This window comes from Phallusia mammillata, chromosome 5 (assembly GCF_965637545.1).
Source record: "Phallusia mammillata chromosome 5, kaPhaMamm4.hap1.1, whole genome shotgun sequence".
NCBI lineage: Eukaryota > Metazoa > Chordata > Ascidiacea > Phlebobranchia > Ascidiidae > Phallusia > Phallusia mammillata.
In genome coordinates, this window is record NC_137256.1 from 28068213 (window position 1) to 28212391 (window position 144179).

Sequence of the window (144179 nt, forward strand, 5' to 3'; positions counted from 1 at the left end):
CGGAGATTGTGACGAAATTTACATCGGTGAAACGGGCAGAAGTCTTAATACGCGCCGGAAGGAGCACGAAAGGGATGTGGGCAAGAATGATGCCAAGAAATCAGCGTTGGCAAACCATGCAACTACTCACCACCACAGCATTAATTTTTCTGCTGCACAGGTGTTGGTGAAGGAAACTGATTACCACAAGCGCAGTTTCCTAGAGTCTTGGAACATCCATTCACGCGCCAACACAATGAACGTTAAAACAGATGTTCTAATGCCGATAAATTATCGGGCGCTTTTACAGCACTGAGCTGTGTTATCATTGCGTGGTGCGAGTTTGCAGCCGCGCGATCTTCTTATCGCTATTTTTGTGTGTGTGTTTTGCAATTTGTCGCTTTATAAGAATTTTGTTCTCCAAGTTACGTCATTATCCTGATGAAGGCGTCTTGTATAGGACGTCGAAACGTCGATTATTTATAATAAAAACTGCTGGATGAGCAATACTTTGTTATACTGTGTAATTGAAACCCGTCAAAAAACATACTTTCAGATTTGCACTCTTTAAGCCACATGTGAGTATAGTACTGGGATTGTGTCTTTCCGTTTTTCATTTCTGGGTTAATGTGTTGGTCTCAGAAGGTAACATTTGATAAGACATCTTACATTCAAATTCCAGCCGTTATTTTTATGTTTTGATTCAAACAGGCTAACTTATGTGGATACAAACCCCTATCCTTTCAGCACCAATTGTTGTTTCTACTTTGTATTTGTAGCCTAATTGCTGTATATGTTCATTAGTGTGTCCCTTGATTTTACAAACCTGCCTGCTTGAAAACATTTGACATGGCATCGCTTCAGACAGTAAGGTTGCTGAAATAGTTTTAATAGAAGGTGTGTTTTGTAGAAGGCATGCTTCCAGTAAATGAAATGTCATTTTTTAGTCGATACTATTTTGTATGTTTTCGCTTGTGTTCAAAATCTGTTGCATGTTTTTGGCGTGAATAAAGTTTTCTTCTAGATTGATCAGTGTTGTTTTGCATTTTGTAAAGTATCTCTTGATTATGTTTGCGTTGTTTCTTGAGAAGGCAGGTAGAGATTGATTTAAACATAGAATAAAAGGAGTCCATAAAATCACATGTAACCGTTGAGATTTGTCAAAAATGTTTGTTTACAAGCTTTTTGTGGAAATTTGGTCACGCACTAATGACAATGTCATGAAAAGTGATACCATAAAAAAATACTTTGTTATCAATTGCGGCATGAATTTGGGGAATAAATTGCACTTTTGGAGTTAGAATAATATTTTGTGTTTTAATTTGCCGAAGTTGTTTAAAAACTTTATTAGTGAAGTTTTCTGAATCTAATTAACGTGACGCAATAATTCATGAGTTTGGCAAATATGATTTCAGTGTTTAGTTATGACGTAAAATTTTTCCAGAAGTTTCCAGTGCCGAAATTGAGCTACTGCTTGCTATGTCCGATTTTGTTTTGTGCCAATAAATGGGTAATAAATTCTTTTTTTTGAAAAAATTGATCGCGTGATGACGTTTTGCCGAATGCAAACTCAAATAAAGAAGTACCGTTTCATTGGCCTAAGAACGATAGTAGTGCGTCTTTTTGCTGCAAAAGTGATTTGCAAGTTAAACTTTTACGCCTCGATGGAATAGCAAGTTCAGGAGTTCGTTAATATGCATTTATTTTCGAAAGATATTGAGCGCGAAACATATTTATTGAACAACTGTGAAAATAAACATTGCGTCATCAGCGATCAGCTGTTTGTAAACAGACGTGGCGAAAATTTTTATCTTAAAAATTGAGACTGTTTTTGGTCGTTTTGTCGCAAAATTATGAAGATCAAAGACAAAATCGTTTGGTAACTCGTTTTTGGAATAATATTCTAAAAGTTTGAGTTTCAATTTAACTTGGAAACATTGTCTGCCGATGACTCAGTTTTTCAGTTTACTAAGAAAAAACTTTGATTTCACTTCTAAATGTCTTTTTGTATTTTTATTACAGGCGTGCAAAGTCGCCAAAGGACACATACTTACAGACATTTGAATCATACCTTGGATTTACTGACAGATTCTTTTCTTCGTGAATGCACCCCTACATTTATACGGTATTTGGTTTTGCTCTATAAGGACATTAAAAAAGCAATGGTTTTAGGTATAAACTTTTTTGCAAATGATCAATTACCATGATATTTGGTTTTTTGTCATCATAAAATCGTTTTCACCAGGGGTGATAGACTAGAATGGCATACATAATTTTGTTGTTTATAACTAGCCTGCATTGCTGTGCTATTTATGTTTGGCCCGGAAACAAATTTTCATGGTCAAGTGTAGCTGACACTTGCCACAAAATGTTCTTGAGAACTATAAGCTTGGTAAAGCCACATGTGCATTTTAAACTTTGATTTCACTTCTAAATGTTTTTTTGTGTTCTTATTACAGACGTGCAAACTAGCCAAAGGACACATTATGTGTGTCACACATACATACCGGCATTTGAATCATAGCTGGATTTACTGACAGATTCTTTTCTTCGTGATTTCACACCTACTTTTCTACGGTATTTGGTTTTGCTCAATGAGGACATTAAAAAAGCAAAGGTTTTAGGTATCAACTTTTTTGTAAATGATCAATTACCATGATAGTGAGTTTTTTGTCATCATGAAATGTTTTTCATAGGGGTGATAGACTAGAACAGTGCTCTTCAATCTTTTTTGGTGTGGTGAACCCTTGAAGTTGTTGTGACGAACTCATGCACCCTGTTTACTTAAAAGGTAAACTGAGATAAAAAGCGATATGAAAAATTGTTATGCATATCATTTTGTCAAATAACTCCAAGCATATGTTCGCAAATTTTCTATGAAACATTGGCGAAAAAATCATCACTCGATATCCAAACATCACCCGAATGTAACACAGACACTATCAAACTGGACACAGGTATAAACCATGGAAAAAGTTTACCTTGGTGTTGTACATGAGTTGAAACCTACATCTTTTTTCTAATATCTTGTAAGTCAAATATTAATGGTTCATTAAAAGTTTGTGATGCACCCTTGTATACTTTTTCGTACTGGTGCACCTTGCACACCGGTTGAAGAGCATTGGACTAGAATGGTGTACATAATTTGTTGCCTATAACTATCCTGCATTGCTGTGCTGTTTATGTTTGGCCCGGAAACAAATTTTCATGGTCAAGTGTAGCTGACACTTGCCTCACAATATTCTTGAGAACTATATGCTTGGTAAAGCCACCTGTGCATTTTAAACTTTGATTTCACTTCTAAATGTCTGTTTGTATTCTTATTACAGGTGTGCAAAGTCGCCAAAGGACACATACATACAGACATTTGAATCATAGCTTTGATTTACTGACAGATTCTTTTCTTCGTGAATGCACCCCTACATTTATACGGTATTTGGTTTTGCTGTATAAGGACATTAAAAAAGCAATGGTTTTAGGTATCAACTTTTTTGCAAATGATCAATTACCATGATAGTGAGTTTTTTGTCATCATTAAATCTTTTTCACCAGGGGTGATAGAGTAGAATAGGCATACATAATTTGTTGTTTATAACTAGCCTGCATTGCTGTGCTGTTTATGTTTGGCCCGGAAACAAATTTTCATGGTCAAGTGTAGCTGACACTTGCCACAAAATATTGTTGAGAACTTTAAGCTTGGTAAAGCCACATGTGCATTTTAAACTTTGATTTCACTTCTAAATGTCTTTTTGTATTCTTATTGCAGGCGTGCAAAGTCGCCAAAGGACGCATACATACAGACATTTGAATCATAGCTTGGATTTACTGACAGATTCTTTTCTTCGTGAATGCACCCCTACATTTATACGGTATTTGGTTTTGCTCTATAAGGACATCAAAAAAAGCAATGGTTTTAGGTATCAACTTTTTTGCAAATGATCAATTACCATGATAGTGAGTTTTTTGTCATCATGAAATCTTTTTCACCAGGGGTGATAGACTAGAATGGCATACCATATTTTACGGACCATCAAGCGCACCCGATTATAAGGCGCACTGTCAATAAATTGCTTTGATTAGTTTTTTGTTCATACATAAGGCGCACCGGGCTATAGAATGCAACGTATTTTAAGGAGTATGGGTTACCGTATAAAGCTCATTAAACAAAGCAATAAAGCACTACTTGGTCCATACATTAGGCGCACCGGCTTATAAGGCGCACGATCAATTTATGAGGAAAAAAGATGATTTAAGTTGCGCCTTATGGTCCGTAAAATACGGTACATAATTTTGTTGTTTATATCTAGCCTGCATTGCTGTGCTGTTTATGTTTGGCCCGGAAACAAATTTTCATGGTCAAGTGTAGCTGACACTTGCCACAAAATATTGTTGAGAACTATAAGCTTGGTAAAGCCACATGTGCATTTTAAGCTTTGATTTCACTTCTAAATGTCTTTTTGTATTCTTATTACAGGCGTGCAAAGTCGCCAAAGGACACATACATACCGACATTTGAATCATAGCTTGGATTTACTGACAGATTCTTTCCTTCGTGAATGCACCCCTACATTTATACGGTATTTGGTTTTGCTCTATAAGGACATTAAAAAAGCAATGGTTTTAGGTATCAACTTTTTTGCAAATGGTCAATTACCATGATAGTGGGTTTTTTGTCATCGTGACATCTTTTTAACCAGGGGTGATAGACTAGAATGGCATACATAATTTTGTTGTTTATAACTAGCCTGCATTGCTGTGCTGTTTATGTTTGGCCCGGAAACAAATTTTCATGGTCAAGTGTAGCTGACACTTGCCACAAAATATTCTTGAGAACTATAAGCTTGGTAAAGCCACATGTGCATTTTAAACTTTGATTTCACTTCTAAATGTCTTTTTGTATTCTTATTGCAGGCGTGCAAAGTAGCCGAAGGATACATCTGCTAAACCCATGGGTTCCGCATCTTTTTCTTCGCTGTAAGTTTTTAAAGCTGTGTAATTGAAACCCGTCAAAAAACATACTTTCAGATTTGCACTCTTTAAGCCACATGTGAGTATAGTACTGGGATTGTGTCTTTCCGTTTTTCATTTCTGGGTTAATGTGTTGGTCTCAGAAGGTAACATTTGATAAGACATCTTACATTCAAATTCCAGCCGTTATTTTTATGTTTTGATTCAAACAGGCTAACTTATGTGGATACAAACCCCTATCCTTTCAGCACCAATTATTGTTTCTACTTTGTATTTGTAGCCTAATTGCTGTATATGTTCATTAGTGTGTCCCTTGATTTTACAAACCTGCCTGCTTGAAAACATTTGACATTGCATCGCTTCAGACAGTAAGGTTGCTGAAATAGTTTTAATAGAAGGTGTGTTTTGTAGAAGGCATGCTTCCAGTAAATGAAATGTCATTTTTTAGTCGATACTACTTTGTATGTTTTCAAAATCTGTTGCATGTTTTTGGCGTGAATAAAGTTTTCTTCTAGATTAATCAGTGTTGTTTTGCATTTTGTAAAGTATCTCTTGATTATGTTTGCGTTGTTTCTTGAGAAGGCAGGTAGAGATTGATTTAAACATAGAATAAAAGGAGTCCATAAAATCACATGTAACCGTTGAGATTTGTCAAAAATGTTTGTTTACAAGCTTTTTGTGGAAATTTGGTCACGCACTAATGACAATGTCATGAAAAGTGATACCATAAAAAAATACTTTGTTATCAATTGCGGCATGAATTTGGGGAATAAATTGCACTTTTGGAGTTAGAATAATATTTTGTGTTTTAATTTGCCGAAGTTGTTTAAAAACTTTATTAGTGAAGTTTTCTGAATCTAATTAACGTGACGCAATAATTCATGAGTTTGGCAAATATGATTTCAGTGTTTAGTTATGACGTAAAATTTTTCCAGAAGTTTCCAGTGCCGAAATTGAGCTACTGCTTGCTATGTCCGATTTTGTTTTGTGCCAATAAATGGGTAATAAATTCTTTTTTTTGAAAAAATTGATCGCGTGATGACGTTTTGCCGAATGCAAACTCAAATAAAGAAGTACCGTTTCATTGGCCTAAGAACGATAGTAGTGCGTCTTTTTGCTGCAAAAGTGATTTGCAAGTTAAACTTTTACGCCTCGATGGAATAGCAAGTTCAGGAGTTCGTTAATATGCATTTATTTTCGAAAGATATTGAGCGCGAAACATATTTATTGAACAACTGTGAAAATAAACATTGCGTCATCAGCGATCAGCTGTTTGTAAACAGACGTGGCGAAAATTTTTATCTTAAAAATTGAGACTGTTTTTGGTCGTTTTGTCGCAAAATTATGAAGATCAAAGACAAAATCGTTTGGTAACTCGTTTTTGGAATAATATTCTAAAAGTTTGAGTTTCAATTTAACTTGGAAACATTGTCTGCCGATGACTCAGTTTTTCAGTTTACTAAGAAAAAACTTTGATTTCACTTCTAAATGTCTTTTTGTATTTTTATTACAGGCGTGCAAAGTCGCCAAAGGACACATACTTACAGACATTTGAATCATACCTTGGATTTACTGACAGATTCTTTTCTTCGTGAATGCACCCCTACATTTATACGGTATTTGGTTTTGCTCTATAAGGACATTAAAAAAGCAATGGTTTTAGGTATCAACTTTTTTGCAAATGATCAATTACCATGATATTTGGTTTTTTGTCATCATAAAATCGTTTTCACCAGGGGTGATAGACTAGAATGGCATACATAATTTTGTTGTTTATAACTAGCCTGCATTGCTGTGCTATTTATGTTTGGCCCGGAAACAAATTTTCATGGTCAAGTGTAGCTGACACTTGCCACAAAATGTTCTTGAGAACTATAAGCTTGGTAAAGCCACATGTGCATTTTAAACTTTGATTTCACTTCTAAATGTTTTTTTGTGTTCTTATTACAGACGTGCAAACTAGCCAAAGGACACATTATGTGTGTCACACATACATACCGGCATTTGAATCATAGCTGGATTTACTGACAGATTCTTTTCTTCGTGATTTCACACCTACTTTTCTACGGTATTTGGTTTTGCTCAATGAGGACATTAAAAAAGCAAAGGTTTTAGGTATCAACTTTTTTGTAAATGATCAATTACCATGATAGTGAGTTTTTTGTCATCATGAAATGTTTTTCATAGGGGTGATAGACTAGAACAGTGCTCTTCAATCTTTTTTGGTGTGGTGAACCCTTGAAGTTGTTGTGACGAACTCATGCACCCTGTTTACTTAAAAGGTAAACTGAGATAAAAAGCGATATGAAAAATTGTTATGCATATCATTTTGTCAAATAACTCCAAGCATATGTTCGCAAATTTTCTATGAAACATTGGCGAAAAAATCATCACTCGATATCCAAACATCACCCGAATGTAACACAGACACTATCAAACTGGACACAGGTATAAACCATGGAAAAAGTTTACCTTGGTGTTGTACATGAGTTGAAACCTACATCTTTTTTCTAATATCTTGTAAGTCAAATATTAATGGTTCATTAAAAGTTTGTGATGCACCCTTGTATACTTTTTCGTACTGGTGCACCTTGCACACCGGTTGAAGAGCATTGGACTAGAATGGTGTACATAATTTGTTGCCTATAACTATCCTGCATTGCTGTGCTGTTTATGTTTGGCCCGGAAACAAATTTTCATGGTCAAGTGTAGCTGACACTTGCCTCACAATATTCTTGAGAACTATATGCTTGGTAAAGCCACCTGTGCATTTTAAACTTTGATTTCACTTCTAAATGTCTGTTTGTATTCTTATTACAGGTGTGCAAAGTCGCCAAAGGACACATACATACAGACATTTGAATCATAGCTTTGATTTACTGACAGATTCTTTTCTTCGTGAATGCACCCCTACATTTATACGGTATTTGGTTTTGCTGTATAAGGACATTAAAAAAGCAATGGTTTTAGGTATCAACTTTTTTGCAAATGATCAATTACCATGATAGTGAGTTTTTTGTCATCATTAAATCTTTTTCACCAGGGGTGATAGAGTAGAATAGGCATACATAATTTGTTGTTTATAACTAGCCTGCATTGCTGTGCTGTTTATGTTTGGCCCGGAAACAAATTTTCATGGTCAAGTGTAGCTGACACTTGCCACAAAATATTGTTGAGAACTTTAAGCTTGGTAAAGCCACATGTGCATTTTAAACTTTGATTTCACTTCTAAATGTCTTTTTGTATTCTTATTGCAGGCGTGCAAAGTCGCCAAAGGACGCATACATACAGACATTTGAATCATAGCTTGGATTTACTGACAGATTCTTTTCTTCGTGAATGCACCCCTACATTTATACGGTATTTGGTTTTGCTCTATAAGGACATCAAAAAAAGCAATGGTTTTAGGTATCAACTTTTTTGCAAATGATCAATTACCATGATAGTGAGTTTTTTGTCATCATGAAATCTTTTTCACCAGGGGTGATAGACTAGAATGGCATACCATATTTTACGGACCATCAAGCGCACCCGATTATAAGGCGCACTGTCAATAAATTGCTTTGATTAGTTTTTTGTTCATACATAAGGCGCACCGGGCTATAGAATGCAACGTATTTTAAGGAGTATGGGTTACCGTATAAAGCTCATTAAACAAAGCAATAAAGCACTACTTGGTCCATACATTAGGCGCACCGGCTTATAAGGCGCACGATCAATTTATGAGGAAAAAAGATGATTTAAGTTGCGCCTTATGGTCCGTAAAATACGGTACATAATTTTGTTGTTTATATCTAGCCTGCATTGCTGTGCTGTTTATGTTTGGCCCGGAAACAAATTTTCATGGTCAAGTGTAGCTGACACTTGCCACAAAATATTGTTGAGAACTATAAGCTTGGTAAAGCCACATGTGCATTTTAAGCTTTGATTTCACTTCTAAATGTCTTTTTGTATTCTTATTACAGGCGTGCAAAGTCGCCAAAGGACACATACATACCGACATTTGAATCATAGCTTGGATTTACTGACAGATTCTTTCCTTCGTGAATGCACCCCTACATTTATACGGTATTTGGTTTTGCTCTATAAGGACATTAAAAAAGCAATGGTTTTAGGTATCAACTTTTTTGCAAATGGTCAATTACCATGATAGTGGGTTTTTTGTCATCGTGACATCTTTTTAACCAGGGGTGATAGACTAGAATGGCATACATAATTTTGTTGTTTATAACTAGCCTGCATTGCTGTGCTGTTTATGTTTGGCCCGGAAACAAATTTTCATGGTCAAGTGTAGCTGACACTTGCCACAAAATATTCTTGAGAACTATAAGCTTGGTAAAGCCACATGTGCATTTTAAACTTTGATTTCACTTCTAAATGTCTTTTTGTATTCTTATTGCAGGCGTGCAAAGTAGCCGAAGGATACATCTGCTAAACCCATGGGTTCCGCATCTTTTTCTTCGCTGTAAGTTTTTAAAGCTGTGTAATTGAAACCCGTCAAAAAACATACTTTCAGATTTGCACTCTTTAAGCCACATGTGAGTATAGTACTGGGATTGTGTCTTTCCGTTTTTCATTTCTGGGTTAATGTGTTGGTCTCAGAAGGTAACATTTGATAAGACATCTTACATTCAAATTCCAGCCGTTATTTTTATGTTTTGATTCAAACAGGCTAACTTATGTGGATACAAACCCCTATCCTTTCAGCACCAATTATTGTTTCTACTTTGTATTTGTAGCCTAATTGCTGTATATGTTCATTAGTGTGTCCCTTGATTTTACAAACCTGCCTGCTTGAAAACATTTGACATTGCATCGCTTCAGACAGTAAGGTTGCTGAAATAGTTTTAATAGAAGGTGTGTTTTGTAGAAGGCATGCTTCCAGTAAATGAAATGTCATTTTTTAGTCGATACTACTTTGTATGTTTTCAAAATCTGTTGCATGTTTTTGGCGTGAATAAAGTTTTCTTCTAGATTAATCAGTGTTGTTTTGCATTTTGTAAAGTATCTCTTGATTATGTTTGCGTTGTTTCTTGAGAAGGCAGGTAGAGATTGATTTAAACATAGAATAAAAGGAGTCCATAAAATCACATGTAACCGTTGAGATTTGTCAAAAATGTTTGTTTACAAGCTTTTTGTGGAAATTTGGTCACGCACTAATGACAATGTCATGAAAAGTGATACCATAAAAAAATACTTTGTTATCAATTGCGGCATGAATTTGGGGGAAAAAATTGCACTTTTGGAGTTAGAATAATATTTTGTGTTTTAATTTGCCGAAGTTGTTTAAAAACTTTATTAGTGAAGTTTTCTGAATCTAATTAACGTGACGCAATAATTCATGAGTTTGGCAAATATGATTTCAGTGTTTAGTTATGACGTAAAATTTTTCCAGAAGTTTCCAGTGCCGAAATTGAGCTACTGCTTGCTATGTCCGATTTTGTTTTGTGCCAATAAATGGGTAATCAATTCTTTTTTTTGAAAAAAATGATCGCGTGATGACGTTTTGCCGAATGCAAACTCAAATAAAGAAGTACCGTTTCATTGGCCTAAGAACGATAGTAGTGCGTCTTTTTGCTGCAAAAGTGATTTGCAAGTTAAACTTTTACGCCTCGATGGAATAGCAAGTTCAGGAGTTCGTTAATATGCATTTATTTTCGAAAGATATTGAGCGCGAAACATATTTATTGAACAACTGTGAAAATAAACATTGCGTCATCAGCGATCAGCTGTTTGTAAACAGACGTGGCGAAAATTTTTATCTTAAAAATTGAGACTGTTTTTGGTCATTTTGTCGCAAAATTATGAAGATCAAAGACAAAATCGTTTGGTAACTCGTTTTTGGAATAATATTCTAAAAGTTTGAGTTTCAATTTAACTTGGAAACATTGTCTGCCGATGACTCAGTTTTTCAGTTTACTAAGAAAAAACTTTGATTTCACTTCTAAATGTCTTTTTGTATTTTTATTACAGGCGTGCAAAGTCGCCAAAGGACACATACTTACAGACATTTGAATCATACCTTGGATTTACTGACAGATTCTTTTCTTCCTGATTTCACACCTACTTTTCTACGGTATTTGGTTTTGCTCAATGAGGACATTAAAAAAGCAAAGGTTTTAGGTATCAACTTTTTTGTAAATGATCAATTACCATGATAGTGAGTTTTTTGTCATCATGAAATGTTTTTCATAGGGGTGATAGACTAGAACAGTGCTCTTCAATCTTTTTTGGTGTGGTGAACCCTTGAAGTTGTTGTGACGAACTCATGCACCCTGTTTACTTAAAAGGTAAACTGAGATAAAAAGCGATATGAAAAATTGTTATGCATATCATTTTGTCAAATAACTCCAAGCATATGTTCGCAAATTTTCTATGAAACATTGGCGGAAAAATCATCACTCGATATCCAAACATCACCCGAATGTAACACAGACACTATCAAACTGGACACAGGTATAAACCATGGAAAAAGTTTACCTTGGTGTTGTACATGAGTTGAAATCTACATCTTTTTTCTAATATCTTGTAAGTCAAATATTAATGGTTCATTAAAAGTTTGTGATGCACCCTTGTATACCTTTTCGTACTGGTGCACCCCATGCATGTTTTGGTGCACCTTGCACACCGGTTGAAGAGCATTGGACTAGAATGGTGTACATAATTTGTTGCCTATAACTATCCTGCATTGCTGTGCTGTTTATGTTTGGCCCGGAAACAAATTTTCATGGTCAAGTGTAGCTGACACTTGCCTCACAATATTCTTGAGAACTATATGCTTGGTAAAGCCACCTGTGCATTTTAAACTTTGATTTCACTTCTAAATGTCTGTTTGTATTCTTATTACAGGTGTGCAAAGTCGCCAAAGGACACATACATACAGACATTTGAATCATAGCTTGGATTTACTGACAGATTCTTTTCTTCGTGAATGCACCCCTACATTTATACGGTATTTGGTTTTGCTCTATAAGGACATTAAAAAAGCAATGGTTTTAGGTATCAACTTTTTTGCAAATGATCAATTACCATGATAGTGAGTTTTTTGTCATCATTAAATCTTTTTCACCAGGGGTGATAGAGTAGATTAGGCATACATAATTTGTTGTTTATAACTAGCCTGCATTGCTGTGCTGTTTATGTTTGGCCCGGAAACAAATTTTCATGGTCAAGTGTAGCTGACACTTGCCACAAAATATTGTTGAGAACTTTAAGCTTGGTAAAGCCACATGTGCATTTTAAACTTTGATTTCACTTCTAAATGTCTTTTTGTATTCTTATTGCAGGCGTGCAAAGTCGCCAAAGGACGCATACATACAGACATTTGAATCATAGCTTGGATTTACTGACAGATTCTTTTCTTCGTGAATGCACCCCTACATTTATACGGTATTTGGTTTTGCTCTATAAGGACATTAAAAAAGCAATGGTTTTAGGTATCAACTTTTTTGCAAATGATCAATTACCATGATAGTGAGTTTTTTGTCATCATTAAATCTTTTTCACCAGGGGTGATAGAGTAGAATAGGCATACATAATTTGTTGTTTATAACTAGCCTGCATTGCTGTGCTGTTTATGTTTGGCCCGGAAACAAATTTTCATGGTCAAGTGTAGCTGACACTTGCCACAAAATATTGTTGAGAACTTTAAGCTTGGTAAAGCCACATGTGCATTTTAAACTTTGATTTCACTTCTAAATGTCTTTTTGTATTCTTATTGCAGGCGTGCAAAGGACGCATACATACAGACATTTGAATCATAGCTTGGATTTACTGACAGATTCTTTTCTTCGTGAATGCACCCCTACATTTATACGGTATTTGGTTTTGCTCTATAAGGACATCAAAAAAAGCAATGGTTTTAGGTATCAACTTTTTTGCAAATGATCAATTACCATGATAGTGAGTTTTTTGTCATCATGAAATCTTTTTCACCAGGGGTGATAGACTAGAATGGCATACCGTATTTTACGGACCATCAAGCGCACCCGATTATAAGGCGCACTGTCAATAAATTGCTTTGATTAGTTTTTTGTTCATACATAAGGCGCACCGGGCTATAGAACGCAACGTATTTTAAGGAGTATGGGTTACCGTATAAAGCTCATTAAACAAAGCAATAAAGCACTACTTGGTCCATACATTAGGCGCACCGGCTTATAAGGCGCACGATCAATTTATGAGGAAAAAAAATGATTTAAGTTGCGCCTTATGGTCCGTAAAATACGGTACATAATTTTGTTGTTTATATCTAGCCTGCATTGCTGTGCTGTTTATGTTTGGCCCGGAAACAAATTTTCATGGTCAAGTGTAGCTGACACTTGCCACAAAATATTGTTGAGAACTATAAGCTTGGTAAAGCCACATGTGCATTTTAAGCTTTGATTTCACTTCTAAATGTCTTTTTGTATTCTTATTACAGGCGTGCAAAGTCGCCAAAGGACACATACATACCGACATTTGAATCATAGCTTGGATTTACTGACAGATTCTTTCCTTCGTGAATGCACCCCTACATTTATACGGTATTTGGTTTTGCTCTATAAGGACATTAAAAAAGCAATGGTTTTAGGTATCAACTTTTTTGCAAATGGTCAATTACCATGATAGTGGGTTTTTTGTCATCGTGACATCTTTTTAACCAGGGGTGATAGACTAGAATGGCATACATAATTTTGTTGTTTATAACTAGCCTGCATTGCTGTGCTGTTTATGTTTGGCCCGGAAACAAATTTTCATGGTCAAGTGTAGCTGACACTTGCCACAAAATATTCTTGAGAACTATAAGCTTGGTAAAGCCACATGTGCATTTTAAACTTTGATTTCACTTCTAAATGTCTTTTTGTATTCTTATTGCAGGCGTGCAAAGTAGCCGAAGGATACATATGCTAAACCCATGGGTTCCGCATCTTTTTCTTCGCTGTAAGTTTTTAAAGCTGTGTAATTGAAACCCGTCAAAAAACATACTTTCAGATTTGCACTCTTTAAGCCACATGTGAGTATAGTACTGGGATTGTGTCTTTCCGTTTTTCATTTCTGGGTTAATGTGTTGGTCTCAGAAGGTAACATTTGATAAGACATCTTACATTCAAATTCCAGCCGTTATTTTTATGTTTTGATTCAAACAGGCTAACTTATGTGGATACAAACCCCTATCCTTTCAGCACCAATTATTGTTTCTACTTTGTATTTGTAGCCTAATTGCTGTATATGTTCATTAGTGTGTCCCTTGATTTTGCAAACCTGCCTGCTTGAAAACATTTGACATTGCATCGCTTCAGACAGTTAGGTTGCTGAAATAGTTTTAATAGAAGGTGTGTTTTGTAGAAGGCATGCTTCCAGTAAATGAAATGTCATTTTTTAGTCGATACTATTTTGTATGTTTTCGCTTGTGTTCAAAATCTGTTGCATGTTTTTGGCGTGAATAAAGTTTTCTTCTAGATTGATCAGTGTTGTTTTGCATTTTGTAAAGTATCTCTTGATTATGTTTGCGTTGTTTCTTGAGAAGGCAGGTAGAGATTGATTTAAACATAGAATAAAAGGAGTCCATAAAATCACATGTAACCGTTGAGATTTGTCAAAAATGTTTGTTTACAAGCTTTTTGTGGAAATTTGGTCACGCACTAATGACAATGTCATGAAAAGTGATACCATAAAAAAATACTTTGTTATCAATTGCGGCATGAATTTGGGGGAAAAAATTGCACTTTTGGAGTTAGAATAATATTTTGTGTTTTAATTTGCCGAAGTTGTTTAAAAACTTTATTAGTGAAGTTTTCTGAATCTAATTAACGTGACGCAATAATTCATGAGTTTGGCAAATATGATTTCAGTGTTTAGTTATGACGTAAAATTTTTCCAGAAGTTTCCAGTGCCGAAATTGAGCTACTGCTTGCTATGTCCGATTTTGTTTTGTGCCAATAAATGGGTAATAAATTCTTTTTTTTTGAAAAAATTGATCGCGTGATGACGTTTTGCCGAATGCAAACTCAAATAAAGAAGTACCGTTTCATTGGCCTAAGAACGATGTTAGTGCGTCTTTTTGCTGCAAAAGTGATTTGCAAGTTAAACTTTTACGCCTCGATGGAATAGCAAGTTCAGGAGTTCGTTAATATGCATTTATTTTCGAAAGATATTGAGCGCGAAACATATTTATTGAACAACTGTGAAAATAAACATTGCATCATCAGCGATCAGCTGTTTGTAAACAGACGTGGCGAAAATTTTTATCTTAAAAATTGAGACTGTTTTTGGTCGTTTTGTCGCAAAATTATGAAGATCAAAGACAAAATCGTTTGGTAACTCGTTTTTGGAATAATATTCTAAAAGTTTGAGTTTCAATTTAACTTGGAAACATTGTCTGCCGATGACTCAGTTTTTCAGTTTACTAAGAAAAAACTTTGATTTCACTTCTAAATGTCTTTTTGTATTTTTATTACAGGCGTGCAAAGTCGCCAAAGGACACATACATACAGACATTTGAATCATAGCTTGGATTTACTGACAGATTCTTTTCTTCGTGAATGCACCCCTACATTTATACGGTATTTGGTTTTGCTCTATAAGGACATTAAAAAAGCAATGGTTTTAGGTATCAACTTTTTTGCAAATGATCAATTACCATGATATTTGGTTTTTTGTCATCATAAAATCTTTTTCACCAGGGGTGATAGACTAGAATGGCATACATAATTTTGTTGTTTATAACTAGCCTGCATTGCTGTGCTATTTATGTTTGGCCCGGAAACAAATTTTCATGGTCAAGTGTAGCTGACACTTACCACAAAATATTGTTGAGAACTATAAGCTTGGTAAAGCCACATGTGCATTTTAAACTTTGATTTCACTTCTAAATGTCTTTTTGTATTCTTATTGCAGGCGTGCAAAATATCCAAAGGACACATTATGTGTGTCACACATACATACCGGCATTTGAATCATGGCTGGATTTACTGACAGATTCTTTTCTTCGTGATTTCACACCTACTTTTCTACGGTATTTGGTTTTGCTCAATGAGGACATTAAATAAGCAAAGGTTTTAGGTATCAACTTTTTTGTAAATGATCAATTACCATGATAGTGAGTTTTTTGTCATCATTAAATCTTTTTCACCAGGGGTGACAGAGTAGATAGGCATACGTAATTTGTTGTTTATAACTAGCCTGCATTGCTGTGCTGTTTATGTTTGGCCCGGAAACAAATTTTCATGGTCAAGTGTAGCTGACACTTGCCACAAAATATTGTTGAGAACTTTAAGCTTGGTAAAGCCACACGTGCATTTTAAACTTTGATTTCACTTCTAAATGTCTTTTTGTATTCTTATTGCAGGCGTGCAAAATAGCCAAAGGACACATTATGTGTGTCACACATACATACCGGCATTTGAATCATAGCTTGGATTTACTGACAGATTATTTTCTTCGTGATTTCACACCTACTTTTCTACGGTATTTGGTTTTGCTCAATGAGGACATTAAAAAAGCAAAGGTTTTAGGTATCAACTTTTTTGTAAATGATCAATTACCATGATAGTGAGTTTTTTGTCATCATGAAATGTTTTTCATAGGGGTGATAGACTAGAACAGTGCTCTTCAATCTTTTTTGGTGTGGTGAACCCTTGAAGTTGTTGTGACGAACTCATGCACCCTGTTTAATTAAAAGGTAAACTGAGATAAAAAGCGATATGAAAAATTGTTATGCATATCATTTTGTCAAATAACTCCAAGCATATGTTCGCAAATTTTCTATGAAACATTGGCGAAAAAATCATCACTCGATATCCAAACATCACCCGAATGTAACACAGACATTATCAAACTGGACACAGGTATAAACCATGGAAAAAGTTTACCTTGGTGTTGTACATGAGTTGAAATCTACATCTTTTTTCTAATATCTTGTAAGTCAAATATTAATGGTTCATTAAAAGTTTGTGATGCACCCTTGTATACCTTTTCGTACTGGTGCACCCCATGCATGTTTTGGTGCACCTTGCACACCGGTTGAAGAGCATTGGACTAGAATGGTGTACATAATTTGTTGCCTATAACTATCCTGCATTGCTGTGCTGTTTATGTTTGGCCCGGAAACAAATTTTCATGGTCAAGTGTAGCTGACACTTGCCTCACAATATTCTTGAGAACTATATGCTTGGTAAAGCCACCTGTGCATTTTAAACTTTGATTTCACTTCTAAATGTCTGTTTGTATTCTTATTACAGGTGTGCAAAGTCGCCAAAGGACACATACATACAGACATTTGAATCATAGCTTGGATTTACTGACAGATTCTTTTCTTCGTGAATGCACCCCTACATTTATACGGTATTTGGTTTTGCTCTATAAGGACATTAAAAAAGCAATGGTTTTAGGTATCAACTTTTTTGCAAATGATCAATTACCATGATAGTGAGTTTTTTGTCATCATGAAATCTTTTTCACCAGGGGTGATAGAGTAGAATAGGCATACATAATTTGTTGTTTATAACTAGCCTGCATTGCTGTGCTGTTTATGTTTGGCCCGGAAACAAATTTTCATGGTCAAGTGTAGCTGACACTTGCCACAAAATATTGTTGAGAACTTTAAGCTTGGTAAAGCCACATGTGCATTTTAAACTTTGATTTCACTTCTAAATGTCTTTTTGTATTCTTATTGCAGGCGTGCAAAGTCGCCAAAGGACGCATACATACAGACATTTGAATCATAGCTTGGATTTACTGATAGATTCTTTTCTTCGTGAATGCACCCCTACATTTATACGGTATTTGGTTTTGCTCTATAAGGACATTAAAAAAGCAATGGTTTTAGGTATCAACTTTTTTGCAAATGATCAATTACCATGATAGTGAGTTTTTTGTCATCATGAAATCTTTTTCACCAGGGGTGATAGAGTAGAATAGGCATACGTAATTTGTTGTTTATAACTAGCCTGCATTGCTGTGCTGTTTATGTTTGGCCCGGAAACAAATTTTCATGGTCAAGTGTAGCTGACACTTGCCACAAAATATTGTTGAGAACTTTAAGCTTGGTAAAGCCACATGTGCATTTTAAACTTTGATTTCACTTCTAAATGTCTTTTTGTATTCTTATTGCAGGCGTGCAAAGTCGCCAAAGGACGCATACATACAGACATTTGAATCATAGCTTGGATTTACTGACAGATTCTTTTCTTCGTGAATGCACCCCTACATTTATACGGTATTTGGTTTTGCTCTATAAGGACATCAAAAAAGCAATGGTTTTAGGTATCAACTTTTTTGCAAATGATCAATTACCATGATAGTGAGTTTTTTGTCATCATGAAATCTTTTTCACCAGGGGTGATAGACTAGAATGGCATACCGTATTTTACGGACCATCAAGCGCACCCGATTATAAGGCGCACTGTCAATAAATTGCTTTGATTAGTTTTTTGTTCATACATAAGGCGCACCGGGCTATAGAACGCAACGTATTTTAAGGAGTATGGGTTACCGTATAAAGCTCATTAAACAAAGCAATAAAGCACTACTTGGTCCATACATTAGGCGCACCGGCTTATAAGGCGCACGATCAATTTATGAGGAAAAAAAGTGATTTAAGTTGCGCCTTATGGTCCATAAAATACGGTACATAGTTTTGTTGTTTATATCTAGCCTGCATTGCTGTGCTGTTTATGTTTGGCCCGGAAACAAATTTTCATGGTCAAGTGTAGCTGACACTTGCCACAAAATATTGTTGAGAACTATAAGCTTGGTAAAGCCACATGTGCATTTTAAGCTTTGATTTCACTTCTAAATGTCTTTTTGTATTCTTATTACAGGCGTGCAAAGTCGCCAAAGGACACATACATACTGACATTTGAATCATAGCTTGGATTTACTGACAGATTCTTTCCTTCGTGAATGCACCCCTACATTTATACGGTATTTGGTTTTGCTCTATAAGGACATTAAAAAAGCAATGGTTTTAGGTATCAACTTTTTTGCAAATGATCAATTACCATGATAGTGAGTTTTTTGTCATCATTAAATCTTTTTCACCAGGGGTGATAGAGTAGAATAGGCATACATAATTTGTTGTTTATAACTAGCCTGCATTGCTGTGCTGTTTATGTTTGGCCCGGAAACAAATTTTCATGGTCAAGTGTAGCTGACACTTGCCACAAAATATTCTTGAGAACTTTAAGCTTGGTAAAGCCACATGTGCATTTTAAACTTTGATTTCACTTCTAAATGTCTTTTTGTATTCTTATTGCAGGCGTGCAAAGGACGCATACATACAGACATTTGAATCATAGCTTGGATTTACTGACAGATTCTTTTCTTCGTGAATGCACCCCTACATTTATACGGTATTTGGTTTTGCTCTATAAGGACATCAAAAAAAGCAATGGTTTTAGGTATCAACTTTTTTGCAAATGATCAATTACCATGATAGTGAGTTTTTTGTCATCATGAAATCTTTTTCACCAGGGGTGATAGACTAGAATGGCATACCGTATTTTACGGACCATCAAGCGCACCCGATTATAAGGCGCACTGTCAATAAATTGCTTTGATTAGTTTTTTGTTCATACATAAGGCGCACCGGGCTATAGAACGCAACGTATTTTAAGGAGTATGGGTTACCGTATAAAGCTCATTAAACAAAGCAATAAAGCACTACTTGGTCCATACATTAGGCGCACCGGCTTATAAGGCGCACGATCAATTTATGAGGAAAAAAAGTGATTTAAGTTGCGCCTTATGGTCCATAAAATACGGTACATAGTTTTGTTGTTTATATCTAGCCTGCATTGCTGTGCTGTTTATGTTTGGCCCGGAAACAAATTTTCATGGTCAAGTGTAGCTGACACTTGCCACAAAATATTGTTGAGAACTATAAGCTTGGTAAAGCCACATGTGCATTTTAAGCTTTGATTTCACTTCTAAATGTCTTTTTGTATTCTTATTACAGGCGTGCAAAGTCGCCAAAGGACACATACATACCGACATTTGAATCATAGCTTGGATTTACTGACAGATTCTTTCCTTCGTGAATGCACCCCTACATTTATACGGTATTTGGTTTTGCTCTATAAGGACATTAAAAAAGCAATGGTTTTAGGTATCAACTTTTTTGCAAATGATCAATTACCATGATAGTGAGTTTTTTGTCATCATTAAATCTTTTTCACCAGGGGTGATAGAGTAGAATAGGCATACATAATTTGTTGTTTATAACTAGCCTGCATTGCTGTGCTGTTTATGTTTGGCCCGGAAACAAATTTTCATGGTCAAGTGTAGCTGACACTTGCCACAAAATATTGTTGAGAACTTTAAGCTTGGTAAAGCCACATGTGCATTTTAAACTTTGATTTCACTTCTAAATGTCTTTTTGTATTCTTATTGCAGGCGTGCAAAGGACGCATACATACAGACATTTGAATCATAGCTTGGATTTACTGACAGATTCTTTTCTTCGTGAATGCACCCCTACATTTATACGGTATTTGGTTTTGCTCTATAAGGACATCAAAAAAAGCAATGGTTTTAGGTATCAACTTTTTTGCAAATGATCAATTACCATGATAGTGAGTTTTTTGTCATCATGAAATCTTTTTCACCAGGGGTGATAGACTAGAATGGCATACCGTATTTTACGGACCATCAAGCGCACCCGATTATAAGGCGCACTGTCAATAAATTGCTTTGATTAGTTTTTTGTTCATACATAAGGCGCACCGGGCTATAGAACGCAACGTATTTTAAGGAGTATGGGTTACCGTATAAAGCTCATTAAACAAAGCAATAAAGCACTACTTGGTCCATACATTAGGCGCACCGGCTTATAAGGCGCACGATCAATTTATGAGGAAAAAAAATGATTTAAGTTGCGCCTTATGGTCCGTAAAATACGGTACATAATTTTGTTGTTTATATCTAGCCTGCATTGCTGTGCTGTTTATGTTTGGCCCGGAAACAAATTTTCATGGTCAAGTGTAGCTGACACTTGCCACAAAATATTGTTGAGAACTATAAGCTTGGTAAAGCCACATGTGCATTTTAAGCTTTGATTTCACTTCTAAATGTCTTTTGTATTTTTATTACAGGCGTGCAAAGTCGCCAAAGGACACATACTTACAGACATTTGAATCATACCTTGGATTTACTGACAGATTCTTTTCTTCGTGAATGCACCCCTACATTTATACGGTATTTGGTTTTGCTCTATAAGGACATTAAAAAAGCAATGGTTTTAGGTATCAACTTTTTTGCAAATGATCAATTACCATGATATTTGGTTTTTTGTCATCATAAAATCGTTTTCACCAGGGGTGATAGACTAGAATGGCATACATAATTTTGTTGTTTATAACTAGCCTGCATTGCTGTGCTATTTATGTTTGGCCCGGAAACAAATTTTCATGGTCAAGTGTAGCTGACACTTGCCACAAAATGTTCTTGAGAACTATAAGCTTGGTAAAGCCACATGTGCATTTTAAACTTTGATTTCACTTCTAAATGTTTTTTTGTGTTCTTATTACAGACGTGCAAAATAGCCAAAGGACACATTATGTGTGTCACACATACATACCTGCATTTGAATCATAGCTGGATTTACTGACAGATTCTTTTCTTCGTGATTTCACACCTACTTTTCTACGGTATTTGGTTTTGCTCAATGAGGACATTAAAAAAGCAAAGGTTTTAGGTATCAACTTTTTTGTAAATGATCAATTACCATGATAGTGAGTTTTTTGTCATCATGAAATGTTTTTCATAGGGGTGATAGACTAGAACAGTGCTCTTCAATCTTTTTTGGTGTGGTGAACCCTTGAAGTTGTTGTGACGAACTCATGCACCCTGTTTACTTAAAAGGTAAACTGAGATAAAAAGCGATATGAAAAATTGTTATGCATATCATTTTGTCAAATAACTCCAAGCATATGTTCGCAAATTTTCTATGAAACATTGGCGAAAAAATCATCACTCGATATCCAAACATCACCCGAATGTAACACAGACACTATCAAACTGGACACAGGTATAAACCATGGAAAAAGTTTACCTTGGTGTTGTACATGAGTTGAAACCTACATCTTTTTTCTAATATCTTGTAAGTCAAATATTAATGGTTCATTAAAAGTTTGTGATGCACCCTTGTATACCTTTTCGTACTGGTGCACCTTGCACACCGGTTGAAGAGCATTGGACTAGAATGGTGTACATAATTTGTTGCCTATAACTATCCTGCATTGCTGTGCTGTTTATGTTTGGCCCGGAAACAAATTTTCATGGTCAAGTGTAGCTGACACTTGCCTCACAATATTCTTGAGAACTATATGCTTGGTAAAGCCACATGTGCATTTTTAACTTTGATTTCACTTCTAAATGTATGTTTGTATTCTTATTACAGGTGTGCAAAGTCGCCAAAGGACACATACATACAGACATTTGAATCATAGCTTGGATTTACTGACAGATTCTTTTCTTCGTGAATGCACCCCTACATTTATACGGTATTTGGTTTTGCTCTATAAGGACATTAAAAAAGCAATGGTTTTAGGTATCAACTTTTTTGCAAATGATCAATTACCATGATAGTGAGTTTTTTGTCATCATTAAATCTTTTTCACCAGGGGTGATAGAGTAGAATAGGCATACATAATTTGTTGTTTATAACTAGCCTGCATTGCTGTGCTGTTTATGTTTGGCCCGGAAACAAATTTTCATGGTCAAGTGTAGCTGACACTTGCCACAAAATATTGTTGAGAACTTTAAGCTTGGTAAAGCCACATGTGCATTTTAAACTTTGATTTCACTTCTAAATGTCTTTTTGTATTCTTATTGCAGGCGTGCAAAGTCGCCAAAGGACGCATACATACAGACATTTGAATCATAGCTTGGATTTACTGACAGATTCTTTTCTTCGTGAATGCACCCCTACATTTATACGGTATTTGGTTTTGCTCTATAAGGACATCAAAAAAGCAATGGTTTTAGGTATCAACTTTTTTGCAAATGATCAATTACCATGATAGTGAGTTTTTTGTCATCATGAAATCTTTTTCACCAGGGGTGATAGACTAGAATGGCATACCGTATTTTACGGACCATCAAGCGCACCCGATTATAAGGCGCACTGTCAATAAATTGCTTTGATTAGTTTTTTGTTCATACATAAGGCGCACCGGGCTATAGAACGCAACGTATTTTAAGGAGTATGGGTTACCGTATCAAGCTCATTAAACAAAGCAATAAAGCACTACTTGGTCCATACATTAGGCGCACCGGCTTATAAGGCGCACGATCAATTTATGAGGAAAAAAAATGATTTAAGTTGCGCCTTATGGTCCGTAAAATACGGTACATAATTTTGTTGTTTATATCTAGCCTGCATTGCTGTGCTGTTTATGTTTGGCCCGGAAACAAATTTTCATGGTCAAGTGTAGCTGACACTTGCCACAAAATATTGTTGAGAACTATAAGCTTGGTAAAGCCACATGTGCATTTTAAGCTTTGATTTCACTTCTAAATGTCTTTTTGTATTCTTATTACAGGCGTGCAAAGTCGCCAAAGGACACATACATACAGACAGACATTTGAATCATAGCTTGGATTTACTGACAGATTCTTTCCTTCGTGAATGCACCCCTACATTTATACGGTATTTGGTTTTGCTCTATAAGGACATTAAAAAAGCAATGGTTTTAGGTATCAACTTTTTTGCAAATGATCAATTACCATGATAGTGAGTTTTTTGTCATCATTAAATCTTTTTCACCAGGGGTGATAGAGTAGAATAGGCATACATAATTTGTTGTTTATAACTAGCCTGCATTGCTGTGCTGTTTATGTTTGGCCCGGAAACAAATTTTCATGGTCAAGTGTAGCTGACACTTGCCACAAAATATTGTTGAGAACTTTAAGCTTGGTAAAGCCACATGTGCATTTTAAACTTTGATTTCACTTCTAAATGTCTTTTTGTATTCTTATTGCAGGCGTGCAAAGGACGCATACATACAGACATTTGAATCATAGCTTGGATTTACTGACAGATTCTTTTCTTCGTGAATGCACCCCTACATTTATACGGTATTTGGTTTTGCTCTATAAGGACATCAAAAAAAGCAATGGTTTTAGGTATCAACTTTTTTGCAAATGATCAATTACCATGATAGTGAGTTTTTTGTCATCATGAAATCTTTTTCACCAGGGGTGATAGACTAGAATGGCATACCGTATTTTACGGACCATCAAGCGCACCCGATTATAAGGCGCACTGTCAATAAATTGCTTTGATTAGTTTTTTGTTCATACATAAGGCGCACCGGGCTATAGAACGCAACGTATTTTAAGGAGTATGGGTTACCGTATAAAGCTCATTAAACAAAGCAATAAAGCACTACTTGGTCCATACATTAGGCGCACCGGCTTATAAGGCGCACGATCAATTTATGAGGAAAAAAAATGATTTAAGTTGCGCCTTATGGTCCGTAAAATACGGTACATAATTTTGTTGTTTATATCTAGCCTGCATTGCTGTGCTGTTTATGTTTGGCCCGGAAACAAATTTTCATGGTCAAGTGTAGCTGACACTTGCCACAAAATATTGTTGAGAACTATAAGCTTGGTAAAGCCACATGTGCATTTTAAGCTTTGATTTCACTTCTAAATGTCTTTTTGTATTCTTATTACAGGCTTGCAAAGTCGCCAAGGGACACATACATACCGACATTTGAATCATAGCTTGGATTTACTGACAGATTCTTTCCTTCGTGAATGCACCCCTACATTTATACGGTATTTGGTTTTGCTCTATAGGGACATTAAAAAAGCAATGGTTTTAGGTATCAACTTTTTTGCAAATGGTCAATTACCATGATAGTGGGTTTTTTGTCATCGTGACATCTTTTTAACCAGGGGTGATAGACTAGAATGGCATACATAATTTTGTTGTTTATAACTAGCCTGCATTGCTGTGCTGTTTATGTTTGGCCCGGAAACAAATTTTCATGGTCAAGTGTAGCTGACACTTGCCACAAAATATTCTTGAGAACTATAAGCTTGGTAAAGCCACATGTGCATTTTAAGCTTTGATTTCACTTCTAAATGTCTTTTTGTAGTCTTATTACAGGCGTGCAAAGTCGCCAAAGGACACATACATACCGACATTTGAATCATAGCTTGGATTTACTGACAGATTCTTTCCTTCGTGAATGCACCCCTACATTTATACGGTATTTGGTTTTGCTCTATAAGGACATTAAAAAAGCAATGGTTTTAGGTATCAACTTTTTTGTAAATGATCAATTACCATGATAGTGAGTTTTTTGTCATCATTAAATCTTTTTCACCAGGGGTGACAGAGTAGATAGGCATACGTAATTTGTTGTTTATAACTAGCCTGCATTGCTGTGCTGTTTATGTTTGGCCCGGAAACAAATTTTCATGGTCAAGTGTAGCTGACACTTGCCACAAAATATTGTTGAGAACTTTAAGCTTGGTAAAGCCACACGTGCATTTTAAACTTTGATTTCACTTCTAAATGTCTTTTTGTATTCTTATTGCAGGCGTGCAAAATAGCCAAAGGACACATTATGTGTGTCACACATACATACCGGCATTTGAATCATAGCTTGGATTTACTGACAGATTATTTTCTTCGTGATTTCACACCTACTTTTCTACGGTATTTGGTTTTGCTCAATGAGGACATTAAAAAAGCAAAGGTTTTAGGTATCAACTTTTTTGTAAATGATCAATTACCATGATAGTGAGTTTTTTGTCATCATGAAATGTTTTTCATAGGGGTGATAGACTAGAACAGTGCTCTTCAATCTTTTTTGGTGTGGTGAACCCTTGAAGTTGTTGTGACGAACTCATGCACCCTGTTTAATTAAAAGGTAAACTGAGATAAAAAGCGATATGAAAAATTGTTATGCATATCATTTTGTCAAATAACTCCAAGCATATGTTCGCAAATTTTCTATGAAACATTGGCGAAAAAATCATCACTCGATATCCAAACATCACCCGAATGTAACACAGACACTATCAAACTGGACACAGGTATAAACCATGGAAAAAGTTTACCTTGGTGTTGTACATGAGTTGAAATCTACATCTTTTTTCTAATATCTTGTAAGTCAAATATTAATGGTTCATTAAAAGTTTGTGATGCACCCTTGTATACCTTTTCGTACTGGTGCACCCCATGCATGTTTTGGTGCACCTTGCACACCGGTTGAAGAGCATTGGACTAGAATGGTGTACATAATTTGTTGCCTATAACTATCCTGCATTGCTGTGCTGTTTATGTTTGGCCCGGAAACAAATTTTCATGGTCAAGTGTAGCTGACACTTGCCTCACAATATTCTTGAGAACTATATGCTTGGTAAAGCCACCTGTGCATTTTAAACTTTGATTTCACTTCTAAATGTCTGTTTGTATTCTTATTACAGGTGTGCAAAGTCGCCAAAGGACACATACATACAGACATTTGAATCATAGCTTGGATTTACTGACAGATTCTTTTCTTCGTGAATGCACCCCTACATTTATACGGTATTTGGTTTTGCTCTATAAGGACATTAAAAAAGCAATGGTTTTAGGTATCAACTTTTTTGCAAATGATCAATTACCATGATAGTGAGTTTTTTGTCATCATGAAATCTTTTTCACCAGGGGTGATAGAGTAGAATAGGCATACATAATTTGTTGTTTATAACTAGCCTGCATTGCTGTGCTGTTTATGTTTGGCCCGGAAACAAATTTTCATGGTCAAGTGTAGCTGACACTTGCCACAAAATATTGTTGAGAACTTTAAGCTTGGTAAAGCCACATGTGCATTTTAAACTTTGATTTCACTTCTAAATGTCTTTTTGTATTCTTATTGCAGGCGTGCAAAGTCGCCAAAGGACGCATACATACAGACATTTGAATCATAGCTTGGATTTACTGATAGATTCTTTTCTTCGTGAATGCACCCCTACATTTATACGGTATTTGGTTTTGCTCTATAAGGACATTAAAAAAGCAATGGTTTTAGGTATCAACTTTTTTGCAAATGATCAATTACCATGATAGTGAGTTTTTTGTCATCATGAAATCTTTTTCACCAGGGGTGATAGAGTAGAATAGGCATACATAATTTGTTGTTTATAACTAGCCTGCATTGCTGTGCTGTTTATGTTTGGCCCGGAAACAAATTTTCATGGTCAAGTGTAGCTGACACTTGCCACAAAATATTGTTGAGAACTTTAAGCTTGGTAAAGCCACATGTGCATTTTAAACTTTGATTTCACTTCTAAATGTCTTTTTGTATTCTTATTGCAGGCGTGCAAAGTCGCCAAAGGACGCATACATACAGACATTTGAATCATAGCTTGGATTTACTGACAGATTCTTTTCTTCGTGAATGCACCCCTACATTTATACGGTATATATTTGGTTTTGCTCTATAAGGACATCAAAAAAAGCAATGGTTTTAGGTATCAACTTTTTTGCAAATGATCAATTACCATGATAGTGAGTTTTTTGTCATCATGAAATCTTTTTCACCAGGGGTGATAGACTAGAATGGCATACCGTATTTTACGGACCATCAAGCGCACCCGATTATAAGGCGCACTGTCAATAAATTGCTTTGATTAGTTTTTTGTTCATACATAAGGCGCACCGGGCTATAGAACGCAACGTATTTTAAGGAGTATGGGTTACCGTATAAAGCTCATTAAACAAAGCAATAAAGCACTACTTGGTCCATACATTAGGCGCACCGGCTTATAAGGCGCACGATCAATTTATGAGGAAAAAAAATGATTTAAGTTGCGCCTTATGGTCCGTAAAATACGGTACATAATTTTGTTGTTTATATCTAGCCTGCATTGCTGTGCTGTTTATGTTTGGCCCGGAAACAAATTTTCATGGTCAAGTGTAGCTGACACTTGCCACAAAATATTGTTGAGAACTATAAGCTTGGTAAAGCCACATGTGCATTTTAAGCTTTGATTTCACTTCTAAATGTCTTTTTGTATTCTTATTACAGGCGTGCAAAGTCGCCAAAGGACACATACATACCGACATTTGAATCATAGCTTGGATTTACTGACAGATTCTTTCCTTCGTGAATGCACCCCTACATTTATACGGTATTTGGTTTTGCTCTATAAGGACATCAAAAAAAGCAATGGTTTTAGGTATCAACTTTTTTGCAAATGATCAATTACCATGATAGTGAGTTTTTTGTCATCATTAAATCTTTTTCACCAGGGGTGATAGAGTAGAATAGGCATACATAATTTGTTGTTTATAACTAGCCTGCATTGCTGTGCTGTTTATGTTTGGCCCGGAAACAAATTTTCATGGTCAAGTGTAGCTGACACTTGCCACAAAATATTGTTGAGAACTTTAAGCTTGGTAAAGCCACATGTGCATTTTAAACTTTGATTTCACTTCTAAATGTCTTTTTGTTTTCTTATTGCAGGCGTGCAAAGGACGCATACATACAGACATTTGAATCATAGCTTGGATTTACTGACAGATTCTTTTCTTCGTGAATGCACCCCTACATTTATACGGTATTTGGTTTTGCTCTATAAGGACATCAAAAAAAGCAATGGTTTTAGGTATCAACTTTTTTGCAAATGATCAATTACCATGATAGTGAGTTTTTTGTCATCATGAAATCTTTTTCACCAGGGGTGATAGACTAGAATGGCATACCGTATTTTACGGACCATCAAGCGCACCCGATTATAAGGCGCACTGTCAATAAATTGCTTTGATTAGTTTTTTGTTCATACATAAGGCGCACCGGGCTATAGAACGCAACGTATTTTAAGGAGTATGGGTTACCGTATAAAGCTCATTAAACAAAGCAATAAAGCACTACTTGGTCCATACATTAGGCGCACCGGCTTATAAGGCGCACGATCAATTTATGAGGAAAAAAAGTGATTTAAGTTGCGCCTTATGGTCCATAAAATACGGTACATAGTTTTGTTGTTTATATCTAGCCTGCATTGCTGTGCTGTTTATGTTTGGCCCGGAAACAAATTTTCATGGTCAAGTGTAGCTGACACTTGCCACAAAATATTGTTGAGAACTATAAGCTTGGTAAAGCCACATGTGCATTTTAAGCTTTGATTTCACTTCTAAATGTCTTTTTGTATTCTTATTACAGGCGTGCAAAGTCGCCAAAGGACACATACATACTGACATTTGAATCATAGCTTGGATTTACTGACAGATTCTTTCCTTCGTGAATGCACCCCTACATTTATACGGTATTTGGTTTTGCTCTATAAGGACATTAAAAAAGCAATGGTTTTAGGTATCAACTTTTTTGCAAATGATCAATTACCATGATAGTGAGTTTTTTGTCATCATTAAATCTTTTTCACCAGGGGTGATAGAGTAGAATAGGCATACATAATTTGTTGTTTATAACTAGCCTGCATTGCTGTGCTGTTTATGTTTGGCCCGGAAACAAATTTTCATGGTCAAGTGTAGCTGACACTTGCCACAAAATATTCTTGAGAACTTTAAGCTTGGTAAAGCCACATGTGCATTTTAAACTTTGATTTCACTTCTAAATGTCTTTTTGTATTCTTATTGCAGGCGTGCAAAGGACGCATACATACAGACATTTGAATCATAGCTTGGATTTACTGACAGATTCTTTTCTTCGTGAATGCACCCCTACATTTATACGGTATTTGGTTTTGCTCTATAAGGACATCAAAAAAAGCAATGGTTTTAGGTATCAACTTTTTTGCAAATGATCAATTACCATGATAGTGAGTTTTTTGTCATCATGAAATCTTTTTCACCAGGGGTGATAGACTAGAATGGCATACCGTATTTTACGGACCATCAAGCGCACCCGATTATAAGGCGCACTGTCAATAAATTGCTTTGATTAGTTTTTTGTTCATACATAAGGCGCACCGGGCTATAGAACGCAACGTATTTTAAGGAGTATGGGTTACCGTATAAAGCTCATTAAACAAAGCAATAAAGCACTACTTGGTCCATACATTAGGCGCACCGGCTTATAAGGCGCACGATCAATTTATGAGGAAAAAAAGTGATTTAAGTTGCGCCTTATGGTCCATAAAATACGGTACATAGTTTTGTTGTTTATATCTAGCCTGCATTGCTGTGCTGTTTATGTTTGGCCCGGAAACAAATTTTCATGGTCAAGTGTAGCTGACACTTGCCACAAAATATTGTTGAGAACTATAAGCTTGGTAAAGCCACATGTGCATTTTAAGCTTTGATTTCACTTCTAAATGTCTTTTTGTATTCTTATTACAGGCGTGCAAAGTCGCCAAAGGACACATACATACCGACATTTGAATCATAGCTTGGATTTACTGACAGATTCTTTCCTTCGTGAATGCACCCCTACATTTATACGGTATTTGGTTTTGCTCTATAAGGACATTAAAAAAGCAATGGTTTTAGGTATCAACTTTTTTGCAAATGATCAATTACCATGATAGTGAGTTTTTTGTCATCATTAAATCTTTTTCACCAGGGGTGATAGAGTAGAATAGGCATACATAATTTGTTGTTTATAACTAGCCTGCATTGCTGTGCTGTTTATGTTTGGCCCGGAAACAAATTTTCATGGTCAAGTGTAGCTGACACTTGCCACAAAATATTGTTGAGAACTTTAAGCTTGGTAAAGCCACATGTGCATTTTAAACTTTGATTTCACTTCTAAATGTCTTTTTGTATTCTTATTGCAGGCGTGCAAAGGACGCATACATACAGACATTTGAATCATAGCTTGGATTTACTGACAGATTCTTTTCTTCGTGAATGCACCCCTACATTTATACGGTATTTGGTTTTGCTCTATAAGGACATCAAAAAAAGCAATGGTTTTAGGTATCAACTTTTTTGCAAATGATCAATTACCATGATAGTGAGTTTTTTGTCATCATGAAATCTTTTTCACCAGGGGTGATAGACTAGAATGGCATACCGTATTTTACGGACCATCAAGCGCACCCGATTATAAGGCGCACTGTCAATAAATTGCGTTGATTAGTTTTTTGTTCATACATAAGGCGCACCGGGCTATAGAACGCAACGTATTTTAAGGAGTATGGGTTACCGTATAAAGCTCATTAAACAAAGCAATAAAGCACTACTTGGTCCATACATTAGGCGCACCGGCTTATAAGGCGCACGATCAATTTATGAGGAAAAAAAATGATTTAAGTTGCGCCTTATGGTCCGTAAAATACGGTACATAATTTTGTTGTTTATATCTAGCCTGCATTGCTGTGCTGTTTATGTTTGGCCCGGAAACAAATTTTCATGGTCAAGTGTAGCTGACACTTGCCACAAAATATTGTTGAGAACTATAAGCTTGGTAAAGCCACATGTGCATTTTAAGCTTTGATTTCACTTCTAAATGTCTTTTGTATTTTTATTACAGGCGTGCAAAGTCGCCAAAGGACACATACTTACAGACATTTGAATCATACCTTGGATTTACTGACAGATTCTTTTCTTCGTGAATGCACCCCTACATTTATACGGTATTTGGTTTTGCTCTATAAGGACATTAAAAAAGCAATGGTTTTAGGTATCAACTTTTTTGCAAATGATCAATTACCATGATATTTGGTTTTTTGTCATCATAAAATCGTTTTCACCAGGGGTGATAGACTAGAATGGCATACATAATTTTGTTGTTTATAACTAGCCTGCATTGCTGTGCTATTTATGTTTGGCCCGGAAACAAATTTTCATGGTCAAGTGTAGCTGACACTTGCCACAAAATGTTCTTGAGAACTATAAGCTTGGTAAAGCCACATGTGCATTTTAAACTTTGATTTCACTTCTAAATGTTTTTTTGTGTTCTTATTACAGACGTGCAAAATAGCCAAAGGACACATTATGTGTGTCACACATACATACCTGCATTTGAATCATAGCTGGATTTATTGACAGATTCTTTTCTTCGTGATTTCACACCTACTTTTCTACGGTATTTGGTTTTGCTCAATGAGGACATTAAAAAAGCAAAGGTTTTAGGTATCAACTTTTTTGTAAATGATCAATTACCATGATAGTGAGTTTTTTGTCATCATGAAATGTTTTTCATAGGGGTGATAGACTAGAACAGTGCTCTTCAATCTTTTTTGGTGTGGTGAACCCTTGAAGTTGTTGTGACGAACTCATGCACCCTGTTTACTTAAAAGGTAAACTGAGATAAAAAGCGATATGAAAAATTGTTATGCATATCATTTTGTCAAATAACTCCAAGCATATGTTCGCAAATTTTCTATGAAACATTGGCGAAAAAATCATCACTCGATATCCAAACATCACCCGAATGTAACACAGACACTATCAAACTGGACACAGGTATAAACCATGGAAAAAGTTTACCTTGGTGTTGTACATGAGTTGAAACCTACATCTTTTTTCTAATATCTTGTAAGTCAAATATTAATGGTTCATTAAAAGTTTGTGATGCACCCTTGTATACCTTTTCGTACTGGTGCACCTTGCACACCGGTTGAAGAGCATTGGACTAGAATGGTGTACATAATTTGTTGCCTATAACTATCCTGCATTGCTGTGCTGTTTATGTTTGGCCCGGAAACAAATTTTCATGGTCAAGTGTAGCTGACACTTGCCTCACAATATTCTTGAGAACTATATGCTTGGTAAAGCCACATGTGCATTTTTAACTTTGATTTCACTTCTAAATGTATGTTTGTATTCTTATTACAGGTGTGCAAAGTCGCCAAAGGACACATACATACAGACATTTGAATCATAGCTTGGATTTACTGACAGATTCTTTTCTTCGTGAATGCACCCCTACATTTATACGGTATTTGGTTTTGCTCTATAAGGACATTAAAAAAGCAATGGTTTTAGGTATCAACTTTTTTGCAAATGATCAATTACCATGATAGTGAGTTTTTTGTCATCATTAAATCTTTTTCACCAGGGGTGATAGAGTAGAATAGGCATACATAATTTGTTGTTTATAACTAGCCTGCATTGCTGTGCTGTTTATGTTTGGCCCGGAAACAAATTTTCATGGTCAAGTGTAGCTGACACTTGCCACAAAATATTGTTGAGAACTTTAAGCTTGGTAAAGCCACATGTGCATTTTAAACTTTGATTTCACTTCTAAATGTCTTTTTGTATTCTTATTGCAGGCGTGCAAAGTCGCCAAAGGACGCATACATACAGACATTTGAATCATAGCTTGGATTTACTGACAGATTCTTTTCTTCGTGAATGCACCCCTACATTTATACGGTATTTGGTTTTGCTCTATAAGGACATCAAAAAAGCAATGGTTTTAGGTATCAACTTTTTTGCAAATGATCAATTACCATGATAGTGAGTTTTTTGTCATCATGAAATCTTTTTCACCAGGGGTGATAGACTAGAATGGCATACCGTATTTTACGGACCATCAAGCGCACCCGATTATAAGGCGCACTGTCAATAAATTGCTTTGATTAGTTTTTTGTTCATACATAAGGCGCACCGGGCTATAGAACGCAACGTATTTTAAGGAGTATGGGTTACCGTATCAAGCTCATTAAACAAAGCAATAAAGCACTACTTGGTCCATACATTAGGCGCACCGGCTTATAAGGCGCACGATCAATTTATGAGGAAAAAAAATGATTTAAGTTGCGCCTTATGGTCCGTAAAATACGGTACATAATTTTGTTGTTTATATCTAGCCTGCATTGCTGTGCTGTTTATGTTTGGCCCGGAAACAAATTTTCATGGTCAAGTGTAGCTGACACTTGCCACAAAATATTGTTGAGAACTATAAGCTTGGTAAAGCCACATGTGCATTTTAAGCTTTGATTTCACTTCTAAATGTCTTTTTGTATTCTTATTACAGGCGTGCAAAGTCGCCAAAGGACACATACATACAGACAGACATTTGAATCATAGCTTGGATTTACTGACAGATTCTTTCCTTCGTGAATGCACCCCTACATTTATACGGTATTTGGTTTTGCTCTATAAGGACATTAAAAAAGCAATGGTTTTAGGTATCAACTTTTTTGCAAATGATCAATTACCATGATAGTGAGTTTTTTGTCATCATTAAATCTTTTTCACCAGGGGTGATAGAGTAGAATAGGCATACATAATTTGTTGTTTATAACTAGCCTGCATTGCTGTGCTGTTTATGTTTGGCCCGGAAACAAATTTTCATGGTCAAGTGTAGCTGACACTTGCCACAAAATATTGTTGAGAACTTTAAGCTTGGTAAAGCCACATGTGCATTTTAAACTTTGATTTCACTTCTAAATGTCTTTTTGTATTCTTATTGCAGGCGTGCAAAGGACGCATACATACAGACATTTGAATCATAGCTTGGATTTACTGACAGATTCTTTTCTTCGTGAATGCACCCCTACATTTATACGGTATTTGGTTTTGCTCTATAAGGACATCAAAAAAAGCAATGGTTTTAGGTATCAACTTTTTTGCAAATGATCAATTACCATGATAGTGAGTTTTTTGTCATCATGAAATCTTTTTCACCAGGGGTGATAGACTAGAATGGCATACCGTATTTTACGGACCATCAAGCGCACCCGATTATAAGGCGCACTGTCAATAAATTGCTTTGATTAGTTTTTTGTTCATACATAAGGCGCACCGGGCTATAGAACGCAACGTATTTTAAGGAGTATGGGTTACCGTATAAAGCTCATTAAACAAAGCAATAAAGCACTACTTGGTCCATACATTAGGCGCACCGGCTTATAAGGCGCACGATCAATTTATGAGGAAAAAAAATGATTTAAGTTGCGCCTTATGGTCCGTAAAATACGGTACATAATTTTGTTGTTTATATCTAGCCTGCATTGCTGTGCTGTTTATGTTTGGCCCGGAAACAAATTTTCATGGTCAAGTGTAGCTGACACTTGCCACAAAATATTGTTGAGAACTATAAGCTTGGTAAAGCCACATGTGCATTTTAAGCTTTGATTTCACTTCTAAATGTCTTTTTGTATTCTTATTACAGGCTTGCAAAGTCGCCAAGGGACACATACATACCGACATTTGAATCATAGCTTGGATTTACTGACAGATTCTTTCCTTCGTGAATGCACCCCTACATTTATACGGTATTTGGTTTTGCTCTATAGGGACATTAAAAAAGCAATGGTTTTAGGTATCAACTTTTTTGCAAATGGTCAATTACCATGATAGTGGGTTTTTTGTCATCGTGACATCTTTTTAACCAGGGGTGATAGACTAGAATGGCATACATAATTTTGTTGTTTATAACTAGCCTGCATTGCTGTGCTGTTTATGTTTGGCCCGGAAACAAATTTTCATGGTCAAGTGTAGCTGACACTTGCCACAAAATATTCTTGAGAACTATAAGCTTGGTAAAGCCACATGTGCATTTTAAGCTTTGATTTCACTTCTAAATGTCTTTTTGTAGTCTTATTACAGGCGTGCAAAGTCGCCAAAGGACACATACATACCGACATTTGAATCATAGCTTGGATTTACTGACAGATTCTTTCCTTCGTGAATGCACCCCTACATTTATACGGTATTTGGTTTTGCTCTATAAGGACATTAAAAAAGCAATGGTTTTAGGTATCAACTTTTTTGCAAATGATCAATTACCATGATAGTGAGTTTTTTGTCATCATTAAATCTTTATCACCAGGGGTGATAGAGTAGAATAGGCATACATAATTTGTTGTTTATAACTAGCCTGCATTGCTGTGCTGTTTATGTTTGGCCCGGAAACAAATTTTCATGGTCAAGTGTAGCTGACACTTGCCACAAAATATTGTTGAGAACTTTAAGCTTGGTAAAGCCACATGTGCATTTTAAACTTTGATTTCACTTCTAAATGTCTTTTTGTATTCTTATTGCAGGCGTGCAAAGGACGCATACATACAGACATTTGAATCATAGCTTGGATTTACTGACAGATTCTTTTCTTCGTGAATGCACCCCTACTTTTATACGGTATTTGGTTTTGCTCTATAAGGACATCAAAAAAAGCAATGGTTTTAGGTATCAACTTTTTTGCAAATGATCAATTACCATGATAGTGAGTTTTTTGTCATCATGAAATATTTTTCACCAGGGGTGATAGACTAGAATGGCATACCGTATTTTACGGACCATCAAGCGCACCCGATTATTAGGCGCACTGTCAATAAATTGCTTTGATTAGTTTTTTGTTCATACATAAGGCGCACCAGGCTATAGAACGCAACGTATTTTAAGGAGTATGGGTTACCGTATAAAGCTCATTAAACAAAGCAATAAAGCACTACTTGGTCCATACATTAGGCGCACCGGCTTATAAGGCGCACGATCAATTTATGAGGAAAAAAAATGATTTAAGTTGCGCCTTATGGTCCGTAAAATACGGTACATAATTTTGTTGTTTATATCTAGCCTGCATTGCTGTGCTGTTTATGTTTGGCCCGGAAACAAATTTTCATGGTCAAGTGTAGCTGACACTTGCCACAAAATATTGTTGAGAACTATAAGCTTGGTAAAGCCACATGTGCATTTTAAGCTTTGATTTCACTTCTAAATGTCTTTTTGTATTCTTATTACAGGCGTGCAAAGTCGCCAAGGGACACATACATACCGACATTTGAATCATAGCTTGGATTTACTGACAGATTCTTTCCTTCGTGAATGCACCCCTACATTTATACGGTATTTGGTTTTGCTCTATAGGGACATTAAAAAAGCAATGGTTTTAGGTATAAACTTTTTTGCAAATGGTCAATTACCATGATAGTGGGTTTTTTGTCATCGTGACATCTTTTTAACCAGGGGTGATAGACTAGAATGGCATACATAATTTTGTTGTTTATAACTAGCCTGCATTGCTGTGCTGTTTATGTTTGGCCCGGAAACAAATTTTCATGGTCAAGTGTAGCTGACACTTGCCACAAAATATTCTTGAGAACTATAAGCTTGGTAAAGCCACATGTGCATTTTAAACTTTGATTTCACTTCTAAATGTCTTTTTGTATTCTTATTACAGGCGTGCAAAGTAGCCGAAGGATACATATGCTAAACCCGTGGGTTCCGCATCTTTTTCTTCGCTGTAAGTTTTTAAAGCTGTGTAATTGAAACCCGTCAAAAAAGATACTTTCAGATTTGCACTCTTTAAGCCACATGTGAGTATAGTACTGGGATTGTGTCTTTCCGTTTTTCATTTCTGGGTTAATGTGTTGGTCTCAGAAGGTAACATTTGATAAGACATCTTACATTCAAATTCCAGCCGTTATTTTTATGTTTTGATTCAAACAGGCTAACTTGTGTGGATACAAACCCCTATCCTTTCAGCACCAATTGTTGTTTCTACTTTGTATTTGTAGCCTAATTGCTGTATATGTTCATTAGTGTGTCCCTTGATTTTACAAACCTGCCTGCTTGAAAACATTTGACATTGCATCTCTTCAGACAGTAAGGTTGCTGAAATAGTTTTAATAGAAGGTGTGTTTTGTAGAAGGCATGCTTCCAGTAAATGAAATGTCATTTTTTAGTCGATACTATTTTGTATGTTTTCGCTTGTGTTCAAAATCTGTTGCATGTTTTTGGCGTGAATAAAGTTTTCTTCTAGATTGATCAGTGTTGTTTTGCATTTTGTAAAGTATCTCTTGATTATGTTTGCGTTGTTTCTTAAGAAGGCAGGTAGAGATTGATTTAAACATAGAATAAAAGGAGTCCATAAAATCACATGTAACCGTTGAGATTTGTCAAAAATGTTTGTTTACAAGCTTTTTGTGGAAATTTGGTCACGCACTAATGACAATGTCATGAAAAGTGATACCATAAAAAAATACTTTGTTATCAATTGCGGCATGAATTTGGGGAATAAATTGCACTTTTGGAGTTAGAATAATATTTTGTGTTTTAATTTGCCGAAGTTGTTTAAAAACTTTATTAGTGAAGTTTTCTGAATCTAATTAACGTGACGCAATAATTCATGAGTTTGGCAAATATGATTTCAGTGTTTAGTTATGACGTAAAATTTTTCCAGAAGTTTCCAGTGCCGAAATTGAGCTACTGCTTGCTATGTCCGATTTTGTTTTGTGCCAATAAATGGGTAATAAATTCTTTTTTTTTAAAAAATTGATCGCGTGATGACGTTTTGCCGAATGCAAACTCAAATAAAGAAGTACCGTTTCATTGGCCTAAGAACGATAGTAGTGCGTCTTTTTGCTGCAAAAGTGATTTGCAAGTTAAACTTTTACGCCTCGATGGAATAGCAAGTTCAGGAGTTCGTTAATATGCATTTATTTTCGAAAGATATTGAGCGCGAAACATATTTATTGAACAACTGTGAAAATAAACATTGCGTCATCAGCGATCAGCTGTTTGTAAACAGACGTGGCGAAAATTTTTATCTTAAAAATTGAGACTGTTTTTGGTCGTTTTGTCGCAAAATTATGAAGATCAAAGACAAAATTGTTTGGTAACTCGTTTTTGGAATAATATTCTAAAAGTTTGAGTTTCAATTTAACTTGGAAACATTGTCTGCCGATGACTCAGTTTTTCAGTTTACTAAGAAAAAACTTTGATTTCACTTCTAAATGTCTTTTTGTATTTTTATTACAGGCGTGCAAAGTCGCCAAAGGACACATACTTACAGACATTTGAATCATACCTTGGATTTACTGACAGATTCTTTTCTTCGTGAATGCACCCCTACATTTATACGGTATTTGGTTTTGCTCTATAAGGACATCAAAAAAAGCAATGGTTTTAGGTATCAACTTTTTTGCAAATGATCAATTACCATGATAGTGAGTTTTTTGTCATCATGAAATCTTTTTCACCAGGGGTGATAGACTAGAATGGCATACCGTATTTTACGGACCATCAAGCGCACCCGATTATAAGGCGCACTGTCAATAAATTGCTTTGATTAGTTTTTTGTTCATACATAAGGCGCACCGGGCTATAGAACGCAACGTATTTTAAGGAGTATGGGTTACCGTATAAAGCTCATTAAACAAAGCAATAAAGCACTACTTGGTCCATACATTAGGCGCACCGGCTTATAAGGCGCACGATCAATTTATGAGGAAAAAAAATGATTTAAGTTGCGCCTCATGGTCCGTAAAATACGGTACATAATTTTGTTGTTTATATCTAGCCTGCATTGCTGTGCTGTTTATGTTTGGCCCGGAAACAAATTTTCATGGTCAAGTGTAGCTGACACTTGCCACAAAATATTGTTGAGAACTATAAGCTTGGTAAAGCCACATGTGCATTTTAAGCTTTGATTTCACTTCTAAATGTCTTTTGTATTTTTATTACAGGCGTGCAAAGTCGCCAAAGGACACATACTTACAGACATTTGAATCATACCTTGGATTTACTGACAGATTCTTTTCTTCGTGAATGCACCCCTACATTTATACGGTATTTGGTTTTGCTCTATAAGGACATTAAAAAAGCAATGGTTTTAGGTATCAACTTTTTTGCAAATGATCAATTACCATGATATTTGGTTTTTTGTCATCATAAAATCGTTTTCACCAGGGGTGATAGACTAGAATGGCATACATAATTTTGTTGTTTATAACTAGCCTGCATTGCTGTGCTATTTATGTTTGGCCCGGAAACAAATTTTCATGGTCAAGTGTAGCTGACACTTGCCACAAAATGTTCTTGAGAACTATAAGCTTGGTAAAGCCACATGTGCATTTTAAACTTTGATTTCACTTCTAAATGTTTTTTTGTGTTCTTATTACAGACGTGCAAAATAGCCAAAGGACACATTATGTGTGTCACACATACATACCTGCATTTGAATCATAGCTGGATTTACTGACAGATTCTTTTCTTCGTGATTTCACACCTACTTTTCTACGGTATTTGGTTTTGCTCAATGAGGACATTAAAAAAGCAAAGGTTTTAGGTATCAACTTTTTTGTAAATGATCAATTACCATGATAGTGAGTTTTTTGTCATCATGAAATGTTTTTCATAGGGGTGATAGACTAGAACAGTGCTCTTCAATCTTTTTTGGTGTGGTGAACCCTTGAAGTTGTTGTGACGAACTCATGCACCCTATTTACTTAAAAGGTAAACTGAGATAAAAAGCGATATGAAAAATTGTTATGCATATCATTTTGTCAAATAACTCCAAGCATATGTTCGCAAATTTTCTATGAAACATTGGCGAAAAAATCATCACTCGATATCCAAACATCACCCGAATGTAACACAGACACTATCAAACTGGACACAGGTATAAACCATGGAAAAAGTTTACCTTGGTGTTGTACATGAGTTGAAACCTACATCTTTTTTCTAATATCTTGTAAGTCAAATATTAATGGTTCATTAAAAGTTTGTGATGCACCCTTGTATACCTTTTCGTACTGGTGCACCTTGCACACCGGTTGAAGAGCATTGGACTAGAATGGTGTACATAATTTGTTGCCTATAACTATCCTGCATTGCTGTGCTGTTTATGTTTGGCCCGGAAACAAATTTTCATGGTCAAGTGTAGCTGACACTTGCCTCACAATATTCTTGAGAACTATATGCTTGGTAAAGCCACCTGTGCATTTTTAACTTTGATTTCACTTCTAAATGTATGTTTGTATTCTTATTACAGGTGTGCAAAGTCGCCAAAGGACACATACATACAGACATTTGAATCATAGCTTGGATTTACTGACAGATTCTTTTCTTCGTGAATGCACCCCTACATTTATACGGTATTTGGTTTTGCTCTATAAGGACATTAAAAAAGCAATGGTTTTAGGTATCAACTTTTTTGCAAATGATCAATTACCATGATAGTGAGTTTTTTGTCATCATTAAATCTTTTTCACCAGGGGTGATAGAGTAGAATAGGCATACATAATTTGTTGTTTATAACTAGCCTGCATTGCTGTGCTGTTTATGTTTGGCCCGGAAACAAATTTTCATGGTCAAGTGTAGCTGACACTTGCCACAAAATATTGTTGAGAACTTTAAGCTTGGTAAAGCCACATGTGCATTTTAAACTTTGATTTCACTTCTAAATGTCTTTTTGTATTCTTATTGCAGGCGTGCAAAGTCGCCAAAGGACGCATACATACAGACATTTGAATCATAGCTTGGATTTACTGACAGATTCTTTTCTTCGTGAATGCACCCCTACATTTATACGGTATTTGGTTTTGCTCTATAAGGACATCAAAAAAAGCAATGGTTTTAGGTATCAACTTTTTTGCAAATGACCAATTACCATGATAGTGAGTTTTTTGTCATCATGAAATCTTTTTCACCAGGGGTGATAGACTAGAATGGCATACCGTATTTTACGGACCATCAAGCGCACCCGATTATAAGGCGCACTGTCAATAAATTGCTTTGATTAGTTTTTTGTTCATACATAAGGCGCACCGGGCTATAGAACGCAACGTATTTTAAGGAGTATGGGTTACCGTATAAAGCTCATTAAACAAAGCAATAAAGCACTACTTGGTCCATACATTAGGCGCACCGGCTTATAAGGCGCACGATCAATTTATGAGGAAAAAAAATGATTTAAGTTGCGCCTTATGGTCCGTAAAATACGGTACATAATTTTGTTGTTTATATCTAGCCTGCATTGCTGTGCTGTTTATGTTTGGCCCGGAAACAAATTTTCATGGTCAAGTGTAGCTGACACTTGCCACAAAATATTGTTGAGAACTATAAGCTTGGTAAAGCCACATGTGCATTTTAAGCTTTGATTTCACTTCTAAATGTCTTTTTGTATTCTTATTACAGGCGTGCAAAGTCGCCAAGGGACACATACATACCAACATTTGAATCATAGCTTGGATTTACTGACAGATTCTTTCCTTCGTGAATGCACCCCTACATTTATACGGTATTTGGTTTTGCTCTATAGGGACATTAAAAAAGCAATGGTTTTAGGTATCAACTTTTTTGCAAATGGTCAATTACCATGATAGTGGGTTTTTTGTCATCGTGACATCTTTTTAACCAGGGGTGATAGAGTAGAATAGGCATACATAATTTGTTGTTTATAACTAGCCTGCATTGCTGTGCTGTTTATGTTTGGCCCGGAAACAAATTTTCATGGTCAAGTGTAGCTGACACTTGCCACAAAATATTGTTGAGAACTTTAAGCTTGGTAAAGCCACATGTGCATTTTAAACTTTGATTTCACTTCTAAATGTCTTTTTGTATTCTTATTGCAGGCGTGCAAAGGACGCATACATACAGACATTTGAATCATAGCTTGGATTTACTGACAGATTCTTTTCTTCGTGAATGCACCCCTACATTTATACGGTATTTGGTTTTGCTCTATAAGGACATCAAAAAAAGCAATGGTTTTAGGTATCAACTTTTTTGCAAATGATCAATTACCATGATAGTGAGTTTTTTGTCATCATGAAATCTTTTTCACCAGGGGTGATAGACTAGAATGGCATACCGTATTTTACGGACCATCAAGCGCACCCGATTATAAGGCGCACTGTCAATAAATTGCTTTGATTAGTTTTTTGTTCATACATAAGGCGCACCGGGCTATAGAACGCAACGTATTTTAAGGAGTATGGGTTACCGTATAAAGCTCATTAAACAAAGCAATAAAGCACTACTTGGTCCATACATTAGGCGCACCGGCTTATAAGGCGCACGATCAATTTATGAGGAAAAAAAATGATTTAAGTTGCGCCTTATGGTCCGTAAAATACGGTACATAATTTTGTTGTTTATATCTAGCCTGCATTGCTGTGCTGTTTATGTTTGGCCCGGAAACAAATTTTCATGGTCAAGTGTAGCTGACACTTGCCACAAAATATTGTTGAGAACTATAAGCTTGGTAAAGCCACATGTGCATTTTAAGCTTTGGTTTCACTTCTAAATGTCTTTTTGTATTCTTATTACAGGCGTGCAAAGTCGCCAAGGGACACATACATACCGACATTTGAATCATAGCTTGGATTTACTGACAGATTCTTTCCTTCGTGAATGCACCCCTACATTTATACGGTATTTGGTTTTGCTCTATAGGGACATTAAAAAAGCAATGGTTTTAGGTATAAACTTTTTTGCAAATGGTCAATTACCATGATAGTGGGTTTTTTGTCATCGTGACATCTTTTTAACCAGGGGTGATAGACTAGAATGGCATACATAATTTTGTTGTTTATAACTAGCCTGCATTGCTGTGCTGTTTATGTTTGGCCCGGAAACAAATTTTCATGGTCAAGTGTAGCTGACACTTGCCACAAAATATTGTTGAGAACTATAAGCTTGGTAAAGCCACATGTGCATTTTAAACTTTGATTTCACTTCTAAATGTCTTTTTGTATTCTTATTACAGGCGTGCAAAGTAGCCGAAGGATACATATGCTAAACCCATGGGTTCCGCATCTTTTTCTTCGCTGTAAGTTTTTAAAGCTGTGTAATTGAAACCCGTCAAAAAACATACTTTCAGATTTGCACTCTTTAAGCCACATGTGAGTATAGTACTGGGATTGTGTCTTTCCGTTTTTCATTTCTGGGTTAATGTGTTGGTCTCAGAAGGTAACATTTGATAAGACATCTTACATTCAAATTCCAGCCGTTATTTTTATGTTTTGATTCAAACAGGCTAACTTATGTGGATACAAACCCCTATCCTTTCAGCACCAATTGTTGTTTCTACTTTGTATTTGTAGCCTAATTGCTGTATATGTTCATTAGTGTGTCCCTTGATTTTACAAACCTGCCTGCTTGAAAACATTTGACATTGCATCGCTTCAGACAGTAAGGTTGCTGAAATAGTTTGAATAGAAGGTGTGTTTTGTAGAAGGCATGCTTCCAGTAAATGAAATGTCATTTTTTAGTCGATACTATTTTGTATGTTTTCGCTTGTGTTCAAAATCTGTTGCATGTTTTTGGCGTGAATAAAGTTTTCTTCTAGATTGATCAGTGTTGTTTTGCATTTTGTAAAGTATCTCTTGATTATGTTTGCGTTGTTTCTTGAGAAGGCAGGTAGAGATTGATTTAAACATAGAATAAAAGGAGTCCATAAAATCACATGTAACCGTTGAGATTTGTCAAAAATGTTTGTTTACAAGCTTTTTGTGGAAATTTGGTCACGCACTAATGACAATGTCATGAAAAGTGATACCATAAAAAAATACTTTGTTATCAATTGCGGCATGAATTTGGGGAATAAATTGCACTTTTGGAGTTAGAATAATATTTTGTGTTTTAATTTGCCGAAGTTGTTTAAAAACTTTATTAGTGAAGTTTTCTGAATCTAATTAACGTGACGCAATAATTCATGAGTTTGGCAAATATGATTTCAGTGTTTAGTTATGACGTAAAATTTTTCCAGAAGTTTCCAGTGCCGAAATTGAGCTACTGCTTGCTATGTCCGATTTTGTTTTGTGCCAATAAATGGGTAATAAATTCTTTTTTTTAAAAAATTGATCGCGTGATGACGTTTTGCCGAATGCAAACTCAAATAAAGAAGTACCGTTTCATTGGCCTAAGAACGATAGTAGTGCGTCTTTTTGCTGCAAAAGTGATTTGCAAGTTAAACTTTTACGCCTCGATGGAATAGCAAGTTCAGGAGTTCGTTAATATGCATTTATTTTCGAAAGATATTGAGCGCGAAACATATTTATTGAACAACTGTGAAAATAAACATTGCGTCATCAGCGATCAGCTGTTTGTAAACAGACGTGGCGAAAATTTTTATCTTAAAAATTGAGACTGTTTTTGGTCGTTTTGTCGCAAAATTATGAAGATCAAAGACAAAATTGTTTGGTAATTCGTTTTTGGAATAATATTCTAAAAGTTTGAGTTTCAATTTAACTTGGAAACATTGTCTGCCGATGACTCAGTTTTTCAGTTTACTAAGAAAAAACTTTGATTTCACTTCTAAATGTCTTTTTGTATTTTTATTACAGGCGTGCAAAGTCGCCAAAGGACACATACTTACAGACATTTGAATCATACCTTGGATTTACTGACAGATTCTTTTCTTCGTGAATGCACCCCTACATTTATACGGTATTTGGTTTTGCTCTATAAGGACATTAAAAAAGCAATGGTTTTAGGTATAAACTTTTTTGCAAATGATCAATTACCATGATATTTGGTTTTTTGTCATCATAAAATCGTTTTCACCAGGGGTGATAGACTAGAATGGCATACATAATTTTGTTGTTTATAACTAGCCTGCATTGCTGTGCTATTTATGTTTGGCCCGGAAACAAATTTTCATGGTCAAGTGTAGCTGACACTTGCCACAAAATATTGTTGAGAACTATAAGCTTGGTAAAGCCACATGTGCATTTTAAACTTTGATTTCACTTCTAAATGTTTTTTTTTGTTCTTATTACAGACGTGCAAAATAGCCAAAGGACACATTATGTGTGTCACACATACATACCGGCATTTGAATCATAGCTGGATTTACTGACAGATTCTTTTCTTCGTGATTTCACACCTACTTTTCTACGGTATTTGGTTTTGCTCAATGAGGACATTAAAAAAGCAAAGGTTTTAGGTATCAACTTTTTTGTAAATGATCAATTACCATGATAGTGAGTTTTTTATCATCATGAAATGTTTTTCATAGGGGTGATAGACTAGAACAGTGCTCTTCAATCTTTTTTGGTGTGGTGAACCCTTGAAGTTGTTGTGACGTACTCATGCACCCTGTTTACTTAAAAGGTAAACTGAGATAAAAAGCGATATGAAAAATTGTTATGCATATCATTTTGTCAAATAACTCCAAGCATATGTTCGCAAATTTTCTATGAAACATTGGCGAAAAAATCATCACTCGATATCCAAACATCACCCGAATGTAACACAGACACTATCAAACTGGACACAGGTATAAACCATGGAAAAAGTTTACCTTGGTGTTGTACATGAGTTGAAACCTACATCTTTTTTCTAATATCTTGTAAGTCAAATATTAATGGTTCATTAAAAGTTTGTGATGCACCCTTGTATACCTTTTCGTACTGGTGCACCTTGCACACCGGTTGAAGAGCATTGGACTAGAATGGTGTACATAATTTGTTGCCTATAACTATCCTGCATTGCTGTGCTGTTTTTGTTTGGCCCGGAAACAAATTTTCATGGTCAAGTGTAGCTGACACTTGCCTCACAATATTCTTGAGAACTATATGCTTGGTAAAGCCACCTGTGCATTTTAAACTTTGATTTCACTTCTAAATGTCTGTTTGTATTCTTATTACAGGTGTGCAAAGTCGCCAAAGGACACATACATACAGACATTTGAATCATAGCTTGGATTTACTGACAGATTCTTTTCTTCGTGAATGCACCCCTACATTTATACGGTATTTGGTTTTGCTCTATAAGGACATTAAAAAAGCAATGGTTTTAGGTATCAACTTTTTTGCAAATGATCAATTACCATGATAGTGAGTTTTTTGTCATCATTAAATCTTTTTCACCAGGGGTGATAGAGTAGAATAGGCATACATAATTTGTTGTTTATAAGTAGCCTGCATTGCTGTGCTGTTTATGTTTGGCCCGGAAACAAATTTTCATGGTCAAGTGTAGCTGACACTTGCCACAAAATATTGTTGAGAACTTTAAGCTTGGTAAAGCCACATGTGCATTTTAAACTTTGATTTCACTTCTAAATGTCTTTTTGTATTCTTATTGCAGGCGTGCAAAGTCGCCAAAGGACGCATACATACAGACATTTGAATCATAGCTTGGATTTACTGACAGATTCTTTTCTTCGTGAATGCACCCCTACATTTATACGGTATTTGGTTTTGCTCTATAAGGACATCAAAAAAAGCAATGGTTTTAGGTATCAACTTTTTTGCAAATGATCAATTACCATGATAGTGAGTTTTTTGTCATCATGAAATCTTTTTCACCAGGGGTGATAGACTAGAATGGCATACCGTATTTTACGGACCATCAAGCGCACCCGATTATAAGGCGCACTGTCAATAAATTGCTTTGATTAGTTTTTTGTTCATACATAAGGCGCACCGGGCTATAGAACGCAACGTATTTTAAGGAGTATGGGTTACCGTATAAAGCTCATTAAACAAAGCAATAAAGCACTACTTGGTCCATACATTAGGCGCACCGGCTTATAAGGCGCACGATCAATTTATGAGGAAAAAAAATGATTTAAGTTGCGCCTTATGGTCCGTAAAATACGGTACATAATTTTGTTGTTTATATCTATCCTGCATTGCTGTGCTGTTTATGTTTGGCCCGGAAACATATTTTCGTGGTCAAGTGTAGCTGACACTTGCCACAAAATATTGTTGAGAACTATAAGCTTGGTAAAGCCACATGTGCATTTTAAGCTTTGATTTCACTTCTAAATGTCTTTTTGTATTCTTATTACAGGCGTGCAAAGTCGCCAAAGGACACATACATACCGACATTTGAATCATAGCTTGGATTTACTGACAGATTCTTTCCTTCGTGAATGCACCCCTACATTTATACGGTATTTGGTTTTGCTCTATAAGGACATTAAAAAAGCAATGGTTTTAGGTATCAACTTTTTTGCAAATGATCAATTACCATGATAGTGAGTTTTTTGTCATCATTAAATCTTTTTCACCAGGGGTGATAGAGTAGAATAGGCATACATAATTTGTTGTTTATAACTAGCCTGCATTGCTGTGCTGTTTATGTTTGGCCCGGAAACAAATTTTCATGGTCAAGTGTAGCTGACACTTGCCACAAAATATTCTTGAGAACTTTAAGCTTGGTAAAGCCACATGTGCATTTTAAACTTTGATTTCACTTCTAAATGTCTTTTTGTATTCTTATTGCAGGCGTGCAAAGGACGCATACATACAGACATTTGAATCATAGCTTGGATTTACTGACAGATTCTTTTCTTCGTGAATGCACCCCTACATTTATACGGTATTTGGTTTTGCTCTATAAGGACATCAAAAAAAGCAATGGTTTTAGGTATCAACTTTTTTGCAAATGATCAATTACCATGATAGTGAGTTTTTTGTCATCATGAAATCTTTTTCACCAGGGGTGATAGACTAGAATGGCATACCGTATTTTACGGACCATCAAGCGCACCCGATTATAAGGCGCACTGTCAATAAATTGCTTTGATTAGTTTTTTGTTCATACATAAGGCGCACCGGGCTATAGAACGCAACGTATTTTAAGGAGTATGGGTTACCGTATAAAGCTCATTAAACAAAGCAATAAAGCACTACTTGGTCCATACATTAGGCGCACCGGCTTATAAGGCGCACGATCAATTTATGAGGAAAAAAAATGATTTAAGTTGCGCCTTATGGTCCGTAAAATACGGTACATAATTTTGTTGTTTATATCTATCCTGCATTGCTGTGCTGTTTATGTTTGGCCCGGAAACATATTTTCATGGTCAAGTGTAGCTGACACTTGCCACAAAATATTGTTGAGAACTATAAGCTTGGTAAAGCCACATGTGCATTTTAAGCTTTGATTTCACTTCTAAATGTCTTTTTGTATTCTTATTACAGGCGTGCAAAGTCGCCAAAGGACACATACATACCGACATTTGAATCATAGCTTGGATTTACTGACAGATTCTTTCCTTCGTGAATGCACCCCTACATTTATACGGTATTTGGTTTTGCTCTATAAGGACATTAAAAAAGCAATGGTTTTAGGTATCAACTTTTTTGCAAATGATCAATTACCATGATCTTTTTTTGTATCTTGATTTTTGTTCCTTGATTTAAACAGAATGACCACTATTTTGCCTGGTTTGATATGTTACTATTATCATATTTATTGACATTCAGAATACATTTTTTTTATATTATGATTCCTTTATTGTTTTTCTTATTACACACATCAGTACAAACTTCATTATGCAAATTTAATTTTTGTGTCAACATTTTTATGCATTTTGCTGGTTTTTATTTATTTTGTTTGGCTCTTTAAGAACTTACAATTGCTTTTTCAGATGCTGAGCAACAAAATACTGATGAGTCATTGCTGTCAAAGTGGGTGACTAAGCAGTTGTCCAACGATGAGTCAGGGTTATTAAGCAACAAACCTTTACCTGAACTGGGGAAATAGGAGATAAATTACACAAAGAAAAGGTGGGATGTTGGGATTTAACTTTACAAATATGTGACCGACTGAAAACAAGTCATCCACCGTTTTATTAGACATATATATTTTACCTAAGTAATAGGCATTGTCAGTTTCTAAAAACAACTAAGTCACATTGCTAAGCTGTTTATGTTTGGCCTGGAAACCAATTTTCTTAGGCAAGTGTAGGCTGACCCTTGGGGCTAAATATTTTTGACCAGTATATGCTTGGCAAAGCCACATATACATTTTGAACTTTGATTTCATTTACAAATGACTTTTTGTATTCTTATTTCAGGCTTGCAAAGTAGCAGAAGGACACATACATACCAACATTTGAGTCATAGCTTGGATTTACTGATGGATTATTATGGGCCCCCTATTAATTTTACTCAAAATGTTTGTGTGTTTTTTCTTGTTTTTTTCTTGTTTTTTTTTCTTCCCAAAGTTTGTCCGACTCGTTTTTCTATCAAATGTTTGATGGATTTGGCTGAAATTTACACAGATGGTAGATATAGTTATGTAGATGTGCATCCCACTTTGTTTTTGTTGATAACCCCAGTATTTACCCCGCTAGCCCCCTAAAATGAGTATTTTTTTCCCCGAAGTTTGTCCGACTCGTTTTTCCATCAAATGTTTGATGGATTTGGGTGAAATTTGCACATATGGTAGATGTAGTTATGTAGATGTGCATCCCACTTTGTTTTTGTTGATAACCCCAGTATTTACCCCGCTAGCCCCCTAAAATGTCCCCCCCCCCCCCCCCCGAAGTTTGTCTGACTCGTTTTGCCATCAAATGCTTGATGGATGTGGCTGAAACTTATACAGATGGTAGATGTAGTTATGTAGATGTGCATCCCACTTTGTTTTTTGTTGATAACCCCAGTATTTACCCCGCTAGCCCCCTAAAATGGGTATTTTCCCCCGAAGTTTATCCGACTCGTTTTTCCATCAAATGTTTGATGGATTCGGCTGAAATTTACACAGATGGTAGATGTAGTTATGTAGATGTGCATCCCACTTTGTTTTTGTTGATAACCCTAGTATTTACCCCGCTAGCCCCCTAAAATGGGTATTTTCCCCCGAAGTTTGTCCGACTTGTTTTTCTATCAAATGCTTGATGGATGTGGCTGAAACTTATACAGATGGTAGATATAGTTATGTAGATGTGCATCCCACTTTGTTTGTCCGGATAACCCTAGTATTTACCCCCTAAAAGGGGTGAGTTTGTAAACAATGTCAGAATTGGCTAAAATTTGGATAGCTTGTAAAGTATGCCAATTATCGTTATTGCGCCATTGCAGTTCGGGGGTTGTTAACAGCCCTTTGACGTCAGAAACATTAACGGTTGTCGCTCAAAACACCTCTAGTGGTTGAAATTTTAAACGTTGGAAGATTGGATTGAAATTTTGCAGTACTATTGATTGAGTCTTTGTGGTTTCCTACTTTTAAGTTTGTGTGTGTTGAACCTCCATTAGTTATCCTACTAGCCCCCTAAAATGAGTTTTTTAATTTAAATAGTTTTTACTCCATATAGCATATTTAAATATGCACAGTACCAATCACTGTGTTTGTCTTCACAATACCAAACTTACTCATTGTTATCTATTTAAATGCATTATCTATAACTTTGCATGTGTGGGGACCCATGAGTTTTTGCTTGCAGAAACAACCAAGGTTATAAAAGACGATGGCTAATATGGGACCCAATACAAAATAAGCATAGGAAATATATTTATGTTTTAAAATAGATCATAGTGTATGTGCAAGGGCAATATGTGCTAGAAGCCACCCTTCTAGTTTTCTTTGTCCCCCCTCCCCCCCACACACACTTTTATACGGTATTTTCAATATTATCCACCAGAGCATTGATGGTTTAATGTGTCGGGTATGCAAGTTTTTACAGCAAGTGTTTTGTGTTATGGCAAAGTACTGGAACCCCTGGTTTTGGCACCTTTTTCTTCACTTTAGGTTTTTAAAGCTGTTTAATTGAAGCCCGTTGTAGACTCTGAACGGCCGACCTGCAAGGCTGAGCCTCACAAAGGGGTTTGTCACGTTGAAACACGCCCCGCCCTTTCCCACACAAATCACACTTCCCGAATCACGTGTAATAATCCACAGCGACAACAGCGGCAACAACCACAACGTCGTACACAATCAGGAACGGACAGAAACAGGGTTGAGAACGAAACGGGAACGGGTACGGGAACGGTTTTCTAAACAAGAAAACGAAACACATTGACATATGTCAACGCACAAAAATGCCAATGACTAACTTACCAACTATTTTGCGACACAGGTCAACAGGTACAGTACACGTATCAACAGTTGCAAGACGATGAAACAATCGCTGCAATCACTATAGGAAAATACAGCATGCCATAAGTCACACATAAAGCCATGAATTAATTTAGGTCACAAATCGAATTAAACACTCACCGACAATCACGGTAAACAGCCTTCACTTGAAGATTAATTAGTCAGTCGTCACAATATTTAATTTAGCCTTATTCGTCTCTAAAAATGCAACACAAACGAATTTACTTAATGCAGTAATAAATCACCTTACTCGACCACGTTGTACAGTAAATGAACTAATCATTGCAACATACAGACAAAGGCCTTCTAATTTTACTGTTACGCACATGGCGATTGTAACGTCATAGCAGGGGAATAATGAGACAAGTTAATCATGCGTAACTGAACGTGGAGATGTAACATACCCCCACCTAAATGTATGACCCGGGTAAATACATTTCACACACAAACAAACATCGAACGTTCAACGAAATTCAATAAACAAAACAGCACACTAAGCATCACTTTCAGCGGCGACAATCAAGCAAAGTTTTGCAATCGGTCGTTTGACACGATTGTATCGCGTTTGCACAAGCACCGAGCGTACAGTTCCCGTTTTATCGGGAAATGTATCCGCAACGCGACCCATCAACCACTTGGAGCGTGGCTGTGAATCATCCACGACGAGAACCACATCGTTGATCTGGAGATCTCTCTTCTTCTGGAACCACTTCTGCCTGGAAATGATGTTCGGTAGATATTCGCGAACCCAGCGGATCCAAAATTGATTCGCCAAGTACTGCACTTGCGCCCAACGGCGCCGCACGTAACAGTCCTTTTTATCGAACAAGCCAGGAGGCAAATTCGAGTTGCATCTCATGAGCAAGAGATGATTGGGTGTGATCGGCTCATCATCGCGGGGATCAAAGGTGACAGGAATAAGAGGACGCGAGTTGAGTATTGACTCAACCTCAACAAAAAGCGTTGACAATGTTTCGTCGGAAACAACTTGCTGTGTCATCAGAGACGTCAGAATTCGCCGGATGGAGCGCACCATTCGTTCCCACGCACCTCCCATATGACTGGCTGTCGGGGGATTGAACGACCAACGAATTCCGCTTTGTTTCAGGTACTCCTCAATGTGAACTTGGTTCCAAGACTGCAGTGATTCTCTCAGTATCCGTTCTGCACCGACAAAGTTCGTCCCATTGTCGGAATATATATTTTCAGGATTCCCACGCCGACCAATGAAACGACGAAGCGCGTCGATGAACGAGTCTGTAGATAGGCTGTGGGCAACTTCGATATGGACAGCTCGAATTGATAGGCAGGTAAACACTGCGCCATACCGTTTCACTATGCTCCGTCCCTGCTTAACTGGAAAGGGACCGAAATAATCAACCCCTACGTGTGAAAACGGGGGCTCGTCCGGATGCAGTCTTGCTGAAGGAAGGTCTGCCATCCTCTGTACTCCAGCGGAAGCATTTCTTCTCTTGCAGAACAGGCAATTCCCAATCACTCGGCGTACGGCTACTCCACCTTTAAGTATCCAAAACCTTTGGCGTAGCGACGACCAAGTGTGGCCCATCCCAGAATGTCCGACAAGACGATGATGTCTCTCAATAACCAAGTCAGTAAAATGACACGAATGTGGTAGAAGAATCGGATGTTTGGCATCGTACGGAATGAAAGCCTTTTCTAGTCGACCACCAACTCGAAGCACGGAGTTAACAACCATTGGATTTAGTTTGAACATGTGACGTTTCACAGAGGTCTTGGAAAGAGATCCCTTCTCCAACGCAGCAAGCTCAGGGCTGAAATGCTTTCGCTGCACATATTTAATCAACTCCAGTTCGGCAGCATTTAATTCTTCAACGGACAATGATCCACGATTATCCACCACAGCTTTGTCACGCCGAACACGCGACAGTAAAAAATTCTTATATCGTAACAGCCATGCGATACTCTTTTTCAAACGATGCAACGAAGAGTACCGATGGATGATCCTCTCAACAATGGTCTGCTTCTCTACAACCATATGTATGGAGACTTCCTGCTTTTTTACGGGACTGAACTCAGCAGGTAAATCGGGTAAAACAATCGGACTCACGGGCCAGTGATCCTCAGACTCCAACAAAAACTGTGGACCACGCAACCAGCGGCCAGTCGTCACTAACGCCTCTGACGTCAAACCACGTGACGCCTCGTCCGCCGGATTGAGCTTTGAAGGAACATGTCTCCAGCTTGAAGGATCGCTTTGCCTTTCAATCTTTGCAATTCGATTAGCAACGAACGTAGGGAATCTCTTCTTCGAATTCCTGATGCTCTGTAGGACGGCAGTGGAGTCTGTCCAGAACACAGACCGATGCACCGGTAGGCCAAGCTCTCGTCGCATCATTTCATCTAGCTTCACGGACAAAACTGCCGCCGTCAGTTCCAGTCTTGGAATTGACACTGTTTTCAGCGGCGCTAGTCGACACTTGCCAACAAGAAACACGCAGTGAACACGCGAACCGACGTCGACTATCCTCAGATAACACACAGCTCCGTAGGCCACGGAGGAAGCATCTGCAAAGTGGCGAAATCATCGGGCTTAAAACAACGAGGAAGACACAGGTCATGAAGCTTCGGTAAACGCCCAAGCCATTCGCTCCATTGTGTTGCTTCCGATTCCAAAATGCAGTCGTCCCAGCCAACTCCACGTTTGCACAAACCTTGGAGTAATAATTTGGCTCCAAGCGTGCACGGTGCAACGAATCCAAGAGGGTCGTACAGTGAACTCAATGCAGAAAGAAGTCCTCTTCGAGTCTTCGCCGTTTCAGGAAGGTTGACCTTAAATCCAAACGTATCTTCGTGCACGTTCCAGTGGACACCAAGCACTCTCTCTGTGACGTCATCACTCAAGCTTTTGTTTCGCACTGCCTTTGACCTCTCTTCTTCAGGAATTTTTGACAGAATCTTCTGGTTATTACTGAGCCATTTTGTCAAGTGGAATCCTCCGCGTGACAACAAATCTGAAATCTCTTTGGTCATTTGAATTCCCTCCACTGTAGATGCAACCGAAGTCAGGCAGTCGTCCACGTAAAAATTTCTTCTGACGACCGAAGACGCTTGTGCATTGAAATCTTGACCAAAATCCAAGGCTGTTTGCTTCAAGCAAAAACTCGCGCAACTAGGGCATGAAGTCGCCCCGAACAGGTGCACAGTCATTTGATGCGCTGTTGGTTGATTTGTCAAATCCCCTCTTGGCCACCACAGAAATCGCAAGGCGTCCCTGTCCTTAGGGGTAACACGAATCTGGTGGAACATCGATTCTATATCGGCCACCAAAGCGTACCGCTCTTTGCGAAATCGAGTCAAAACACCCACCAAACTGTTTACGAGATCCGGGCCCTGCATCAGCACATCATTGAGGGAAACGCCCTTGTGCTTTGCAGCGCAATCAAAAACTACACGAACCTTGTCTGGCTTACGGGGATGAAGTACAGGATGGTGTGGTAAATACCAGCAAACACCATCAACCGATTCGATTTCTTCTCGAGGTATCTCTCTTGCGTACCCTTTCTCGAGGTAGGACTGCATTGTGCCCACGTACTTTTCCTTCAGTGAGTGATCCTTCTCCAGGCGTCGCTTCAAGTACGTGGTTCAACCGGTGTCGCTGGTGACTCTGGCTTTGCGGCTGGAGCAGGCCTATGCAGCAATGTGTGGTGATAGTGACTCGAACAGTCGTTTTCTTCGCAGGCAGTTCTCGCTTTACATCGTCTAACACGGTGACCTGGAGTAAGGCATCTGAAGCACAATCTCTTACGACTGACAAATTCCACACGTTCGGAGTACGTTTTACGTTTAAACTCAAAGCACCTGGACAAATCGTGAGCCTTACCACAGAACAGACACGTAGCGGAAGTAGTCGGCCTCTCTGTCGGACGCTGTCGAACTTCTACTGGGTTCACAACGTACGCAGACGCTCTTGGCTTTCTCATCGGTGGACCAGGATCCTTGTCGCGCCTAGAACCCATAATCCTACTCCCGTAGAGGGAATTTTCCACCTCAGCACGCTCCGAAACAAACTGAACAAAGTGGCTAAATCCGGCTTCACGATTAGTGCGATGCAGAACTTCGACTGATCGCTCTATCCATTTTTCCTGCAAGCGATAGGGCAACTTGTCAATGAGCTGCAGCATGGTGTCAAGTGAATTAAGACCGGCATATTCATCGATATCCTCCAGTGTAGTGAGACATTTTTCCAGCAGATCTGCAAACTGCATTAGTCGTTCCGGTTGATCTCCTTTCAAGCGAGGACTCTTCTTCAAATGCTGCTCACAGGCATTTGCGATAATGTGCGGCTGTCCGTACTCATGAAATAGCTTTTGGCGTGCCTGTCGGTAACCCTCGACTGGCCTTTTCGTCAAGTGATCAATTTTAGGTCGCACTTTGTCATCACAATGTTGCAGCAGATAAACCAACCGCAAATCGTCAGAGTGAACTTTAGTGGCAACGTGCGCTTCAAAGTTGCGAATGAACGTCCAGTATTCCATTGGATCGCCGTTAAATGACATTATCTTCGGACGCGGTAGAAAACGCTCATCTGAGCTGTAACGAGGTTCCTGCGCTACTGTGGGATTATTCCTACTTTGACAATCGTATTGCGGAGTAGCGTAGATAGGAGGCTGATGACTTACTTTAGGCAGCTCCTGCCTATCACAACGCGGTACAAGTTTTGGACATTCGGTGACCGTTTGCACAAAAGGCCTCTCTACGGTTGGCGGATAAACGAATTCCGCTTCGAATTTACCTTCCCATCCGCGAGCTTCGATTTCGGCTAGTTCGGCTTGACGTTGTACCTCGCGAATTTCTGCGTCGGCTGTCAATCGGCGCTCTGACTCACGCAACTTGCGTTCGTCGTCAAGCAGCTTCTTTCGTCGCTCGTTCTCCTCGTCCTGTCTTTCCTTGGCCTGACGAAGCTTTGCGCGAGCCATCTCAAGCTTAATTCGTGCTTCAGTTCTACGAACACTGGAACTCGTACTTGCTGAAGTAGGGCAACTAGAAGTGCAACTTTTAACCGACTTTTTTGAACCAACTTGTGGCGGTGGGGACGTAGCAGGCTGGGCCTTTTCGATCCATTCAGCAACCCTGCTATCAAACTCCGTCTTCTCTTCAGTGTATCGCTTTAGCAAATCCTTATCAAGATCTTCATTTTCAGATAAATTTGAAGTAATATGCTCCACAAGAAGTCGGTATCTTTCATTTGTAATTCGCACCGATGTATGTACAGAAACTAAGTTATTGAGACTGACCATTAAACATTCCGTTCGGGTGTAGGCTTCTTGCAATGAACGTTGCAATTTGACGAGCTGTTCACCCTTATCCTCTTCAATCATGTCGGAAATCATTTTTCTTCACCTAGCTAACGAGCAACAGTTGAAAACTTCTTTTTCAACGAGCAATAGTTGAAAACTTCTTTATGTAGACTCTGAACGGCCGACCTGCAAGGCTGAGCCTCACAAAGGGGTTTGTCACGTTGAAACACGCCCCGCCCTTTCCCACACAAATCACACTTCCCGAATCACGTGTAATAATCCACAGCGACAACAGCGGCAACAACCACAACGTCGTACACAATCAGGAACGGACAGAAACAGGGTTGAGAACGAAACGGGAACGGGTACGGGAACGGTTTTCTAAACAAGAAAACGAAACACATTGACATATGTCAACGCACAAAAATGCCAATGACTAACTTACCAACTATTTTGCGACACAGGTCAACAGGTACAGTACACGTATCAACAGTTGCAAGACGATGAAACAATCGCTGCAATCACTATAGGAAAATACAGCATGCCATAAGTCACACATAAAGCCATGAATTAATTTAGGTCACAAATCGAATTAAACACTCACCGACAATCACGGTAAACAGCCTTCACTTGAAGATTAATTAGTCAGTCGTCACAATATTTAATTTAGCCTTATTCGTCTCTAAAAATGCAACACAAACGAATTTACTTAATGCAGTAATAAATCACCTTACTCGACCACGTTGTACAGTAAATGAACTAATCATTGCAACATACAGACAAAGGCCTTCTAATTTTACTGTTACGCACATGGCGATTGTAACGTCATAGCAGGGGAATAATGAGACAAGTTAATCATGCGTAACTGAACGTGGAGATGTAACACCCGTCATAAAATATACTTTACAAATTTACACTCTTTAAGCCAGTGGTTCTCAACCTTTTAAGTTTGCGGACCGGTAAACTTTCAAAAATAATTTTGCGGACCGGTGGACTTTCAAAATCAACCCAAAATGTCATCACGACAAAAATATGCAGATCAAAAAAGTATGAAAAATTCAATTAAATGGGAAGTTTACTGCTGTCTGTTTGATATCATGCGTGTTAAACGCGGTTCTAATGAAGTTTCTGCAAGGCGAAGTACAGCGTTGACTTCCACACGATTTCTCTGCCTTCAACATCTTGCATTTTGCAAATGAGATATAAAATTGTAATATATTTGGCGGACCGGCCGAAACGTTGACGCGGACCGGTGCCGGTACAAATTTAATAATTGCAATATTTTGATGTTATTTGTAGGAATTTTGTGGAAATCGTAATGACCGTGGTGTTGAAAAGTTGGCTAAAACATTACTGACCTCAATATTGTCACCGATTCAAATCATATTTCAATGGACAATCTCAGTGACAATTCACCGGTGGTTTCCCTGTTACAAGAATACTCTGATCGCTTGGTTGATATCGTCCATACCCAGGTTGATGGTGGAAAAATATTGTCGCGCGACGCTGTGTGATGTCACAAAAGGAGTTTGCACAAACACTTTCCTGTGATAGGACGATTCCAAATAATTGCAAATTCTGTTTTGTTACATACTGAATTCCAAAACTTTAGTTTGTTATTAGTTGGGAAAATCGCTTGAGTTATTCACAAGAAGTGTTGGTAAATTCAACTTAGTATTGACCAAAATCAATTTCGACAAAATGTGTCTGGGGAAAAAATTGAACCCTGTCTAAAAGTTTCACATTTTGAAATATTAACACTAATGGTGATGACATTTAAACTTGCAACAATCTCAAATAGTTAAAACTAGTTAATTTATCACTGTGGTATGCAATAAATTGGGAATTAAGAATTGACTTGAACCAAGCTACATCCATCTACCTCGTGATAATATCATTGCTGTGAAGTTATTTCGTTCAATTTGTTTCTCTGTAATTATGAATTCTATATTTTTGTTGTTTGAAAACTTTATTTATGCAATTTTTTTTTCAGTCCTTGTTATTTATTCCAACTTGCAGCATTTTTCTTCAGTGGCGGTGAACAAAGCACAGTTGTTGCTTGCATATTTTTGTTTACATTTTTTCCTACTACTGATTTATTTGTAAAAGAAGAAATTTTCTTGAACCCGGGTTTAGGTCAAATCCAAAATATCAAAACAACACTACTTAGAAAAGTCAAAATTATTAAAGGAAAAGTTACTTTTGTTGCCAAATAAAATATTTACACACCTCTCATCCAGTCAACTCATAAAGTGCTCCGTCTAGTGTCGGTATGTTTTCTTTTCAGGATTTTGCCATATTAATAAATCTGGTTTTTCTACCTCCCAGTGCCTTCGTGTATAAGTTCACAAAATTATTTCGCAGTTTGATGCAGTGTTGTGTTAAAGCGGGTTTTAAACAAGCTTTGTGCAGTCATCCATAACCAACCCAGCTACAAGATATTTTCTCGTGTATTTCAAAACATCAGCACGCTTGAATGTACGAAGCTCGCTTGCAAACCCGCTTCATGCTGACCATGTATAAGTAACATGTTTCGTTTTTCGTGCAACCGGTTTTGGGAGACTTAATAAATTTCCATCCACTGTTTCTACATAACCTACTTCGTCTTTGCAGACGTGTTTGTGTTGTTCATGGTGAAATGTTGCAAATGTATTTGACACTTTGTTTCCGAGCTGAGTAGTTGATTTCGCAAAAAGGTTGTAAACAAGAAGACGCAGTTTCAAATGACATAACAATGCGAACGATAGTTAGGCAGCCAGTTGAAACTGTTGTTGCTTTTATATTTAGTTGAAAACGCAGCTAGTTGAAAACGCAGCTGGTTGAAAACGACGAGATTGTTCATGCAAATTGCTGCTAGTGACAATGTTCCGTGGATCTATGTAGTCTCCCTCCTTATCAGTGGGTCACCTGTGTAAAGGTGTTTCTCTACACTTTGAGCCAAGGTGTGAAGATTTGGTGAAGGTGACGTAGTAACTGAAAATTAAATGTTTAATGCTTAGTTCGAGGGCTTCTTAACAAAAATGAGGTCGCGGGCCAAAGTTTCTCATGTATTCTATTCCTGTGTTCCACCCTGTCCAGCAAATTGGATTTAACCTAATAACGGTTTTAAGTCGATTTTTTTCCGATGGAACACAACAAGAACGACCTGAATATATTGATGCGGTGTCTGACTGTTACATGTTTATTTTAATCAAGTCCGTCCTAATTATGTTTATGTGACATCACCTGACACAAGTCAGTGTTTGATTATGTTGTCACTTCTTTCCACTGTTTGTAAACCAATAGTTGTTTCGTCCCTGAGGAGGTGAATGTTCGGTAAAAACGCGCGGTAAAGTGATTAACTAATCGTTGCCCGAAAACTCCACAGGCAGAAAGATTGGGACTACAGGTGTTTGAAGGATCTTTTTCCGAGGCGATGATTGGTCGGTCAAAACACGTGACATTAAGCAGGCAATTTGCGCGCAGAATTGGACTCCAAAGCTGACTTGCAGGGGCGCTGAGGTTGATATAAAAGTTAAACAGCTGATTTGCTGCGTTAAAAGCACGTGTTGCTGGAAGCGGATGGAGGAAGCCAAGCTATACAGGTTCGTCGTTGTTGCTGGATTTTGTTGTTATAAAAACACGGTTTAAAGTTTAGGGACCAACCCAGAACCTTGGTTTACTATTTTTATTTACTTTACTTCACTTCACTTTTATTCTTTTTATTTCTATTGTATTTTTTTTCGCCGCACTATACAATATAGAGGGTTTGGCCAGACTCTCTATATTGTTTTTGCGGATTTTACCAAACAAGGTTCTGGGTTTTTACGCGCATAAACTATTTGTTTGTTTGTATCGCGATAAAATCAAAATATTTAGTAATAAGTTTTATTTTGTTTTCACGCATGTGACACAACCATTGATGATGTCATCTAATGGGAATTGCAACATGATCCAATGGAACCGAAGCACCAGTGAGAACCAGAACGCGGTCACTATTCGATGACGTCACACGTCGGAGCAGTACGACTTCAAAACCCGTATGACACTCGCCATGTTTGTTGCACGATGTGTGTATAAGCATCGTTGATTTGTCTGCAGCGGAGTGGAGACGACGGGATAACGAAGCGACGATGATCGGATCCATGGAGCGGTTGGATTCTGAAAGTAAGATGACTCGGCAAACCAGCGACACAACAATATCATGACAGGAACGAGGTAACTGTTATTAGTTGTTTAAATAACTTTTTAGCAACTACCGAAGGTTATATCACTTTATATCACAGTTAAACATTTTATTAATGTGTTTTAAGCATTGTTGATTTGTCTTCAGCTGATTGGAGACGACGGGATAAGAAGCGACGATGATCGGATCCATGGAGCGGTTGGATTCCTGAAAGTAAGATGACTGGACAAACCAGCGACACAACAAAATTATTAAGGGAACGAGGTAACTGTTTAAATGATAATAAATAGTTTGAATAACGTTTTAGCAACCAACTCTTAAGTTAAAAGTACTTTGTATCGCAGTTTTAAACATTTTATTGATGTGTTTTAAGTATTGTTGATTTGTCTGCAACTGTTTAAATGAATGTTTAATAATCCCACGCTTTATATAAATTTTATTCCATTCATATTTTGTGAAATGTGTTTGTAAATTCTTATACACAAAGGCATCTTGGTGGTAGTAGCAAATATTCTTAGCAAACAACAACAAATAGTTTATTTCTTAACAGGAATCCAACCTCCTTCTCTGCGATACCACCAAACTCCACCTCTCCATCGAACAAGCAACTTTCCTCCTGATAAGTTTTGTTAGAAGTCTGTCGTGTGATTCACCCAGGTCGTCCAACCAAATCATAATAACTACATATTTAATTTTACTAACTCCGTCAATAGATTTGTAATCACTTAATAATTTATTTTCTTGCATTTCCCGTAACTGGGTTTTGCTTTTTTATATTTGGACGACGAAAATGCATGACAGACTCGCTATATGAATTTTGTAAGCTAGCTTAGTTTGAATAGATAGATATAAATATGGTTAGGCTAGCTGTGTTAGATATCTTAAAACTTAATTTTACTCGGTTAGTTTACCAAACCTCTAGCTTAACGTTGAACAATATCCAACTTAAAAACTCGCAATATTCGATCCTATATATTACTCCCGTATTAATTATTAACTGCACTACATGAAACTAAATTTTATTTTAACTTAAATCGCGTAATAATGAAGACCTGAAGTGTTTTACTGAACTATATAACTAAACCAACGACCTGCCTAAAATAACTGATGTCAAAATAATCCCAACATGTTAACTTAATCATACCTGACCAGTTTGCTGACATTTACATGCATCACATGTAGATGATCATTATTCACTTAACCGTCATACTGACCACTTTTCTGACATTTATTTTAATGCGCTTGGTTAACCATCCTGCAACACCCGCATTATCTGATACAAATGAATAATCCCAACCTGCTGAGTTTGCCATTCAACCATTTTGTCCCCCGATAATTGATAAGACGCATAATATCTTGAACGGTTGTTAGCAATGAGCCTGTTTTAATTGTTTCGTTACCTATCTGACAATCCTTACATAAATAATACTTATTTGACCCTAAACTGTGGTTTACAAATTAATAACCCCTGTACCCCGATCTTAGAATCAATAAGTAATACATATTTTCTCAGCTACAAGTTACAAACATGTTCAAACATTTCTATAATAGCTAAAATCTCAATAAATCTGCGAAATAATCTGCCGCATAATTTATAAAATTGCAGCAATTTTTCAGTGAAAGAAGGTCATTGTTTACTTCTTCTTAGACACACCGACAGTGCGACCACGTCGTCCGGTGGTTTTGGTGTGTTGACCGCGGAACCTTGTTTACTCGGAACCTTGTTTTGTTTTCATTTTTTTTTGCATTTGTTTCATTTTTATTTACTTCTCTTTTATTTTCTCTTTATTTTTGTTCGTTTATGTTATATTTTTATTTACATTTTTTTATTCTTTTCGTTTTTTATATTTTACATTTTTTTCGCCGCATTATATAATATCGAGTGTGTGCACGGCCCTTTATATTATTTGTACGGATTTTTTAAACAAGGTTCTGGGTTAAAGATTAGTTTCAAAATGTAAAAAATTAAACACATTTTTGCGTTCATGGTTTCATTACGTTCCCAACATGTTACGTCATAGTAGGGGAATTCCCTTATTTGTCCCCAAGCCCCTAACATGTTACGTCATTGTGGGGGAATTCCCATGCGCCCCCCAACGCGTTACGTCATAGTAGGGGAAATCCCATATGGGGCCCCCAACATGTTACGTCTTAGTAGGGGAATCCCATATGCGCCTATAACACGTTACGTAATATTTACTTGAGGTTTTGTAATCTACCCTATGGACTGCCATCGTTAATTTTAAGTATAATTGTTTGTAGATTTGTAAATATAGTTTGTCACCGTAATAATATATGGAATTAATTTTAATGGTAAGCAAATAGCCTGTATTTTTGTAGCTGTATTAGCGTATGTTTTTAAGCATGTTTACATATTACATATTACTCATTCATAACTTTCGTAACAATAATATAAGTTCGTACAGTTTGTGTTTTATAACTTGAACATTTGTTATTAACGTTAGTTTTGGGCGGTCAGCCGCAAATTTAGGGGTATGTTATTATCTGTTATTGACATTATCGCTTTTTATTACCATGTTTTCAGCTTGCGCTTTTCGTGCGCCAGTCTGTTTTCCTCTTTTCGGTTGTAGTTCTGCACCGAACGAGGGTTTCTCTACTGCCTTAGACGAAACCCATTGCGTGGGTTGACACCTTGACGCGGTGCAATGGCTTTTAAACCAAGATCAACCCTCAGAACCTTGATGTTTTGGTAGATACTTTAACACCAAAAACTAGCGGCACTGGAGTCCGGTTCACTTTAGGTCAAAAAGGTAACGTCAGGTCAAATGTTTGAAAATGCTTGTTTTCAACGTTATTTATGATTTTAAACCTTCACCTGACCCTAATAGCCCTAACCGCCGGCATTTCTACAAGTCTGCAAAAAAAAAGAAAAAAAAAGATAAAAATTAAACGGGATTTGAACCCAAAAATTATGCACTTGAGGCATTGTTTTTTCCACTACACTACAGCAACAGTTGCATTCTATTGGTTTAAACAGCACTTATAAACTATCATATACTATTTGTCATTTGACCTAAAGTGAACCGGACTCCAGTGCCGCTAGTTTTTGGTGTTAAAGTATCTACCTGATGTTTTTGCGAACTTTCAGAATACCTTGGATTATCGGATGAGCGGAACTTTTTTGTCCCATTTGTTTGTTTGTTTTACTTTTATTGATTTTTTTTTACTTACTGTCGTTCGTAAAATTTGGACAATAAAACAGTGCAATTGCCTTTCTAAATTATTTTGCGATGTAATCGTTCCTCAGTAAGAAAGTTCTTTTGTATCATTTAATATAGATAACAGTAGGAAGTTTTACAGTTTTAAGAGTAATACTTGTCCTTAGGAACACTACATAACTGTCGAAGCATTTGTGTAAATGGAATAGATTATGCAGACGTTTCAACAACCTGTACAGATGATGACAACCGTGCTTGTTGAAACGTCTGTACGATGTATTTTATTATACACCGGTACTCTGGCAGTTACGTTTAGGAATAAATTACCTGTCCTAATGCCAGTAATTCATTAGCAAGCTGGCAACCATGGCTGTAGCACCACTGTTTGCGTGGTAGAGAAACTTGGTGCTGGTACGACTTCGCAAATTCGGTTGGATTGGGCTAATTTAAGTTAAAGCCGATTCAGTTCATCTCGAGTTATTTCCAACATATCGGTATTGTATAATTCACTGGCAACACGGACAGTCAGGAATACCAAGTACATGCGCCGCAATTTTGACACGCATCGGGCAAAATACGACGTTTTTTCTATGCCAGGAGCAGCAAATTTTTATCCGTAAGTTTAATGTTCGTATAAATTGTTTTCTCTTATTACTGCATGTTGTGGCGCGAAATCCAAGTTGTTTACTAATATTGGAATTGGTTTTATTGTGTTAAAAATATTTATCTGATTATGTATATGTATCAAGTACAGATAGCGTAGTTTTAAAGATATTTTGTTTGCGATGAGCTGGTTTTGGCCGTGATTTGGCTTCATAAAGCAACTTATAAGCAATCTTAATTGGGTGATGCCGTTGCAAAATATCAGGAATTCGGTCTTGATAAGATTAACACGGATAAAGGATTTACCTACGACAACAAAATATTGGCTGAACAGGTCGGTTCTATTACGTTAAATGTCAATAGCTAACAGATTGCATAGTGCACAAAAACATTTTAATATTTAAATTTAAATCATGATTTTGTTGAAAATTTGTGTTTCTTTTATTCAGCTTTTATTATCTGAGCTAACAGGAGATTACGATTTCTACATCACTCCTGTTCTAAACTTCTGCGATACGTGGAGTGCTCAAAATGCCCCCAAAACTCCGGATGGTCTGCTGTCAATGCCAAAAATCAAAAACAAAATGTTATTTGTGGGCTAAAGTCACTGTTGTTTTTATTGAATAACTGAGGTAATTGGAAAAAAGGCTCATTAACATTCCTGTGATTTGGTTACCAATGCCACTATATTTAAAACAATGCTTTAAGAGAAGTTAAAAACATTGAAATGCCACTCACTTCATACAAGTGATCATTTATTCAAATAGTCTATTACTTTTAAGAGCATGAACAACTGTTCTTTTAATGCAGGTTTTCTAAAACGGTGCTTTGGTCTTCGACAAATTACTTTGCATTGTCTTTCATGCACCATAGGGTGTTGTGGGTTATTAATGCAGATGAATGCAGTTACTTACATAATCCATTTCTCTACAGTGGAAATGCTATTCCAACCAAAGCCGTTTGTTTGCAAAATTATCTGGTTAATAGCATAAAAAAGTTTTACAAATTGGTTGAGCAAAAACCGCATTTGTTTGTAGCCCGATATATTTCGGGCATCAAAATTTGTCGTGTTCTGTTTTGTGCTTTACAAAATAAACAAAATTATCTGGTTAATAGCATAAAAAAGTTTTACAAATTGGTTGAGCAAAAACCGCATTTGTTTGTAGCCCGATATATTTCGGGCATCAAAATTTGTCGTGTTCTGTTTTGTGCTTTACAAAATAAACATGAACTAGCATAACTAAAATATAGATCAATTATATATACTTATATATTTTTTCAGCGAACACAGCATTTTTGTGCACACTAACAGCAGAAGAAACATCAGATCTCAATCAAGCATCAAGCTACCAGGCCATGGTAAAACAACATATATCAGAGGTTATTGGGAAAGACAGCGGAGTTAGTTATATGGTTGGGTATGGAACGGATTACCCAAGAAGTTGCACGACAGAGATAGGTAGGAGAGTAAAATGTTTACTGTGTATCTATTGAATGTTGTTTGTACTTTGTTTCACAAAAATGGCTGCATAGTAATATTCTCATGTCATTGGAGTGTATTAAAATATTTTCTATTAAGATTTTTTGTAACTTGTTGCTGAAACTATTGTAAAAAATTGTGTATTGTGTTTTTCTATGAGTGATATTTGATTGTTTTCCTTGTTGAACAATTAAATGTTGCTCACAAACTATTTTGCCATGTTGCAACTATATCAATTTGTGTTTCATCTTAGCAACTGAGAATGCATCTCGATAAAAAATTTCTGTAGCAAACTTTAATTATCCACATTTCCAGATTTTTTGCATCCATAACATTAATTAGTGATGGGACGATACCAGGTTTTGAAGCGAGTACCGATACCGAGTACGAGTACCACATGTATATACCTTCGATACCGAGTACCGAGTACGATTACCGAGTACTTAGGTGTAGTGTTGTACTTAGTTGTATATCACTGGCTAATTTATCTGCCATAGTCGGGGTACAGGCGTGCACACACACACGCCGAAAAATGTAATCTCCACGTGATAGCGAAAAAGATATACGTAAACTGGCGGAACTTTTTTCCAATTTTGTGCTGTCCGAAGCAAATATTGGCAAAAAATTGCCCGTATTCTTATGGTGTAAATCGGCCTTTGGTACTCGCACGTTGGTATCGAAAACTGAGGCAAAATATTTCGATACCGAGTACGAGTATCGATACCACTGAAATCGTTCGATACCATCGATACCGAGTACCGGGTACCCGTCCCATCACTAACATTAATAAACTACTTTTTTCCAGCTCATGTCCGACTCCCCCTCAACAGTGCGGATGGGGATTTTTCGGGTCGCCTAGCAACAACGCACATGAATTAACTGGAGCTATCGTTGGTGGACCGGATGACAGCGGACATCTTGTGGACACTAGGTAGGGTGCACTTCCATGTTTTTGTGTTTTAACATGTTGCATGCCACCAAATATGTGAGGGTTTCTTGTGTAAATATTTTGCATTCATTGTTTCCATTAAGGCTTTTTTAGGTACACAAGACACGGACTTAAATAGTAGCTTGAATAAAAACCAAATTTCCAGCATTGTAATCATGGGCGCAACTAGGGGGGGGCAGGTTCGTCGTCATGCCAGGTCCCTTTTCTATCAGCGTTATTGCGTATAACGGCTCTCGTACAGCGCCGAAAACATGTTCGTTCGCATCAAAGCTAAAAATTACTTTCAAATGACAGGACAAGGCGCCGGCACAGCAGTAAATCGCTTCATCGGCATGTATTGCGATGGTAAAAACGAAGTTTCTGCGATGTATTTATACAACAACCTAAATAACCGCAACAACGATCTTTGTTGGAACTTAGTAGACAGATTGAAAGATCAACATGTAAACACCCAGTTGAACGAGTTTATTTGATATGAAACAATGCCTTAGATTAAAACGTCAATATACTATCACAATGGACTTTGTGACTTACAAGTGTTACTTTTTCATGGCATTCGAAGCCGTACAATCCAAGGACGAATCCCAGTTTTTTTAGATTATGAGTGGAAAAGCGCATTGGACCATTCGACCAATCTATGATACGCACTTAGCAATACAATCGTTTTTGGGAAAGTTGGTAGTTCGTTGCCTGCCCCCTCAATTTTCCGCTTATTGCGGCACTGAACATAATATATTCCAATAAAACATATTCATAGGAACACTATATACAGACTTGAAAAGTAATTTATTCATAAACATTACTGCCAAGATACTGGTGTATATAGAATACATCGTTCAGACGTTTCGACAATCTCTGTTGTTAAAAACTGTTTAATAAAATAAACATGTTGTTTTGCATTGCTGGCAATTTGTTTTTTATTAAAGCCATTAAGGCTTTGTTTACATGTTTTGATTAAAGAAGTATTTTGGTTTTAAGACAACTAGCAGTCAGTTAATAAAACTAACAACTAACAATCACTTTATTGTTTACTTGGATTTTTTACTTTTGCCTCTGATCTTGCAGGAAAAATTTTGTTGGCAACCAACCTCACATTCTTCACAACTTCGCTTCAATCGGCAGCAGTGGGGATTCTTTACATAGAAAGCATAAATTCAGGGCAATCTCTGGTTGCGCTCGACCCACAAGAAATTGCACGACAAGTTTTTGCAATTAACACAGCTTCTCAACTTAATGGTAAACTGATTAACATGAAGTTGACTTTTTCCATTACATTGTATGAATGTATGATTTGTACGTTATTGGATGTGTGTATTTGTTAACTGTTTGACCACACAGCATCACCAATAACTTGCTTGACTTGTAAACGACATAATTGTTGCCTTTTAATTTACTGGGCTATGGATTTTTTTCAAAGGCTAGAGAGTCCTAGCTTGGTATAATTTGTGCAAACTTAAAAAAATACTGCTTAAATTTTTTTTATTCCTAACATTGTCTGTAGAAAATAACTAATATGGGTCTTCTAAATAGCTTTGTGTGGATACTTTGAACTCATCCAAGTGATGAAAGTGTAATTTATTGGAGTTTCCTTTTGTCAACAATTCATCTTATTTTTTAAATTGCAGCTTGCTCATCATCACCGTGTGAGAACAACGGTCAGTGCAACAGTGTGGAAGGGTTCAACTATCTTTGCACTTGTCCTGATAATGTTTTTGGTATCAACTGTGAACATTGTAAGTTGATGAGTTTATTTTATTCAACCTAAATACTGTTTTAATCTTTGTACTTTGTTGTTTTACTTATGTGTAATAGTGCAGCTTGTCATCTAACTAGTTTGATTATGTTCATTGAAGTAGGTTGCATGAATTGTGCTAATAAACATTTATGTTGAAGAACGTTCAATTTAGAACATTGGATTTTGAACTGTTGAACAGTGTAGCCTGTGATTGAAATAGTTTGATTATGTCCAGCCCTTCAGTGAACAAGGTTGTATGCACTGCTCTAATAAACATTTTTTATGTTTGAAGGTATGACCCCAATCTTAAAGTTCACCAACACTTGGGCGATAGGAGCTGAGATAAAACTTGAACTCCCCGATCTACAACCCACTGGGGCTTGGCAACTTAAAATGGGGTTTCCCCACGATTGCCCCCTTACAGAACTTGATGTAAGTAAAAATATAAGCTATTGCTGCCAGAAGAGCTCGATTGACTTGATGTAAGTAAAGCGTATAATAGTTGTCTGGAGGACAAAAAGTGAATATCTGAGAATGTGCTCAACAATCTTGTTATCATCACATTATTTATCTCACAATAATAAAGTATTATTTCAATATGGTGGAAAGTGTTCTCCCATTTATTCCAACTATGCCATTTGTTTAAACATTATTTTGTGGCTGTAAACCAAGTGTCATGGTCAGCAGCTTATTTCTTACCTAACATGTGAAAAATTTGTTTTTAGATTACAGGATAAAAGACTTTTGCAAGTCATCTCTAGTAATGCAAATTGTGTTTTGTGCATCTCACTTGTATGATAATGTTGTTTTTTTCTAGGGTATGGAATGCATGTTTGAATGTTGCTGAATCAAGTTTGTCATCACGAACGATGTACTTCCAACAAATCGGATGGCAGGAGAGAATGCAGACAATAGGAATCCGATTCCAGTTTAGTGAAGCGAGGTTTTTACGGAACTGCTTCAGAGAGCCAGCATACAGTTTTGCTGTCATTGAGAAGTGTAAGTTTTTCACCTGAAAGTTAAATTAACTCTTCTGTCAACATAAAATATAACAAAGCATGCATTATGTGAACACTCTTTTTTGTGGTTTACAAATTTTGAGAAACATATTTCACATTAGAAAAAACATATTTCACATTAGAAAAAAACATATTTCACATTATATACATAAAAACTCTTTGCTACCCCAAGTGTAGATAGTGTTAAAATATGATTTCTATCCCAGTTGCTCTGTCCTTCCAGTGGAGATTTCCAGAGGATTGTCCGAAGCAACTTCTGCATCCCATGGAAGGCTCGGGAAGTGGTTACATGGAACGAGTGGAACCAGTCGCCAGTAGAAGACCAATTTTGCCATCAGATCGGCCAACTATACAAACCACTACAAGTGTATTTGCAACTGACCAGTTTGAAGGTTGGTTTAAAGTTTTATCAGTTGTGAGTATGGCCTACATTTTTTTTGCTGCCAATCTGAAATCATGTAGTCTGCATGATCCTGTATGCTGTTTTCAATCACTATGGCCAAACAACTATAAAAACTCCAAAAAATAGGGGCGTAGTAAGAACGAGTTAACACCACGCTATGTCCTTTGATATTTACACATGGTAATGACTTTGTGTGCCAACGTTTTTCTGAGTAATAATGGTTTGTGTCAGCTGACATCAGGAGACAGCAGACAGATTTGTCATGAAAAATCACCTTGAGTGCCAACCTTGCTACGCATGCCAGGGGTTGCCAAACCCTTTATTTGAAGCTTCATTAGTTGTCAGAAAAAGGCATACATTGCTCTGCTGCTGCCAAACCAAACTTTGTAGTCTACATAATCCTTATTATGGTTTTCATCACTATTGTCAGTATAAGATCCACTATAGGAAATCGGAAATACATGTACTACAATGAGTATGTTGATGTAAACACATGGAAATAACATGGTTTCAATGTTTTGTTCTCAAAATTTGTCCATTATATCGTCTGAGCTTGTTTAATCAGTTTATTTAATCTAACAATGCTCTGTGGTCGCAACCCCCAATATATACAGGTTCTTATTAATTTTGTGTTTTGTCTGCAGTTGTTGATCCGATCATCAACACAATCACGCTCCCCCAAACTCCAAACACTCGCTTCCTTCCTGTTAATCTCATTGCACCTCGGAGTGAGCAACTTCAACCCTTACCAACCACAAGCGCTCCATCTAGTGGTATAGTGCCAACCCAGTGTAAGTTATAAAACTGAATTTTAATGTATGAACAAAAGTTTCGTTGCAGCTTTTATTCGGACCATATCATTTGCGGCGGGAAAGTTACTTTCCACTGTTTTGTTAGATATTTTGATGCAGATTGTTTCAACTTTTTCATAGACTAAAAACAACAACCATACGGCCACTTTGCATTTTGTTGAAACTTCATGCCGATGATTTTTGCCTCTGTCTGTTTGTGTGTTGCACTATGCACTTGATGTGTTGTTAATCCTGATCTACATGTTACTTCGAACTGTCCTTATTACAATGACACAAAGTTTTATTTAAGATTTTTGAAAAGGCTTTTTTCTGAAGTTTGTATATATTATAGTTTGTTGCACTTAAAGTGTTGTTTATCCTGAAGGTGATCTACATGTAAGGGCAAAATGTCTTTGTCCTATTACATTTGCATAAAGATTTATTTTCGATTTTTGAAAGCTGGAATGTTGCTGAAGTTTGTATATCTTACAGCTCCCGCCCTCCAGTGGATGTCTGATTGGGGTTCTGGAGGTCAATGTCAGGTGACCTTGGAAGGAACGAGGCCCAACCTAATTGGGGAATGGTTGTTAGTGATGAGGAGTTTGGCGACACTCCTATGTTGTTGCATGACCATGGGTGTGGACCGCCTTCGAAATATCACTACTTTTTGGCCCATGCACAAAAAGGTTGCCCACCTTTGTGTTAAACTTTTCTAGACCACTGTTTTAAACTATGAACAAAGCATGTTACAATACAACATCAAACCATGTGTGGTTCTGCAATAAAACTGCTATCTTCAAGCTAACACTTACTATATAAACTACATGTAGACTTCATAATTGTAGTGATGATTGTATGGTTTGGCTGTTAAGCAATATTTTATCCACTATACATGTCAGTGTATTTATTGTAGTTTGTTTTTTAGGATCCATCCAAGGTTTGGAAGTTGTTTTGCAAATACAGTTGCAATGTTGTAAAGCATTGTTTAAACTGAAGCTTTCAGTGCACCTAAACCTATCTGTGTTTTTCTTGTTGCAATGTATTGTAAATAATATCATATCATATAGATTAATTTTTCTGTTATTTTTCGGGCTTCTTAGATAACTTTGAAGGTTGAACCAGTTAAGAAGCACTGAAGTAGGTTTATTTGCTGTTAACTTAAAATGCAAAATATTTTGCAGTAAGCCGTTTCCGAGTGAAGTCTTCATCTAATGATTCTGTGATGCTTGCTTGGGGAAGAATTCCAACATTTGTGGACAATATTGAGGTAAAATAATTTATATATTTCATTGCAAGATGTCACACTTAGTCTAGTGGTTCCCAACCTGGGAGGAATTTAAAAACTTTAGGGGAGGAATTTAATTTTTTTTACATGTGGTTTGTAAATATACACTCCAGGCTTATGTCTGGTAAAGTTGATAAAATACCCCTTTTTAAATGTTTTGTATGGTTTAACATCTACAATATAGTCTATTAGGGAGGAATGAAAATGTTTTGAATTGCTAAGTGAGGAACTTGTTTAAAAAATCGGTAAGCGTTTAATATTGACATAGCTAGAACTGGGAGTGGATAAAAGTAATCAAGTTTTGGCATTCCTTAAGAGTTGATAAGGAATTTACCTAATGTGGTCAATATTGCTTTAACACTGTCACGCATGCAAACAACATATTGTTAGCAAACATTAATTATAGGTCCCCTTCCCTGAAGGGGACACATACTGATTTTACTCAAATTGTTTGTTTTTTTTCTCTTTTTTTCTTTCTTTTTTTTTTCTTCCCAAAGTTTGTCTGACTCGTTTTTCCATCAAATGTTTGATAGATTTAGATCAAACTTACACAGATGATAGATATAGTTATGTAGATGTGCATCCCGCTTTGTTTGTGTTGATAACCCCACTATTTACCCCGCTAGCCCCCTAAAATGTTTTTTTTCACCCAAAGTTTGTCCGATTCGTTTTTCCATCAAATGTTTGATGAATTTGGATGAAATTTACACAGATGGTAGATATAGTTATTTAGATGTGCATCCCACTTTGTTTGTGTTGATAACCCCAGTACTTACCCCGCTAGCCCCCTAAAATGTTTTTTTTACCCCCCAATGTTTGTCCGACTCGTTTTTCCATCAAATGTTTAATGGATTTGGATGAAATTTACACATATGGTAAATATAGTTATGTAGATGTGCTTCTCACTTTGTTTGTGTTGATAACCCCAGTATTTACCCTGTTAACCCCTTAAAATGGGTGAGTTTTTAAACAGTGTCTGAATTGGCTGAAATTTCGATAGCTTGAAGAAGAGGTCATTTAGAGGTGTTGATTGTTGTGTTCAACCCTGTAGGCCATTTACCCCACTAGCCCCCAAAATGTAAAACGTATTTGTATGTTACTGGACATCACAAACGAAAGATTTCTGTGGCCCAATAGTGTTACAAGGGCAACCAGTTGTATGTTACTTGTGTTTGTGGGTTGCTTGGTGGATGTTTTTGTGCAATGGCAGTTGGGGGTTGTTAACAGCCCTATGACATCAGAACTGTTAACAGCTGTTGCTCAAATCTCCTCTAGTGGTCAAAATTTTAAAGATTGGCGGATTGGGCTCAAATTTTGCAGTACTATTGATTGAATTATTGTGGTTGCATAGTATTATTATTTAAGCCCAGTGCTGATCACTGTGTTTTACCTTACAACACCAAACTTTCACATGGTTATCTCTTAAAATGCATTATTTTCAACTTGACATGTGAGGGGACCCATGAGTTTTTGCCTGCAGAAACGAGGTTATAAAAGACGGTGGATAATGTGGGACCCAATATAAAATAAGCAGAGGAAATATATGAATGTTTTAAAATAGTGCAATGACAAAATGTGCTAAGCCACCCTTCTAGTCTAGAAAGGTTTTTGCCGTTTTTTTTACACCCCAATTTACCCAGCAAAATGACTTCAGTGACCATGTCAGAAAATGTATCATTAAAAGGGGTACAGTAACAGCAAATGATAACCTCAAATTTTTTTGTAGATTGTTTACCAACCTGCGCCATCTAATGGTGAAAGTTTAACAGCAAAGTTAGAGGAAATCTCGGTGAAAAAATCTGGTAGCTCAGTGATGACAGGCATCGACAAAAAGTTGGACTGGCACGAAGTTTTACTTCCGTCCAACTCAGCAGCTTGTTACCGGGGATGAGATATCAATTCACTGCAAGACTTCATGCTGGAAAAACTGTCGGACCTCTTGCACGAATCTTTGTCACAACCAGTAAGTTGTAGATGATGTTTTAACAAAAGAGTAAATGACCAACTTAGTGTAAAAGCATCAAGCCAATAAATGACCATCTAACAGCACTCCAGTTCATTGGGAGTAACAGACTGAAAAACCAAGCCTCGCCTATTTCGTTAGATGCCACAACTAGGCATAAACCACACAGGAAACTAGTTCACAATGGCCGAATCCTTAATATGATTTAGATCCGGGCATCTCAGTCATTTTACCTCACAAATGTAATCTGATGTTTTATTCAAACCACCAAACTAATTTTATCAAATAGCCAGAGAAGTCTACTGCTATCTTGAAAAAGCTGATTTAAAACAATTTGAAAGTATTAAAAACTCCCCACAGACACAAATTTATCAGGTTATGTACAGAAAAACCACACCTACATGTGTTCAACACAATATTTCATAAACAAACTGTTGCTGCCAGGCATAATGTATCAACAGACAGCAGCATATTACAATAAAGACTGCTGGAAGAGCTAAATTTGTTGAGCACAATATTTTTACTTCAGACCCGCTTGATCCTGTCCAACTTTCAGTCTGTGAATCCCCGCTACTTGTCTGCTCGACTCGATCAGCTTTTGGGAAATTTGCACGGCTGAAAGTTTGTCCGACCCTTACAATGGTGTTGTTGTGTTCGAACAGGTAAATAACTTAACGTAACTGTGAAAATTTAGATGTGTTTAGGTAACTAACTTAGTTTAGCATTTGTAAAAGCTTAGTTTTTCTCCTCAGTGCATTAAGTCAGTGGTACCCAACTTTTTTAACGAATTCCTTACTTAACAATTCAAAACATTTTTATTCCTCCCTAATCAACTACATAGTAGATGCTTAACCATACAAAGATAATTTAAAATTGGGTCTTTTATCAACTTTACAGGTTATAAGTGTATGTTCACATGTATAAATAAAAGTAAATTTCCCCCTGAAGTTTTTTAATTCCGCCCTTGTCGATAACCACTGATTTAGAGCATATTATTGACAAATTACATTTTCTGTGAGAAGACTTTAGTTGTTGATTGTTAAATACGGGTCAAGGTGTAACTAAATGTTTATGTTTAGATAAGCTGGCAAATCCACAAAACCTTCATTGGATTTATGACATATTTTCTGTGAGAGGCTGTAGAGTTGAATTTATGTTTAGATAAGCTGGCAAATCCACAAAACCTTCATTGGATTTATGACATATTTTCTGTGAGAGGCTGTAAAGTTGAATTTATGTTTAGATAAGCTGGCAAATCCACAAAACCTTCATTGGATTTATGACATATTTTCTGTGAGAGGCTGTAGAGTTGAATTTATGTTTAGATAAGCTGGCAAATCCACAAAACCTTCATTGGATTTATGACATATTTTCTGTGAGAGGCTGTAAAGTTGAATTTATGTTTAGATAAGCTGGCAAATCCACAAAACCTTCATTGGATTTATGACATATTTTCTGTGAGAGGCTGTAGAGTGAATTTATGTTTAGATAAGCTGGCAAATCCACAAAACCTTCATTGGATTTATGACATATTTTCTGTGAGAGGCTGTAGAGTTGAATTTATGTTTAGATAAGCTGGCAAATCCACAAAGCCTTCATTGGATTTATGACATATTTTCTGTGAGAGGCTGTAGAGTTGAATTTATGTTTAGATAAGCTGGCAAATCCACAAAACCTTCATTGGATTTATGACATATTTTCTGTGAGAGGCTGTAGAGTTGAATTTATGTTTAGATAAGCTGGCAAATCCACAAAACCTTCATTGGATTTATGACATATATTCTGTGAGAGGCTGTAAAGTTGAATTTATGTTTAGATAAGCTGGCAAATCCACAAAACCTTCATTGGATTTATGACATATTTTCTGTGAGAGGCTGTAGAGTTGAATTTATGTTTAGATAAGCTGGCAAATCCACAAAACCTTCATTGGATTTATGACATATATTCTGTGAGAGGCTGTAGAGTTGAATTTATGTTTAGATAAGCTGGCAAATCCACAAAACCTTCATTGGATTTATGACATATTTTCTGTGAGAGGCTGTAGAGTTGAATTTATGTTTAGATAAGCTGGCAAATCCACAAAACCTTCATTGGATTTATGACATATTTTCTGTGAGAGGCTGTAGAGTTGAATTTATGTTTAGATAAGCTGGCAAATCCACAAAACCTTCATTGGATTTATGACATATTTTCTGTGAGAGGCTGTAGAGTTGAATTTATGTTTAGATAAGCTGGCAAATCCACAAAACCTTCATTGGATTTATGACATATTTTCTGTGAGAGGCTGTAGAGTGAATTTATGTTTAGATAAGCTGGCAAATCCACAAAGCCTTCATTGGATTTATGACATATTTTCTGTGAGAGGCTGTAGAGTTGAATTTATGTTTAGATAAGCTGGCAAATCCACAAAACCTTCGTTGGATTTATGGCATGTTTCCATGTTTCAAACGCACAAACTTCAAACAGCTGCTAGCAACCTGAACTTTACACTTTCACTTACCAAGGTGGGTTAAAACAAGTTGGTAAACATACTATATGTAATTAGTATGTTTACCAACTAGTTCAAACTGTTTGATATGTATTTTTTTATAGCATGTTGTCAAGTGTTTTGTGTTGTTGCAATATTAGTATGTTTTGATTCAAGGAAGGCCAACCCATGTTGATATAAACCACTATGTTTTCAGCACCATTTAATGCTGTTTATGCTATTTCTACTTTGTATTTGTAGCCTATTTGGTGTATAAGTTCTTGATTGGGCAAACATTGGTTAAAACGCTACAATTGTAATTGTTTCAAAATAACCAAGCATTTAAACAAGCACATTTTTTCGCTAATAAATTCCTTGCGCCAACATTAAACAATGCGAGCCGCTTTTAGTATCCATCTTTAGGTGTTGTGCGGGTGTTAACGATTCCGAAGGCCTTTTTTTTGTTTGCAATATACTGTAATGACCTAAACTTGATCCAAAGTGACCAAAGTTTTGGCGTCAACAGTGCACAGTGGGCTGTACTTGAAAACATGAATCGCTTTTACTTTTATCAAACGAAGAAATTGTGTCAAGTGACAGTTTGCATAATTACGTGGCAGAAACAACAGGCTAAAGCATGTAAAAAGTATCTGTGTTTAGTTCCTAAGTATGGTATGGGTACAGATACTGCACATGGTATAGGTATCGGCACATGGTATAGGTATTGGCAAGTCGCACCCTCGGTATTTTTTATTATTTTTTAAAACTCTGTGCTTATAATACTATTCAGCGTTGCTCGGCAACTTTCTCTTTAAAATTTACTAACATTTGGGGGGCTGCATGAACTCCTTTGCTGGGCCGCATGCGGCTCGTAGGCCGTAGTTTGCCCACCCCTGGCGTAGATTATGTTGTTTATTAATTGAGTCAAACCTGACAATCTGTTTATATTTCCAAAGAATATTGTCTTAGCAAATATTTTTAAAAATGCCATTATTTTCTTATTTTGTTTTTGCTTGGGAATATTTTCTATATTGGCATTATTCGACTATATTCGATTAAAAGACATTTGTTTTTATCACATAAAACCAGGGTTGCAAGGTTCAAAGGTTGATTTTGTAGTGTAGATTTAACATAAGTTTTGCTTGTGCATAAACAATACATATATATATATACTTGATTTGATAATAGCTAGTTTGATTAGGAAGGATAAATTTTAGCATTTGATCATGAACTTATGTATAGGTCATCAGTAATAGTTGCATAAACACAATGTTTTAACAGTGATATTGTGAGTAACAGTGATATTTCTTTTTTCTGTCTAACGCTGGTTTGTGAAACGCGTTTGGTCAAGAAAGAGTGCTCCAAATTTGTTCAAATTTTCAGCGATGTTAGTTAATAATCCAAATTTGATCCTCCTGAAGTTTGACCCCGATTGACCTCGATTGACCCAGCGGTTCACCCACAGGCCCCCAAAACGTAATTTTTTTAAACCGGCGTTACTGACTAAAGTACAGCATTTTGGAGTTTCATGCTTTGTTAGTTGGTGCAATGTAAGGTTTTTTAAAGAATTTTGTATCTTTTTTTCGGATTCACCCTTTAAACCCCGAACTAATCGGTTTTAGTTTTAGGCCAGAAATACAAGCCGTATGGTGCAGAAATATTTAAAAATTTGTTTAAGCAGGCTATTCCTTTAGTATTTAAAATTTTGCCAGTTACCTTTACAACCCATAATATGTGTATCAGTCAGATATAAGTCCCAAGGGAGGAATTCACTGGTTCACGATTAAGGCGAGTGCAGAGTGGGAGTGCTCAGCTTGACGTCCGGACAGACGTTTACGAGACAGTCGTTTGGGTGATTAGAACTCAGCTGTTTTTTTTGTGCAGCAATGCTGTGTCGTTTTATTAAGTTATCATGCACATTTTCAGTTTTGGCGAAGGTTTTACACCTAAGATGTAATTTCAACTTGATAAACGTGCTTCGGTTTTGTTTGTGTCGGGCAAAACGTCGTTGATCAACATAAATATGAAAAAATAAACTTAACTTTTTAGAACGCTGCGATAAATGGTCTTTAAATTCTCGTTGTGAGCTTGGCCGCCACATAACCACGGTAAACTTGTAGGCATTATAACTCAGTTTAAAAGAATTTTTCGTCGTAACGTAGCTTTTTTATTTTTGACAAATCAATTCAAGAATCAGTACTTAAATCATGTATAAATTAGGCTAAACGGTATTGTTGAACACTAAGGGCTGCATGCTATTAAAAACGATGTCAAAAGGTCATTAAACGGTCTTTTTTGCAAAATGAAGTTACATGAAAAACAAGTTGTTATCTATACCTACCTTTGTAGCAAACGAATTTTCAAATTAAAGTGTCTAATACAACAGTTAAGGCTTTCAAGGAAAATTTGTGTTTAAAAACTGACCTTAAACAACAATATCAAGGTCAAAGCAAGAGATTGAATTGAAAGTATTTTCCCCGTTCTTTTTTTACTGATTTTTTGTAATTATATGACAATAATGATGAAAAAGGAATACGGACAAAAACCTGTAAGTTAAGTTAATGCTTAGTTAAAAATTTGTCGTTGAGAATCTAAACATAACTGCAACATTTGTTTTCCATAAACACGCGTGTGGGGACCCATTCGTTTTTGTTTACAAAAACAATCATATGTGTAGATCAAATGATGTGTATAGTAAACTGGTAAATAGGATATAGAATATATAAAATGGAAGTATATCAGAAAGCCACTTCTAGTTCGTTGTGTTTTTGTCATAGTCTTGCAGGAGTTACATACAAATTGCATGAACCATTTAATCCACTTGTAAATCAAGAATTCATTAAGTCATGCAAATCTGCGCCGCAGTCAAGTTGAAATTCCGTGCAAAATCTGTGCAATTATTTTAACCTAAAGAATTCACTGAAAGCATTTAAAAATTACAGTTGTTTGGTGCAAGGGAATTTATTGCCACTCATGAGTCAAAAATGACACAGACATAGATGTATTGGGTTATTTCATAGGCAATAAATGCTGTCATCTATGGTTAAGTGTAGTAAATAACAGTCATGTTCTGTTTTTTATTCCCACAGCCTGACAATGGGTTGTGGCACACATTTTGTCATCTTATGCTATAAAGTACACAAAACAAATATAGGATCAAATGCATAGAGTGCTATGATTTGATTATAATTTGCTATTTATCTTTTAGGTTTAAGTTATTGGCTGACCTGCAGATGAGACACTTGTAATTCCAATCAGAAATCTAAACTGCTGGACATTATTTTTTGCTGAAGACAACACAGCAGCTTTTAATGAGGTATTTAAATGCAAGGTTATATGTTAACTTTTATTTTTTGTGATTTTAATGTATACACTACATAGCTGGTAGTAGCATGCTCTTTTTTAATACACAGCTGTTTAAATCAGACATGATACTACTGGTTGACTTTTTGGCTTGTCTTTGGCATGTTTAATGCTCGGTGCTCAGCGAGCCCGCTCGGTGCTTTGTGTTGTCACAAACATTTTTAATTCCACTCTAGTTTTGTGAGTTTCCAAGGTCCTTTTGTCACCTGCTTGTATTAAGCTGCACAGGCCCCAGAAATACGCGTTTTTCCACCATATAAACATTGATTTTTGAACTTGGATATGCTTTCGAACACTAGTTTTATATACATTGGTATATATATGCAAATTTAATGCTCGGATGAGTTTGTGCAACTGCTTGGCCGAGCCCCAAGCACCAAAATAAAGAGTTCTTGGTACCAAGTACTCTGGTTCTGGCTCAGCGCGGCCAATCCCTAGTATTTACTTTGGTCTATAAGGACATTAAAAAAGCACTGTTTTTGGTTTTAACTTTTTTGCAATTGATTAATTACCATGATAGTGAGTTTTTGTCATCATGAAATGTTTGGAACCAGGGAGGATAGACTAGAATGGCATACATAATTTGTTGCTATGACTAGCCCACATTGCTGTGCTGTTTATGTTTGATCTGGTAACAAATTTTCATGGACAAGTGTTTTTCTGACCCTTAAATATTTTGTGACCAGTATATGCTTGGCAAAGCCACATATACATTTTGAACTTTGATTTCATTTCTGAATGTCTTTTTGTATTCTTATTTCAGGCTTGCAAAGTAGCAGAAAGACACATTCATACCAACATTTGAGTCATAGCTTGTATTTACTAATGGATTATTTTCTTTGTGCAACCTGTTTGATTGAAGCCCATCATAAAATATACTTTACAAATTTACACTCTTTAAGCCACATATATGTATAGTACTGAGATTGTGTCTTTCTGTTTTTCATTTCTGGGTTAATGTGATGGTCCCAGAAGTTAACATTTGATAAGACATGTTACATTTAAATTCAAGCTGCCATTTTATGTTTTGATTAAAACAGGCTAACTTATGGTGATACAAACCCCTATCCTTTCAGCACCGATTGTTGTTTCTACTTTGTATTTGTAGCCTAATTGCTGTATATGTTCATTAGTGTGTCCCTTGATTTCACAAACCTGCCTGCTTGAAAATATTTGACATTCCATCGCCACAGACAGTAAGGTTGCTGAAATAGTTTTAATAGAAGATGTGTTTTGTTGTAGGCATGCTTCCAGTCTTATTTTAGTTGATCCTATTTTGTATGTTTTCGCTTGTGTTCAAAATCTGTTGCATGTATTTGACGTAAAGAAAGTTTTCTTCTAGATTGGTCCGTGTTGTTTTGCATTTTGTAAAGTATCTCTATATTATGTTTGCGTTGTTTCTTGAGAAGGCAGGTAGAGATTGATTTAAACATAGAATAAAAGGAGTCCATAAAATCACATGTAACCGTTGAGATTTGTCAAAAATGTTTGTTTACAAGCTTTTTGTGGAAATTTGGTCACGTATTAATGACAATGTCATGAAAAGTGATACATTAAAAAAAGCTCTTGTTATTAAATGTGGCTTGAACTAGGGCAAAAATTGCATAGGAGTAATAATAATATTTCGTGTTTTAATTGAACGCAGTTGTTAAAACTTTTTTTGTAGAATTGATAGAATCTAATTAACGTGACGCAATAATTCATAAGTTTGGCAAATATGATTTCAGTGTTTAGATATGACGTAACATTTTTCCAGAAGTTTCCAGTGCCGAAATTGAGCTATTGCTGGCTATCTCCGGTTTTGTTTTAGGCCAATCAATTGGTAATAAACTATTTTTATAGAAATTGACCGCGCGATGACCGTTTGCCGAATGCAAACTCAAATAGAGAAGTAACGTTTCCTTGGCCCAAGAACGATAGTAGGATGCGTCTTTTTGATACAAAATTGAATTAAAAGTTATACTTTTTCGCCTCGATGGAACCCACAGTTAAGGAGTTCGTTAATGTGCATTTATTTTCGAAAATTATTGAGCACAAAACATATTTATTGAACAACTGTGAAAATAAACATTGCGTCATTAATCAGCAGTTTGTAAACAAACATGGCGAAAGTTTTTATCTTCAAAGTTGATTGAGACTGTTTTTGGTCGTTTTGTCGCAGATTTATGAAGCTTAAAGACAAAATCGTTTGGTAACTTGGTTTTGAAATAATAGTCCAAAAGTTTGAGTTTTAATTTAAGTTCGAAACGTTGTCTTTCGATGACCCAGTTTTACAGTTTACTAAGAAACTTTCCCGCCTTGTACGAATTTTAACTTGTACCTTATGTTTTGTCAGGTTTCTAGAGGATTAATATTCAATTCATTGCCAAGATCTGAATTGCAACAGAGAGAATGAAATCCAAAACATGTCTTCTACTCCAGCCCAAATTATGACAAGACTGGGTGCTATTTTTCTTTTGCCTGTCACCTACCTCATATCACTCTAGATGGAGGTGATGGGCTTAAAAGGCTCAGGCAGTTTTTCTTTTTCATTCAAGACTTTGAAACAACATTCAGCATCTGAAAGGTAGGTCTGTGTGCAGAAGTTTTCTGCTGCTTTAGCTGTTAGCCTTGGAACAGTACCACACAGATGAATTATATATCCAATTTGTGTCTAGTTAGAAATGGCATGTGCCAGATTGGAAAGAATGGCCTGAAGCAGGGGTGGGGAACCTGCGGCCCGCTTGCCTTTTTAGTGTGGCCACGGTCACAATTTTGTTCAAGAACAGTATACAACATAGCATAAAAAAGCAATGAAATGTTTATGTACAAATATTTCGTTGAAACGACTTCGACATTATTGCTAATCTTCCCACTTTGTGACACCAAACTTATTAAAATTGCCACACATTCAACCACTTGCTCTATTTGTGACGTAACAGTCACTCGATTGCCTCTCAGTAACAAATTATTTGCCATGTGATGTTAGTTTTAAATTCATTTTAGAGCTATTAGTGTGGATCCCTATATTGTTATTTCAAATATCTCTCGGAAAAAATGACAGATCGGGATAATCGTGCTAGGGTGTTTAAGAAAGAATGGTCAAACACTTACTTTTTAGTCAAAATAAGTGATAAACCTGTATGCCTTTATTTGAACATGTAGCAGCAAAGAAGATATCAAATCTGTATCGATGAAATGTGAAACCACTTGTGTGCTTTGGGTATTTTACATGGAATTTGAAATCAAAAAAAATATTTGGCCCACCCGAAAATGTTGTGCAATTCATGCGGCCCGCGACTCTAAGTAGGTTCCCCACCCCTGCCCTAAAGGATAAATCCTCCGCGCAATATTTTGGATTTTCCCTTGTAATCCGTGCAAATTTAGGCTTTTGACGTGTAATCCGCGCAGCTTAGCACAGCTTCCATAGATAACTTCAATAAACTTTCGATAAAATTTTAGATTTACGTTGCACAATGAAGTTCTATGTCGTCACAAACCGCAAATAATCCACGTAAATCAGTCAAGCGCATCGTAACTTACCGATCGTCACACTTGCAATAACATTTATAATTCGCTAACGTAGTCTTTAAAAGTACATTTATCAGTATTTTTTGGACGTAGTTATGACATTAAAGTGACTGCCGGCTAGGCAAGTTACATAAAATAATGTTTTCTGTGTGACAAATAATAATTTAGGGTAGTTTTGCATTCTCAAATTACTTCATAAGAAAGAAATGTAACAGCACAAAAATGTTTGAATCGTTATGAAAATGATAATTTGTAGAGTTTAGCGAAACGCTGCGTGCGCAATAGAGCAAAACTGAAGTTTTGTAGTGTTTATCATGTGTTCTTTTTGTCAGATAGTGTTGCAAGCGCTACATGCAAAGTGCGCTAATCGTTAAATCCACCTGTCAATCAAAAGTCTATCATTCTGCGCAGAACATTTTTATTCCACGCAAAAATCTGCGCAATTATTTTGACGAAAAAAATATCCTCCGCGCAAAAAAAAAACTTTTCAATCTGGGGCATGTGCAATTTTGGATTTTTTCTTGTCTCCATTCAAATATGCTGTCCTTGCAATATTGAACAGCTCCCTAAGACAACTCCAGTAAATTTTCTGAGAAACTTTATGTTTATGTAGAACAATAAACTGCTTGGTTGTAACAAGCTTAATTTCATTAATAGTCAATGAAGAGATATAGCAAAACTGATGATGATTTGTTGTGGTTTTTGTCATTATTTTTGTCATAGTCTTGCAGGAGTTACATACAAATTGCATGAACCATTTAATCCACTTGTAAATCAAAAATTCATTAAGTCATGCAAATCTGCGCCGCAGTCAAGTTGAAATTCCGTGCAAAATCTGTGCAATTATTTTAACCTAAAGAATTCACTGAAAGCATTTCAAAATTACAATTGTTTGGTGCAAGGGAATTTATTGCAACTCATGAGTCAAAAATGACACAGACATAGATGCATTGGGTTATTTTATGGGCAATAAATGCTGTCATCTATGGTTAAGTGTAGCTAATAACATTAATGTTCTGTTTTTTATTCCCACAGCCTGACAATGGGTTGTGACACACATTTTGTCATCTTATGCTATAAAGTACACAAAACAAATATAGGATCAAATGCATAGAGTGCTATGAGTTGATTATAATTATAATTATGGGCCCCCTTCCCTGAAGGGGACACTTATTGATTTTACTCAAATTGTTTGTTTGTTTTTTCTTCCTTTTTTTTTCTCCCCAAAGTTTGTCTGACTCGTTTTTCCATCAAATGTTTGATGGATTTGGCTAAAATTTACACAGATGGTAGATATAGTTATGTAGATGTGCATCCCACTTTGTTTTTGTTGATAACCCCAGTATTTACCCCGCTAGCCCCCTAAAATGGGTATTTTTCCCCCAAAGTTTGTCCGACTCGTTTTTCCATCAAATGTTTGATGGATTTGGCTGAAATTTACACAAATGGGAGATATAGTTATGTAGATGTGCATCCCACTTTGTTTTTGTTGATAACCCCAGTATTTACCCCGCTCGCCCCCTAAAATGGGTGTTTTTACCCAAAGTTTGTCCGACTCGTTTTTCCATCAAATGTTTGATGGATTTGGCTGAAATTTACACAGATGGTAGATATATTCATGTAGATGTGCATCCCACTTTGTTTTTGTTGATAACCCCAGTATTTACCCCGCTAGCCCCCTAAAATGGGTGAGTTTTTAAACAGTGTCAGAATTGGCTGAAATTTGGATTTCTTGTATAGTATGCCATTTATAGGTGTCAATTGTTGTGTTCAACCCTGTAGTCCTAACATTTACCCCACAAGCCCCTAAAGTGTAAAACGTATTTGTATGGTACTGGGCACCACAAACGAAAGATTTCTTTGGAGCAATAGTGTTACAAGGGCAACCAGTTGTATTTTGCTCATTGGTGGGTTTCTTGGTGGTCGTTTTTGCGCCATGGCAGTTAGGGGCTTGTTAACAGCCCTATGACGTCAGAAACAGTAACGATTGTTGCTCAAAACACCTCTAGTGGTCGAAATTTTAAACATTGGCGGATTGGGCTGAAATTTTGCAGTACTATTGATTGAGTCATTGTGGTTTTTATATATTTTTTAGTTTGTGTGTCGAACCCAATTAGTTGCCCTACTAACACCCTAAAATGGGTCAGTTTTTTTAAAACGTTAAATAGGACATACTTTAACCAATATCTGGGGTGAATCTAATTTTATAGTTTGTATTCTACATAGTATTATTATTTAAGCCCAGTGCCGATCACTGTGTTTTACCTTACAACACCCGACTTTTGCATGGTTATCTCTTGAAATGCATTATCTACAACTTTGCATGTGTGGGGACCCATGAGTTTTTGCCTGCAGAAACGACTAAAGTTATAAAAGACGGTGACTAATATGGGAATGCAAAATAAGCATAGGAAATATATTTATGTTTTAAAATAGGTTATAGTGTATATGCAAGGGCAATATGTGCTAAGCCACCCTTCTAGTTTGCTATTTATCTTTGTGGTTTAAGTCAGGGGTGGGGAACCTTTTTGTTTGTGAAGGCCGTCAAACGGTTTATCGACACTCGTTCAGGCCGCATAGACTATTTCTCAGACCAAGGACAGTGGCATTCAAACTTTTTGACTTACAGAATGGTTGATGTGCTATAGGACTTCGGTCCAAGCTAAATAAAATTCGTCACTACATTTCCACCCTCACTACAACGCAGGATTTTATTAATGTAGAAACTCGCTTGTTTGTCAATATCAATCTAAGAGCAGCTTGTGGCATCACAGACGAGTTTAAAACATTCGATTATGCGCAATCAATTGTTCTTTTGCAACACAAGTAAGATTGTAGAACCTTGGTCTCTTGGCAGTTCTACGGATATCGCTTTGTGTACCAGTACGCAAACATTTGGCTCCAGTTTCAAAACCGCTGCCCTAGAACCAATCAAATAGTAATGTGGAATAAAGGTAAAAAAACGTTTCTGTCTAGTTTTTAACGCCTGGTGCAGTGTGTATTATCAACATCCTAAATTGTATTCATCGAAGGCCGCACTTAGTGCCCTAAAAGGCCACATGCGGCCTTTAGTCCGCAGGTTCCCCACCCCTGGTTTAAGTTATTGGCTGAACCGCAGATGAGACACTTGTAATTCCAATCAGAAATCTAAACTGCTGGACATTATTTTTTGCAGAAGACAACACAGCAGCTTTTAATGAGGTATTTAAATGCAAGGTTATATTCTGTTAACTTTTATTATGGGTCCCCTTCTATGAAGGACCTTTTATTATGGGTCCCTTCTATGATTTTTTTTTCTTTTTTCTGTCTAACGCTGGTTTGTTAAACGCGTTTGGTCAAGAAAGAGTGCTCCAAATTCATTAAAATTTGGACAGATGTTACATATTAATCCAAATTTGATCCTCCTGAAGTTTGACCCCGAATGACCCAGCGGTTCACCCGCAGGCCCCCAAAATGTAAAATTTTTAAAACGGCTGTACTGACTAAAGTACATCATCTAGGAGTTATGTGCTCTGTTGGTTGGTGCAATGTGAGGTTTTCTAAATAATTTTCTAACTTTTAACAGGATTTACCCATTTTTACCCCTTAAACCCCGAAATATTCATTTCTGTCTAACGCTGGTTTGTCAAATGCATTTGGTCAAGAAAGAGTGCTTTAAATTTATTCAAATTTACACAGATGTTAGCTATTGTTTAAAACCTGATCCTCTTAAAGTTTGACCCCAAATGATACAGCGGTTCACCCACAAGCCCCCAAAATGTAAAATTTTGAAAACGGCTGTACTGACTAAAGTACATGATCTAAGAGTTTCATGCTTTGTTGGTTGGAAAGTAGATGATCTAAGAGTTTCATGCTTTGTTGGTTGGTGCAATGTAAGGTATTCTAAATAATTTTTTATTGGATTTACCCATTTTTTACCCCTTTAACTTCGAAGTAATCGTCACCCCTTAAATCCTGAAATAATCTTTTTTGGTGTTAGGCCAGAAATACAAGCCCTAATGCGCTGAAATTTCAAACAATTGTTTGCAGTAGTTTACTATTTTAGTATTCAAAATTTTGCCTTAATTGGCCAAATAATGACTTTCACAGCTATTTGAAGAAGCATAGGAAACAGATTTGGGACGTGGTTTTAGACGATTGATATTTCTGATGAATTATTTTACTTGTGACTGATAAGGTACATGACCTGCTTGTTTTTGTCTTATGACCTTAAACTTGAAAGCGTTTTGCCATAAAAGTTTTTTTTTACTGATTCGTCATCATGACAATGAGTTAATCAACTTTTTTTTGCCATGCAATCATTCCAATTATTTTTGATTGTGCTTATAGGGTACACATTTTTTGTTTCTTGCAACTAGCATATAATACTGTGTTGTTTATGTTTGACCTGGTAACAGTTTGGACCAGTTACATTTGTAAGCTGCAACTTCAGTCATTAAAATTTCTCAAACCTATCTGTTGTGTGTTTTTGACAGACAGTAATATTGCTAAAATAGTGTTAATACAAGTTGTGTTCTGCAGAACGAAGAGAAGACATGTGTTTGAACTGAACATTATTGGACACTTCAACAGTTCCTGTTCAACAGACAATCACCATTCATGTACAGACAATCACCATTCACTATTCATGTTCTTAAATAACTGAGAATGGAAAATATTTTTCATTTCCATTCTTAGTTTCAGCAACTCAAAGAAGATATACTGGACAATACCGGTATTTCCAAGTGAATATTTTCTAAAAAAATGTAATTTTGCACTGGACAATTGTTTGTGTGTTTTGTTTTGTGCACAAAATCAGTTGCATGTCTTGAATAATGTTTTTTTTACCTTGGTCAGTGTTGTTTTGTGTTGTTTGTTTGTTTCAAATGTTTTATTTGTCAAGACCCTAATTGTGAATTTTGTCGATTTTGTTTGGAAATTCGGTCACGCTTCAAATGACAAATTCATGCAAAGTGGTACCAACAAAAATCTGTTATTTTTAAATGCAGCATGAACTTGGGCAATAATTGCATATTTAGAGTTTCGAACCATAGGCGTCGATTCCCGGGGTGGCAGGGGTGGCGGCCACCCCACTAAAAATCTCTGGGGTGGCAGCCATTATAAAATAGCTATGCTGCCACCCCAGAAATTACCTGGCCGAATTTATATACGTGCATTAAAGATATGCGTTTATTTCATTTACATGCGCTCTTTCGAATGGTCGGTATATTTCGAGCATGTGCAAAGCAAGCTATGTGAAATGATGAAATGTCTTGTTGTTTTTGAACAACGCATGGGGAAAACCCATTTTGCGCTACTCGCTTCAGTGATTTGCGTCAAGTTTGCTTCTCCAGAGCAAGTCTGAACAAGACGTAACAATGGCAAAATTTCACGTTTTTATGTGCTTTGGATGTTTATTAGCGGTTGGGGATTATATTGTTACATAGAGTGTTCCATTTCCATGCACGGAAAATTTAATTGCAGCGGCCATCCATGTGCGCAAATTTTCGTGCCGATTCAAAACCTTTGCAAAATTGAACATGTAAGATTAATTTACAGATCTCTGCTTGTCTGTCACATGCCACGTTGCGTTTTCTGCGTTGTGTTACCTTCTGAACCACACTACTTCGGTTAAATAACGCTACTCAGCACGAGATACACTTTTCTCGCCACTAACCAGTACACTGCTGTGATTACATCACTTACGCACTGTGACATCATAACTACACAACTAGACGGACGATTTATGACATGACTTTCTTAGTTGCGCCCAAGTTAAGCAAGATTGAGTACGGAGTTATGTACGTGTTTATACCCTGCCAATATCCGCGAAATGCCATCTACAAACCTTAACGTGTATCGTAGTGTGGTTTGATTACGTAAGAAACTACCTGACCAAATTTTGCCACCCCAGAAAAGAAAATCTATGCTAAAAAATCGACGCCTATGTTTCGAACATATGTGTGAAAATTTGTTTGTAAAGATTTCTGAATCTAACTAATGTGACGTAATATTTCATGAGTTTGGCAAATCTGATATCAGTGTTTAGTTTTAAACATTTTGCCAATTTTCAAACCATGATATGAAAGTAACGTTCCATTGGCACAAGAATGAAAATATGATGCAACCTTTTGTTGCCAAAGTGATTTAAAAAACTAATTTTATGCCTCAGTGAAACCTAAAATTTAGTTAATATTCGATCACAGAAAATAGTAAGCGAAACAATTTAATTATACCATTGTGAAAATATATCCTTTCGCCATCAATCATCTGTTTATAAACAAACTTGCGAAAAAATGACCAGTGTCATTCTGGCAGAATAATTTCCCCCAATTACAAATGCTTTACCACGATATTTCAGTTACTATGTAAAATTGCAAATTAATGCAAGACACAATTCCAAAACAAAACAATAATTGAAAATATTTAATTATAACGTATAGAGCATTTTAATGAAATTTAGCCCCCAAAAAAATTAGCCAAAAAAATGAAATTTAGCCAAAAAATGCTATGCAGAGTATTGTCCTACTGTAAGATCTTTTTTTTACATATTTTGATCATTAGCAGAAATCATAACTGTCAGCGTTATAACACGCAAAAATTAGGCTAAAACGGTTGTGATTACCAACTGTCCAGGAGGTAAGCTTTTTACTAGAAGGATTCAATGTTGAGCCTAAAACTTTTTTTTGTCCCGTTGACTTTACGACACACCCTTTACGCGTTTTTACAGCAGAACGCTTTTAGTAAGTCCCTTTTTTCAATTTTTATGTAAAAATTTTCTCATGTGGAAAAATTAGCTTCAAACAACCTCAATTTTGAATGCAGAACAACTTTATTTTTAAAACTGTTGCAGAGTTTTTTTTAACCAGCAGGGTACCATGTTGGATCCAAGAGCTAACTCTTTTCTGTCCCGTTAACTCCACGACGCACCCTTTGCGCGTTTACAGCAGAACGCATTTTGCGAGACACCTTTTAAATTTTGTTAAAATTTATGTCAAATATTCCATATGAGGAAAAATTGCCTGCAAACAACCTCAATTTTGAACGTAGAACAACATTAGGTTTGACCAATGACAGACAGGTTTAAGCGAACCGTCTTGAGTGACTTATAGGCTACACATATTGCACGTTTAGACATTTTGTAACATATGAAAAAATTAACAAAATGGCGGGGTTCAAATTTGGTCTTGTGATATCGGTATAGCTTGTGGATTACTGAGAATAAAATAATTGTCTGCTATGTTCAACACATTGTTTTAGGTAACATTTATTTATCGAGCACAATGACGTTTTAAGCACCGAGCTGCTAAACAGAACGAGACACTTCTTTTGAAACTAAGCAGTTGCGAAGCACGCCGTTTGTCGATTGAATGCCAAATATGAAGCCAGGCCACAAAACACATTGTTTCACGTATGATGAAAATGATCATTGCACTACTATTGAGTGGTAATAGCGATATTGTCAGCAGTGCCGGATTACCCATTAGGCAAAGTAGGCACGTGCCTACAGGCCGGTCAAAAATCCAGGCCACTTTTTTGATTTGGCAACACTGATAATTCTATTTTTTTAGTTGGGAACCCTGATTTTCGGGCCACTTATAACATGTGCCTACAGGCCAGCAGACCCTTAATCCCGCACTGATTGTCAGTAATACATTGATGCTATTAATTTTGTGTACGTCTTTGTAATGGTTTGACAGTAAACTCTTGTCTTGTATTTTTAACTGTCGTGTGTAGGCTACATCCTTTTGTTTGTAAACCGAGTAATCTGATCTTGTTGAAACACTAATGGTGGTTCCTAATTGCGCACAAAATAGGGTTTAGTTGGATTATGTGGGTGTCGATACACGTCTTTCATTAACTCTTTTATTTCTTATTTCTTTTCGTTGTTATTTATTTCTTCTTTTTAGCTGTAAAAACGCTGTAACATGTTTCACACGAGAACACGACGGAAACTGTTTTGTGGAGCATCATCCACTTTCCAATGACGCATATGAGAAACTTGAGAGAAGTCGAACTCGTTAATTTCTACTTGAAAATGAAAAGATTCAAATAGACATCGCACAAAAGGAAGCACACTGGGCGCTAAGCAGGAAAATACAAAAGTATTAAAAACAAAGGTGACAATCACGCAAACGAAACAAAACCAACTCGCAATACAGAGGTTTCAAAACATCATAGCTTTTGTTTTATGGGGTGAGGTTTGGGGCGCGAAAAAGGTTAGTGGTGTAAGCGAACGGTATGAGTGACTTATACACATATAATTTCAAATTTTCATGCATTTAGGAATATGCTGAAAAATTATCAAAATTGCGGAAGTATGGAAATTAGGGAAACAAAAGTGCAAAATTACTAAAATTAGATGAATAATTAAAAACATGTAAATTTGGTCTTGTGCTATCGGAATAGCTAAAAGACATTGTCGGGTATGATGAAGAGTTGAAGACATTGTTATGGGTAACATTTATTTATCGATTGCATTTCTTTAGGTTATGGAGGTTTCAAGCAATCATCATCAGCGTTTGCAAACCGAGCGGCTTATGAAGGAGAAGCACGCCGTTTGTCGATTGAATTCAAACTTTGGAGCCAGACCGCAAAACACATTGTACCAGGTATGATGAAAATGTTGACATACTGAAGAGTGGTACAGCGATATTATTAGAAAAACATTGATGCTATTTATTTTGTGTACGTCCTTACAATGGCTTGACAGTAAACTCTTGTCCTAAACTTTCAAACTGTCGTGTGTACACACTTTTGTTTGTAAACAATCCCAATTGATTTTTTTGCGTGTTGATGCACGTGTTTCACTGACTCATTTCTTTAAAGCGTGTTGTTATTTTGTCATTTCGTTCCAGCAGTTAGAACGCTGTACGACGACAGAATCTGCTTTGTGGATCATCATTCATTTACCAGTGACGCATACGAAGTGGAACTCGGAAATGTCAACTGGAAAATGAAAAGATTTACATGAATGCCGAACAAAAGGAAGCACACTTCAAACAGGAAAATAAAAAAGTAGGTAAAAGATAAAGGTGAAAACTGACGTAAACGAAACAAAGCCATCTCGCCAAACAGAGGTTTAAAACATCATATTTTTTATGGGTTGAGATGGGGTTCGTGTGCAACGCACGTACATTTTTTCCAAGTTATAGTCTAAAGCAGTGGTTCTCAACCTTCCGTGGACCGTGCACAGCCCCCTAAAGGTAACTTTTTGGCCTTGTGGCCCCCTTCAAGTAAAGCTGTAGGACCTGTGGCTCCCTTAAAAATGTAAATGACAATCTCGTGTTGGAATTCGTTACAAATTTCAGCTTTAAACAGGTCGGATAGATTAAACAAGAATCTGTAATCGTGACAAACCTCAACATAAACAAATATTCTGTGAAATAGTCGATTGAATTAGGGAATGAAGTAAAAAGAAAATGGCTTTTAGTGGGTGTTTCAGGTGAATCTACACCCAACCTGAGCTGCTTAGGGAAACAAAGGTACGAAATTGCGAAAAATTAAATGAGTAATTATAAAACATGTAAATTTAAACTTGTGGCATCGGAATAGCTAGTGTTCTGACAACAATGATTGTCTGTTATGTTCAAAACATTGTTTTAGGGAACATTTAACTTATTTGTCAATTTAATTTATTTAGGTGATGAAGGCTTCAAGCAATCATCGGCAGCGTTAGCAAGCTGAGCTTCTTAGGAAAGAGAAACACACTATTCGTCGGTTAAATGCAAACTATGGAGCCGAATACAAAGCACATTAAATCAGGTTAGGTTCAATATGTTGATTGCCATACTGACGAGTGGTACAGCGATATTGTCAGTACTACATTGATGCTATTTATTTTGTGTACATCCTTGTAATGGTATGACAGTAGACCCCTGTCTAGCATTTTCAAACTGTCGTCGTGTGTGCATACTTTGATTGCAAACCATTTAATCTGCAAGTCATGTTATTATAATACACTATTAGCGGCACCTAATTGCGCACAAACTAAGGTTCAGTTGTAATACATGTGTTTTGACACAAGTCTCTCATCGATTTATTACTTTCAAGCCTGTTGACATTTTGTTATTTCTTTTCAGCTGTAAGAGCACTGTACGATGTTTCCCACTGGGACATGACAGAATCTGTTTTGTCAAGGATCATCCATTTACTAACGACGCATATCAGAAACCTGTGGGAAGCCGAACTCGATAATGTCTACCCGAAAACGAAAAGATTCCAATGAACACCGCACTTGAAGGAATACACATGGTGTAGAACAGAAAAATAAAAAAGTAAGTCAAAGATATTGGTGACAATTGGTGTTAACGAAACGAAGCCATCTCGACAAACAGAGGATTTGAAATATCTAAGTTTTATGGGGGGTTCGTGCTTAAGCAGCTTGTCTCCAAGTTATAGTCCAAAGCGATGGTTTAATGGGCAGAGTTGTATATGTAACTGGACTGGGCGATCTTGTTACTACTTTAAACTTAGTTCTTTAAGCAGAAATTTGGGATTGCGAGGGTTTTGTAAGCAAATAATTCTTGGGGGAATTAGAAAGTGTCAAGGGATAGAGGTTTGGGATCAATGACATCTGCTTGAGTAACTTATACACACATAATTGTACGTTTTAAGACATTTCGGAACATACGGAAAAATTATCGAAATTGCGGAAGTTTGAAAAATAGGGAAACAAAGGTACGAAATTGCTGAAAATTAAAGGAATAATTATAAAATATGTAAATTTAAACTTGTGGAATCGGAATAGCTAGTGTTCTGACAACAATGATTGTCTGGTATGTTCAAAACATTGTTTCAGGGAACATTTATTTAACAATTTAATTTGTTTAGGTTATGAAGGCTTCAAGCAATCATCGGCAGCGTTAGCAAGCTGAGCTTCTTAGGAAAGAGAAACACACTATTTGTCGGTTAAATGCAAACTATGGAGCCGAATACAAAGCACATTAAATCAGGTTAGGTTCAATATGTTGATTGCCATACTGACGAGTGGTACAGCGATATTGTCAGTACTACATTGATGCTATTTATTTTGTGTACATTCTTGCAATGGTATGATAGTAGACCCCTGTCTAGCATTTTCAAACTGTCGTCGTGTGTGCATACTTTGGTTGCAAACCATTTAATCTGCATGTCATGTTATTACATTATTAGCGGCACCTAACCGCGCACGAATTAGGGTTCAGTTGTATTATATGTGTGTGGATAGAAGTCTCTCATTGACTTATTTCTTTCAAGTCCGTTGACATTTTGTTATTTCTTTTCAGCTGTAAGAGCGCTGTACGATGTTTCCCACTGGGACATGACAGAATCTATTTTCTCGAGCATCATCCATTTACTAACGACGCATATCAGAAACCTGTGGGAAGCCGAACTCGATAATGTCTACCCGAAAACGAAAAGATTCGTATGAACACCGCACTTGAAGGAATACACATGGTGCAGAACAAAAAAATAAAAAAGTAAGTCAAAGATAATGGTGGGAATTGGTGTTAATGAAACGAAGCCAACTCGACAAACAGAGAATTTGAAATATCTAAGTTTTATGGGGGGTTCGTGCTTAAGCAGCTTGTTTCCAAGTTTTGGGCCAAAGCGATGGTTTAATGGGCAGAGTTGTATATATAACTTAGCTAGGCGATCTTGTTACTACTTTAAGTTTATTTCTTTAAGCAGAAGTTTGGGATTGCAGGGGTTTTGCAAGTAAACAATTCTGGGGGAATTAGAAAAGGGTCACGGGATAGAGGTTTGGGATAAATGACATCTGTCTGAGTAACTTATACACACATAATTGTACGTTTTACGACATTTCGGAACATACGGAAAAATTATCGAAATTGCGGAAAATTAAATGAGTAATTAAAAAACATGTAAGCTGAAATTTAAACTTGTGGCATCGGAATAGCTAGTGTTCTGACAACCATGATTGTCTGTTATGTTCAAAACGTTGTTTCAGAGAACATTTATTTATCAATTTAATTTGTTTAGGTTATGAAGGCTTCAAGCAATCATCGTCAGCGTTAGCAAGCTGAGCTTCTTAGGAAAGAGAAACACACTGTTCGACGGTTGAGTGCAAACTAATGGAGCCAGAACACAAAGCACAATCAATCAGGTTAGGTTCAATATGTTGATTGTCATGCTAACGAGTGGTACAGCGATATTGTCAGTAATACTTTGATGCTATTCATTTTGTTTACATTCTTGTAAAGATATGACAGTAAACCCCTGTATAGCATTTTCAAACTGCCGTCGTGTGTGCATACTTTGGTTGCAAACCATTCAATCTGCAAGTCATGTTATTGCATTCTTAGCGGCACCTAACTGCACACAAATTAGGGTTCAGTTGTATTACATGTGTGTGGATAGAAGTCTCTCATTGACTTATTTCTTTCAAGTCCGTTGACATTTTGTTATTTCTTTTCAGCTGTAGGAGCGCTGTACGATGTTTCCCACTAGGACATGACAGAATCTGTTTTGTCAAGGATCATCCATTTACTAACGACGCATATCAGAAACCTGTGGGAAGCCGAACTCGATAATGTCTACCCGAAAACGAAAATATTCGTATGAACACCGCACTTGAAGGAATACACATGGTGCAGAACAAAAAAATAAAAAAGTAAGTCAAAGATAATGGTGGGAATTGGTGTTAATGAAACGAAGCCAACTCGACAAACAAAGAATTTGAAATATCTAAGTTTTATGGGGGGTTCGTGCTTAAGCAGCTTGTTTCCAAGTTTTGGGCCAAAGCGATGGTTTAATGGGCAGAGTTGTATATATAACTTAGCTAGGCGATCTTGTTACTACTTTAAGTTTATTTCTTTAAGCAGAAGTTTGGGATTGCAGGGGTTTTGCAAGTAAATAATTCTGGGGGAATTAGAAAAGGGTCACGGGATAGAGGTTTGGGATAAATGACATCTGTCTGAGTAACTTATACACACATAATTGTACGTTTTACGACATTTCGGAACATACGGAAAAATTATCGAAATTGCGGAAAATTAAATGAGTAATTAAAAAACATGTAAGCTGAAATTTAAACTTGTGGCATCGGAATAGCTAGTGTTCTGACAACCATGATTGTCTGTTATGTTCAAAACGTTGTTTCAGAGAACATTTAACTTATTTGTCAATTTAATTTATTTAGGTGATGAAGGCTTCAAGCAATCATCGGCAGCGTTAGCAAGCTGAGCTTCTTAGGAAAGAGAAACACACTATTCGTCGGTTAAATGCAAACTATGGAGCCGAATACAAAGCACATTAAATCAGGTTAGGTTCAATATGTTGATTGCCATACTGACGAGTGGTACAGCGATATTGTCAGTACTACATTGATGCTATTTATTTTGTGTACATCCTTGTAATGGTATGACAGTAGACCCCTGTCTAGCATTTTCAAACTGTCGTCGTGTGTGCATACTTTGATTGCAAACCATTTAATCTGCAAGTCATGTTATTATAATACACTATTAGCGGCACCTAATTGCGTATAATACACTATTAGCGGCACCTAATTGCGTTCAAACTGTCGTCGTGTGTGCATACTTTGATTGCAAACCTATTTGCGCACGAGAACACGACGGAAACTGTTTTGTGGAGCATCATCCACTTTCCAATGACGCATATGAGAAACTTGAGAGAAGTCGAACTCGTTAATTTCTACTTGAAAATGAAAAGATTCAAATAGACATCGCACAAAAGGAAGCACACTGGGCGCTAAGCAGGAAAATACAAAAGTATTAAAAACAAAGGTGACAATCACGCAAACGAAACAAAACCAACTCGCAATACAGAGGTTTCAAAACATCATAGCTTTTGTTTTATGGGGTGAGGTTTGGGGCGCGAAAAAGGTTAGTGGTGTAAGCGAACGGTATGAGTGACTTATACACATATAATTTCAAATTTTCATGCATTTAGGAATATGCTGAAAAATTATCAAAATTGCGGAAGTATGGAAATTAGGGAAACAAAAGTGCAAAATTACTAAAATTAGATGAATAATTAAAAACATGTAAATTTGGTCTTGTGCTATCGGAATAGCTAAAAGACATTGTCGGGTATGATGAAGAGTTTAAGACATTGTTATGGGTAACATTTATTTATCGATTGCATTTCTTTAGGTTATGGAGGTTTCAAGCAATCATCATCAGCGTTTGCAAACCGAGCGGCTTATGAAGGAGAAGCACGCCGTTTGTCGATTGAATTCAAACTTTGGAGCCAGACCGCAAAACACATTGTACCAGGTATGATGAAAATGTTGACATACTGAAGAGTGGTACAGCGATATTATTAGAAAAACATTGATGCTATTTATTTTGTGTACGTCCTTACAATGGCTTGACAGTAAACTCTTGTCCTAAACTTTCAAACTGTCGTGTGTACACACTTTTGTTTGTAAACAATCCCAATTGATTTTTTTGCGTGTTGATGCACGTGTTTCACTGACTCATTTCTTTAAAGCGTGTTGTTATTTTGTCATTTCGTTCCAGCAGTTAGAACGCTGTACGACGACAGAATCTGCTTTGTGGATCATCATTCATTTACCAGTGACGCATACGAAGTGGAACTCGGAAATGTCAACTGGAAAATGAAAAGATTTACATGAATGCCGAACAAAAGGAAGCACACTTCAAACAGGAAAATAAAAAAGTAAGTAAAAGATAAAGGTGAAAACTGACGTAAACGAAACAAAGCCATCTCGCCAAACAGAGGTTTAAAACATCATATTTTTTATGGGTTGAGATGGGGTTCGTGTGCAACGCACGTACATTTTTTCCAAGTTATAGTCTAAAGCAGTGGTTCTCAACCTTCCGTGGACCGTGCACAGCCCCCTAAAGGTAACTTTTTGGCCTTGTGGCCCCCTTCAAGTAAAGCTGTAGGACCTGTGGCTCCCTTAAAAATGTAAATGACAATCTCGTGTTGGAATTCGTTACAAATTTCAGCTTTAAACAGGTCGGATAGATTAAACAAGAATCTGTAATCGTGACAAACCTCAACATAAACAAATATTCTGTGAAATAGTCGATTGAATTAGGGAATGAAGTAAAAAGAAAATGGCTTTTAGTGGGTGTTTCAGGTGAATCTACACCCAACCTGAGCTGCTTAGGGAAACAAAGGTACGAAATTGCGAAAAATTAATTGAGTAATTATAAAACATGTAAATTTAAACTTGTGGCATCGGAATAGCTAGTGTTCTGACAACAATGATTGTCTGTTATGTTCAAAACATTGTTTTAGGGAACATTTAACTTATTTGTCAATTTAATTTATTTAGGTGATGAAGGCTTCAAGCAATCATCGGCAGCGTTAGCAAGCTGAGCTTCTTAGGAAAGAGAAACACACTATTCGTCGGTTAAATGCAAACTATGGAGCCGAATACAAAGCACATTAAATCAGGTTAGGTTCAATATGTTGATTGCCATACTGACGAGTGGTACAGCGATATTGTCAGTACTACATTGATGCTATTTATTTTGTGTACATCCTTGTAATGGTATGACAGTAGACCCCTGTCTAGCATTTTCAAACTGTCGTCGTGTGTGCATACTTTGATTGCAAACCATTTAATCTGCAAGTCATGTTATTATAATACACTATTAGCGGCACCTAATTGCGCACAAACTAAGGTTCAGTTGTAATACATGTGTTTTGACACAAGTCTCTCATCGATTTATTACTTTCAAGCCTGTTGACATTTTGTTATTTCTTTTCAGCTGTAAGAGCACTGTACGATGTTTCCCACTGGGACATGACAGAATCTGTTTTGTCAAGGATCATCCATTTACTAACGACGCATATCAGAAACCTGTGGGAAGCCGAACTCGATAATGTCTACCCGAAAACGAAAAGATTCCAATGAACACCGCACTTGAAGGAATACACATGGTGTAGAACAGAAAAATAAAAAAGTAAGTCAAAGATATTGGTGACAATTGGTGTTAACGAAACGAAGCCATCTCGACAAACAGAGGATTTGAAATATCTAAGTTTTATGGGGGGTTCGTGCTTAAGCAGCTTGTCTCCAAGTTATAGTCCAAAGCGATGGTTTAATGGGCAGAGTTGTATATGTAACTGGACTGGGCGATCTTGTTACTACTTTAAACTTAGTTCTTTAAGCAGAAATTTGGGATTGCGAGGGTTTTGTAAGCAAATAATTCTTGGGGGAATTAGAAAGTGTCAAGGGATAGAGGTTTGGGATCAATGACATCTGCTTGAGTAACTTATACACACATAATTGTACGTTTTAAGACATTTCGGAACATACGGAAAAATTATCGAAATTGCGGAAGTTTGAAAAATAGGGAAACAAAGGTACGAAATTGCTGAAAATTAAAGGAATAATTATAAAATATGTAAATTTAAACTTGTGGAATCGGAATAGCTAGTGTTCTGACAACAATGATTGTCTGGTATGTTCAAAACATTGTTTCAGGGAACATTTATTTAACAATTTAATTTGTTTAGGTTATGAAGGCTTCAAGCAATCATCGGCAGCGTTAGCAAGCTGAGCTTCTTAGGAAAGAGAAACACACTATTTGTCGGTTGAATGCAAACTATGGAGCCGAACACAAAGCACATTAAATCAGGTTAGGTTCAATATGTTGATTGCCATACTGACGAGTGGTACAGCGATATTGTCAGTACTACATTGATGCTATTTATTTTGTGTACATTCTTGCAATGGTATGATAGTAGACCCCTGTCTAGCATTTTCAAACTGTCGTCGTGTGTGCATACTTTGGTTGCAAACCATTTAATCTGCATGTCATGTTATTACATTATTAGCGGCACCTAACCGCGCACGAATTAGGGTTCAGTTGTATTATATGTGTGTGGATAGAAGTCTCTCATTGACTTATTTCTTTCAAGTCCGTTGACATTTTGTTATTTCTTTTCAGCTGTAAGAGCGCTGTACGATGTTTCCCACTGGGACATGACAGAATCTATTTTCTCGAGCATCATCCATTTACTAACGACGCATATCAGAAACCTGTGGGAAGCCGAACTCGATAATGTCTACCCGAAAACGAAAAGATTCGTATGAACACCGCACTTGAAGGAATACACATGGTGCAGAACAAAAAAATAAAAAAGTAAGTCAAAGATAATGGTGGGAATTGGTGTTAATGAAACGAAGCCAACTCGACAAACAGAGAATTTGAAATATCTAAGTTTTATGGGGGGTTCGTGCTTAAGCAGCTTGTTTCCAAGTTTTGGGCCAAAGCGATGGTTTAATGGGCAGAGTTGTATATATAACTTAGCTAGGCGATCTTGTTACTACTTTAAGTTTATTTCTTTAAGCAGAAGTTTGGGATTGCAGGGGTTTTGCAAGTAAACAATTCTGGGGGAATTAGAAAAGGGTCACGGGATAGAGGTTTGGGATAAATGACATCTGTCTGAGTAACTTATACACACATAATTGTACGTTTTAAGACATTTCGGAACATACGGAAAAATTATCGAAATTGCGGAAAATTAAATGAGTAATTAAAAAACATGTAAGCTGAAATTTAAACTTGTGGCATCGGAATAGCTAGTGTTCTGACAACCATGATTGTCTGTTATGTTCAAAACGTTGTTTCAGAGAACATTTATTTATCAATTTAATTTGTTTAGGTTATGAAGGCTTCAAGCAATCATCGTCAGCGTTAGCAAGCTGAGCTTCTTAGGAAAGAGAAACACACTGTTCGACGGTTGAGTGCAAACTAATGGAGCCAGAACACAAAGCACAATCAATCAGGTTAGGTTCAATATGTTGATTGTCATGCTAACGAGTGGTACAGCGATATTGTCAGTAATACTTTGATGCTATTCATTTTGTTTACATTCTTGTAAAGATATGACAGTAAACCCCTGTCTAGCATTTTCAAACTGCCGTCGTGTGTGCATACTTTGGTTGCAAACCATTCAATCTGCAAGTCATGTTATTGCATTCTTAGCGGCACCTAACTGCACACAAATTAGGGTTCAGTTGTATTACATGTGTGTGGATAGAAGTCTCTCATTGACTTATTTCTTTCAAGTCCGTTGACATTTTGTTATTTCTTTTCAGCTGTAGGAGCGCTGTACGATGTTTCCCACTAGGACATGACAGAATCTGTTTTGTCAAGGATCATCCATTTACTAACGACGCATATCAGAAACCTGTGGGAAGCCGAACTCGATAATGTCTACCCGAAAACGAAAATATTCGTATGAACACCGCACTTGAAGGAATACACATGGTGCAGAACAAAAAAATAAAAAAGTAAGTCAAAGATAATGGTGGGAATTGGTGTTAATGAAACGAAGCCAACTCGACAAACAAAGAATTTGAAATATCTAAGTTTTATGGGGGGGGGGGGGGGGGGGGGGGGGGGGGGGGGGTTCGTGCTTAAGCAGCTTGTTTCCAAGTTTTGGGCCAAAGCGATGGTTTAATGGGCAGAGTTGTATATATAACTTAGCTAGGCGATCTTGTTACTACTTTAAGTTTATTTCTTTAAGCAGAAGTTTGGGATTGCAGGGGTTTTGCAAGTAAATAATTCTGGGGGAATTAGAAAAGGGTCACGGGATAGAGGTTTGGGATAAATGACATCTGTCTGAGTAACTTATACACACATAATTGTACGTTTTACGACATTTCGGAACATACGGAAAAATTATCGAAATTGCGGAAAATTAAATGAGTAATTAAAAAACATGTAAATTTAAACTTGTGGCATCGGGATAGCTAGTGTTCTGACAACCATGATTGTCTGTTATGTTCAAAACGTTGTTTCAGAGAACATTTATTTATCAATTTAATTTGTTTAGGTGAGGAAGGCTTCAAGCAATCTTTGGCAGCGTTAGCAAGCTGAGCTTCTTAGGAAAGAGAAACACACTATTTGTCAGTTGAATGCAAACTATGGAGCCGAACACAAAGCACAATCAATCAGGTTAGGTTCAATATGTTGATTGCCGTACTAACGAGTGGTACAGCGATATTGTCAGTACTACATTGATGCTATTTATTTTGTGTACATTCTTGCAATGGTATGATAGTAGACCCCTGTCTAGCATTTTCAAACTGTCGTCGTGTGTGCATACTTTGGTTGCAAACCATTTAATCTGCATGTCATGTTATTACATTATTAGCGGCACCTAACCGCGCACGAATTAGGGTTCAGTTGTATTATATGTGTGTGGATAGAAGTCTCTCATTGACTTATTTCTTTCAAGTCCGTTGACATTTTGTTATTTCTTTTCAGCTGTAAGAGCGCTGTACGATGTTTCCCACTGGGACATGACAGAATCTATTTTCTCGAGCATCATCCATTTACTAACGACGCATATCAGAAACCTGTGGGAAGCCGAACTCGATAATGTCTACCCGAAAACGAAAAGATTCGTATGAACACCGCACTTGAAGGAATACACATGGTGCAGAACAAAAAAATAAAAAAGTAAGTCAAAGATAATGGTGGGAATTGGTGTTAATGAAACGAAGCCAACTCGACAAACAGAGAATTTGAAATATCTAAGTTTTATGGGGGGTTCGTGCTTAAGCAGCTTGTTTCCAAGTTTTGGGCCAAAGCGATGGTTTAATGGGCAGAGTTGTATATATAACTTAGCTAGGCGATCTTGTTACTACTTTAAGTTTATCTCTTTAAGCAGAAGTTTGGGATTGCAGGGGTTTTGCAAGTAAACAATTCTGGGGGAATTAGAAAAGGGTCACGGGATAGAGGTTTGGGATAAATGACATCTGTCTGAGTAACTTATACACACATAATTGTACGTTTTACGACATTTCGGAACATACGGAAAAATTATCGAAATTGCGGAAAATTAAATGAGTAATTAAAAAACATGTAAGCTGAAATTTAAACATCGGAATAGCTAGTGTTCTGACAACCATGATTGTCTGTTATGTTCAAAACGTTGTTTCAGAGAACATTTATTTATCAATTTAATTTGTTTAGGTTATGAAGGCTTCAAGCAATCATCGTCAGCGTTAGCAAGCTGAGCTTCTTAGGAAAGAGAAACACACTATTTGTCAGTTGAATGCAAACTATGGAGCCGAACACAAAGCACAATCAATCAGGTTAGGTTCAATATGTTGATTGCCGTACTAACGAGTGGTACAGCGATATTGTCAGTACTACATTGATGCTATTTATTTTGTGTACATTCTTGCAATGGTATGACAGTAAACCCCTGTCTAGCATTTTCAAACTGCCGTCGTGTGTGCATACTTTGGTTGCAAACCATTCAATCTGCAAGTCATGTTATTGCATTCTTAGCGGCACCTAACTGCCCACAAATTAGGGTTCAGTTGTATTACATGTGTGTGGATAGAAGTCTCTCATTGACTTATTTCTTTCAAGTCCGTTGACATTTTGTTATTTCTTTTCAGCTGTAAGAGCGCTGTACGATGTTTCCCACTGGGACACGACAGAATCTGTTTTGTCAAGGATCATCCATTTACTAACGACGCATATCAGAAACCTGTGGGAAGCCGAACTCGATAATGTCTACCCGAAAACGAAAAGATTCGTATCAACACCGCACTTGAAGGAATACACATGGTGCAGAACAAAAAAATAAAAAAGTAAGTCAAAGATAATGGTGACAATTGGTGTTAACGAAAAAAAGCCATCTCGACAAACAGGGGTTGTGAAATATCTTATTTTTTGGGGGTGGGTCGTGTTTAAGTAACGCTTGTACCTCGTTTCCAAGTTATAGTCCAAAGCGATGGTTTAATGGGCAGAGTTGTATATTTAACTGGACTGGGCGATCTTGTTACTACTTTAAACTTAGTTCTTTAAGTAGAAATTTGGGATTGCGAGGGTTTTGTAAGCAAATAATTCTAGGGGGAATTAGAAAGTGTCAAGGGATAGAGGTTTGGGATAAATGACATCTGCTTGAGTAACTTATACACACATAATTGTACGTTTTAAGACATTTCGGAACATACGGAAAAATTATCGAAATTGCGGAAAATTAAATGAGTAATTAAAAAAAGGAAATTTGGTGTTGTGGCATCGGGATAGCTAGTGTTCTGAGAACAATGATTGTCTGTTATGTTCGAAACATTGTTTTACGTAATATTTATTGATAGATGACATTTGTTTAGGTTATGAAGGCTTCAAGCAATCATCCGCAGCGTTAGCAACCTGAGCTTCTTAGGAAAGAGAAACACACTGTTCGACGGTTGAGTGCAAACTAATGGAGCCAGAACACAAAGCACAATGAATCAGGTTAGGTTCAATATGTTGATTGTCATGCTAACGAGTGGTACAGCGATATTGTCAGTAATACTTTGATGCTATTCATTTTGTTTACATTCTTGTAATGATATGACAGTTAACTCTTGTCTAACATTTTCAAATTGTCGTCATGTGTGCATACTTTGATTGCAAGCGATTTAATCTGCAAGTCATGTTATTGCATTCTTAGCGGCACCTAACTGCGCACAAATTAGGGTTCAGTTGTATTACATGTGTGTGGATAGAAGTCTCTCATTGACTTATTTCTTTCAAGTCCGTTGACATTTTGTTATTTCTTTTCAGCTGTAAGAGCGCTGTACGATGTTTCCCACTAGGACACGACAGAATCTATTTTCTCGAGCATCATCCATTTACTAACGACGCATATCAGAAACCTGTGGGAAGCCGAACTCGATAATGTCTACCCGAAAACGAAAATATTCGTATGAACACCGCACTTGAAGGAATACACATGGTGCAGAACAAAAAAATAAAAAAGTAAGTCAAAGATAATGGTGGGAATTGGTGTTAATGAAACGAAGCCAACTCGACAAACAGAGAATTTGAAATATCTAAGTTTTATGGGGGGTTCGTGCTTAAGCAGCTTGTTTCCAAGTTTTGGGCCAAAGCGATGGTTTAATGGGCAGAGTTGTATATATAACTTAGCTAGGCGATCTTGTTACTACTTTAAGTTTATTTCTTTAAGCAGAAGTTTGGGATTGCAGGGGTTTTGCAAGTAAATAATTCTGGGGGAATTAGAAAAGGGTCACGGGATAGAGGTTTGGGATAAATGACATCTGTCTGAGTAACTTATACACACATAATTGTACGTTTTACGACATTTCGGAACATACGGAAAAATTATCGAAATTGCGGAAAATTAAATGAGTAATTAAAAAACATGTAAATTTAAACTTGTGGCATCAGAATAGCTAGTGTTCTGACAACAATGATTGTCTGGTATGTTCAAAACGTTGTTTCAGGGAACATTTATTTATCAATTTAATTTGTTTAGGTTATGAAGGCTTCAAGCAATCATCGGCAGCGTTAGCAAGCTGAGCTTCTTAGGAAAGAGAAACACACTATTTGTCGGTTGAATGTAAACTATGGAGCCGAACACAAAGCACATTAAATCAGGTTAGGTTCAATATGTTGATTGCCATACTGACGAGTGGAACAGCGATATTGTCAGTACTACATTGATGCTATTTATTTTGTGTACATTCTTGCAATGGTATGGTAGTAGACCCCTGTCTAGCATTTTCAAACTGTCGTCGTGTGTGCATACTTTGGTTGCAAACCATTTAATCTGCATGTCATGTTATTACATTCTTAGCGGCACCTAACCGCGCACAAATTAGTGTTCAGTTGTATTACATGTGTGTTAATACAAGTCTCTCGTTGACTTATTTCTTTCAAGCCTGCTGTCATTTTGTTATTTCTTTTCAGCTGTAAGAGCGCTGTACGATGTTTCCCACTGGGACATGACAGAATGTGTTTTGTCGAACATCATCCATTTACTAACGACGCATATCTGAAACCTGTGGGAAGCCGAACTCGATAATGTCTACCCGAAAACGAAAAGATTCGAATGAACACCGTACATCAAGCAATACAGATGGTGCAGAACAAAAAAATAAAAAAGTAAGTCAAAGATAATGGTGACAATTGGTGTTAACGAAACAAAGCCATCTCGACAAACAGGGGTTGTGAAATATCTTATTTTTTGGGGGTGGGTCGTGTTTAAGTAACGCTTGTACCTCGTTTCCAAGTTATAGTCCAAAGCGATGGTTTAATGGGCAGAGTTGTATATTTAACTGGACTGGGCGATCTTGTTACTACTTTAAACTTAGTTCTTTAAGCAGAAATTTGGGATTGCGAGGGTTTTGTAAGCAAATAATTCTAGTGGGAATTAGAAAGTGTCAAGGGATAGAGGTTTGGGATAAATGACATCTGCTTGAGTAACTTATACACACATAATTGTACGTTTTAAGACATTTCGGAACATACGGAAAAATTATCGAAATTGCGGAAAATTAAATGAGTAATTAAAAAAAGGAAATTTGGTGTTGTGGCATCGGGATAGCTAGTGTTCTGAGAACAATGATTGTCTGTTATGTTCAAAACATTGTTTTACGTAATATTTATTGATAGATGACATTTGTTTAGGTTATGAAGGCTTCAAGCAATCATCGGCAGCGTTAGCAAGCTGAGCTTCTTAGGAAAGAGAAACACACTGTTCGACGGTTGAGTGCAAACTAATGGAGCCAGAACACAAAGCACAATCAATCAGGTTAGGTTCAATATGTTGATTGTCATGCTAACGAGTGGTACAGCGATATTGTCAGTAATACTTTGATGCTATTCATTTTGTTTACATTCTTGTAAAGATATGACAGTTAACTCTTGTCTAACATTTTCAAATTGTCGTCATGTGTGCATACTTTGATTGCAAGCGATTTAATCTGCAAGTCATGTTATTGCATTCTTAGCGGCACCTAACTGCGCACAAATTAGGGTTCAGTTGTATTACATGTGTGTGGATAGAAGTCTCTCATTGACTTATTTCTTTCAAGTCCGTTGACATTTTGTTATTTCTTTTCAGCTGTAAGAGCGCTGTACGATGTTTCCCACTAGGACACGACAGAATCTATTTTCTCGAGCATCATCCATTTACTAACGACGCATATCAGAAACCTGTGGGAAGCCGAACTCGATAATGTCTACCCGAAAACGAAAATATTCGTATGAACACCGCACTTGAAGGAATACACATGGTGCAGAACAAAAAAATAAAAAAGTAAGTCAAAGATAATGGTGGGAATTGGTGTTAATGAAACGAAGCCAACTCGACAAACAGAGAATTTGAAATATCTAAGTTTTATGGGGGGTTCGTGCTTAAGCAGCTTGTTTCCAAGTTTTGGGCCAAAGCGATGGTTTAATGGGCAGAGTTGTATATATAACTTAGCTAGGCGATCTTGTTACTACTTTAAGTTTATTTCTTTAAGCAGAAGTTTGGGATTGCAGGGGTTTTGCAAGTAAATAATTCTGGGGGAATTAGAAAAGGGTCACGGGATAGAGGTTTGGGATAAATGACATCTGTCTGAGTAACTTATACACACATAATTGTACGTTTTACGACATTTCGGAACATACGGAAAAATTATCGAAATTGCGGAAAATTAAATGAGTAATTAAAAAACATGTAAGCTGAAATTTAAACTTGTGGCATCGGAATAGCTAGTGTTCTGACAACCATGATTGTCTGTTATGTTCAAAACGTTGTTTCAGAGAACATTTATTTATCAATTTAATTTGTTTAGGTTATGAAGGCTTCAAGCAATCATCGTCAGCGTTAGCAAGCTGAGCTTCTTAGGAAAGAGAAACACACTGTTCGACGGTTGAGTGCAAACTTATGGAGCCAGAACACAAAGCGCAATCAATCAGGTTAGGTTCAATATGTTGATTGTCATGCTAACGAGTGGTACAGCGATATTGTCAGTAATACTTTGATGCTATTCATTTTGTTTACATTCTTGTAAAGATATGACAGTAAACCCCTGTCTAGCATTTTCAAACTGCCGTCGTGTGTGCATACTTTGGTTGCAAACCATTCAATCTGCAAGTCATGTTATTGCATTCTTAGCGGCACCTAACTGCCCACAAATTAGGGTTCAGTTGTATTACATGTGTGTGGATAGAAGTCTCTCATTGACTTATTTCTTTCAAGTCCGTTGACATTTTGTTATTTCTTTTCAGCTGTAGGAGCGCTGTACGATGTTTCCCACTGGGACATGACAGAATCTGTTTTGTCAAGCATCATCCATTTACTAACGACGCATATCTGAAACCTGTGGGAAGCCGAACTCGATAATGTCTACCCGAAAACGAAAAGATTCGAATGAACACCGTACATCGAGCAATACACATGGTGCAGAACAAAAAAATAAAAAAGTAAGTCAAAGATAATGGTGACAATTGGTGTTAACGAAACAAAGCCATCTCGACAAACAGGGGTTGTGAAATATCTTATTTTTTGGGGGTGGGTCGTGTTTAAGTAACGCTTGTACCTCGTTTCCAAGTTATAGTCCAAAGCGATGGTTTAATGGGCAGAGTTGTATATTTAACTGGACTGGGCGATCTTGTTACTACTTTAAACTTAGTTCTTTAAGTAGAAATTTGGGATTGCGAGGGTTTTGTAAGCAAATAATTCTAGGGGGAATTAGAAAGTGTCAAGGGATAGAGGTTTGGGATAAATGACATCTGCTTGAGTAACTTATACACACATAATTGTACGTTTTAAGACATTTCGGAACATACGGAAAAATTATCGAAATTGCGGAAAATTAAATGAGTAATTAAAAAAAGGAAATTTGGTGTTGTGGCATCGGGATAGCTAGTGTTCTGAGAACAATGATTGTCTGTTATGTTCGAAACATTGTTTTACGTAATATTTATTGATAGGTGACATTTGTTTAGGTTATGAAGGCTTCAAGCAATCATCCGCAGCGTTAGCAACCTGAGCTTCTTAGGAAAGAGAAACACACTGTTCGACGGTTGAGTGCAAACTAATGGAGCCAGAACACAAAGCACAATGAATCAGGTTAGGTTCAATATGTTGATTGTCATGCTAACGAGTGGTACAGCGATATTGTCAGTAATACTTTGATGCTATTCATTTTGTTTACATTCTTGTAATGATATGACAGTTAACTCTTGTCTAACATTTTCAAATTGTCGTCATGTGTGCATACTTTGATTGCAAGCGATTTAATCTGCAAGTCATGTTATTGCATTCTTAGCGGCACCTAACTGCGCACAAATTAGGGTTCAGTTGTATTACATGTGTGTGGATAGAAGTCTCTCATTGACTTATTTCTTTCAAGTCCGTTGACATTTTGTTATTTCTTTTCAGCTGTAAGAGCGCTGTACGATGTTTCCCACTAGGACACGACAGAATCTATTTTCTCGAGCATCATCCATTTACTAACGACGCATATCAGAAACCTGTGGGAAGCCGAACTCGATAATGTCTACCCGAAAACGAAAATATTCGTATGAACACCGCACTTGAAGGAATACACATGGTGCAGAACAAAAAAATAAAAAAGTAAGTCAAAGATAATGGTGGGAATTGGTGTTAATGAAACGAAGCCAACTCGACAAACAGAGAATTTGAAATATCTAAGTTTTATGGGGGGTTCGTGCTTAAGCAGCTTGTTTCCAAGTTTTGGGCCAAAGCGATGGTTTAATGGGCAGAGTTGTATATATAACTTAGCTAGGCGATCTTGTTACTACTTTAAGTTTATTTCTTTAAGCAGAAGTTTGGGATTGCAGGGGTTTTGCAAGTAAATAATTCTGGGGGAATTAGAAAAGGGTCACGGGATAGAGGTTTGGGATAAATGACATCTGTCTGAGTAACTTATACACACATAATTGTACGTTTTACGACATTTCGGAACATACGGAAAAATTATCGAAATTGCGGAAAATTAAATGAGTAATTAAAAAACATGTAAATTTAAACTTTTGGCATCAGAATAGCTAGTGTTCTGACAACAATGATTGTCTGGTATGTTCAAAACGTTGTTTCAGGGAACATTTATTTATCAATTTAATTTGTTTAGGTTATGAAGGCTTCAAGCAATCATCGGCAGCGTTAGCAAGCTGAGCTTCTTAGGAAAGAGAAACACACTATTTGTCGGTTGAATGTAAACTATGGAGCCGAACACAAAGCACATTAAATCAGGTTAGGTTCAATATGTTGATTGCCATACTGACGAGTGGAACAGCGATATTGTCAGTACTACATTGATGCTATTTATTTTGTGTACATTCTTGCAATGGTATGGTAGTAGACCCCTGTCTAGCATTTTCAAACTGTCGTCGTGTGTGCATACTTTGGTTGCAAACCATTTAATCTGCATGTCATGTTATTACATTCTTAGCGGCACCTAACCGCGCACAAATTAGTGTTCAGTTGTATTACATGTGTGTTAATACAAGTCTCTCGTTGACTTATTTCTTTCAAGCCTGCTGTCATTTTGTTATTTCTTTTCAGCTGTAAGAGCGCTGTACGATGTTTCCCACTGGGACATGACAGAATGTGTTTTGTCGAACATCATCCATTTACTAACGACGCATATCTGAAACCTGTGGGAAGCCGAACTCGATAATGTCTACCCGAAAACGAAAAGATTCGAATGAACACCGTACATCAAGCAATACAGATGGTGCTGAACAAAAAAATAAAAAAGTAAGTCAAAGATAATGGTGACAATTGGTGTTAACGAAACAAAGCCATCTCGACAAACAGGGGTTGTGAAATATCTTATTTTTTGGGGGTGGGTCGTGTTTAAGTAACGCTTGTACCTCGTTTCCAAGTTATAGTCCAAAGCGATGGTTTAATGGGCAGAGTTGTATATTTAACTGGACTGGGCGATCTTGTTACTACTTTAAACTTAGTTCTTTAAGCAGAAATTTGGGATTGCGAGGGTTTTGTAAGCAAATAATTCTAGTGGGAATTAGAAAGTGTCAAGGGATAGAGGTTTGGGATAAATGACATCTGCTTGAGTAACTTATACACACATAATTGTACGTTTTAAGACATTTCGGAACATACGGAAAAATTATCGAAATTGCGGAAAATTAAATGAGTAATTAAAAAAAGGAAATTTGGTGTTGTGGCATCGGGATAGCTAGTGTTCTGAGAACAATGATTGTCTGTTATGTTCAAAACATTGTTTTACGTAATATTTATTGATAGATGACATTTGTTTAGGTTATGAAGGCTTCAAGCAATCATCGGCAGCGTTAGCAAGCTGAGCTTCTTAGGAAAGAGAAACACACTGTTCGACGGTTGAGTGCAAACTAATGGAGCCAGAACACAAAGCACAATCAATCAGGTTAGGTTCAATATGTTGATTGTCATGCTAACGAGTGGTACAGCGATATTGTCAGTAATACTTTGATGCTATTCATTTTGTTTACATTCTTGTAAAGATATGACAGTTAACTCTTGTCTAACATTTTCAAATTGTCGTCATGTGTGCATACTTTGATTGCAAGCGATTTAATCTGCAAGTCATGTTATTGCATTCTTAGCGGCACCTAACTGCGCACAAATTAGGGTTCAGTTGTATTACATGTGTGTGGATAGAAGTCTCTCATTGACTTATTTCTTTCAAGTCCGTTGACATTTTGTTATTTCTTTTCAGCTGTAAGAGCGCTGTACGATGTTTCCCACTAGGACACGACAGAATCTATTTTCTCGAGCATCATCCATTTACTAACGACGCATATCAGAAACCTGTGGGAAGCCGAACTCGATAATGTCTACCCGAAAACGAAAATATTCGTATGAACACCGCACTTGAAGGAATACACATGGTGCAGAACAAAAAAATAAAAAAGTAAGTCAAAGATAATGGTGGGAATTGGTGTTAATGAAACGAAGCCAACTCGACAAACAGAGAATTTGAAATATCTAAGTTTTATGGGGGGTTCGTGCTTAAGCAGCTTGTTTCCAAGTTTTGGGCCAAAGCGATGGTTTAATGGGCAGAGTTGTATATATAACTTAGCTAGGCGATCTTGTTACTACTTTAAGTTTATTTCTTTAAGCAGAAGTTTGGGATTGCAGGGGTTTTGCAAGTAAATAATTCTGGGGGAATTAGAAAAGGGTCACGGGATAGAGGTTTGGGATAAATGACATCTGTCTGAGTAACTTATACACACATAATTGTACGTTTTACGACATTTCGGAACATACGGAAAAATTATCGAAATTGCGGAAAATTAAATGAGTAATTAAAAAACATGTAAGCTGAAATTTAAACTTGTGGCATCGGAATAGCTAGTGTTCTGACAACCATGATTGTCTGTTATGTTCAAAACGTTGTTTCAGAGAACATTTATTTATCAATTTAATTTGTTTAGGTTATGAAGGCTTCAAGCAATCATCGTCAGCGTTAGCAAGCTGAGCTTCTTAGGAAAGAGAAACACACTGTTCGACGGTTGAGTGCAAACTTATGGAGCCAGAACACAAAGCGCAATCAATCAGGTTAGGTTCAATATGTTGATTGTCATGCTAACGAGTGGTACAGCGATATTGTCAGTAATACTTTGATGCTATTCATTTTGTTTACATTCTTGTAAAGATATGACAGTAAACCCCTGTCTAGCATTTTCAAACTGCCGTCGTGTGTGCATACTTTGGTTGCAAACCATTCAATCTGCAAGTCATGTTATTGCATTCTTAGCGGCACCTAACTGCGCACAAATTAGGGTTCAGTTGTATTACATGTGTGTGGATAGAAGTCTCTCATTGACTTATTTCTTTCAAGTCCGTTGACATTTTGTTATTTCTTTTCAGCTGTAGGAGCGCTGTACGATGTTTCCCACTGGGACATGACAGAATCTGTTTTGTCAAGCATCATCCATTTACTAACGACGCATATCTGAAACCTGTGGGAAGCCGAACTCGATAATGTCTACCCGAAAACGAAAAGATTCGAATGAACACCGTACATCGAGCAATACACATGGTGCAGAACAAAAAAATAAAAAAGTAAGTCAAAGATAATGGTGACAATTGGTGTTAACGAAACAAAGCCATCTCGACAAACAGGGGTTGTGAAATATCTTATTTTTTGGGGGTGGGTCGTGTTTAAGTAACGCTTGTACCTCGTTTCCAAGTTATAGTCCAAAGCGATGGTTTAATGGGCAGAGTTGTATATTTAACTGGACTGGGCGATCTTGTTACTACTTTAAACTTAGTTCTTTAAGCAGAAATTTGGGATTGCGAGGGTTTTGTAAGCAAATAATTCTAGTGGGAATTAGAAAGTGTCAAGGGATAGAGGTTTGGGATAAATGACATCTGCTTGAGTAACTTATACACACATAATTGTACGTTTTAAGACATTTCGGAACATACGGAAAAATTATCGAAATTGCGGAAAATTAAATGAGTAATTAAAAAAAGGAAATTTGGTCTTGTGGCATCGGGATAGCTAGTGTTCTGACAACAATGATTGTCTGTTATGTTCAAAACATTGTTTTACGTAATATTTATTGATAGATGACATTTGTTTAGGTTATGAAGGCTTCAAGCAATCATCGGCAGCGTTAGCAAGCTGAGCTTCTTAGGAAAGAGAAACACACTATTTGTCGGTTAAATGCAAACTATGGAGCCGAATACAAAGCACATTAAATCAGGTTAGGTTCAATATGTTGATTGCCATACTGACGAGTGGTACAGCGATATTGTCAGTACTACATTGATGCTATTTATTTTGTGTACATTCTTGCAATGGTATGATAGTAGACCCCTGTCTAGCATTTTCAAACTGTCGTCGTGTGTGCATACTTTGGTTGCAAACCATTTAATCTGCATGTCATGTTATTACATTATTAGCGGCACCTAACCGCGCACGAATTAGGGTTCAGTTGTATTATATGTGTGTGGATAGAAGTCTCTCATTGACTTATTTCTTTCAAGTCCGTTGACATTTTGTTATTTCTTTTCAGCTGTAAGAGCGCTGTACGATGTTTCCCACTGGGACATGACAGAATCTATTTTCTCGAGCATCATCCATTTACTAACGACGCATATCAGAAACCTGTGGGAAGCCGAACTCGATAATGTCTACCCGAAAACGAAAAGATTCGTATGAACACCGCACTTGAAGGAATACACATGGTGCAGAACAAAAAAATAAAAAAGTAAGTCAAAGATAATGGTGGGAATTGGTGTTAATGAAACGAAGCCAACTCGACAAACAGAGAATTTGAAATATCTAAGTTTTATGGGGGGTTCGTGCTTAAGCAGCTTGTTTCCAAGTTTTGGGCCAAAGCGATGGTTTAATGGGCAGAGTTGTATATATAACTTAGCTAGGCGATCTTGTTACTACTTTAAGTTTATTTCTTTAAGCAGAAGTTTGGGATTGCAGGGGTTTTGCAAGTAAATAATTCTGGGGGAATTAGAAAAGGGTCACGGGATAGAGGTTTGGGATAAATGACATCTGTCTGAGTAACTTATACACACATAATTGTACGTTTTACGACATTTCGGAACATACGGAAAAATTATCGAAATTGCGGAAAATTAAATGAGTAATTAAAAAACATGTAAGCTGAAATTTAAACTTGTGGCATCGGAATAGCTAGTGTTCTGACAACCATGATTGTCTGTTATGTTCAAAACGTTGTTTCAGAGAACATTTAACTTATTTGTCAATTTAATTTATTTAGGTGATGAAGGCTTCAAGCAATCATCGGCAGCGTTAGCAAGCTGAGCTTCTTAGGAAAGAGAAACACACTATTCGTCGGTTAAATGCAAACTATGGAGCCGAATACAAAGCACATTAAATCAGGTTAGGTTCAATATGTTGATTGCCATACTGACGAGTGGTACAGCGATATTGTCAGTACTACATTGATGCTATTTATTTTGTGTACATCCTTGTAATGGTATGACAGTAGACCCCTGTCTAGCATTTTCAAACTGTCGTCGTGTGTGCATACTTTGATTGCAAACCATTTAATCTGCAAGTCATGTTATTATAATACACTATTAGCGGCACCTAATTGCGTATAATACACTATTAGCGGCACCTAATTGCGTTCAAACTGTCGTCGTGTGTGCATACTTTGATTGCAAACCTATTTGCGCACGAGAACACGACGGAAACTGTTTTGTGGAGCATCATCCACTTTCCAATGACGCATATGAGAAACTTGAGAGAAGTCGAACTCGTTAATTTCTACTTGAAAATGAAAAGATTCAAATAGACATCGCACAAAAGGAAGCACACTGGGCGCTAAGCAGGAAAATACAAAAGTATTAAAAACAAAGGTGACAATCACGCAAACGAAACAAAACCAACTCGCAATACAGAGGTTTCAAAACATCATAGCTTTTGTTTTATGGGGTGAGGTTTGGGGCGCGAAAAAGGTTAGTGGTGTAAGCGAACGGTATGAGTGACTTATACACATATAATTTCAAATTTTCATGCATTTAGGAATATGCTGAAAAATTATCAAAATTGCGGAAGTATGGAAATTAGGGAAACAAAAGTGCAAAATTACTAAAATTAGATGAATAATTAAAAACATGTAAATTTGGTCTTGTGCTATCGGAATAGCTAAAAGACATTGTCGGGTATGATGAAGAGTTTAAGACATTGTTATGGGTAACATTTATTTATCGATTGCATTTCTTTAGGTTATGGAGGTTTCAAGCAATCATCATCAGCGTTTGCAAACCGAGCGGCTTATGAAGGAGAAGCACGCCGTTTGTCGATTGAATTCAAACTTTGGAGCCAGACCGCAAAACACATTGTACCAGGTATGATGAAAATGTTGACATACTGAAGAGTGGTACAGCGATATTATTAGAAAAACATTGATGCTATTTATTTTGTGTACGTCCTTACAATGGCTTGACAGTAAACTCTTGTCCTAAACTTTCAAACTGTCGTGTGTACACACTTTTGTTTGTAAACAATCCCAATTGATTTTTTTGCGTGTTGATGCACGTGTTTCACTGACTCATTTCTTTAAAGCGTGTTGTTATTTTGTCATTTCGTTCCAGCAGTTAGAACGCTGTACGACGACAGAATCTGCTTTGTGGATCATCATTCATTTACCAGTGACGCATACGAAGTGGAACTCGGAAATGTCAACTGGAAAATGAAAAGATTTACATGAATGCCGAACAAAAGGAAGCACACTTCAAACAGGAAAATAAAAAAGTAAGTAAAAGATAAAGGTGAAAACTGACGTAAACGAAACAAAGCCATCTCGCCAAACAGAGGTTTAAAACATCATATTTTTTATGGGTTGAGATGGGGTTCGTGTGCAACGCACGTACATTTTTTCCAAGTTATAGTCTAAAGCAGTGGTTCTCAACCTTCCGTGGACCGTGCACAGCCCCCTAAAGGTAACTTTTTGGCCTTGTGGCCCCCTTCAAGTAAAGCTGTAGGACCTGTGGCTCCCTTAAAAATGTAAATGACAATCTCGTGTTGGAATTCGTTACAAATTTCAGCTTTAAACAGGTCGGATAGATTAAACAAGAATCTGTAATCGTGACAAACCTCAACATAAACAAATATTCTGTGAAATAGTCGATTGAATTAGGGAATGAAGTAAAAAGAAAATGGCTTTTAGTGGGTGTTTCAGGTGAATCTACACCCAACCTGAGCTGCTTAGGGAAACAAAGGTACGAAATTGCGAAAAATTAATTGAGTAATTATAAAACATGTAAATTTAAACTTGTGGCATCGGAATAGCTAGTGTTCTGACAACAATGATTGTCTGTTATGTTCAAAACATTGTTTTAGGGAACATTTAACTTATTTGTCAATTTAATTTATTTAGGTGATGAAGGCTTCAAGCAATCATCGGCAGCGTTAGCAAGCTGAGCTTCTTAGGAAAGAGAAACACACTATTCGTCGGTTAAATGCAAACTATGGAGCCGAATACAAAGCACATTAAATCAGGTTAGGTTCAATATGTTGATTGCCATACTGACGAGTGGTACAGCGATATTGTCAGTACTACATTGATGCTATTTATTTTGTGTACATCCTTGTAATGGTATGACAGTAGACCCCTGTCTAGCATTTTCAAACTGTCGTCGTGTGTGCATACTTTGATTGCAAACCATTTAATCTGCAAGTCATGTTATTATAATACACTATTAGCGGCACCTAATTGCGCACAAACTAAGGTTCAGTTGTAATACATGTGTTTTGACACAAGTCTCTCATCGATTTATTACTTTCAAGCCTGTTGACATTTTGTTATTTCTTTTCAGCTGTAAGAGCACTGTACGATGTTTCCCACTGGGACATGACAGAATCTGTTTTGTCAAGGATCATCCATTTACTAACGACGCATATCAGAAACCTGTGGGAAGCCGAACTCGATAATGTCTACCCGAAAACGAAAAGATTCCAATGAACACCGCACTTGAAGGAATACACATGGTGTAGAACAGAAAAATAAAAAAGTAAGTCAAAGATATTGGTGACAATTGGTGTTAACGAAACGAAGCCATCTCGACAAACAGAGGATTTGAAATATCTAAGTTTTATGGGGGGTTCGTGCTTAAGCAGCTTGTTTCCAAGTTTTGGGCCAAAGCGATGGTTTAATGGGCAGAGTTGTATATATAACTTAGCTAGGCGATCTTGTTACTACTTTAAGTTTATTTCTTTAAGCAGAAGTTTGGGATTGCAGGGGTTTTGCAAGTAAATAATTCTGGGGGAATTAGAAAAGGGTCACGGGATAGAGGTTTGGGATAAATGACATCTGTCTGAGTAACTTATACACACATAATTGTACGTTTTACGACATTTCGGAACATACGGAAAAATTATCGAAATTGCGGAAAATTAAATGAGTAATTAAAAAACATGTAAATTTAAACTTGTGGCATCGGGATAGCTAGTGTTCTGACAACCATGATTGTCTGTTATGTTCAAAACGTTGTTTCAGAGAACATTTATTTATCAATTTAATTTGTTTAGGTGAGGAAGGCTTCAAGCAATCTTTGGCAGCGTTAGCAAGCTGAGCTTCTTAGGAAAGAGAAACACACTATTTGTCAGTTGAATGCAAACTATGGAGCCGAACACAAAGCACAATCAATCAGGTTAGGTTCAATATGTTGATTGCCGTACTAACGAGTGGTACAGCGATATTGTCAGTACTACATTGATGCTATTTATTTTGTGTACATTCTTGCAATGGTATGATAGTAGACCCCTGTCTAGCATTTTCAAACTGTCGTCGTGTGTGCATACTTTGGTTGCAAACCATTTAATCTGCATGTCATGTTATTACATTATTAGCGGCACCTAACCGCGCACGAATTAGGGTTCAGTTGTATTATATGTGTGTGGATAGAAGTCTCTCATTGACTTATTTCTTTCAAGTCCGTTGACATTTTGTTATTTCTTTTCAGCTGTAAGAGCGCTGTACGATGTTTCCCACTGGGACATGACAGAATCTATTTTCTCGAGCATCATCCATTTACTAACGACGCATATCAGAAACCTGTGGGAAGCCGAACTCGATAATGTCTACCCGAAAACGAAAAGATTCGTATGAACACCGCACTTGAAGGAATACACATGGTGCAGAACAAAAAAATAAAAAAGTAAGTCAAAGATAATGGTGGGAATTGGTGTTAATGAAACGAAGCCAACTCGACAAACAGAGAATTTGAAATATCTAAGTTTTATGGGGGGTTCGTGCTTAAGCAGCTTGTTTCCAAGTTTTGGGCCAAAGCGATGGTTTAATGGGCAGAGTTGTATATATAACTTAGCTAGGCGATCTTGTTACTACTTTAAGTTTATTTCTTTAAGCAGAAGTTTGGGATTGCAGGGGTTTTGCAAGTAAACAATTCTGGGGGAATTAGAAAAGGGTCACGGGATAGAGGTTTGGGATAAATGACATCTGTCTGAGTAACTTATACACACATAATTGTACGTTTTACGACATTTCGGAACATACGGAAAAATTATCGAAATTGCGGAAAATTAAATGAGTAATTAAAAAACATGTAAGCTGAAATTTAAACTTGTGGCATCGGAATAGCTAGTGTTCTGACAACCATGATTGTCTGTTATGTTCAAAACGTTGTTTCAGAGAACATTTATTTATCAATTTAATTTGTTTAGGTTATGAAGGCTTCAAGCAATCATCGTCAGCGTTAGCAAGCTGAGCTTCTTAGGAAAGAGAAACACACTATTCGTCGGTTAAATGCAAACTATGGAGCCGAATACAAAGCACATTAAATCAGGTTAGGTTCAATATGTTGATTGCCATACTGACGAGTGGTACAGCGATATTGTCAGTACTACATTGATGCTATTTATTTTGTGTACATCCTTGTAATGGTATGACAGTAGACCCCTGTCTAGCATTTTCAAACTGTCGTCGTGTGTGCATACTTTGATTGCAAACCATTTAATCTGCAAGTCATGTTATTATAATACACTATTAGCGGCACCTAATTGCGCACAAACTAAGGTTCAGTTGTAATACATGTGTTTTGACACAAGTCTCTCATCGATTTATTACTTTCAAGCCTGTTGACATTTTGTTATTTCTTTTCAGCTGTAAGAGCACTGTACGATGTTTCCCACTGGGACATGACAGAATCTGTTTTGTCAAGGATCATCCATTTACTAACGACGCATATCAGAAACCTGTGGGAAGCCGAACTCGATAATGTCTACCCGAAAACGAAAAGATTCCAATGAACACCGCACTTGAAGGAATACACATGGTGTAGAACAGAAAAATAAAAAAGTAAGTCAAAGATATTGGTGACAATTGGTGTTAACGAAACGAAGCCATCTCGACAAACAGAGGATTTGAAATATCTAAGTTTTATGGGGGGTTCGTGCTTAAGCAGCTTGTCTCCAAGTTATAGTCCAAAGCGATGGTTTAATGGGCAGAGTTGTATATGTAACTGGACTGGGCGATCTTGTTACTACTTTAAACTTAGTTCTTTAAGCAGAAATTTGGGATTGCGAGGGTTTTGTAAGCAAATAATTCTTGGGGGAATTAGAAAGTGTCAAGGGATAGAGGTTTGGGATCAATGACATCTGCTTGAGTAACTTATACACACATAATTGTACGTTTTAAGACATTTCGGAACATACGGAAAAATTATCGAAATTGCGGAAGTTTGAAAAATAGGGAAACAAAGGTACGAAATTGCTGAAAATTAAAGGAATAATTATAAAATATGTAAATTTAAACTTGTGGAATCGGAATAGCTAGTGTTCTGACAACAATGATTGTCTGGTATGTTCAAAACATTGTTTCAGGGAACATTTATTTATCAATTTAATTTGTTTAGGTGAGGAAGGCTTCAAGCAATCATCGGCAGCGTTAGCAAGCTGAGCTTCTTAGGAAAGAGAAACACACTATTTGTCGGTTGAATGCAAACTATGGAGCCGAACACAAAGCACATTAAATCAGGTTAGGTTCAATATGTTGATTGCCATACTGACGAGTGGTACAGCGATATTGTCAGTACTACATTGATGCTATTTATTTTGTGTACATTCTTGCAATGGTATGATAGTAGACCCCTGTCTAGCATTTTCAAACTGTCGTCGTGTGTGCATACTTTGGTTGCAAACCATTTAATCTGCATGTCATGTTATTACATTATTAGCGGCACCTAACCGCGCACGAATTAGGGTTCAGTTGTATTATATGTGTGTGGATAGAAGTCTCTCATTGACTTATTTCTTTCAAGTCCGTTGACATTTTGTTATTTCTTTTCAGCTGTAAGAGCGCTGTACGATGTTTCCCACTGGGACATGACAGAATCTATTTTCTCGAGCATCATCCATTTACTAACGACGCATATCAGAAACCTGTGGGAAGCCGAACTCGATAATGTCTACCCGAAAACGAAAAGATTCGTATGAACACCGCACTTGAAGGAATACACATGGTGCAGAACAAAAAAATAAAAAAGTAAGTCAAAGATAATGGTGGGAATTGGTGTTAATGAAACGAAGCCAACTCGACAAACAGAGAATTTGAAATATCTAAGTTTTATGGGGGGTTCGTGCTTAAGCAGCTTGTTTCCAAGTTTTGGGCCAAAGCGATGGTTTAATGGGCAGAGTTGTATATATAACTTAGCTAGGCGATCTTGTTACTACTTTAAGTTTATTTCTTTAAGCAGAAGTTTGGGATTGCAGGGGTTTTGCAAGTAAACAATTCTGGGGGAATTAGAAAAGGGTCACGGGATAGAGGTTTGGGATAAATGACATCTGTCTGAGTAACTTATACACACATAATTGTACGTTTTACGACATTTCGGAACATACGGAAAAATTATCGAAATTGCGGAAAATTAAATGAGTAATTAAAAAACATGTAAGCTGAAATTTAAACTTGTGGCATCGGAATAGCTAGTGTTCTGACAACCATGATTGTCTGTTATGTTCAAAACGTTGTTTCAGAGAACATTTATTTATCAATTTAATTTGTTTAGGTTATGAAGGCTTCAAGCAATCATCGTCAGCGTTAGCAAGCTGAGCTTCTTAGGAAAGAGAAACACACTGTTCGACGGTTGAGTGCAAACTAATGGAGCCAGAACACAAAGCACAATCAATCAGGTTAGGTTCAATATGTTGATTGTCATGCTAACGAGTGGTACAGCGATATTGTCAGTAATACTTTGATGCTATTCATTTTGTTTACATTCTTGTAAAGATATGACAGTAAACCCCTGTATAGCATTTTCAAACTGCCGTCGTGTGTGCATACTTTGGTTGCAAACCATTCAATCTGCAAGTCATGTTATTGCATTCTTAGCGGCACCTAACTGCACACAAATTAGGGTTCAGTTGTATTACATGTGTGTGGATAGAAGTCTCTCATTGACTTATTTCTTTCAAGTCCGTTGACATTTTGTTATTTCTTTTCAGCTGTAGGAGCGCTGTACGATGTTTCCCACTAGGACATGACAGAATCTGTTTTGTCAAGGATCATCCATTTACTAACGACGCATATCAGAAACCTGTGGGAAGCCGAACTCGATAATGTCTACCCGAAAACGAAAATATTCGTATGAACACCGCACTTGAAGGAATACACATGGTGCAGAACAAAAAAATAAAAAAGTAAGTCAAAGATAATGGTGGGAATTGGTGTTAATGAAACGAAGCCAACTCGACAAACAAAGAATTTGAAATATCTAAGTTTTATGGGGGGGGGGGGGGGGGGGGGTTCGTGCTTAAGCAGCTTGTTTCCAAGTTTTGGGCCAAAGCGATGGTTTAATGGGCAGAGTTGTATATATAACTTAGCTAGGCGATCTTGTTACTACTTTAAGTTTATTTCTTTAAGCAGAAGTTTGGGATTGCAGGGGTTTTGCAAGTAAATAATTCTGGGGGAATTAGAAAAGGGTCACGGGATAGAGGTTTGGGATAAATGACATCTGTCTGAGTAACTTATACACACATAATTGTACGTTTTACGACATTTCGGAACATACGGAAAAATTATCGAAATTGCGGAAAATTAAATGAGTAATTAAAAAACATGTAAATTTAAACTTGTGGCATCGGGATAGCTAGTGTTCTGACAACCATGATTGTCTGTTATGTTCAAAACGTTGTTTCAGAGAACATTTATTTATCAATTTAATTTGTTTAGGTGAGGAAGGCTTCAAGCAATCTTTGGCAGCGTTAGCAAGCTGAGCTTCTTAGGAAAGAGAAACACACTATTTGTCAGTTGAATGCAAACTATGGAGCCGAACACAAAGCACAATCAATCAGGTTAGGTTCAATATGTTGATTGCCGTACTAACGAGTGGTACAGCGATATTGTCAGTACTACATTGATGCTATTTATTTTGTGTACATTCTTGCAATGGTATGATAGTAGACCCCTGTCTAGCATTTTCAAACTGTCGTCGTGTGTGCATACTTTGGTTGCAAACCATTTAATCTGCATGTCATGTTATTACATTATTAGCGGCACCTAACCGCGCACGAATTAGGGTTCAGTTGTATTATATGTGTGTGGATAGAAGTCTCTCATTGACTTATTTCTTTCAAGTCCGTTGACATTTTGTTATTTCTTTTCAGCTGTAAGAGCGCTGTACGATGTTTCCCACTGGGACATGACAGAATCTATTTTCTCGAGCATCATCCATTTACTAACGACGCATATCAGAAACCTGTGGGAAGCCGAACTCGATAATGTCTACCCGAAAACGAAAAGATTCGTATGAACACCGCACTTGAAGGAATACACATGGTGCAGAACAAAAAAATAAAAAAGTAAGTCAAAGATAATGGTGGGAATTGGTGTTAATGAAACGAAGCCAACTCGACAAACAGAGAATTTGAAATATCTAAGTTTTATGGGGGGTTCGTGCTTAAGCAGCTTGTTTCCAAGTTTTGGGCCAAAGCGATGGTTTAATGGGCAGAGTTGTATATATAACTTAGCTAGGCGATCTTGTTACTACTTTAAGTTTATTTCTTTAAGCAGAAGTTTGGGATTGCAGGGGTTTTGCAAGTAAACAATTCTGGGGGAATTAGAAAAGGGTCACGGGATAGAGGTTTGGGATAAATGACATCTGTCTGAGTAACTTATACACACATAATTGTACGTTTTACGACATTTCGGAACATACGGAAAAATTATCGAAATTGCGGAAAATTAAATGAGTAATTAAAAAACATGTAAATTTAAACTTGTGGCATCGGGATAGCTAGTGTTCTGACAACCATGATTGTCTGTTATGTTCAAAACGTTGTTTCAGAGAACATTTATTTATCAATTTAATTTGTTTAGGTGAGGAAGGCTTCAAGCAATCTTTGGCAGCGTTAGCAAGCTGAGCTTCTTAGGAAAGAGAAACACACTATTTGTCAGTTGAATGCAAACTATGGAGCCGAACACAAAGCACAATCAATCAGGTTAGGTTCAATATGTTGATTGCCGTACTAACGAGTGGTACAGCGATATTGTCAGTACTACATTGATGCTATTTATTTTGTGTACATTCTTGCAATGGTATGACAGTAAACCCCTGTCTAGCATTTTCAAACTGCCGTCGTGTGTGCATACTTTGGTTGCAAACCATTCAATCTGCAAGTCATGTTATTGCATTCTTAGCGGCACCTAACTGCCCACAAATTAGGGTTCAGTTGTATTACATGTGTGTGGATAGAAGTCTCTCATTGACTTATTTCTTTCAAGTCCGTTGACATTTTGTTATTTCTTTTCAGCTGTAAGAGCGCTGTACGATGTTTCCCACTGGGACACGACAGAATCTGTTTTGTCAAGGATCATCCATTTACTAACGACGCATATCAGAAACCTGTGGGAAGCCGAACTCGATAATGTCTACCCGAAAACGAAAAGATTCGTATCAACACCGCACTTGAAGGAATACACATGGTGCAGAACAAAAAAATAAAAAAGTAAGTCAAAGATAATGGTGACAATTGGTGTTAACGAAAAAAAGCCATCTCGACAAACAGGGGTTGTGAAATATCTTATTTTTTGGGGGTGGGTCGTGTTTAAGTAACGCTTGTACCTCGTTTCCAAGTTATAGTCCAAAGCGATGGTTTAATGGGCAGAGTTGTATATTTAACTGGACTGGGCGATCTTGTTACTACTTTAAACTTAGTTCTTTAAGTAGAAATTTGGGATTGCGAGGGTTTTGTAAGCAAATAATTCTAGGGGGAATTAGAAAGTGTCAAGGGATAGAGGTTTGGGATAAATGACATCTGCTTGAGTAACTTATACACACATAATTGTACGTTTTAAGACATTTCGGAACATACGGAAAAATTATCGAAATTGCGGAAAATTAAATGAGTAATTAAAAAAAGGAAATTTGGTGTTGTGGCATCGGGATAGCTAGTGTTCTGAGAACAATGATTGTCTGTTATGTTCGAAACATTGTTTTACGTAATATTTATTGATAGATGACATTTGTTTAGGTTATGAAGGCTTCAAGCAATCATCCGCAGCGTTAGCAACCTGAGCTTCTTAGGAAAGAGAAACACACTGTTCGACGGTTGAGTGCAAACTAATGGAGCCAGAACACAAAGCACAATGAATCAGGTTAGGTTCAATATGTTGATTGTCATGCTAACGAGTGGTACAGCGATATTGTCAGTAATACTTTGATGCTATTCATTTTGTTTACATTCTTGTAATGATATGACAGTTAACTCTTGTCTAACATTTTCAAATTGTCGTCATGTGTGCATACTTTGATTGCAAGCGATTTAATCTGCAAGTCATGTTATTGCATTCTTAGCGGCACCTAACTGCGCACAAATTAGGGTTCAGTTGTATTACATGTGTGTGGATAGAAGTCTCTCATTGACTTATTTCTTTCAAGTCCGTTGACATTTTGTTATTTCTTTTCAGCTGTAAGAGCGCTGTACGATGTTTCCCACTAGGACACGACAGAATCTATTTTCTCGAGCATCATCCATTTACTAACGACGCATATCAGAAACCTGTGGGAAGCCGAACTCGATAATGTCTACCCGAAAACGAAAATATTCGTATGAACACCGCACTTGAAGGAATACACATGGTGCAGAACAAAAAAATAAAAAAGTAAGTCAAAGATAATGGTGGGAATTGGTGTTAATGAAACGAAGCCAACTCGACAAACAGAGAATTTGAAATATCTAAGTTTTATGGGGGGTTCGTGCTTAAGCAGCTTGTTTCCAAGTTTTGGGCCAAAGCGATGGTTTAATGGGCAGAGTTGTATATATAACTTAGCTAGGCGATCTTGTTACTACTTTAAGTTTATTTCTTTAAGCAGAAGTTTGGGATTGCAGGGGTTTTGCAAGTAAATAATTCTGGGGGAATTAGAAAAGGGTCACGGGATAGAGGTTTGGGATAAATGACATCTGTCTGAGTAACTTATACACACATAATTGTACGTTTTACGACATTTCGGAACATACGGAAAAATTATCGAAATTGCGGAAAATTAAATGAGTAATTAAAAAACATGTAAGCTGAAATTTAAACTTGTGGCATCGGAATAGCTAGTGTTCTGACAACCATGATTGTCTGTTATGTTCAAAACGTTGTTTCAGAGAACATTTATTTATCAATTTAATTTGTTTAGGTTATGAAGGCTTCAAGCAATCATCGTCAGCGTTAGCAAGCTGAGCTTCTTAGGAAAGAGAAACACACTGTTCGACGGTTGAGTGCAAACTTATGGAGCCAGAACACAAAGCGCAATCAATCAGGTTAGGTTCAATATGTTGATTGTCATGCTAACGAGTGGTACAGCGATATTGTCAGTAATACTTTGATGCTATTCATTTTGTTTACATTCTTGTAAAGATATGACAGTAAACCCCTGTCTAGCATTTTCAAACTGCCGTCGTGTGTGCATACTTTGGTTGCAAACCATTCAATCTGCAAGTCATGTTATTGCATTCTTAGCGGCACCTAACTGCCCACAAATTAGGGTTCAGTTGTATTACATGTGTGTGGATAGAAGTCTCTCATTGACTTATTTCTTTCAAGTCCGTTGACATTTTGTTATTTCTTTTCAGCTGTAGGAGCGCTGTACGATGTTTCCCACTGGGACATGACAGAATCTGTTTTGTCAAGCATCATCCATTTACTAACGACGCATATCTGAAACCTGTGGGAAGCCGAACTCGATAATGTCTACCCGAAAACGAAAAGATTCGAATGAACACCGTACATCGAGCAATACACATGGTGCAGAACAAAAAAATAAAAAAGTAAGTCAAAGATAATGGTGACAATTGGTGTTAACGAAACAAAGCCATCTCGACAAACAGGGGTTGTGAAATATCTTATTTTTTGGGGGTGGGTCGTGTTTAAGTAACGCTTGTACCTCGTTTCCAAGTTATAGTCCAAAGCGATGGTTTAATGGGCAGAGTTGTATATTTAACTGGACTGGGCGATCTTGTTACTACTTTAAACTTAGTTCTTTAAGTAGAAATTTGGGATTGCGAGGGTTTTGTAAGCAAATAATTCTAGGGGGAATTAGAAAGTGTCAAGGGATAGAGGTTTGGGATAAATGACATCTGCTTGAGTAACTTATACACACATAATTGTACGTTTTAAGACATTTCGGAACATACGGAAAAATTATCGAAATTGCGGAAAATTAAATGAGTAATTAAAAAAAGGAAATTTGGTGTTGTGGCATCGGGATAGCTAGTGTTCTGAGAACAATGATTGTCTGTTATGTTCGAAACATTGTTTTACGTAATATTTATTGATAGATGACATTTGTTTAGGTTATGAAGGCTTCAAGCAATCATCCGCAGCGTTAGCAACCTGAGCTTCTTAGGAAAGAGAAACACACTGTTCGACGGTTGAGTGCAAACTAATGGAGCCAGAACACAAAGCACAATGAATCAGGTTAGGTTCAATATGTTGATTGTCATGCTAACGAGTGGTACAGCGATATTGTCAGTAATACTTTGATGCTATTCATTTTGTTTACATTCTTGTAATGATATGACAGTTAACTCTTGTCTAACATTTTCAAATTGTCGTCATGTGTGCATACTTTGATTGCAAGCGATTTAATCTGCAAGTCATGTTATTGCATTCTTAGCGGCACCTAACTGCGCACAAATTAGGGTTCAGTTGTATTACATGTGTGTGGATAGAAGTCTCTCATTGACTTATTTCTTTCAAGTCCGTTGACATTTTGTTATTTCTTTTCAGCTGTAAGAGCGCTGTACGATGTTTCCCACTAGGACACGACAGAATCTATTTTCTCGAGCATCATCCATTTACTAACGACGCATATCAGAAACCTGTGGGAAGCCGAACTCGATAATGTCTACCCGAAAACGAAAATATTCGTATGAACACCGCACTTGAAGGAATACACATGGTGCAGAACAAAAAAATAAAAAAGTAAGTCAAAGATAATGGTGGGAATTGGTGTTAATGAAACGAAGCCAACTCGACAAACAGAGAATTTGAAATATCTAAGTTTTATGGGGGGTTCGTGCTTAAGCAGCTTGTTTCCAAGTTTTGGGCCAAAGCGATGGTTTAATGGGCAGAGTTGTATATATAACTTAGCTAGGCGATCTTGTTACTACTTTAAGTTTATTTCTTTAAGCAGAAGTTTGGGATTGCAGGGGTTTTGCAAGTAAATAATTCTGGGGGAATTAGAAAAGGGTCACGGGATAGAGGTTTGGGATAAATGACATCTGTCTGAGTAACTTATACACACATAATTGTACGTTTTACGACATTTCGGAACATACGGAAAAATTATCGAAATTGCGGAAAATTAAATGAGTAATTAAAAAACATGTAAGCTGAAATTTAAACTTGTGGCATCGGAATAGCTAGTGTTCTGACAACCATGATTGTCTGTTATGTTCAAAACGTTGTTTCAGAGAACATTTATTTATCAATTTAATTTGTTTAGGTTATGAAGGCTTCAAGCAATCATCGTCAGCGTTAGCAACCTGAGCTTCTTAGGAAAGAGAAACACACTGTTCGACGGTTGAGTGCAAACTTATGGAGCCAGAACACAAAGCGCAATCAATCAGGTTAGGTTCAATATGTTGATTGTCATGCTAACGAGTGGTACAGCGATATTGTCAGTAATACTTTGATGCTATTCATTTTGTTTACATTCTTGTAAAGATATGACAGTAAACCCCTGTCTAGCATTTTCAAACTGCCGTCGTGTGTGCATACTTTGGTTGCAAACCATTCAATCTGCAAGTCATGTTATTGCATTCTTAGCGGCACCTAACTGCCCACAAATTAGGGTTCAGTTGTATTACATGTGTGTGGATAGAAGTCTCTCATTGACTTATTTCTTTCAAGTCCGTTGACATTTTGTTATTTCTTTTCAGCTGTAGGAGCGCTGTACGATGTTTCCCACTGGGACATGACAGAATCTGTTTTGTCAAGCATCATCCATTTACTAACGACGCATATCTGAAACCTGTGGGAAGCCGAACTCGATAATGTCTACCCGAAAACGAAAAGATTCGAATGAACACCGTACATCGAGCAATACACATGGTGCAGAACAAAAAAATAAAAAAGTAAGTCAAAGATAATGGTGACAATTGGTGTTAACGAAACAAAGCCATCTCGACAAACAGGGGTTGTGAAATATCTTATTTTTTGGGGGTGGGTCGTGTTTAAGTAACGCTTGTACCTCGTTTCCAAGTTATAGTCCAAAGCGATGGTTTAATGGGCAGAGTTGTATATTTAACTGGACTGGGCGATCTTGTTACTACTTTAAACTTAGTTCTTTAAGCAGAAATTTGGGATTGCGAGGGTTTTGTAAGCAAATAATTCTAGTGGGAATTAGAAAGTGTCAAGGGATAGAGGTTTGGGATAAATGACATCTGCTTGAGTAACTTATACACACATAATTGTACGTTTTAAGACATTTCGGAACATACGGAAAAAATATCGAAATTGCGGAAAATTAAATGAGTAATTAAAAAAAGGAAATTTGGTCTTGTGGCATCGGGATAGCTAGTGTTCTGACAACAATGATTGTCTGTTATGTTCAAAACATTGTTTTACGTAATATTTATTGATAGATGACATTTGTTTAGGTTATGAAGGCTTCAAGCAATCATCGGCAGCGTTAGCAACCTGAGCTTCTTAGGAAAGAGAAACACACTGTTCGACGGTTGAGTGCAAACTAATGGAGCCAGAATACAAAGCACAATCAATCAGGTTAGGTTCAATATGTTGATTGTCATGCTAACGAGTGGTACAGCGATATTGTCAGTAATACTTTGATGCTATTCATTTTGTTTACATTCTTGTAAAGATATGACAGTTAACTCTTGTCTAACATTTTCAAATTGTCGTCATGTGTGCATACTTTGATTGCAAGCGATTTAATCTGCAAGTCATGTTATTGCATTCTAAGCGGCACCTAACTGCGCACAAATTAGGGTTCAGTTGTATTACATGTGTGTGGATAGAAGTCTCTCATTGACTTATTTCTTTCAAGTCCGTTGACATTTTGTTATTTCTTTTCAGCTGTAGGAGCGCTGTACGATGTTTCCCACTGGGACATGACAGAATCTGTTTTGTCAAGCATCATCCATTTACTAACGACGCATATCAGAAACCTGTGAGAAGCCGAACTCGATAATGTCTACCCGAAAACGAAAAGATTCGTACGAACACCGCACTTGAAGGAATACACATGGTGCAGAACAAAAAAATAAAAAAGTAAGTCAAAGAAAATGGTGGCACTTGGTGTTAATGAAACGAAGCCATCTCGACAAACAAAGAATTTGAAATATCTAAGTTTTATGGGGGGTTCGTGCTTAAGCAGCTTGTTTCCAAGTTTTGGGCCAAAGCGATGGTTTAATGGGCAGAGTTGTATATATAACTTAGCTAGGCGATCTTGTTACTACTTTAAGTTTATTTCTTTAAGCAGAAGTTTGAGATTGCAGGGGTTTTGCAAGTAAATAATTCTGGGGGGAATTAGAAAAGGGTCACGGGATAGAGGTTTGGGATAAATGACATCTGTCTGAGTAACTTATACACACATAATTGTACGTTTTACGACATTTCGGAACATACGGAAAAATTATCGAAATTGCGGAAAATTAAATGAGTAATTAAAAAACATGTAAATTTAAACTTGTGGCATCGGAATAGCTAGTGTTCTGACAACAATGATTGTCTGGTATGTTCAAAACATTGTTTCAGGGAACATTTATTTATCAATTTAATTTGTTTAGGTTATGAAGGCTTCAAGCAATCATCGGCAGCGTCAGCAAGCTGAGCTTCTTAGGAAAGAGAAACACACTATTTGTCGGTTGAATGTAAACTATGGAGCCGAACACAAAGCACATTAAATCAGGTTAGGTTCAATATGTTGATTGCCATACTGACGAGTGGTACAGCGATATTGTCAGTACTACATTGATGCTATTTGTTTTGTGTACATTCTTGCAATGGTATGGTAGTAGACCCCTGTCTAGCATTTTCAAACTGTCGTCGTGTGTGCATACTTTGGTTGCAAACCATTTAATCTGCATGTCATGTTATTACATTCTTAGCGGCACCTAACCGCGCACAAATTAGTGTTCAGTTGTATTACATGTGTGTTAATACAAGTCTATCGTTGACTTATTTCTTTCAAGCCTGCTGTCATTTTGTTATTTCTTTTCAGCTGTAAGAGCGCTGTACGATGTTTCCCACTGGGACATGACAGAATGTGTTTTGTCGAACATCATCCATTTACTAACGACGCATATCAGAAACCTGTGGGAAGCCGAACTCGATAATGTCTACCCGAAAACGAAAAGATTCGAATGAACACCGTACATCAAGCAATACACATGGTGCTGAACAAAAAAACAAAAAAGTAAGTCAAAGATAATGGTGACAATTGGTGTTAACGAAACAAAGCCATCTCGACAAACAGGGGTTGTGAAATATCTTATTTTTTGGGGGTGGGTCGTGTTTAAGTAACGCTTGTACCTCGTTTCCAAGTTATAGTCCAAAGCGATGGTTTAATGGGCAGAGTTGTATATTTAACTGGACTGGGCGATCTTGTTACTACTTTAAACTTAGTTCTTTAAGTAGAAATTTGGGATTGCGAGGGTTTTGTAAGCAAATAATTCTAGGGGGAATTAGAAAGTGTCAAGGGATAGAGGTTTGGGATAAATGACATCTGCTTGAGTAACTTATACACACATAATTGTACGTTTTAAGACATTTCGGAACATACGGAAAAATTATCGAAATTGCGGAAAATTAAATGAGTAATTAAAAAAAGGAAATTTGGTCTTGTGGCATCGGGATAGCTAGTGTTCTGACAACAATGATTGTCTGTTATGTTCAAAACATTGTTTTACGTAATATTTATTGATAGATGACATTTGTTTAGGTTATGAAGGCTTCAAGCAATCATCGGCAGCGTTAGCAAGCTGAGCTTCTTAGGAAAGAGAAACACACTGTTCGACGGTTGAGTGCAAACTAATGGAGCCAGAACACAAAGCACAATCAATCAGGTTAGGTTCAATATGTTGATTGTCATGCTAACGAGTGGTACAGCGATATTGTCAGTAATACTTTGATGCTATTCATTTTGTTTACATTCTTGTAAAGATATGACAGTTAACTCTTGTCTAACATTTTCAAATTGTCGTCATGTGTGCATACTTTGATTGCAAGCGATTTAATCTGCAAGTCATGTTATTGCATTCTTAGCGGCACCTAACTGCGCACAAATTAGGGTTCAGTTGTATTACATGTGTGTGGATAGAAGTCTCTCATTGACTTATTTCTTTCAAGTCCGTTGACATTTTGTTATTTCTTTTCAGCTGTAAGAGCGCTGTACGATGTTTCCCACTAGGACACGACAGAATCTATTTTCTCGAGCATCATCCATTTACTAACGACGCATATCAGAAACCTGTGGGAAGCCGAACTCGATAATGTCTACCCGAAAACGAAAATATTCGTATGAACACCGCACTTGAAGGAATACACATGGTGCAGAACAAAAAAATAAAAAAGTAAGTCAAAGATAATGGTGGGAATTGGTGTTAATGAAACGAAGCCAACTCGACAAACAGAGAATTTGAAATATCTAAGTTTTATGGGGGGTTCGTGCTTAAGCAGCTTGTTTCCAAGTTTTGGGCCAAAGCGATGGTTTAATGGGCAGAGTTGTATATATAACTTAGCTAGGCGATCTTGTTACTACTTTAAGTTTATTTCTTTAAGCAGAAGTTTGGGATTGCAGGGGTTTTGCAAGTAAATAATTCTGGGGGAATTAGAAAAGGGTCACGGGATAGAGGTTTGGGATAAATGACATCTGTCTGAGTAACTTATACACACATAATTGTACGTTTTACGACATTTCGGAACATACGGAAAAATTATCGAAATTGCGGAAAATTAAATGAGTAATTAAAAAACATGTAAGCTGAAATTTAAACTTGTGGCATCGGAATAGCTAGTGTTCTGACAACCATGATTGTCTGTTATGTTCAAAACGTTGTTTCAGAGAACATTTATTTATCAATTTAATTTGTTTAGGTTATGAAGGCTTCAAGCAATCATCGTCAGCGTTAGCAAGCTGAGCTTCTTAGGAAAGAGAAACACACTGTTCGACGGTTGAGTGCAAACTTATGGAGCCAGAACACAAAGCGCAATCAATCAGGTTAGGTTCAATATGTTGATTGTCATGCTAACGAGTGGTACAGCGATATTGTCAGTAATACTTTGATGCTATTCATTTTGTTTACATTCTTGTAAAGATATGACAGTAAACCCCTGTCTAGCATTTTCAAACTGCCGTCGTGTGTGCATACTTTGGTTGCAAACCATTCAATCTGCAAGTCATGTTATTGCATTCTTAGCGGCACCTAACTGCCCACAAATTAGGGTTCAGTTGTATTACATGTGTGTGGATAGAAGTCTCTCATTGACTTATTTCTTTCAAGTCCGTTGACATTTTGTTATTTCTTTTCAGCTGTAGGAGCGCTGTACGATGTTTCCCACTGGGACATGACAGAATCTGTTTTGTCAAGCATCATCCATTTACTAACGACGCATATCTGAAACCTGTGGGAAGCCGAACTCGATAATGTCTACCCGAAAACGAAAAGATTCGAATGAACACCGTACATCGAGCAATACACATGGTGCAGAACAAAAAAATAAAAAAGTAAGTCAAAGATAATGGTGACAATTGGTGTTAACGAAACAAAGCCATCTCGACAAACAGGGGTTGTGAAATATCTTATTTTTTGGGGGTGGGTCGTGTTTAAGTAACGCTTGTACCTCGTTTCCAAGTTATAGTCCAAAGCGATGGTTTAATGGGCAGAGTTGTATATTTAACTGGACTGGGCGATCTTGTTACTACTTTAAACTTAGTTCTTTAAGCAGAAATTTGGGATTGCGAGGGTTTTGTAAGCAAATAATTCTAGTGGGAATTAGAAAGTGTCAAGGGATAGAGGTTTGGGATAAATGACATCTGCTTGAGTAACTTATACACACATAATTGTACATTTAAAGACATTTCGGAACATACGGAAAAAATATCGAAATTGCGGAAAATTAAATGAGTAATTAAAAAAAGGAAATTTGGTCTTGTGGCATCGGGATAGCTAGTGTTCTGACAACAATGATTGTCTGTTATGTTCAAAACATTGTTTTACGTAATATTTATTGATAGATGACATTTGTTTAGGTTATGAAGGCTTCAAGCAATCATCGGCAGCGTTAGCAACCTGAGCTTCTTAGGAAAGAGAAACACACTGTTCGACGGTTGAGTGCAAACTAATGGAGCCAGAATACAAAGCACAATCAATCAGGTTAGGTTCAATATGTTGATTGTCATGCTAACGAGTGGTACAGCGATATTGTCAGTAATACTTTGATGCTATTCATTTTGTTTACATTCTTGTAAAGATATGACAGTTAACTCTTGTCTAACATTTTCAAATTGTCGTCATGTGTGCATACTTTGATTGCAAGCGATTTAATCTGCAAGTCATGTTATTGCATTCTAAGCGGCACCTAACTGCGCACAAATTAGGGTTCAGTTGTATTACATGTGTGTGGATAGAAGTCTCTCATTGACTTATTTCTTTCAAGTCCGTTGACATTTTGTTATTTCTTTTCAGCTGTAGGAGCGCTGTACGATGTTTCCCACTGGGACATGACAGAATCTGTTTTGTCAAGCATCATCCATTTACTAACGACGCATATCAGAAACCTGTGAGAAGCCGAACTCGATAATGTCTACCCGAAAACGAAAAGATTCGTACCAACACCGCACTTGAAGGAATACACATGGTGCAGAACAAAAAAATAAAAAAGTAAGTCAAAGAAAATGGTGGCACTTGGTGTTAATGAAACGAAGCCATCTCGACAAACAAAGAATTTGAAATATCTAAGTTTTATGGGGGGTTCGTGCTTAAGCAGCTTGTTTCCAAGTTTTGGGCCAAAGCGATGGTTTAATGGGCAGAGTTGTATATATAACTTAGCTGGGCGATCTTGTTACTACTTTAAGTTTATTTCTTTAAGCAGAAGTTTGAGATTGCAGGGGTTTTGCAAGTAAATAATTCTGGGGGGAATTAGAAAAGGGTCACGGGATAGAGGTTTGGGATAAATGACATCTGTCTGAGTAACTTATACACACATAATTGTACGTTTTACGACATTTCGGAACATACGGAAAAATTATCGAAATTGCGGAAAATTAAATGAGTAATTAAAAAACATGTAAATTTAAACTTGTGGCATCGGAATAGCTAGTGTTCTGACAACAATGATTGTCTGGTATGTTCAAAACATTGTTTCAGGGAACATTTATTTATCAATTTAATTTGTTTAGGTTATGAAGGCTTCAAGCAATCATCGGCAGCGTCAGCAAGCTGAGCTTCTTAGGAAAGAGAAACACACTATTTGTCGGTTGAATGTAAACTATGGAGCCGAACACAAAGCACATTAAATCAGGTTAGGTTCAATATGTTGATTGCCATACTGACGAGTGGTACAGCGATATTGTCAGTACTACATTGATGCTATTTGTTTTGTGTACATTCTTGCAATGGTATGGTAGTAGACCCCTGTCTAGCATTTTCAAACTGTCGTCGTGTGTGCATACTTTGGTTGCAAACCATTTAATCTGCATGTCATGTTATTACATTCTTAGCGGCACCTAACCGCGCACAAATTAGTGTTCAGTTGTATTACATGTGTGTTAATACAAGTCTATCGTTGACTTATTTCTTTCAAGCCTGCTGTCATTTTGTTATTTCTTTTCAGCTGTAAGAGCGCTGTACGATGTTTCCCACTAGGACATGACAGAATGTGTTTTGTCGAACATCATCCATTTACTAACGACGCATATCAGAAACCTGTGGGAAGCCGAACTCGATAATGTCTACCCGAAAACGAAAAGATTCGAATGAACACCGTACATCAAGCAATACACATGGTGCTGAACAAAAAAACAAAAAAGTAAGTCAAAGATAATGGTGACAATTGGTGTTAACGAAACAAAGCCATCTCGACAAACAGGGGTTGTGAAATATCTTATTTTTTGGGGGTGGGTCGTGTTTAAGTAACGCTTGTACCTCGTTTCCAAGTTATAGTCCAAAGCGATGGTTTAATGGGCAGAGTTGTATATTTAACTGGACTGGGCGATCTTGTTACTACTTTAAACTTAGTTCTTTAAGTAGAAATTTGGGATTGCGAGGGTTTTGTAAGCAAATAATTCTAGGGGGAATTAGAAAGTGTCAAGGGATAGAGGTTTGGGATAAATGACATCTGCTTGAGTAACTTATACACACATAATTGTACGTTTTAAGACATTTCGGAACATACGGAAAAAATATCGAAATTGCGGAAAATTAAATGAGTAATTAAAAAAAGGAAATTTGGTCTTGTGGCATCGGGATAGCTAGTGTTCTGAGAACAATGATTGTCTGTTATGTTCAAAACATTGTTTTACGTAATATTTATTGATAGATGACATTTGTTTAGGTTATGAAGGCTTCAAGCAATCATCGGCAGCGTTAGCAACCTGAGCTTCTTAGGAAAGAGAAACACACTGTTCGACGGTTGAGTGCAAACTAATGGAGCCAGAACACAAAGCACAATCAATCAGGTTAGGTTCAATATGTTGATTGTCATGCTAACGAGTGGTACAGCGATATTGTCAGTACTACTTTGATGCTATTCATTTTGTTTACATTCTTGTAAAGATATGACAGTTAACTCTTGTCTAAGATTTTCAAATTGTCGTAATGTGTGCATACTTTGATTGCAAGCGATTTAATCTGCAAGTCATGTTATTGCATTCTTAGCGGCACCTAACTGCGCACAAATTAGGGTTCAGTTGTATTACATGTGTGTGGATAGAAGTCTCTCATTGACTTATTTCTTTCAAGTCCGTTGACATTTTGTTATTTCTTTTCAGCTGTAGGAGCGCTGTACGATGTTTCCCACTAGGACACGACAGAATCTATTTTCTCGAGCATCATCCATTTACTAACGACGCATATCAGAAACCTGTGGGAAGCCGAACTCGATAATGTCTACCCGAAAACGAAAATATTCGTATGAACACCGCACTTGAAGGAATACACATGGTGCAGAACAAAAAAATAAAAAAGTAAGTCAAAGATAATGGTGGGAATTGGTGTTAATGAAACGAAGCCAACTCGACAAACAGAGAATTTGAAATATCTAAGTTTTATGGGGGGTTCGTGCTTAAGCAGCTTGTTTCCAAGTTTTGGGCCAAAGCGATGGTTTAATGGGCAGAGTTGTATATATAATTTAGCTAGGCGATCTTGTTACTACTTTAAGTTTATTTCTTTAAGCAGAAGTTTGGGATTGCAGGGGTTTTGCAAGTAAATAATTCTGGGGGAATTAGAAAAGGGTCACGGGATAGAGGTTTGGGATAAATGACATCTGTCTGAGTAACTTATACACACATAATTGTACGTTTTACGACATTTCGGAACATACGGAAAAATTATCGAAATTGCGGAAAATTAAATGAGTAATTAAAAAACATGTAAATTTAAACTTGTGGCATCGGAATAGCTAGTGTTCTGACAACAATGATTGTCTGGTATGTTCAAAACATTGTTTCAGGGAACATTTATTTATCAATTTAATTTGTTTAGGTTATGAAGGCTTCAAGCAATCTTTGGCAGCGTCAGCAAGCTGAGCTTCTTAGGAAAGAGAAACACACTATTTGTCGGTTGAATGTAAACTATGGAGCCGAACACAAAGCACATTAAATCAGGTTAGGTTCAATATGTTGATTGCCATACTGACGAGTGGTACAGCGATATTGTCAGTACTACATTGATGCTATTTGTTTTGTGTACATTCTTGCAATGGTATGGTAGTAGACCCCTGTCTAGCATTTTCAAACTGTCGTCGTGTGTGCATACTTTGGTTGCAAACCATTTAATCTGCATGTCATGTTATTACATTCTTAGCGGCACCTAACCGCGCACAAATTAGTGTTCAGTTGTATTACATGTGTGTTAATACAAGTCTATCGTTGACTTATTATGGGTCCCCTTCCCTGAAGGGGACACATCTTGATTTTACTCGATTTCTTTTTTTTTCTTTTTTCTTTTTTTCTTCCCTGAAGTTTGTCCACCCCACTTTGCCAAGAAATGTTTGATGGATTTGGATGAAATTTTCACAGATGGTAGATATGGTTATGTAGATGTGCCATTTGTTTTGTTTGACTCGATAGCCCCAGTGTTTACCCCACTAGCCCCCTAAAATGGGTAAATTTTGAACAATGTCCGAATTGGATGAAATTTGGACAGTTTGTTCATTGTGCCATTTTAGGGCATCGTTTGTTGTGTTTTACCCTGTAGCCCCAATATTTACCCCACTAGCCCCCTAAAATGGGTAAATTTTGAACAATGTCCGAATTGGATGAAATTTGGACAGTTTGTTCATTGTGCCATTTTAGGGCATCGTTTGTTGTGTTTTACCCTGTAGCCCCAATATTTACCCCACTAGCCCCCTAAAATGGGTGATTTTTTAAACAATGTCTGATTTGGATGAAATTTGAACAGTTTGTTCATTGTGCCATTTTAGGGCATCGTTTGTTGTGTTTTACCCTGTAGCCCCAATATTTACCCCACTAGCCCCCTAAAATGGGTGATTTTTTAAACAATGTCCGAATTGGATGAAATATGGAGAGTTTGTTCATTGTGCCATTTTAGGGCGTCGATTATTGTGTTTCACCATATAGCCCAATATTTAGTGCTTAAGCCACCTATTGTTTATAAAACGTCCGATTTGGATGAATTTTTGATAGTTTTTTGAATTTGGCATTTGTAGCTGTCAAATATTGTGTTTCACCCTGCAGCCCTAATATTTACCCTACTAACCCCCCAAAATGGGTGAATTAATCAACAATACATTTTGACAGTTTGTATAATATGCCATTTTAAATGGTCAGTGTTTTATGCTATTTAGGCACACAAACTTATAACAATGTCTCAATTGCATGAGATTTGGACAGTTTGTACTTTACAACTTCTTTTTTTAAGTAACACTACCAATCACTGTGTTTGACTTTGTAGCAACGTTTCTTATGGTTGTCTGTTTACAACTTTGCGGTTTTGGGGACCCATGAGTTTCTGCCTGCAGAAACAAATCAAGATTATAAAAAATGTTGGCTAATATGGGACCCAATATAAATAAATATAGAGAATATATTACAGTTTGCAGAATAGGTTGTAGTGTATATGCTATAGTAAAATGTGCTAAGCCACCCTTCTAGTTTCTTTCAAGCCTGCTGTCATTTTGTTATTTCTTTTCAGCTGTAAGAGCGCTGTACGATGTTTCCCACTAGGACATGACAGAATGTGTTTTGTCGAACATCATCCATTTACTAACGACGCATATCAGAAACCTGTGGGAAGCCGAACTCGATAATGTCTACCCGAAAACGAAAAGATTCGAATGAACACCGTACATCAAGCAATACACATGGTGCAGAACAAAAAAATAAAAAAGTAAGTCAAAGATAATGGTGACAATTGGTGTTAACGAAACAAAGCCATCTCGACAAACAGGGGTTGTGAAATATCTTATTTTTTTGGGGTGGGTCGTGTTTAAGTAACGCTTGTACCTCGTTTCCAAGTTATAGTCCAAAGCGATGGTTTAATGGGCAGAGTTGTATATTTAACTGGACTGGGCGATCTTGTTACTACTTTAAACTTAGTTCTTTAAGTAGAAATTTGGGATTGCGAGGGTTTTGTAAGCAAATAATTCTAGGGGGAATTAGAAAGTGTCAAGGGATAGAGGTTTGGGATAAATGACATCTGTCTGAGTAACTTATACACACATAATTGTACGTTTTAAGACATTTCGGAACATACGGAAAAAATATCGAAATTGCGGAAAATTAAATGAGTAATTAAAAAAAGGAAATTTGGTCTTGTGGCATCGGGATAGCTAGTGTTCTGAGAACAATGATTGTCTGTTATGTTCAAAACATTGTTTTACGTAATATTTATTGATAGATGACATTTGTTTAGGTTATGAAGGCTTCAAGCAATCATCGGCAGCGTTAGCAACCTGAGCTTCTTAGGAAAGAGAAACACACTGTTCGACGGTTGAGTGCAAACTAATGGAGCCAGAACACAAAGCACAATCAATCAGGTTAGGTTCAATATGTTGATTGTCATGCTAACGAGTGGTACAGCGATATTGTCAGTACTACTTTGATGCTATTCATTTTGTTTACATTCTTGTAAAGATATGACAGTTAACTCTTGTCTAACATTTTCAAATTGTCGTCATGTGTGCATACTTTGATTGCAAGCGATTTAATCTGCAAGTCATGTTATTGCATTCTTAGCGGCACCTAACTGCGCACAAATTAGGGTTCAGTTGTATTACATGTGTGTGGATAGAAGTCTCTCATTGACTTATTTCTTTCAAGTCCGTTGACATTTTGTTATTTCTTTTCAGCTGTAGGAGCGCTGTACGATGTTTCCCACTAGGACACGACAGAATCTATTTTCTCGAGCATCATCCATTTACTAACGACGCATATCAGAAACCTGTGGGAAGCCGAACTCGATAATGTCTACCCGAAAACGAAAAGATTCGTATGAACACCGCACTTGAAGGAATACACATGGTGCAGAACAAAAAAATAAAAAAGTAAGTCAAAGATAATGGTGGGAATTGGTGTTAATGAAACGAAGCCAACTCGACAAACAGAGAATTTGAAATATCTAAGTTTTATGGGGGGTTCGTGCTTAAGCAGCTTGTTTCCAAGTTTTGGGCCAAAGCGATGGTTTAATGGGCAGAGTTGTATATATAACTTAGCTAGGCGATCTTGTTACTACTTTAAGTTTATTTCTTTAAGCAGAAGTTTGGGATTGCAGGGGTTTTGCAAGTAAACAATTCTGGGGGAATTAGAAAAGGGTCACGGGATAGAGGTTTGGGATAAATGACATCTGTCTGAGTAACTTATACACACATAATTGTACGTTTTACGACATTTCGGAACATACGGAAAAATTATCGAAATTGCGGAAAATTAAATGAGTAATTAAAAAACATGTAAGCTGAAATTTAAACTTGTGGCATCGGAATAGCTAGTGTTCTGACAACCATGATTGTCTGTTATGTTCAAAACGTTGTTTCAGAGAACATTTATTTATCAATTTAATTTGTTTAGGTTATGAAGGCTTCAAGCAATCATCGTCAGCGTTAGCAAGCTGAGCTTCTTAGGAAAGAGAAACACACTGTTCGACGGTTGAGTGCAAACTAATGGAGCCAGAACACAAAGCACAATCAATCAGGTTAGGTTCAATATGTTGATTGTCATGCTAACGAGTGGTACAGCGATATTGTCAGTAATACTTTGATGCTATTCATTTTGTTTACATTCTTGTAAAGATATGACAGTAAACCCCTGTATAGCATTTTCAAACTGCCGTCGTGTGTGCATACTTTGGTTGCAAACCATTCAATCTGCAAGTCATGTTATTGCATTCTTAGCGGCACCTAACTGCACACAAATTAGGGTTCAGTTGTATTACATGTGTGTGGATAGAAGTCTCTCATTGACTTATTTCTTTCAAGTCCGTTGACATTTTGTTATTTGTTTTCAGCTGTAGGAGCGCTGTACGATGTTTCCCACTAGGACATGACAGAATCTGTTTTGTCAAGGATCATCCATTTACTAACGACGCATATCAGAAACCTGTGGGAAGCCGAACTCGATAATGTCTACCCGAAAACGAAAAGATTCGTATGAACACCGCACTTGAAGGAATACACATGGTGCAGAACAAAAAAATAAAAAAGTAAGTCAAAGAAAATGGTGGCAATTGGTGTTAATGAAACGAAGCCATCTCGACAAACAGAGAATTTGAAATATCTAAGTTTTATGGGGGGGGTTCGTGCTTAAGCAGCTTGTTTCCAAGTTTTGGGCCAAAGCGATGGTTTAATGGGCAGAGTTGTATATATAACTTAGCTAGGCGATCTTGTTACTACTTTAAGTTTATTTCTTTAAGCAGAAGTTTGGGATTGCAGGGGTTTTGCAAGTAAATAATTCTGGGGGGAATTAGAAAAGGGTCACGGGATAGAGGTTTGGGATAAATGACATCTGTCTGAGTAACTTATACACACATAATTGTACGTTTTACGACATTTCGGAACATACGGAAAAATTATCGAAATTGCGGAAAATTAAATGAGTAATTAAAAAACATGTAAATTTAAACTTTTGGCATCAGAATAGCTAGTGTTCTGACAACAATGATTGTCTGGTATGTTCAAAACATTGTTTCAGGGAACATTTATTTATCAATTTAATTTGTTTAGGTCATGAAGGCTTCAAGCAATCATCGGCAGCGTTAGCAAGCTGAGCTTCTTAGGAAAGAGAAACACACTATTTGTCGGTTGAATGTAAACTATGGAGCCGAACACAAAGCACATTAAATCAGGTTAGGTTCAATATGTTGATTGCCATACTGACGAGTGGAACAGCGATATTGTCAGTACTACATTGATGCTATTTGTTTTGTGTACATTCTTGCAATGGTATGGTAGTAGACCCCTGTCTAGCATTTTCAAACTGTCGTCGTGTGTGCATACTTTGGTTGCAAACCATTTAATCTGCATGTCATGTTATTACATTCTTAGCGGCACCTAACCGCGCACAAATTAGTGTTCAGTTGTATTACATGTGTGTTAATACAAGTCTCTCGTTGACTTATTTCTTTCAAGCCTGCTGTCATTTTGTTATTTCTTTTCAGCTGTAAGAGCGCTGTACGATGTTTCCCACTGGGACATGACAGAATGTGTTTTGTCGAACATCATCCATTTACTAACGACGCATATCTGAAACCTGTGGGAAGCCGAACTCGATAATGTCTACCCGAAAACGAAAAGATTCGAATGAACACCGTACATCAAGCAATACAGATGGTGCTGAACAAAAAAATAAAAAAGTAAGTCAAAGATAATGGTGACAATTGGTGTTAACGAAACAAAGCCATCTCGACAAACAGGGGTTGTGAAATATCTTATTTTTTGGGGGTGGGTCGTGTTTAAGTAACGCTTGTACCTCGTTTCCAAGTTATAGTCCAAAGCGATGGTTTAATGGGCAGAGTTGTATATTTAACTGGACTGGGCGATCTTGTTACTACTTTAAACTTAGTTCTTTAAGCAGAAATTTGGGATTGCGAGGGTTTTGTAAGCAAATAATTCTGGGGGAATTAGAAAGTGTCAAGGGATAGAGGTTTGGGATAAATGACATCTGCTTGAGTAACTTATACACACATAATTGTACGTTTTAAGACATTTCGGAACATACGGAAAAATTATCGAAATTGCGGAAAATTAAATGAGTAATTAAAAAAAGGAAATTTGGTGTTGTGGCATCGGGATAGCTAGTGTTCTGAGAACAATGATTGTCTGTTATGTTCAAAACATTGTTTTACGTAATATTTATTGATAGATGACATTTGTTTAGGTTATGAAGGCTTCAAGCAATCATCGGCAGCGTTAGCAACCTGAGCTTCTTAGGAAAGAGAAACACACTGTTCGACGGTTGAGTGCAAACTAATGGAGCCAGAACACAAAGCACAATCAATCAGGTTAGGTTCAATATGTTGATTGTCATGCTAACGAGTGGTACAGCGATATTGTCAGTAATACTTTGATGCTATTCATTTTGTTTACATTCTTGTAAAGATATGACAGTTAACTCTTGTCTAACATTTTCAAATTGTCGTCATGTGTGCATACTTTGATTGCAAGCGATTTAATCTGCAAGTCATGTTATTGCATTCTTAGCGGCACCTAACTGCGCACAAATTAGGGTTCAGTTGTATTACATGTGTGTGGATAGAAGTCTCTCATTGACTTATTTCTTTCAAGTCCGTTGACATTTTGT

General features: G+C 36.9%; 4 protein-coding genes and 14 long non-coding RNA genes across 22 annotated transcripts in view; 16 read left to right on the forward strand and 2 right to left on the reverse strand.

Annotated features, from left to right (window-relative positions):
• Positions 1 to 295, forward strand: part of LOC145229766 (uncharacterized) — a 1446-nt gene extending 1151 nt beyond the window's left edge. The window contains exons 1-2 of the mRNA XM_080095091.1: positions 1 to 241; positions 290 to 295. The exon at positions 1 to 241 is cut by the window's left edge and continues 1151 nt beyond it. Of these exons, the coding sequence (XP_079951217.1) occupies positions 1 to 241; positions 290 to 295 (247 nt within the window). The remainder of the gene's footprint in view (positions 242 to 289) is intronic.
• Positions 296 to 11076: 10781 nt separating this feature from the next.
• On the forward strand, positions 11077 to 11894 carry LOC145230627 (uncharacterized). Its single transcript, XR_013860706.1, has 3 exons — positions 11077 to 11237; positions 11383 to 11403; positions 11797 to 11894. It is a non-coding gene; the product is annotated as an uncharacterized LOC145230627 (long non-coding RNA).
• A 23072-nt stretch (positions 11895 to 34966) lies between these two features.
• On the forward strand, positions 34967 to 40683 carry LOC145230626 (uncharacterized). 2 transcript variants are annotated; one of them, XR_013860704.1, is made up of 5 exons: positions 34967 to 35501; positions 35836 to 35929; positions 36535 to 36904; positions 39696 to 39860; positions 40566 to 40683. It is a non-coding gene; the product is annotated as an uncharacterized LOC145230626 (long non-coding RNA). The 2 variants fall into 2 exon arrangements; XR_013860705.1 differs by having other exon boundaries at positions 39696 to 39853.
• Positions 40684 to 45266: 4583 nt separating this feature from the next.
• Positions 45267 to 46267, forward strand: LOC145229309 (uncharacterized). Of its 2 annotated transcripts, none has more exons than XR_013860418.1 (3): positions 45267 to 45464; positions 45537 to 45631; positions 46170 to 46267. It is a non-coding gene; the product is annotated as an uncharacterized LOC145229309 (long non-coding RNA). The 2 variants fall into 2 exon arrangements; XR_013860417.1 differs by having other exon boundaries at positions 45267 to 45457.
• Positions 46268 to 48900: 2633 nt separating this feature from the next.
• Positions 48901 to 59292, forward strand: LOC145228933 (uncharacterized). The gene is made up of 3 exons (XR_013860323.1): positions 48901 to 49038; positions 49329 to 49429; positions 57928 to 59292. It is a non-coding gene; the product is annotated as an uncharacterized LOC145228933 (long non-coding RNA).
• Positions 51118 to 53726, reverse strand: LOC145228931 (uncharacterized). Of its 2 annotated transcripts, none has more exons than XM_080094147.1 (2): positions 51470 to 53726; positions 51118 to 51389 (listed from the first exon to the last, which is right to left on the reverse strand). In XM_080094147.1, exon 1 carries the CDS (start codon positions 53724 to 53726, stop codon positions 51843 to 51845), a length of 1884 nt encoding a protein of 627 aa, XP_079950273.1. In that variant the 3' UTR covers positions 51118 to 51389; positions 51470 to 51842. The 2 variants fall into 2 exon arrangements, with proteins under 2 accessions (XP_079950273.1, XP_079950272.1); XM_080094146.1 differs by having other exon boundaries at positions 51118 to 51246; positions 51311 to 53726.
• Positions 54961 to 57731, reverse strand: LOC145228932 (uncharacterized). Of its 2 annotated transcripts, none has more exons than XM_080094150.1 (2): positions 57233 to 57731; positions 54961 to 57152 (listed from the first exon to the last, which is right to left on the reverse strand). In XM_080094150.1, exon 2 carries the CDS (start codon positions 56719 to 56721, stop codon positions 54961 to 54963), a length of 1761 nt encoding a protein of 586 aa, XP_079950276.1. In that variant the 5' UTR covers positions 56722 to 57152; positions 57233 to 57731. The 2 variants fall into 2 exon arrangements, with proteins under 2 accessions (XP_079950276.1, XP_079950274.1); XM_080094148.1 differs by having other exon boundaries at positions 54961 to 57009; positions 57074 to 57729.
• Positions 59293 to 60148: 856 nt separating the features above from the next.
• Positions 60149 to 63348, forward strand: LOC145227763 (uncharacterized). The gene is made up of 4 exons (XR_013859976.1): positions 60149 to 60647; positions 60709 to 60825; positions 60941 to 61057; positions 61344 to 63348. It is a non-coding gene; the product is annotated as an uncharacterized LOC145227763 (long non-coding RNA).
• Positions 63349 to 65968: 2620 nt separating this feature from the next.
• Positions 65969 to 66987, forward strand: LOC145227764 (uncharacterized). Its single transcript, XR_013859977.1, has 2 exons — positions 65969 to 66034; positions 66861 to 66987. It is a non-coding gene; the product is annotated as an uncharacterized LOC145227764 (long non-coding RNA).
• Positions 66988 to 69110: 2123 nt separating this feature from the next.
• On the forward strand, positions 69111 to 91429 carry LOC145227762 (uncharacterized). The gene is made up of 11 exons (XM_080092675.1): positions 69111 to 69171; positions 69557 to 69738; positions 69965 to 70150; positions 70806 to 70952; positions 72134 to 72219; positions 73964 to 74200; positions 74730 to 74862; positions 75280 to 76704; positions 79876 to 79983; positions 82366 to 82596; positions 88062 to 91429. Coding segments are annotated over exons 1-6 (768 nt in total). The 5' UTR covers positions 69111 to 69169; the 3' UTR covers positions 74129 to 74200; positions 74730 to 74862; positions 75280 to 76704; positions 79876 to 79983; positions 82366 to 82596; positions 88062 to 91429.
• A 3359-nt stretch (positions 91430 to 94788) lies between these two features.
• LOC145230402 (uncharacterized) lies at positions 94789 to 96151 on the forward strand. Its single transcript, XR_013860644.1, has 3 exons — positions 94789 to 94981; positions 95505 to 95628; positions 95941 to 96151. It is a non-coding gene; the product is annotated as an uncharacterized LOC145230402 (long non-coding RNA).
• A 14210-nt stretch (positions 96152 to 110361) lies between these two features.
• Positions 110362 to 111676, forward strand: LOC145229997 (uncharacterized). Its single transcript, XR_013860533.1, has 3 exons — positions 110362 to 110489; positions 110802 to 110996; positions 111522 to 111676. It is a non-coding gene; the product is annotated as an uncharacterized LOC145229997 (long non-coding RNA).
• Positions 111677 to 111926: 250 nt separating this feature from the next.
• On the forward strand, positions 111927 to 114173 carry LOC145229443 (uncharacterized). Its single transcript, XR_013860447.1, has 4 exons — positions 111927 to 112152; positions 112676 to 112799; positions 113112 to 113306; positions 113832 to 114173. It is a non-coding gene; the product is annotated as an uncharacterized LOC145229443 (long non-coding RNA).
• Positions 114174 to 124075: 9902 nt separating this feature from the next.
• On the forward strand, positions 124076 to 125341 carry LOC145229285 (uncharacterized). The gene is made up of 3 exons (XR_013860411.1): positions 124076 to 124191; positions 124504 to 124698; positions 125224 to 125341. It is a non-coding gene; the product is annotated as an uncharacterized LOC145229285 (long non-coding RNA).
• A 287-nt stretch (positions 125342 to 125628) lies between these two features.
• LOC145229284 (uncharacterized) lies at positions 125629 to 127651 on the forward strand. Its single transcript, XR_013860410.1, has 4 exons — positions 125629 to 125854; positions 126378 to 126501; positions 126814 to 127008; positions 127534 to 127651. It is a non-coding gene; the product is annotated as an uncharacterized LOC145229284 (long non-coding RNA).
• Positions 127652 to 127937: 286 nt separating this feature from the next.
• LOC145230702 (uncharacterized) lies at positions 127938 to 132300 on the forward strand. The gene is made up of 8 exons (XR_013860737.1): positions 127938 to 128164; positions 128688 to 128811; positions 129124 to 129318; positions 129844 to 129967; positions 130280 to 130474; positions 130993 to 131114; positions 131427 to 131621; positions 132147 to 132300. It is a non-coding gene; the product is annotated as an uncharacterized LOC145230702 (long non-coding RNA).
• A 251-nt stretch (positions 132301 to 132551) lies between these two features.
• LOC145230667 (uncharacterized) lies at positions 132552 to 137469 on the forward strand. Its single transcript, XR_013860721.1, has 9 exons — positions 132552 to 132777; positions 133301 to 133424; positions 133737 to 133931; positions 134457 to 134580; positions 134893 to 135087; positions 135606 to 135727; positions 136040 to 136234; positions 136760 to 136883; positions 137196 to 137469. It is a non-coding gene; the product is annotated as an uncharacterized LOC145230667 (long non-coding RNA).
• Positions 137470 to 139555: 2086 nt separating this feature from the next.
• On the forward strand, positions 139556 to 143911 carry LOC145230552 (uncharacterized). Its single transcript, XR_013860681.1, has 8 exons — positions 139556 to 139773; positions 140299 to 140422; positions 140735 to 140929; positions 141453 to 141576; positions 141889 to 142083; positions 142604 to 142725; positions 143038 to 143232; positions 143757 to 143911. It is a non-coding gene; the product is annotated as an uncharacterized LOC145230552 (long non-coding RNA).
• Positions 143912 to 144179: the final 268 nt, after the last annotated feature.

Bases quoted from the DNA above. Each gene is read 5' to 3' on its own strand.
- LOC145228931 (XM_080094147.1), bottom strand. From the start codon at position 53,726: ATGATGCGACGAGAGCTTGGCCTACCGGTGCATCGGTCTGTGTTCTGG.
- LOC145228932 (XM_080094150.1), bottom strand. From the start codon at position 56,721: ATGATTTCCGACATGATTGAAGAGGATAAGGGTGAACAGCTCGTCAAA.
- LOC145227762 (XM_080092675.1), top strand. The intron at 70,151-70,805 runs GTTGGTTTAAAG...TTTTGTCTGCAG, and splicing joins TGCAACTGACCAGTTTGAAG to TTGTTGATCCGATCATCAAC. The intron at 70,953-72,133 runs GTAAGTTATAAA...AATATTTTGCAG, and splicing joins TGGTATAGTGCCAACCCAGT to TAAGCCGTTTCCGAGTGAAG.